The sequence below is a fragment of the Hippocampus bargibanti genome, linkage group LG01 (genome assembly GCF_051943395.1).
Source record: "Hippocampus bargibanti isolate YZ-2025 linkage group LG01, ASM5194339v1, whole genome shotgun sequence".
In the NCBI taxonomy this organism is placed as follows: domain Eukaryota; kingdom Metazoa; phylum Chordata; class Actinopteri; order Syngnathiformes; family Syngnathidae; genus Hippocampus; species Hippocampus bargibanti.
The window spans coordinates 1,994,732-2,138,910 of NC_142734.1; the positions used below are offsets into that span (position 1 = coordinate 1,994,732).

The following is a 144,179-nucleotide window of genomic DNA, read 5'->3' on the forward strand; positions in this document are numbered from 1 at the left end:
ATCGAATGGTCGCGTCAGGAGCAAAATCTAAATCATCAAAGACATCAGGAGAGAAAGGCCCAAAGTAGCAAACAAAACCATGAGTTAAAACATGAACCTGAGAGGGAATCAGAACAGGAAGGTCCAAAGTAGCAAACAAAACCACAAATTAAAACAGGACAGGATGAAACAAACCTGACAGGGTGAGACAAACAATGACTCGACATTGAATGGTCATGCCGGGAACAAAAGCTCAAACATCAGTCATCAGAACAGGAAGGTCCAAAGTAGCAAACAAAACCACGAGTTAAAACATGACAAGATGAAACGAACCTGACAGGGTAAGACAAACAATGACCCATCATTTACACAAACCATCGACTGGTCGTGTAAGGAGCAAAATCTAAAACAACAAAGTCATCAGAACAAAAAGGTCCAAAGTAGTAAACAAAACCACGAGTTAAAACAGGACAAGATAAAACGAACCTGACAGGGTGAAACGAACGATGACCCGACATTGAATGGTCGCGTCAGGAGCAAAATCTAAATCATCAAAGTCATCAGGAGAGAAAGGCCCAAAGTAGCAAACAAAACCATGAGTTAAAACATGAACCTGACAGGGAATCAGAACAGGAAGGTCCAAAGTAGCAAACAAAACCACGAGTTAAAACATGACAAGATGAAACGAACCTGACAGGGTGAGACAAACAATAACACGACATTGAATGGTCGCGTCAGGAGCAAAATCTAAAACATCAAAGTATTTATAATTCGTTCCAGAAAACTGTTTGAAAACCGAAACAGCACTTTCCATTATAATCAATATTAAAAAATGTAAGCCGTTCCAAGTCTGGAAAACAACTGCTTTTTTAAGAAAATCTCGATAAAACAATGCTAACATGTAGCTAATAGATAGCCAGATAGACAGTTAGCTCACTAGCTAGATAGCCATATAGCTAATAAATAGCCTGCTACATAGCTAGCTAGCTAGCTAAACAGATAGCAAATGGATAAATAGCCAGCTACATAGCTAGCTAGACAGATCGCAAATCGATAGCAAATGGATAAATAGCCAGCTACATAGCTAGCTAGCTAGAAAGATAGCAAATGAATAAATAGCCAGCTACATAGCTAGCTAAACAAGCAGCAAATGGAAAGTGACCTTAGTGTTGAAAGGTGCTTATAAATGAAATGTATTATTATTATCATGTAGCAAAGTGATGAAAGGAAGAGAAAAGGAAAGAAAGAAGTAGAAAAACAAAATACAGGAGCTGCTGTAAAGGCAGCCACTCTTGTGGCGCCATTTTGAAGTCAATAGAACAAAAAAAATAACTAACAAATACAGTGATACCTTGGTTTTCGACCATAATTAGTTCCAGGAACCTGTTTGAAAACCAAAACAGCATTTTCCATTATAATCAATGTAAAAAAGATTAATCCGTTCCAAGTTTGGAAAACAACAAGTCAAGTGCCGCATTCCTGTCGGTGCGCTCAGTTTGGTTGAGAAACTAATTTTGGTTGTATACCGCGGCATTAAAAAAATGACATTTTTGGTTGGAAACCGAATTTGACGAAAACCGAGACGTTTAAAAACCGACGTTTGACTGTCATATGGAAGTTTTTTTTTTTTTTTTAACCCCCATTTTTTTCCATGTGCTTCGGCCGCAGGATTTCAAACACACGCAGTCCTTCATGCTCTAAGAAGCCGCACTTCCTGTCGTCAAGGTGCCAAGACTGGATTCCGGATTCATTCTTAGCCTTGCAGACTTTGAATGAGTTTTTCTATCCTCAGATTGTGTCTTTTATTTTGGAGGGGGAAGCATTTTTTTTTGGGTGTGGATCACCTGTTCAATTCTGCCTAATACAGTGCTCCCTCGCTACTTCGCGGTTCGCTTATCACGGTTTCAGTAGATATAAAGCTAGCAAGCTAGCTAATAAACACTTGGATAGCTAGCAAATAAATATTTAGCTAGCTACATAGATAGCTGATAGCTAGCTAGATAGCCGGCTAGCTAGCTAATAAACACTTAGCTAGCTAGCTAGCTAATAAATAATTAGCTAGCTAAATAGATAGCTAATATATAGCTCGCTAGACAGCCAGCTAGCTAGCGAATAGATAGATTTTTGGGGGCTTTGCATCGCCTGTTCAATTCTGCCTAATACAGTGATCCATCGCTACTTCGCTAATAAACACTTAGCTAGCTAAGTGTTTATTAGCTAGCTAGCTAGCTTTATATCTATTTGACTATGTTCGCGGCTTTTCATCAATCAGTGGCCTGTTTGGGACCCCCTAGGGCAAAACGCGACGCTCCTGGTCCGCCGATGCCGGCAAAATATCTATTATCTGGCTAGCTGGCTGTCTATTAGCTATCTGTTAGCTAGCTGGCTGGCTATTTGTTATCTACTAGCTAGCTAGCTTTCTATCTATTTGAGTTACTTCTGGGTTGAGTGAACGCTGGCATGTGGCTTCCGCTGCTCACCCCAACTGATCCTGTGACTGTAAAGTGACCTTGAGAGTTTTGAAAGGCGCTTAGAAATGAAATGTATTATTATTATTATTATTATTTATTATTATTATTATTATTATTATTATTATCGCGGGTGGTCCAGGTCCCCATTCACCGCGAAAAACGGGGGATTACTGTATGTGGACTTCTAGTTCCGCCTCCTGTACTTTGATGTCGCTCTGCCACCCTCTGGTGGCGTACTTTGGAAGTTGATTTTTTTTTTTTCTCTCCACATTTGGTTTCTTTCTCCCTAAAACAGAATAATTGTTGTGACTGTTTTCGTTAACCAAAGACGGGTTCCAATATGGAATGATGTTGCATTAAAACAACCCTCTTAAAGGACAACCGACACCTCCGGACAAGTTGCGGCCATAATTTGTAAAATGACTTCTACTGAGCGTGTTTGACAAAGCTATATTTTACATTTTTATTGGTGTTTTGCACTTGACTAAAAATAGCCTGCATATCTATTAGCTAACTAGCTAGTTAGCTTGCTATCTATTCAGCTAGCTAGCTATCTTTTTATTTTAGTTATTCCGGGTTGAGTGAACGCTGGCGCGTGATGCATTTTGCATTTGTTGATTTTGGCTATTTTAGATGCTATAAAACGTTTTTCTGATGTCAGTTAGGAAACAAAAAATATGGTGTCGGTTGTCCTTTAAAATGATGCTTCATTTGCATCGTCGATCTTTTACAACAAAATACTGTTTTACCTCAGTATTGCTTCGCTGGCCATTCCGTGACATCAGGGCGTCCATGTTTCAAGGGCCTTCATGTCCACTGAGTTCTTAAGTTTAAACACAAAAGACAAACCAGGAAAATAATTCATTGTCGTCATTTAAAAAGACCAATCCCATTCAATCCTAATGTGCCTGCATGGTCTTTTTTTTTTAAATATATACAATATATAACTTGTGCCTTTTTTATTTGTCATATTTATCAATGGATGTTTTTTTTTTTTTGTAAACGACTTGCCTTACTTTTCTGTCTATTTTTTGTGCCACTGTGAATCAAAAGGTGTCTATTTTAGACAGTGTGAATGAATTGTTCCGTTTTATTTGAATGTTGTATAACGAAAAAATAAAAATAAAAAGGTTTTCTATTTAAAACATGGTTTTGGATTGACACTATGGGTGGACGTGCTTTGTTTTATCAACGGCTAACAACTTCTGGACGTTGGCTGTGCTAATAATCATCATCATCATCATAATCATGATAATCATAATAGTCAAGGTCAATGTTTGAAAACCGAAACATCATTTTCCATTATAATCAATGTAAAAATATTAATCCGTTCCAAGTCTGGAAAACAACTAGTCAAGTGCCGCATTGTGGGGCGCTCGGTTGGGTTGAGAACCGAATTTCGGTTGGGCATAAAAAAAACATTTTTGGTTGAAAACCAAATTTGATGAGAACAAAGATGTTTAAAAACCGACGTTTTAGCTCACTGACCTAAAAAAAAAGATAATACTGGTGGGCCTCAATCTGCAGTACAATATGAACCTAAAAGCTAGCAACCACTCATTTGACAACAATGAGGTTAAAATCTTAGCGAAAGAAAATAGTTTGAAAGGGGAGTAAAAGAAGCTTTTTTCATAAAACAGCAAAACCCTTCACTAAATCGCCATCGTGGGGTGAGATTCAATTTGGATGTTTGTCCAACAGATTTCTTAGGCAACATAGGCTTAGTTATGCTGATGAGGTGATACCAGAGCAAATGGGGCAATCAGGCCAGTCGTAGACCCCATAATTAGGCATGACAATAGAGATAATCAGTCAGGACAATAGAAGTAATCAGTATAGGCTCAGGGAATAGTCCTCTGCTCCCCCCCAACCTGAGAGCAGGGACCAATCATAGCAGAGTCCGGCACCGCCACGTCTGGACAGTAGGGATATATATAGAGCCAAAACTACCAGCAAATATTTTTAGTTCGCTGACGAAGCGTCTTGGATAAGAAGCGAAACGTCCGACACCTTCAAAGAAGCACAGATGACTGAAGAAACCTTTTCATCGATGGACCGCTCCTGTACGACTGAGGGCTTACACAGACGTATTGACTGTAGTTTGTTTCATGACAAAAAACTTCGTAGAAGCCTCCAAAAGATTCAGCCATCTTTGATCTTTTTATTATTAAATATAATACATGGATGATTTACAAGATGAACAGCATTCACTTAGCGGCGCCATCAAACTTGGGGTCTGCGGAGGGAGAAAACAACATAAAAAGAAACATTAGTGCAAAGTAAGCAAGATGCCAGAAGAAATGTTTTATGAAGAGGAAAAACAACCACAGTGATACATTGGCTTACGCACTTAATTGGTTCCCAGACAGTGTGTAAGGCAAAACGTGTGTATCCCAAAAATTAATTTCCCATAGGAAACCATTACAATGAGAATAATCCGTTCCCAGGTCCCCATAAAACCTAATTTTCTACTTTGTAATTTAATTTCCTAAGCCTTAAAACTACACAAAATATACATTATTTTATGTATAATAAATGTGCTATGGTATTATAATGAAAGAAATAAACTGTACTATATAATAAAGTCAAACAACTTTATTTTGTGCCTCTTTTTTTTGGGTGAGACATTTCCCCCCAATGTTGCCTCAAAATGGCACGAAATAAATTCTTTAATCGATTGCAAACATGTATGCTTTCCTCTTCAGAACTATTTGAATCATATTCATAACTGGATGAGTAACAAGAAAGCATCTTCTCCGAATCTGAAGCCATTGTTTTGATTCTCCAGCAATGCAAGACATCTTGGCGTGACGTCACAAACTGGGGGCGGGACTTTGTGAAAATGCCCAATTCGCAGCTCAATTTTTTTGCAGATTTTGGACACTCATTTTTATTGGTGTTTTGCATTTGAATAAAAATATCATACTGCGTGTTTTGGGTATTTTACATGCTATAAAACGTTTTTCTGATGTCAGTTAAAAAACAAAAAAGTGCCGTCGGTTGTCCTTTACGAAAGAAAAATGAAATGGTACTTCCTTGTAGGGTTTTTTTTTCCAGTCAACAACAAAACAGTCAAATAGACCGCAAGCAAATACCCACCTTGGAATTTGAAGTCGGGAAACTTGGTGAGGTCTCCGCCGCCATATAGCCTCTCCAGTTTGGAGACCTCTTCGGACATGTTCTTCTGATATGCCGGTCCTGCATCCACAATGCCGCCGGAAGCCCTGAGTCGGGGGAAGTCGTGATATCAAACGTCGAAAAGAAAAGATGAAGGATAGTGCCACTTAGCAGTTTTTTTGACAACGATACTAGTGCAGCGTGTTCTACCGGAAACAAATTCCTTGTGTGTTCTACATACTTGGCAATAAAGATGATTCTGATTCTGAAAAACAGAAGGCTACGGTTCATGCTTGTTTAGATGACGTGGTTCAGGCGACAATATACATTTTTCCGGATATACAGTAAAGTCTTGTTATATCGATATTCAAGGGAGTCCGAAAAAATATCGATATAACCGGGACTATCGATATATCCGACCCTGTTTGCATGTAATTTTCTCCGTGCGTGCATAGAAATAGTATCGATATAACCGGGACTATCGATATATCCGATATCGATATAACGAGACTTTACTGTAATTGAGATACAGTGATACCTCGGTTTTACGTACCGCGTGTTCTACGAACTTTTCGGTTTACGAATCTTAAATTTATGAAAATTTCACCTTGGCATACAAACTATTTTTTTGGGATACACACGGAGCTGTCTCAATGAGTGATGTGTCGTTCGCGAACAAGCCCGTTCTTCTAAGAACAAAATGGCAGCCGACTGTTTTTGTCCTCTATTCCCCGCCCCTAGTCTTGAGTTAAAGTCACTTGATTGGTCAAGAACGCAGCAGTGAGGGGAGGTGGTTTAAACATTAAAGGCACAGGCAGACGACAGAGAGAAAGTTTCAACTTTGATATTTCAAAGGCAGAGTGTAGACTGCAAGGTTAAAAGATCCCATCAAACAACCCGCACAAGCCATCTGTACACTTGATGCAAAAAGCTATCAACCAAGCTAAACAGAACACAATTGATGAGGAACAAGGTAAAATTATCGCAGAGAAAGCACCTACGAGGGATCATTCTTCAAGATGGTGAAAGAAGAAGGCTAGGTTCCTCATCAAGTGTTTAATGCTGATGAAAGCGGCCATTCCATTCCATCAAGCCATCAACCACCATCACAAAGGTAACTAAAACGACTTTATTATACAGTACAGTTTATTTATTGAATTATAATACCATAGCACATTTATTATACATAAAATAAGGTATATTTTCTGTAGTTTTAAGGCTTATTTAGTCGAAAATTATGTTTTATGGGGACCTGGGAACGGATTATTCTCATTTTAATGGTTTCCTATGGGAAATTAATTTTTGGCATACACACTTTTTGCCTTACACACTGTCTGGGAACCAATTAAGTTCGTAAACCAAGGTATCACTACTGTACAACTTGTGTCAGCAGGTTATTTTCCACTTATCGGTGACTCACTTGCTCTTGGTGTTGTAGTCTCGGATCTTGTCCAGGAACAATTTCTGCACGGGATCCAATTCTTTGGCCCGGTTCAGGACGACGGCGGACAGCCCGATATTCCTGCGAAGGGTCAGACTTGCCGCAGAACGCAGCATGGAGGACAGCCGGAGGAAGGCACGGAGCGCCATCTAAAGGCGGGTGCAGGGAGTGCAAAAAAAAAAAAAAACAATAATAATGAGAATAATACATTTCATTTAGAAGCACCTTTTAAAACTCTCAAGGTCACTTTACAATCACAGAATCAGTTTTTCTGCAGGTGAGCAGCGGCAGCCACACGCACCAGCATTCACTCAACCTAGCTAGCGAAGTTAGCGAATAATCACTCAACCCGGAAGTAACTCAAATCGATAGAAAGCCAGCTAGCTAGCTAAGAGTTAGCTAATAATCACTCAACCCGGAAGTAATTCAAATAGATAGAAAGCAAGCTAGCCAGCTAAGAGTTAGCTAAAACTGATCCAGTGACCTTGAGAGTTTTGAAAGGCACTTATAAATGTATTATTATTATTATTATTATTAGCTATCTAGCTAGCTGGCTATCTGTTACCTATCTGGCTGGCTGGTTAGCTGGCTATCTATTAGCTATCTATTGTCTAGCTAGCTGGCTGGCTATCTAACACCTAGCTAGCTTTTTATTTATTTGTGTTATTCCGGGTTGAGTGAACGCTGGCGCTTGTTGCTGCCGCTGCTCACCCACAGAAAAACTGATCCAGTGACAGTAAAGTGACCTTGAGAGTTTTGAAAGGCGCTTACAAATGAAATGTATTATTATTATTATTATAATCACTTAACCCGCAAGTAACTCAAATAGATAGAAAGCGAGCTAGCTAGCTAAGAGATAGCTAATAATAACAATATTTTTTGTTACCGAGCGCACTCCGTACTCGCAACACTAACACTACAGTTTACAAAGGTGAGTAAGTTGATTTTTTATAACTCATAGAAGTGGTAGGATATATATTTTTCTCCATAACTGCCAAGTTTCAAGCGAAAAGAAGCATTAGCATATATATTTCTAAAGCTCGCAATTTTCTTTCCAAGTATTCAGTGATAGCCATTTATGATTTCTGACGAAAATCTGCCTGCATTCGATCGTTGATATTTGCTAATTTATTTTTTTGAATATTTTCTTGTGTTTTCTGTTCTTGTTTAGAATTTCAAAAGCTTTCCAATGGTACCTTACTCGTTAAGATCCGCCAAAAAAATGAAGAACGTTATGATAATTTAAACTGTAATAAAGAATTCGGTAACATATTTTCATTGTTTTAAGTGTGTAATTACAGGCAGAAAATCCCCTCATATTTCGAATATGAAAATTTTGTCATAGAAAATTAGTCTATACATAATTTGAAAGCCATTTAAATGTACTTTAATACGGTATTCGAAAATGTGTGATTAATTATGATTGAAAAATGTAGTCACATCACTAATTTTTGATGGACACCGAAAAGGAGTTGCAATAATCGATACCTCGGCTATTAATATCTGCGGCACATCCATACGTTTACTTTAAAGTGAACTATTACTTGAAGGTTTCAATGTTTTTTTAGTTCGAAGAAAAGGGAATCCATTAGCTAAACGTTAGCAATGTGTACTGGTCGTGAGTGGCATACACAAGAATACACGACGGGAAATATAAAACTACACAAGTAAATTCGTCCATCGCCGACAAATACTACGTACGATACTAGATTATTCATTTAATTCGTTATAATAGCCATTCGCCAGTTGATATTCAATACAAGGTCGTTTGAGTTGGCTAAAGGTTAGCTTGAGCTTTGTAGCATTGACCGATCGGCTAGCTTTAGCTTGCACACACGCTAGCTTTAGCATACGCAACAGCAAACAGCAGTGGTTTCTTCAGCCATTTTGTTAGTCACATAACGACAGGTATTCGAAATGCACAATTATTATGTTAACCTTGTATTGATTAGGGGGGAGATTGGTAAAAGAGTTGGTACAATGCATTTAGAAAAAGACTCACCTTGGATTTGACACTTTGGATCCGGCAAACGAATGTGGAGGATCGCGCGGTGGATTATGGGACGTCAGTGTTTGTGTGGTAGTGATGGGAATTCCGGCTCCTTTCAGAGAGTCGGTTCTTTTAGCTCGGCTCACTATAAAAATCCGGCTCTTTTGCTCCATAATGGCTCATCAGTTTGTTTTTGTTGCTTAAATTCATTAACTACCAAAAATCATGTAAGATTATGTGAAAACAAATTACCCATGTAAAAAAAATTACAACCATTTTTATTTATATGGCTTTGTTTATATTATACTGTATATAATATACTTCTGCGAGAAGCAGCATAAATCAAGTGTGCAAGCTAATGATACGAATTAAGCTCGTAAGCTAAGGTATCACTGTACTCATCCATTGTCACATTGAGAGTGACAACTACACACTTCCACACAAGGTCATTTTAGAGTCTTCAGTGACCTCAGCAGAAAACATTGACACTCAAGACTTACCCAAGTGGCAGCAGTTCCAGACAGAGTTACAGGAAATTTATTACACAGTATATTGAATATCTGAGGTGAAAACAAATTGAAGACAGCTGCCTGAAGAAAAAAAAAAAGAAAAATAAATTAAAAAAAAAGGATAAACACCATCTGTCGGTACATTCAAAACTTTATTATGGAATACAGTGTAGAAAGCGTTTCCCCAGTCAATGCACAATCTTACAGAGCCAATAAAAAGCAATGCAATCAAACAGAAGAACCCAAAAAAAAAAAAATCCAGTTTCTTATTCTCTGCCACCATCTGTCATGCTTCTTGCATGCCAACAAATGTTACCAAAGATAATTGGCCATTCACAACTATTTAAAATGGTTAACAGAGCTAAGTCAAAACCAGCCTTTTGCTCGATTCCTGCAAGCCATCACCAAGAAAAACATCCAACGCGTTGAGATTTAAAGCAAAACAAAAAAAAAAAAAGGGGTTGAGCCGCTAGCATCAGGATTTTTGATGATACAATCTTGAATGAAATGATAATAACATACAGATGAAGCCAGCTTCTACTTCTTCAGGAAAAACGAGAATGTTGAACAAAAACAAAAAAAAAATGAAATAAAATAAACGAAACAAAAGAACCACACTTAAAGGACAATCGACACTTCCGAACAATTAATTTGTAATATCAATTCAAATGACTTCTACTGAGCATATTTTACAAAGATTCCACCGCATATTTTACATTTTAAGACGTGCTGAATATTCAGGAAGTCTTGTTTTTGAGTTGGTGACGATTCCTGACGTGACGTCACAGAGGGAACGCCCCTGATCGAGAAAGCGACATACAATGCATTTTGGGTACTTTGTTTGGTCTGAAAACGTCGTGTTGATGGCGAAATTAGAAGGAAAACAGATAAATAACGCGATGGTGAATCGTTGTGTGTTGCACTAAGACTACTATTTGATACTAGTTGACACAAATTCCCAGCGGACAAATCAGCCCATTTCCAACGGAGCTTGGGCGCCATCTTGTGCATTTTCGGGTAGCTACATTTCAGTCCAGACGCCTCAAAATGACACGGAAGGACTTCTTTAATCGATTTCAAACATTTATGCTTTCCTCTTCAGAACTATTTGAATCATATTCATAACTGGATGAGTAACAAGAAAGCATCTTCTCCGAATCGGAACTCTCTGAAGCCATTGTTTTGATTCTGGAGCAAGGCAGTTTGTGAAGGAGTTTCCTGACGTGATGTCACGAACTGGGGGCGGGACTTTTTGAATATCTCCAGTTTTTATCTCATTTTGTAGCAGTTTTGGGACACCAAGTCATTTTTATTGGTGTTTTTTTGCATTTGACTAAAAATATCAGCGTGCGTCTTTTGGTTATTTTTTGATGCTATAAAACGTTTTTCTGATGTCAGTTAGGAAACAAAAAAATGGTGTCGGTTGTCCTTTAAAATTGGTAAGAATGACAGATCAGTTTTAAGTGCGGATATGAAAGCAGAGCCTGTCGATGGAAGTTTCTATTTCTATACTTTTCGTTCAAAGTCACGAGATCACGAAAGGATACGAAATGTACAATCTTGCTAGCATCATCTAAAAGTGAGAGCGTTTCGATCAAGTGTTTTTTGATCTTGTTTTTTGTTTTTCTGAATCCTGTTGTCATCATGGTCATGCACTACATATGAACGACTACAACTTCAGGTACATCACACACAAGTTTAAAAATGTCTTTTTTTTCAATCTGTTTTCATTGTTCTTTTTTTTTTGTTGGAAAAACAAAATCAAACCTATAAGTACGGAAGAGCATTAGGGCCAGGTTGAAAATATATTTTCTTAGAGGTGGGGTATTATTCTGAGAAAAAAAAAGTTTGCCAAATTTGCCAGTTTCAAACTCTTATATTTGCTCGATTTAAAGTCACAAATTTGCTAGATTCAAACGATACCTTGGCTTACGAACTTAATTGGTTCCCAGACAGAGTGTGTAAGGCGAAAAGTGTGTATCCCAAAAATTAATTTCCCATAGGAAACCATTAAAATGAGAATATTCCGTTCCCCATAAAACATAATTTTCTACTTTCTAATATACTAAGCCTTAAAACTACACAAAATAGACCTTATTTTATGTATATTATATGTGCTATGGTATTATAATTAAAGAAATAAACTGTACAAAAAAATACAGTTATTTTAGGCCGGTTTCATCAGGATTAAACACTTCTTGAGGAATGATCCCTTGAAGAATGATCCCTTGTAGGTGCTTTCTCTGCGATAATTTTACCTTGTTCCTCATCAATTGTGTTCTGTTTAGCTGGGTTGATAGCTTTTTGCATCAAGTGTACAGATGACTTGCGCGGGTTATTTGTGGAGCCTGATTGATGGGAATTTTAACCTTGCAGTCTACACTCTGCCTTTGAACTATCAAAGTTGAAACGAGTCCAAATTTCACTGTTTTCTATCCATTTTGTAACTCTCGCTCTCTGTCGTCTGCCTGTCTCTTTGATGTCTAAACCATCTCCCCTCACTGCTGCGTTCTTGACCAATCACGTGGCTTTAACCGAAGACTGGGGGCGGGGAATAGAGGACCAAAACAATCCGGCTGCCATTTTCTTGTTAGAAGAACGGGCTCGTTCGAGAACGACACATCATTCATTGTGGCTGCTTCGTGTGTATGCCAAAAAGTAGTTTGTATGCCAAGGTAAAATGTTCATCAATTTAACCTTCGTAAACCGAAAAGTTCGTAAGCCAAGGGGGTGGTAAACCGAGGTATCACTGTGATTTCGATCCAGAATTTGAAGTGGAACATTTTGTACGTAGTTAGGCCATGAAAACCTTATAAAACAAATGAATTACGCCATAACTGCAACTCCACAGGTAGCCATTTGTGTTCTGCAAAAGATCTCGTCTCACAAGGTTGCTAACGCTAACCCACCGCAAGACCGAATGATGTATCTCAAACTCCGAAATTTTTTTTGTAACGATTAAATCTAGCAAATTTGTGACTTTAAATCGAGTACATTTGCGAGTTTGAATCTAGCAAATTTGCTACTTTAAATCTAGCAAATTTGCGAGTTTGAAACTCGCAAATTTGTGACTTTTTTTCTCAGAATAATTGCCCATTTAAAATATATATATACTTCAATGTGGCCCTAATGCTCTTCCATATATAAGCGAACCAAAAAAAAAAAAAAAAAACAGCTCATTCAGAATACATCATGACTAGCATTATCATCAACATGTTCATGATCAACTCGATCGATATTTAAGCCTAAATTAAGAGCCTTGTGTCACCCAACACAGCCCAGCTGTCATAAAAATGCACAAATAATAGAGGAAAGAGGAAACATGGGTCATGGGCAGGGGCGATTGGTGGAAATGGCGCAAATAATTCTCCAGTGCAGAGAGAGAGAGGAGAACCAGGGATGCATCCGGGCGGCCATTTTGACAGCCACTGGCGCCATTTTGGAACTCTACTGCGCCAGCATCGGTGTAAATCTATTACGATTAGCGCATACTGCGACGTGATTTGCGCCGCATATGATATACCTCTGATAAAATAGCTAAAGAAATTAATTTAGTTCAACAGCAATTGAAAACTGTTCGTTTTCCTTCAGAGGTTTTAACTTTGGTCGTCGGCCATTTTGCCTTACCGATATTGAGTCATAAAATCACTTTGCATTTGTTTCGGTGCGTTCCAAAGTCGTGGTAGAAGATATTTTAGGCTTTTTTTGCGATCTACCGGCCTTTTTCGTGATCTACCGGAAACTGCCGAAAGGGCTAATCGAATAGCCATTTACCCATGGTGCATTGCAGGGTTTACATCCAACATGGCGGATGGTTGCAATATAGAGCGTTAGAACAGGAGAACAACTCTAAAAGACATTAAAAACAGGTAGCAAAAAATACATATTCTTGTTTTTTTTAAGAAACAATCGAAAGTCTGTGGACATTAGTGAGAAAATTACATTTTAGTCAAATAATGTTTTTTTTTTTAAATGCAATTTAGAAATATCAAGCTCCAATGAATGTATGTTGCTTTATTTCAATCAGTTTAGTCTACTTTGGCGATCTATTCAATCGGGCCCAATCCATTTTAGAATGTTGACCCCAAAAGGGGTCAACTGGCCCCTTTTTAAATTCCCCAGATGCATCCCTAGAGTGCAGCAGTGGTGCAGGAAAGGGGGCGGGGAAGTCCAGACCTCATTTGCAGAAAAACGTCAATTGACTTAAACTTATACAGGTAATATCCGAGTTACGACCGGGTTCTGTTCCGACCAAACGGTCGTAAGTCAAACGGTCGTAAGTCGAAAAAAAAAAAAAAAAACAATTCGCCAACGACACATCACTTATTGTGGCAGCTCTGTGTGTATCCCGAAAAATAGTTTGTATGCCAATTTTTCATAAATTTAACGTTCGTAAACCGAAAAGTTCGTAAGCCAAGGTATCACTGTACTCAAGTCACTGCTCGGTATCATGCCGCACTGCTGACGTCACTCTACTCTGGGATGGGAGGGAAGGGATGGGAGTGGGAGGGGCTTAAGGTGTGGAATGAAACATGTGTGTGTGTGTGTGTGTGGTGTGTGTGTGTGTGTGTGTGTGTGTGTGTGTGTGTGTGTGTGTGTGTGGAAATGAAACCCCCCTCAGTTCTGCATCTGTTCAAAGAACTTGTAGGTTGGGTTCTCGTAGCCGTTCTGCTGCATTTTGGACAGATGGCGTTCCTCGGGGGTAACAGCGGCGTCCACCTGGAGGAAAACCAGAAAAATCACTCGGTTACCCGCGGTAACAGCTTGCCGCTCCCCCCCCCCACCCTCAATACGAGCGCCGACTGCTTCTGACCTCGATGACTCCGTGGTGGATGGAGGTGTACTGCTTCTTCCGGAGCATCACCAAGGTGATGACAATCACGGTTGCTATGACGACACCGCCCACCATCAAACCGATGATGGCGCCCTTGTTGGAGCCGACGTCCTCGGCAAAGAAGACCTGATGGGAGAGAAATTTGTCTGAGAAAGATCCAGCAGAGGATGGACTTCCTGAAGTTGCTAAGGCTGCCACAGGAGGCGCTACCACATTTCTACACTGCGGTCATCACGGTTTGGTTTGGGGGGCCAACACAAAAATGGACAAAATCCGACTTCCACGGACAGTTAGCACACAGCAAGAATCAGGATAAGAGCGCGGAAACTCAAACCGGGATAACTCAAATAGATAGAAAGCTAGCTGGCTAGCTAGCTAATAGATAGCTATCTAGGTAGCTAGCCAGCTAGATAGCTAATAGATAGCTAGCCAGACAGCCAGCCAGCCAGATAGATAGCTAATAGACAGCAACACCTGAAGCTGGAATAAAGCGATAATATGGAAGAAATAGTTAATTCCTAAATGATATAGGTCTGGAGTTATCTGAGCTTCAAATGGGGGCGGCTGTACAAAATACAACGCAATACATACATATTGCTTTATATAGCACTTTAACAACAGCTGAAGCTGGAACAAAGAAATCACGTGGAAAAAAAGAGTTAATTCCTAAGTTATATGGGTGTGGAGTTATATGAGCTTGAAATGGGGGCGACTTCCCAAAATACAATGCAATAAATACATATTGGTTAATATAGCACTTTACTAACAGCTGAAGCTGGAACAAAGCGATAAAGTGGAAAAAAGAGTTAATGCCGAAATGATATGGCTCTGGAGTTATCTGAGCTTGAAATGGGGGCGACTTCCCAAAATGCAATGCAATCAATACATACAAACTGGTTTATATAGCACTTTAACAACAGCTGAAGCTGGAACAAAGCGCTAACATGGAAAAAAAGGGAAATGCTGCCCCCTTGTGGATAAGAAAAAAACATGGCTAGAGGTCTAACCAGCGCTTTATCGGCACCCTAGCATGAAACCCCAAAAGCCGAACAAATTCGGGAATGGTGCTAGACGTCATATTTTCAATTCCCGATTAAATACGGGAATGGCAGTGAATGGGTTAAGGAATTCCATTAGATTAGATTAACCTTTATGATGATTTTTATTCCCGTGTATGATATTCGCATCATCAAACAACAAGTTAGATCTGAGGATGGATTTTGCAGGCTGTACTGCGATACAAGCGCGGGTGAGAGAGAGAAATTTTACAGTATTTACCAGTTTCTGGTGGTGAACTTCATATTCAGTACTCTGCCTGTCCCCCTTTTCCATTCGGAGTTCGGGAATAGCCTGCATTTTCATCCCAGTCACTGACAAGAGAAGGAAAAATACTGTTTTAAAGGACAACCGACACCTCCGGACAAGTTCATATTCTTGTTGTGTTTATAACAGGTAAAACCTGAGCTACGACTGGCGCGAGTTACGACCGCCAGAACCTTTTATTTGTTATTCTACACCTGGCACCGCAACGCGCAAGCAGCCAGCAACGCATACTTCAATTTTGGCCAGCCAGCATGTCACACACTTGCACAGCATTCTACTGCGTGACTACACTCAATACAGTTTTATAAAGTGCAGATACCGTCTCGGCAACATCTCCTGTGTATTACTGTACACTGCTTTTTTACGAACGTCTGTGTCGGGCGACATCTTCTGGCTGTTAGCAGGGAGAGCCGGGTGAGTATAATATTTATAAATGAACTGTACAGTAGTCAGTTTAGTATCCATTACAGGTACAGGTACACTGTCATAAAAATCACTAATATTAAATAAAAAATGATTAAAAACGACATTAAAAGGTATAAAATGTATAAATTAACTGTGCAGTAAACAGTTTGGTGTATATTACAGGTACAGGTATACAACAATAAAAATCGATAATATGAAATATATAATGATAAAAATGACACTAAAAGTTATAAAATGTATAAATGATCTGTAAACAGTTTGGTATATAATAGTATTCAATGGAAAATGTTGCTTAAAAACAACAGATTGGCATTGTATACTATCCTGTCGTGTAAACGCCACGTCGGCCATTTTGAATGGATTTCAACTTACGACCGTTTTGTCGGAACAGAACCTGGTCGTAAGTCGGATGTTACCTGTATAAGGCACACCACATTATAAGGCACTTCAGTAGTATTCAATAGAAAACGTTTTGATTGACATTGTATACTATCCTGTCGTACAAACATCGGGTCGGCCATTTTGAAAGGATTTCAATTTACGACCATTTGACTTACAACCGTTTTGTCGGAACGGAACCTGGTCGTAAGTCGGATGTTACCTGTAAATGATGTATTGTATTGTATTTGACGCAGGCTAGGCTCACCCGGCCGTGTGGGAACACCCCTTTCAAAAGTGGGGCGAGAGTCCACAGGTTCAACTGGAGGGAGGAGGACAATACTTTAAAATTCTGAAGGACAGATTTGCACCGTCACAAACGATTATCCACAAATGAGCAAAAGACCTTGATTGTCCGTGTTGGGCTGGTTAAAGCTCTCGGGATGGATGAAACCGACTCCTCCCAAGCCGAGCGTGTCCTCCTGGCTCAGCAGCTCGGTCTGGCCACCTCCGAGCTCCTGGTCTGGCATCAAAGCGTCGTTACCGTAGCTCACCCTCACGTCGGTCTGCAGGTTGGCCAGCTGTTGGGCCATCTCAGCCTGTTCCCTCTGCAAAAGTTCTGATCAGAGGGGAAAATCACAAGAAGGAGAGTTAGAGTTAGAGTTATTGGTGTCAGATACGTTTGATCAGACACTGTGGACAAAGACTCGAACCCAGAAAGATTGTCTTTACTGCCGGCAGGAGACGTAGCCATTCATGACAGACGCCTGAATTCTGCAGCCCTCTGCCAAGCTATTTATTGAGAGTATATGCAAATTTAAGTGATACATTAGTAAAACATAGTTTTCTTGATTAGAATACCGTGCCCATGGAACGTTCTGAGCGCAAACAGCTGTAAGCAATAAAACATTGTCTCTTCCATGAACTGATACATTTGTAACCTGGCTAATGAGCTCTTCCTGTGAAGGAGTTTCAAGTCATAAATTGCTTCGGTGATAAAGGAGTTTCCCAAGTCCTAAATTCTGTCCAATGCCAGATTTCCTAGATGAAGATAACAGTTTAACTTGCTGTGTCTGTTGACCTCAGATTGACCCCAGGTTGTCTGTGCTTCAATTGTGTATTCGAGTCACACATGTTGACTAAGCATATAATAGCATGAAACTTTGAAATATGATAATTTATTATTCTGTCTAATCTCTATCAATTGGCCAAGTATGTAGTACATACATGGAATTTGTCTCTGGTAGAACACACCACACTAGTATTATCATCAAAAAAAAAGACGCAATATACCCGAAGATTTGGGTTACTGTTTAGAGAGTTAATGGTGACACAGTGCCATTGTGTATAGTGCTTCAATTTTTCTTATGATGATACTAGTGCAATGTGTTCTACCAGAGACAAATTCCTCCTTCTCTTCCCTTGTGCCTGTTTTTTTTTAGATCCACCACCACCCACCACCTTACAATACGTGACAGACAGTGACAGTTTCAGAGGCCCAGATGGTTGTGTGACGCATACAACTCCAATAAGCAGGGGAGGAAAAAAAAAAATAAGGAGGGGCCGGCAGATTTATCTTCCCCGACAAACAATTTGATTTGAATGTGCTGAAGAATTGGGTCAAATAGCTGCAAAGTCCTTATCAGAAAAAAAAGCTTGGAATTTAGATCATTCAATCTCGCTGTTACTCGTAACATAATCTGCGCTTGGTTTCACATCTGTCTCACAAAAGTTTGGAATTTGGCAGGAATCAGATAGCTGAAGAATTTGGGGTATCAAATTTTCCGGTGGATAAGGCATACACAAAAGCCTTGATTTTCTTGAAACGATGACCCCGCGCCTTATATCTGAAGTCATATTGCGCCACAACAGGTCTCGCAACGACTGTTAGCATCCACGACTCCAGTATAGAAGACGTAGTGCGCAACCTCAGCCTCTACTGTAGTGCCTTATAATGTGGTGTGCCTTATACAAGTAACATCCGAGTTACGACCTGGTTCGTTCCGACAAAACGGTCGTAAGTCAAACGGTCGTAAGTTGAAATCCATTCAAAATGGCCGACGTGACGTTTACACAACAGGATAGTTTATGATGTCAATCTGTTGTTTTTTTAAGCAATGTTTTCTATGGAATACTATTATATACCAAACTCTTTGCAGTTCATTTATAAATTTGCTAACTTTTCGTGTCATTTTTATCATTTTATATTTCATATTATCGATTTTTGTTACTGTATTACTGTAATGTATACACAACTGTTTACTGGAGTTCATCTATAAATGTTATACTTAGCTTTTAGTGTTGTTTTTATCATTTCATATTTTATATCAGCGTTTTTTTTTATTACTGTATAACTGTACATGTAATGTATACAAAACTGTTTACTGTACAGTTCATTTATAAATTTTATATTTATCTTTTAGTGTCGTTTTTATCATTTTATATGTCATATTATCGACTTATATTTTATACTTAGATTTTATGTAGTGGGTTAAAGAAAACACATACGTAAAGAATACAGTATTATTACAGTATTAAGACAACATATACTGACCCAAATACGCACAGCTTCCCATGCATGTGCGCTGTTGAAAAATCGCTCTCCCTGCTAAAGGCCAGAAGAGGTCGCCCGACAAACACGCTCGGACTCAAGTGGACACCAAAGGAAAAAAGCAGTGTACAGTACTACACAGGAGATGTTGCCGAGACGGTATCTGCACGGTGTAACAACTGTATTGAATTGTAGTCACGCAGTAGATTGCTGCGCGAGTGTGTGACATGCTGGCTGGCCAAAATTGTAGTCCACGTTGCCGGCTGCTTACGCGTTGCAGTGCCAGGTGTAAAATAAAAAAAAAGGGTCGGGCGGTTTGTGGTCGCTAGTACGGGTTGTCGTTACTCGTGCCGGTCGTAACTCGGATGTTCATACACCGGAAAATACGGTACTTTGTCAAGAATGAAATCATATTTTCTACAAAGCACCACGGGCATGAAACCTCTGAGAACAGAGCGGCGTGAAACGTACCAACTTGATCTTGGATGTCGTCGGCCACACCAGGCACCTTGTAGAGAAGTCCCAATGACTGGTTCATACGCTCTTCAATGACACGCAGGTGGGTCAGCACCTAGACAGCGTCACACGCACTTCCGGGTTGAGTGATTATTAGCTAACTCTTAGCGAGCTAGCTTTCTATCTATTTGAGTTACTTCCGGGTTGAGTGATTATTAGCTAACTCTTAGCGAGCTAGCTTTCTATCTATTTGAGTTACTTCTGGGTTGAGTGAACGCTGGCGCGTGTGGCTGCCGCTGCTCACCCACAGAAAAACTTGCTGTTACTGTAAAGTGTATTATTTTAATTATTTTTTTTAAATTATTTTTAATGATTTTGTTATTTTTAATGATTTTTTATTTATTATTATTTTTTATTATTACTATTCTTATTACAATTATTATTATTATTACTATTATTATTACTATTATTATTATTATGATTATTATTATTATTACTATTATTATTACTATTATTACGATTACTATGACGATGACTATTACTATTACTATTACTATTACTATTACTATTACTATTACTATTACTATTACTACTACTATTATGACTATTACTACTAATATTATTATTATTATTATTATTGTAAAGTGTATTATTTTAATTATTTTTGTAATTATTTTTAATGATTTTCTTATTTTTAATTATTTTTATTTATTATTTTTGATTATTATTATTATTATTATTATTATTATTACTATTATTATTACTACTATTATTATTACTATTATTACGATTACTATGACAATGACTATTACTATTACCATTACTATTACTATTACGACTATTACTATTATTATTATTATTATTATTCCAATTATTATGATTATTACTATTATTACTGTTACTATTATTATTATTATTACTATTATGATGATGATGATGATTATTTTATTATGATGATGATTATTATTATGATTATGATTATGATGATTATTATATTATTATTATTCCAATTATTATGATTATTACTATTATTACTGTTACTATTATTATTATTACTATTATGATGATGATTATTATTTTATTATGATGATGATTGTTATTATGATTATGATTATGATTATGATGATTATTATTATTATTATTATTATTATTATTATGATTATTATTATGATTATTATTACAAACGAGACAGTAGTCAAATTTAATGAAAGCAAAGACACGTATTCTCCATAACGCTGATTTCATCTCAATCGACTGAAAATGTTTCACATGAAGTACGACATGTTGTGATTGAGTGTGCGCTACCTGAGGCCTGATTTGCGCCGCCTTCTTCGGGTCGACCATGCGGACGTGTTCAAAGTGTTTGAGGGTGTGCTGTCTGTCCTTTTGCTCGGCGCGCACGTATTTCTTCAACAGGCTGAAGACGTGACGGGGCTGCGACAGGCGGAAGACGGCGAATCGTGAGTTGCAGGCTCAGGACGACGTGATTGGAAACATTTTGGAAGAAAGTACAAGTTGCCAAGTGTTGACATTGAAGCTTCGGGATCAGTAACAAAGCTTTTTCATTGGCGCATTATTTAGACTAGGTGCTTGAGAACAATGAAGAAGAGCAGCAATAGAGAAGTGGCGGACCGTCAAGGCCTGCAAAGCCTTCTCTGCTGGCCTAACAATATCAGAATTACGGACTGATGTTAATTAGATTTTGTCTATGACTTCTTATGAAATAATTCCAAATTGTCTTTCAGTTTCTTTTCATTACTTTTCCCATGTTGTGCTCATTACTTACGACTTGTACTTTTCGAATTTAAAGGACAACCGACACCTCCGTACAAGTTGTGTCCATAATTTGTAAAATCACTTCAACTGACTTCTACTGAGCGTATTTTACAAAGATTCCACCGCATATAGCTATATTTGACGTTTTAAGACGCTGAATCGCGCTGAATATTCAGGAAGTCGTGACGTCACGCAGGGAACGCCAGTGACCGAGAAAGCGACACACAATGCATTTTGGCTACTTTGTTTGGTCTGAAAATTGCTTGATACCTTGGTTTACGAACTTAATTGGTTCCCAGACAGAGTGTGTAAGGCGAAAAGTGTGTATCCCAAAAATTAATTTCCCATAGGAAACCATTAAAATGAGAATATTCCGTTCCCCATAAAACATAATTTTCTACTTTCTAATTTACTAAGCCTTAAAACTACACAAAATAGACCTTATTTTATGTAGATTATATGTGCTATGGTATTATAATTAAAGAAAAAGTCATTTTAGGCCGGTTTCATCAGCATTAAACACTTCTTGAGGAATGATCCCTTGTAGGTGCGTTCTCTGCGATAATTTTACCTAGTTCCTCATCAATTGTGTTCTGTTTAGCTGGGTTGTTAGCATTTTGCATCAAGTGTATAGATGGCTTGTGAGGGTTATTTGTGGGGTTTGATTGATGGGAATTTTAACCTTGCAGTCTACTTTCACTGTTTTCTGTAGCCATTTTCTCACTCTCTCTCTCTCTGTCGTCTGCCTGCCTCTTTAATGTTTAAACCACCTCCCCTCACTGTTACGTTCGTAAAGCTAAAAGTTCGTAAGCCAAGGGGTTCCTAAACCGAGGTATCACTGTCTATGATATTTCAAATAGATGGTTGAAATATCCGTGGTGTACCCTGGGGGGATCCTGCTGCAGGGCGGTCAGGTAGCTCTCCAGCGCTAGGCGTCGGCGGTCGTTGTGAAGAGCTTCCACTCGGGCCATATGAGTCTCCACCAGCTGCTGCCGTTCACTGGCTGCTTCCAGCTCCAGTGTCTCAACCTTCTCTTGGAAACGCTAAAATGCACGGTTGAAAGGTCAAATAGCGCCGGGTCAACAATCTGCACAGCCAGAATTTTAACTCTGCGCGTCCACTCCAGTGCCAGGGTTTTGCAGGACCCACAGAATATTAATTTTTCGGATGACATAAACATTTAATACAGCATAATAATAATAATAAGCGCCTTTCAAAACTCTCAAGGTCACTTTCTAGTCACAGGATAAGTTTCTCTGTGGGTGAGCAGCGGCAGCCACACTCGCCAGCTCAACCAGGAATAACTTAAATAGATAGAAAGCTAGCTAGCTGGCTAATAGATAACTAATAGCTAGCTATTTATCTAGTTATCTAGCTAGCTATCTAGCTAGCTATCTTGCTGGCTACCTAGCTAGCTAACTATTTGCTATCTCGCATAAACCATAGACTCTCTTTTTTCAACAGAAAAAAAAGAGTTAATTCCTAAATGATATGGGTCTGGAGTTATGTGAACTTGAAATGAGGGTGTCTGTCCAAAATACAATGCAATACATACTGTACATATTTATATAACGCTTTAACAACAGCGGAAGCTGGAACAAAGCGCTAACATGGAAGAAAAAGGAAATGCTGCCCCCTTGTAAAAGGGAAAAAATATTGCCAGAGGTCTGGCCAGCGCTTTATCAGCACCACCAGCAAAAAAAAAAAAAAAAAAATGAAAGACTCGAAAAAATTCGAGAATGGCAGTGAATGAGTTAAAAAGAGTTGCTACAAATTCGGTTACCTGGATGACTGCCTTCTTTTCTGCGCGTGGAAGATTCTTGGCTTCTCGCTCAGCCTCTTCCCACTCTCTCATCACCTGAGCACAAGTAGAGCGACATCATGCCCGTTAAATTCCAATTGGCTCAGAATTATTAGCGTGACTGTTGGAATATGCTGCCACCAAGGTGAGGGGGAAAAAATAACAGCTAGGTACCGATACAACACAGGACAACCCTCCCAATGTGACTTGCACATATGCACTCAATGAGATGAATGCTAATGATGAAGCGACGTCATTTGCAGCACCGCTTCTTTTCTGCTCATGTTTTTGTGCATCTGTGCTTTCAATTGGACTGTATGATTTGGTGGCGTAAAAATAATACCCAATTATTCTGTACAGTGATACCTCAGATCACGAACTTAATTGGTTCCCAGACAGAGTGTGTAAGGCGAAAAGTGTGTATCCCAAAAATTAATTTCCCATAGGAAACCATTAAAATCAGAATAATCCGTTCCAAGGTCCTCATAAAACATAGTTTCCTACTAAATAAGGCTTAAAACGACAAAAATATATATCTTATTTTATGTATAATAAATGTGCTATTGGATTGTAACAGTAGAAATAAACTACAGTATAATAAAGTCGTTTTATTGACCTTTGTGATGGTTGTTGTCAATGGATGACGAACTTCCAGGTTGCCTCTTGATGATATCCGAGTGAAGTTGCCGTGCTTTCTCGGCAATAATACCCTCACTCACACTGTCCCCTGCTAGCTGCTTTTCGCTTAATCCACTTCTATTGCCTGAGACCGTTGCTTAGACGACACAGAAACACCTTTAGGCAGACGTAGCAATGGTCGACTTAGCATACTGGTACTGGGACGCTAAGTCACACAAACGCACACCTCGTTCGTGTCTTTCGTTGATCTCCTTCTGCGCGACCGTAATTTTCTTTACAATAATAATATTAATATAATAATAATAATAATAATAATAATAATAATAATAATAATAATAATAATTGAAAAAAAAATCAAGGCTTTTGGGTGCGTCTTATATACGGGCAAATACGGTAATCTAATGTTTACATACCTGAGACATCCTTTCACGGTGCTTAGCTTCCAAGCTCTCTTTAGCCTTCTGAAAATGGGTGTGCTCATTTTCATCGGCAGGTGTCTCCAGGTAGTGGTCGACAGCGTCGGGCGAGCCGGGTGTGGCTGTGGGCACTGAGTCGACAAGAGGAAAAGAAAAACGGAAACAGGCGCACACGGGATTACAATACAAATAAAGTTTGCCCTGTTTTGTCACATCAAAATAGGTCACGGGAGGAAGAGAAACAAGATAGTGAGTGAAAGGAGTAAAAGGAAAGGAGCAAAAGTCAAAAATTTACAATATATATATATATATACAGTAAAGTCTCGTTATATCGATATTCAAGGGAGTCCGAAAAAATATCGATATAACCGGGACTATCGATATATCCGACCCTGTTTGCATGTAATTTTCTCCGTGCGTGCATAGAAATAGTATCGATATAACCGGGACTATCGATATATCTGATATCGATATAACGAGACTTTACTGTATATATATATATAGAGAGAGAGAGAGGGCCAGAGCTACCAGCAAAAAAATTAGTTCGCTGACGAAGCCTCTTAGATGAGAAAATGTCCGACACCTTCAAAGAATTACAGGTGACGGCTGAAGAAACCTTTTCATCGATTACCCGTGAACCTTAAAATAAGTTGCAGCATCATGAAAATGATGACAACATGAAGTCAGGTCGGACGAAGGACATGTTATAAAAAAACACATCAGGAAGACAAGAGTTGAAATGTTAGCCAAGAATGGCGGCAGGAGTTCAGGAAAGTTCAGAAGGAGCAGTGAGCGTCTCTCGCAGGAGGTTAGAGTAGCACGCTGTGGAAAAAAAAAGGGATAGCTGATCTGGGTCATCTGCTACGAGCAGAACTTACTGACACTTCGGCAGACAGACAGGCAGTATTCCTCGGAATCAAAGTTATTCCTGTTGCCTCCGCAGCCGCCGTAGATAAATTGAGCACAGCGGCCTTCCTGGCGGTCAAAGTACCAACGGGGCAGCATGGCCCGGCATGGACCAGTCTCTGCACTGGCCCAGCACACATCTTGGAGGGATACACACACAAACCTGTCACCATCCTCTGCGTATCGCAGAGTCAGTTCTAAACGTATATACCAGAAAGCCTTTAATAGTCCCCCACAATGGGGAAATTTGCACTACAGGTAACATCCGAGTTACAAACGGGTTCCGTTCCGACAAAACGGTCGCAAGTCAAACGGTCATAAGTCGAAATCTGTTTAAAATGACGTGCCAGGAGCTTCAGCAATGGCTTACTGAAGCCCCAAGGATAGATGTCACGGTACGACAGGAGGTGTGAATTGATTTGACGACTGTTAGAGCGTTTGTGTTTTCGACTTCCCCGTTCAGTGTTTGACTTCAACATACATTCCATACAAAATATAGCACGGAAGCAACTTACGAACAAATTCACCTTACGAACGACCGCTCGGAATGTATCTCGTTCGTAAATTGGGGTGCGTCTGTATATTTACTATAGGCAAACAAATACAGGTTACTTATGCAAACATTAAACATAGTTATATAAACCTTAAACATAATTATATAAACCTTAAACATACATTCCAGATAAAATACAGCACGTAAGCAACTTACGAACGAATTCACCTTACGAACAACCATTCAGAACGTATTTCGTCCATAAGTTGGGGAGTGTCCGTATATTGAATATAGGCAAACCAATACAGGTTACTTATACAGGCCTTAAACATACTTATATAAACCGTAAACATACTTATCTAAGCCTTAAACATACATTCCATACAAAATATATCACGGAAGCAACTTAGGACCAAATTCACCTGACGAACGACCGCTCGGAACGTATCTCGTTTGTAAGGTGGGGAGCGTCTGTACATTTCCCAGATAAGAATGCAAACATTAAACATACTTATATAAACCTTAAACATAATTATATAAGCCTTAAACATACACTCAACACAAAATATAGCACGGAAGCAACTTACGAACAAATTCACCTTACAAATGACCATTCGGAACGTATCTCGTCCTTAAGTTGGGGAGCATCCGTATTTCGAATATAGGCAAACCAATACAGGTTACTTATACAATCCTTAAACATACTTATATAAACCTTAAACATACTTGTAAAAGCCTGAAACATACATTCCATACAAAATAGAGCACGGAAGCAACTTACAACCAAGTTCACCTGACGAACGACCGCTCGGAAACGTATCTCGTTCGTAAGGTGGGGAGCGTCTGTACAATTTCCCAGATAAGAAGCGTGCCAGAAAAATGCTAACTCACCTTTGACCACCTCCTCGACTGATTCAGTGGTGGTAGTGGTGGTGGTCGTGGTTGTCGTCATGGCAACGTTGGTGGCTAGCTCATCCTCATCATCATCAAGCGTGTCGGCAGCCATGTCTTCCTCCTCCTCCTCCTCGTCGTCGTCCTCCTCGCCATCTCCGTCTTGGTCATTGTCCAATGTGTCCTCTGCCTCATCGTCTCCCTCAGATGCTTCCTCTTGCAACACAGATTGTTTGGTTTCCTCTTGTTGCTCTGCTGGCTGTGGCTCCCGCAGCATACTAGGAGAGGAAGCGCAACGACATGGGCGGGAAGGCGGAAGTTGGGGATACAAAAGAAGCACAGAATGAGGATGAGGAGAATAAAAAGTCGCTTTTTTACAATACAATACAATACAATAAACATTGATTTATATAGCGCTTTAAAGGACAACCGACATCACTTTTTTGTTTCTTAACTGACATCAGAAAAACGTTTTAAGAAAAATGACTTTATTAGACAGTACAGTTTATTTCTTTAATTACAATCCAATAGCACATTTATTATACATAAAATAATGTATAATTTGTGTAGTTTTAAATCTTATTTAGTAGAAAATTATGTTTTATGGCAACCTGGGAACGGATTATTCTTATTTTAATGGTTTCTTATGGGAATAAATGTTCGGCAGACAAACTATTCGCCTTACACACACTTTCTGGCAACCAATTAAGTTCGTGAGCTGAGGTATCACATAATACTATAGCACATTTATTATTCATAAAATAAGGTATATATTGTGTAGTTTTAAGGCTTAGAAAAATTACAAAGTAGAAAATTGTGTTTTATGGGGAGCTAGGAACGGATTATTCTCATTTTAATGGTTTCCAATGGGAAATTATATTTTGGGATACACACTTTTATACAGAAGATTATTTCTTTAATTGCAATACAATAGCACATTTATTATACATAAAATAAGGTATATTTTGTTTAGTTTTAAAGCTTATTTAGTCGGACCTGGGAACGGATTATTCTCATTTTAATGGTTTCTTATGGGAATAAATGTTCGGCAGAAAAACTATTCGCCTTACACACACTTTCTGGGAACCAATTAAGTTCGTGAGCTGAGGTATCACATAATAATATAGCACATTTATTATTCATAAAATAAGGTATATACAGTAAAGTCTCGTTATATCGATATCGGATATATCGATAGTCCCGGTTATATCGATACTATTTCTATGCACGCACGGAGAAAATTACATGCAAACAGGGTCGGATATATCGATAGTCCCGGTTATATCGATATTTTTTCGGACTCCCTTGAATATCGATATAACGAGACTTTACTGTATTGTGTAGTTTTAAGGCTTAGAAAAATTAGAAAGTAGAAAATTGTGTTTTATGGGGAGCTAGGAACAGATTATTCTCATTTTAATGGTTTCCAATGGGAAATTATTTTTTGGGATACACACTTTTATACAGAAGATTATTTCTTTAATTGCAATACAATAGCACATTTATTATACATAAAATAAGGTATAATTTGTTTAGTTTTAAAGCTTATTTAGTAGAAAATTATGTTTTATGGCAACCTGGGAACGGATTATTCTCATTTTAATGGTTTCTTATGGGAATAAATGTTCGGCAGAAAAACTATTCGCCTTACACACACTTTCTGGGAACCAATTAAGTTCGTGAGCTGAGGTATCACATAATAATATAGCACATTTATTATTCATAAAATAAGGTATATACAGTAAAGTCTCGTTATATCGATATCTGATATATCGATAGTCCCGGTTATATCGATACTATTTCTATGCACGCACTGAGAAAATTACATGCAAACAGGGTCGGATATATCGATAGTCCCGGTTATATCGATATTTTTTCGGACTCCCTTGAATATCGATATAACGAGACTTTACTGTATTGTGTAGTTTTAAGGCTTAGAAAAATTAGAAAGTAGAAAATTGTGTTTTATGGGGAGCTAGGAACAGATTATTCTCATTTTAATGGTTTCCAATGGGAAATTATTTTTTGGGATACACACTTTTATACAGAAGATTATTTCTTTAATTGCAATACAATAGCACATTTATTATACATAAAATAAGGTATATTTTGTTTAGTTTTAAAGCTTATTTAGTAGAAAATTATGTTTTATGGCAACCTGGGAACGGATTATTCTCATTTTAATGGTTTCTTATGGGAATAAATGTTCGCCAGACAAACTATTCGCCTTACACACACTTTCTGGGAACCAATTAAGTTCGTGAGCTGAGGTATCACATAATACTATAGCACATTTATTATTCATAAAATAAGGTATATATTGTGTAGTTTTAAGGCTTAGAAAAATTAGAAAGTAGAAAATTGTGTTTTATGGGGAGCTAGGAACAGATTATTCTCATTTTAATGGTTTCCAATGGGAAATTATTTTTTGGGATACACACTTTTATACAGAAGATTATTTCTTTAATTGCAATACAATAGCACATTTATTATACATAAAATAAGGTATATTTTCTTTAGTTTTAAAGCTTATTTAGTAGAAAATTATGTTTTATGGGGACCTGGGAATGGATTATTCTCATTTTTAATGGTTTCTTATGGGAAATAAAGGTTTGGAAGACACGCGTCTTCGTCTTACACGCACCTTCTGGGAACCAATTAAGTTGGTAAACTGAGGTGTCACTGTATTTGTATTTGGTTAGTCTAGTCATGAGGAAAAAGCAGCATGTTGGCACATGAACTTGAGTTGTTTGTGAGGACTGAACAATACCAGGATGAGCGTGTGAGAGTCTTTCAATTGCTCAGCTGAAGTGACAAGATCTCGAACCTTTCTCCAATTTTGCATACCCCCTTTGTACATCAAAGTACCTGTTATCAGAATAGTCCGTTTCGGCTCCGCCCCACCAGACGTCGGAGTCGTCACCGTCCCGCTCGGCGCTGTCGGCGTCGCGCTCAGCCCCCGTTGGGCAGCACACAAATTCCACCCCTCGGAAACGGTCGATACCGCATGGAAGAAGCATTCCGTAGTCATGGAGATTCATGGTCCGGTCTGTGCACGACTAGAGAATTCCATTCCAGAATTACAAAGACGGCGAGGGGACAATGGTCGATTTTTTTTTGCTCTTTGGCGCAATCGTGTTGTGCGTTTGTGTGTGTGTGTTTGTATTGCTAGTCTTGTGAGGACCATTAACATTTCATACCATACGTAGTGAGGACATTTTTGACAAGTGAGGACATTTTGGCCGGTCCTCACAAGTTTTCCATTCTAAAGGCTTCTAGAGGGTCCATATATGCGTCTATTAAAGTTTCAGAGAGGTCCTCACAAATTCACCCAAAATGATTTTTCTGGTGTGTATTTACATTTCACTTGGATACACACACTTTTTACTCACAGTGTGTTTATGCGCGTGTGCGTGGTTAATGAGAGGGAAAATGTTCATACCACAAAAAGTAAAATGATATTTTAACCAAATTCACTACAGGGGTGAGGACTTTGAATGTAGCCATTCAGAGTCCTCACTCCTGCTGTTATTTCAATTTCAAGTCCACTTTTTATTTCTTTGTTTTTCAAGAAGTTGAAGTGGGAAATGGGGGTGACATTTAGGGTTCAAATGTAACACTAGTTCTTCTCTAAACTTATCAGCAACGATGGTCCTCACTCCTTATCTGGAATTATCCGGACCTCACAAAACCATTGAAACAGGAATGCGTGTTTGTGTCTGTTTGCGTGTGTGTGTCTGTTTGCGTGTGTGTGTGTGTGTGTGTGTGTGTGTGTGTGTGTGTGTGTGTGTGTGTGTGTGTGTGTGTGTGTGCGTGCGTGCGTCCTCACTTCTTTGGCCACCGTATGCCAATGAAGGTGGCTCTCGCATTGGTCCATGCGCTCTTGATGCAAGAACTTACACTTGTCGGGAACCAGCAAGGCATCACTCACAAATTCTCCAACTGCAGCATAGAAAACCATATTTCAATACGCAATCAATGGATGCTTATTTCTACTTTCATTCCGTTCATCACTTTGCTGCTGTGAAATGTAAATTTCTCCACTGCGAGACTAAAAAAGGCAAATCCAATCCAATTCAATCCATTAAGATGAACTCACCCAAACAGCGGTAGGGCACTACGATGTGCATGTGACTGTGACATGGTTTGCGTCCTTTCTTGCACCAGTTTTGGATGCTGGCGGGCTGGTTGGCTTCCACCACGTTGGTAATTTGGAGTTCTGGATAAACCTGTACGTCCACGTGATGAATTTATGAGAGGTTTTCGGAGACAGGTTATCACAGCATTGACTTTTTGAGAGGGATTAGACAGAATAAGAAGTTATCATATTTAAAAGTTTCATGCTTAGCTGGCCAACCAAACAAAAGACGTAGGTGACCTTAGGTCAATCTTCATCTAGTGTATACATACACAGTATGTGAGTGTAAAGAACTGTGAGTCGGACAGGCTTCTCTGCAGCACCGGAGCGCCGCAGGGAACAGTCCTGGCTCCATTCCTCTTCACCCTCTACACCTCGGACTTCAACTACAACACCCCAACCTGCCACCTTCAGAAGTTCTCTGACGACTCAGCTATTGTCCTCATTACAGAGGGAGACGATAGGGAGTACAGGGGACTGACAAAGGACTTTGTGGACTGGTGCCAGCAGAATCACCTCCAGATCAACACCGGCAAAACCAAGGAGCTGGTGGTGGACTTCTGCAGGAAACAATCCTCTCCTGCACCATTGAACATCCAGGGTTCGGACATTGAGAGGGTGACCTCCTACAAGTACCTGGGTGTTACTCTCAACAATAAACTGGACTGGACAACAAACACGGATGCCCTAATCAAAAAGGGACAGAGTCGCCTCTTCCTCCTCAGGAAACTGAGGTCTTTTGGAGTTCAGGGGTCACTCCTAAAGACTTTCTATGACTCTGTGGTGGCATCAGCCATCCACTATGGCATTGTCTGCTGGTCAGGCAGCATCACCACCCGGGACAGAAAAAGACTGGAGCGCTTTGTCAAGCGGGCCAGTTCTGTCGTGGGCTGCTCGCTGGACTCTCTAGAGGAGGTGGGCAACAGACGGACGCTAGCTAAACTAAAAGCTATGACGGACAGCCCCTCCCACCCCCTCCTGCCCATCCTGACAGCTCTGGGTAGCTCCTTTAGCCAGAGACTATTACACCCGCGCTGCAAGAAGGAGAGGTACCGCCGCTCGTTCCTACCGACTGCTGTCAGGCTTCACAATTCCCAATGATCACATGTGAAAAAAAAAAAAAAAAAAAAAAAAAAAACTGGACACTTGTAAATATGGGTTGTTGCAATATATCTAAATGCATCTCTTGATTCTGCACTATGTACAGTCTTGTTTATAGAACGGTTTTTGCACATCTACATTTGCACAGTATACAGTTGACATTTTTATTTTGTTATGCTTAGAATATCTTGTTTTCTATCCTTTCACTCCCACCCCAACCCTCTTCAATTGCTGCTGTGGACTGCAAATTTCCCCATTGCGGGACGAATAAAGGTATTCTGATTCTGATTCTGATTCTGATCTAGGAGATCTGGCCTTGGACAGAATTTAGGACTTGGGATACTCCTTTATCGTCGAAGCAATTTACGACTTGAAACCCCTTCACAGGAAGAGCTCATTTGCCAGGTTACAAATGTATCAGTTCATGGAAGAGACAATATTTTATGCTGATCAGGAAAAAAATAGTTAATTCCTAAATGATATGGGTCTGGAGTTATATGATCTTGAAATGAGGGTACTGTCCAAAATACAATGCAATGTAGTTGATATAGCGCTTTAACAACAGCTCAAGCTGGAACAAAGCGCTAACATAGAAAAAAGGCAAATGCTGCCCCTTGTGAAAAAGAAAAACCATTGCCAGAGGCCATGGCCAGCGCTTTATCGGCACCCAAGCATGAAAAAACAAAACCCGAACAAATTCGGGAATGACGCTCTATGTGTTTGCTACAGCTGCGTGTTTGCTTTCAACATTTAGCTTGTAGTCGACGTGCACATTCCACCATGACGTCCCTGATCCACTGCTGAAAAGGATGCTTTGATCCTCTCCTCTTTCATCAAGAACTGCTTCATGTGACAAAGAAGGTACGGCAAGTGCTGAAGAATGAATGACTCTCTGTGTTGTCATATTATTTGTTATTTAGTTTTTGGTGTTGTTTTGACTTCAAGATGGCGCCGCGAGAGCTGCCTTTACAGCAGCTCCTGTATTTTGTTTTCTACTTCTTTCTTTCCTTTCCTTTTCCTTTCATAATTTTGCTGCTGTGAAATGTACATTTTCTCCACTGAATAAAGGTACATCCAATTAAATCCATATTTTCAATTCTGAAATAAATTTGTGAATGGCAGTGAATGAGTTCATTGTTTTCCTTCTGTTATCATTGTACCAACAACAGATTGACACATTCATGTAAACGCCTTCCCGACACAATAAAAGGCGATGCAATAATGTTGGATGTTGGAAAATAAATGTGGCCAAATGTGCCTCATTTGACCAAATAAATAGAAAAATACATCAGACCATCTTTTGTATTTTGTTTGCTGCGACAAAAATAACCGTCGTTATAACAACGAACGATCAGCTAAATACAGATCAAGTACTGAACGCATCAAAGGTGGAGATGATGAAAATGGCCAGGGACAAAATGACTTCTCTGACTGCTTTTCGGTTCTATAACCCCGCCCCACCCCATACGCGCCTTTAAGATTACCAAGCTAAAATACAAGAATACATTTAGAGCCACTTACTTCCTGGCAGTACTGCAAGATACCCTCTTTGGTCCCAACGCAGCTCTTGGTGCCTGAAGGGTCTGGTTCCCACTTGCCATTCTGCACGTTGACGTGCATGTTGAGTTTCCCGCAGAACATGGCCACCTGGGGCTCAGCCAGCAGTCCCGTCAAGCCATCTGTGGGCACCTGGAAGACAGTGAGATGAGGGGTTTTATGAAGATGTGATGAGCACAAAGTACAGTGATACAGAGAATATAATCTTGGCAGACGAACAACAGTAAAGTCTCGTTATATCGATATTCTCGGGAGTCGGAAAAAATATCGATATAACCGGACTATCGATATATCCATTCCTGCGGCATGTAAATTTTCTCCTTGCGTTCATAGAAATAGTATCGTAATAAGCAGTACTATCGATATAACTGATATCGATATAACGAGACTTTACTGTAGTTTTCAGGAAACACATGGAGCGCTGGCTGGAGGACTAGTTTTCGGCGGAAAAACACCGAACCACACGGTCGAACAGCGCCACGGTGGTTGGCGGACTAGTTTTTCACACCCACTTTCTTTGAGTGCATACGTAGTTTGTAATCAAGGATACATTTGCGATTATGGATCTGAAAAAGACCACACTACGGGCGAGTGTTTCGCCAAAGAGGACACAAAAGAAAATGACTGTCGAGCAGAAGAAGAAGATTATCGAAAAACACGAAAGAGGCGTGCGTTTGTGTGACTGAGCGTCCCAGTACCATTACGCTAAGTCAACCATTGCTACCATCCATTGACAACTACCATCACCGAGGTAAATAAAACAATTTTATTATACAGAAGTTTATTTCTTTAATTGCAATACAATAGCACATTTATTATACATAAAATAAGGTATATTTTGTTTAGTTTTAAGGCTTATTTAGTAGAAAATGATGTTTTATTGGGACCTGGGAACGGATTATTCTCATTTTAATGGTTTCTTATGGTAATAAATGTTCGGCAGACAAACTACGGTAAAGTCTCGTTATATCGATATCGGATATATCGATAGTCCCGGTTATATCGATACTATTTCTATGCACGCACTGAGAAAATTACATGCAAACAGGGTTGGATATATCGATAGTCCCTGTTATATCGATATTTTTTCGGACTCCCTTGAATATCGATATAACGAGACTTTACTGTATTCGCCTTACACACACTTTCTGGGAACCAATTAAGTTCGTGAGCTGAGGTATCACATAAAACTATAGCACATTTATTATTCATAAAATAAGGTATATGTTGTGTAGTTTTAAGGCTTAGAAAAATTAGAAAGTAGAAAATTGTGTTTTATGGGGACCTAGGAACGGATTATTCTCATTTGAATGGTTTCCAATGGGAAATTATTTTTGGGGATACACACTTTTCGCCTTACACACTCTGTCTGGGAACCAATTAAGTTCATAAGCCAAGGTATCACTGTATATACTTTGCTCTCATGTACAAATATGAAAAGGAAAAAACCAAGAAACTGGTCATCAAGTAAATTGGACACTTCGATTCCTTAACGTGAGTTGGTTGAACATCGAATTGAGCAAGAATGACTCATGGTAGTTTTGACCACGGGACAGATTTCATGTTGGTAAGAAGGACATTTTTTTTAAACAACAAAACAAATGATTAATTAATAATTAATTTCCTACACACACAAAGTGTATCCACCCGAGAAAGCAATTTCCTGGAATGTGCGTATTTCACAGGGCACAAACGAGCCTAAACATGCTTTTTATGAAAGACATGTCTTATCAAGTTGCTTTTAATCGTGATTCACTTGTTATTTTGATGTTTGACGCTTACAGAATAAAGACTGTTCATTAGTCATGAAAACAAGTCTAAAGAACCAAGACACTGCCCCGCATTAGGTGCAACCCCAAATGATTCATGCCAAAGGAACTGTTTACATGGGGTGTGTAGACCAAGGGATATGGAAGTGGAGAAATCATCAAAATGGAGCTTCGTGATATGCGGGAAAAAAAAAACTCAACTATGACAATGATTGCCATTTCATGACACCAAAAAGGCAAACCAAAAGTTCTACAGTTATAGTTTAGCTTACGAACTTAATTGGTTCACAGAAAGTGTGTGTAAGGCGAAAAGTTCATCTGCCGAACATTTATTTCCCATAAGAAATCATTAAAATGAGAATAATCCGTTCCCAGGTCCCCATAAAACATAATTTTCAACTGAATAAGCCTTAAAACTACACAAATATACCTTATTATATGTATAATAAATGTGCAGAGGCACAAAACCGGGATAGATGGAAGACATTGATTCGCTGTGGCGACCCCTGAAGGGAAAACCGGAAAGGAAAAGAAGAGGAGATATGTATAATAAATGTGCTATTGTATTATAAATAAGGTTTCAACTTTGATAGCTCAAAGGCAAAGTGTAGACTGCAAGGTTAAATTCCCATCAATCAGGCTCCACAAATAACCCGCAGAATCAAAAAGCTAAACAGAACACAATTGATGAGGAACAAGGTAAAATTATAGCAGAGAAAGCACCTACAAAGGATCATTCCTCAAGATGGTGAAAGAAGGCTACGTTCCTCATCAAGTGTTTAATGCTGATGAAACCGGCCACTCCATTCCATCAAGCCATCAACGACCATCACAAAGGTCAATTAAACGACTTCATTACACAGTACAGTTTATTTCTTTAATTATAATACAATAGCACATTTATTATGCATAAAATAAGGTATATTTGGTGTAGTTTTGAGGCTTAGAAAATTAGAAAGTAGAAAATGGTGTTTTATGGGGACCTGGGAACGGGTTATTCTCATTTTAATGGTTTCCTATGGGAAATTAATTTTTCGGACACACAGTTTCCGCCTGACACACTGTCTGGTAACCACTTAAGTTCATAAGCCAAGGTACTGTAGTTTTGAAAAATCCTGCAAACTAATTTGAATGTCTGTCAAATCGGAATTTGGAAATCGTAGCCTGCTAAACAAAGGTCATAATTTAAGTATTTTGTATACACTCCTGGCTAGTCTGTTCGAATAATGAGGGAGACTAAGGGTCCTCGGTGGACGACTTCTCTCGTTCATCTTCAGCACGACGGCGTAACATTGCCAACGAAAAAGCATTTCCCAGCCATCGTTGCACTGACTGTTCTGAATTCGTCTGTTATGGTGTAAAAATGTTCTTTTTACTCGAGTTATGATTTGAATACTGCGTATGTTGGATGATGACAGACTAATGCACGTTCCGACGACACGCTTCGTTTTTAAGTGCGTCAAGAAACAAAAATTGTGGTTTTTGGGACATCTTACAAACAAACTACATTTCGCAAGCGAGGTGTTCAAGTACGTGAACACAATTTGACTTTAAAAAGAAAAAAAGGACAGGAAGGCAACAATAGCGCCGGTGTGTTCGCAGCTCTGGATCTCTTTCTACCCTAATGCTGCAGTGCACCGCCGCCATCTTACTTCGCTTTTCTCCATCAAACGATTGAAATGCATCGCTTGGTCAGTCACATTGTTCATCTTGTCGCGTCTACGCGATAGCTTCTTAAAAACCTTGGGGATCTTTGACACTTTATGCATAAATCGTGTCATTGCTTAAAACGCCCACTCGCCTAAAATTAAGATTCGTTTTTTGGACAAGGGTGCAAAACGCTATTCACGTAATTATTTGTAAACAACGGAAATGCACACTGTCATGTTTAATAGTAGCAAAATAGATGAAGCCGGTTTTAAATTCGCTGACATGACGGTCAAATGTAAGCTCGCTTCTCCCGAGGTTAAAATCAAAACATACATTCGAATGGTCGGAAGGGGGAGGGGACTTGCGGCCACAGATTTGACCTGAGGCTTTGACCACAAAAATGAAACTAATATATTCACACAACGTGCTTGCATTACGGGACAGTCACGTTTCTCGTATTTATCGATTGAAAAGAATATGAATGCGTTTTGTGCTTAGCCGAAAAACGAAGTCAAATTCTGTGTTGGACAAGCCGATGCCTAATGTCCACTTCCGGTTCTTTCACAGTTAAAATAGCCACTACTGTATATCTAAAATTGTATGTTATAGCCGAGCTTTCATAAGTAAGAGTCTACGAGACCAAAATGTTTTATTAATGTCGTTTCTATGGGTTTCCAGACAATGGCAATTACTAGCCCGTTGAGTGCTTCCTTGATAAGATTTAGTTGTTATGAAAAGCCCGGACGCAGTTTCCGGTCCGGCTGTGGCTAACATTAGCGGGTTTTGTTCCAATGACAGCCGCATTGTAACGGAATGAAAACAGCTTCTTACCTCGGCAGCCAGAGTCACCGCCGCAACGGCCAGAAGCATTAAAACCATTCGATCCCCCATGTCGTTTCGTGGACACGACGCTCCTCTCGGTATTGGTTGAACGAACAACGCGTTACACGTTTCGTGGGTGCGCGAATACGTGCGTTCGGCGCCTGCAAAGTCTCCTGGAATCAGACGCGGCTCGAGACCTGAGAGGCACAGCTGCCCTGTGTCGGATCACGTGACCATGGAGGAGTGGGATAAGCGCGCACATGCCGGCTGTCGTCATCGAGCCGCGCGCGTTCACGCAGGTATCCACTTTGTCAATGTCTGTCAGGAAAAAAAGGAAAATATTGAAAAATAATCTATATTTACTCTTTCCAAATGTTCCAAACACCTTAAATTATTACAAGTTTACTCTTGCAGGGAAAGTGCACGCACACAAACACCTCGTAAAAACATGCAAAGCGAAAAGCACATCCTAAATTTGAATGAACTAAATATCTTTATTACAGCAAATACTTTGATATGTACATAATTGAATATGTAGAAAAATAATAAACTAATAATAGATAACTAATCGCTAGCAAGCTAGACCCCGTTCAACCGGGAATAACTCAAATAGATCAAGTTAGCTAGCTAGCCAGCTAGTTAGACAGCTAATAGATAGCAAATAGATAGCTAGCTAGGTAGCAGCAACGGTGACCCCGTTCAACCGGGAATAACTCAAATAGATCAAGTTAGCTAGATAGCCAATAGATAAATAATAGCTATCTAGCTAGCTAGTTAGACAGCTAATAGATAGCAAATAGATAACTAGCTAAGTAGCCAGCAACGGTGACCCAGTTCAACCGGGAATAACTTAAATAGATCAAGTTAGCTAGCTAGCTAACAGATCAGTAATAGATAGATAGCTCGTTAGACAGCTAATAGATAGCAAATAGTTATCTAGCTAGGTAGCCAGCAACGGTGATCTAGTAGCTAGTTAATAGATAACCAATAGATAGCTAGCTAGCTAGCCAGTTAGACAGTTAATAGATAGATTTCACAATTTTGTTTTGCTTTTGCGGGCCAAATAAAATGACGTGGCGGGCCAGATTTGGCCCCTGGGCATTGACTTTGACACCTGTGGACTACATAAACATTCAATTGTGTTGTTAAATTCATCCGCACCCCCCCCCCCCCAAAAAAAAAAAAATAACCTCCTTTGGGTCTAAAATATAGTTAAATCATGTCGTCTTTCACCTCATCACAAAGATCTCTCCTTTTGTACATTTCATGTCAGATATTCTGCAACGAACTCTGACAATGCTGCTCCTCGTTTTATGAGTTTAATGAGATTTTGCTGTCCTCTAGCGGTCAAAAAGTAGAAGCGCATATGATACATTTACCGGGACTGTAATTCCGGCACGGTGACTTTCAATTATGCCATACTTGCCAACCCGGAAGCGGTTGGCAATCTTACTAAAATGGCGTCTGCCCTTACAAAATGGTGACTCATTTTATGTTTTCTATAGCGTGCGTAAAATGAAACAAAAATAACTTTTTTTAAACAATAATTTGTTTTTTTTTTTTCCAGAGTCAATATTTTATTCATGAACCAAACACCAAACACACGTAGCATAAATACTCTTTAGATTTCATACTTCCTTCTGTGATCTCGACAGCAAATAAAAATAATATTTAGAAAATGGCCACATGATTATATTTAACAGGCTGTACAAAAATAAATAATGTTTGGATATTTTATACAAACGGATGCCTTCGCGGAAGGCAGGAGAGACTTACTTATGAAGTAGAAGCAGGAGACAAGTCCCTCGTTAAGTCTCCACACATACACACACACACACTCACACACACACACAAGTTCTTTGGTTTTCAAAATATGGCTAAATTGCAAAATACGAGGCATTCGTAAAAAAAGAAAATGAGTGTAACAATGTGCCGCTAGTTAAAAACAAAAGTGAAGTGCTACAGGTTTATGATAAATCAATGTTGACTAATAGTTCAGAATAAAATTCAATTTCCATACCTGATGGGATGACTAAGTAGAATATGAAAATGTATATCTATATTTTTATCTATATATAGAAAGAAACGATCTCCACTACCAATAAACTGTCCAGCCCAGCTTGGACAAAGAAAATCTATGCCTCAAATCTTGACATACTCTCACAAACATGCATACTATGACATTTCTACACGGCTGTCATCGAATAAATCCTGTATTCTTCCATCACGGTTTGGTTGGGTGCCGCCACAAAAATGGACGAAATCAGACTTCAACGGACAGTTAGGACGGTGGAAAAAAAAAAACCCATTGGCGCCGCCCTAGTCACTCTCGAGGACTTGCCCACTGCAAGAATCAAAACAAGGGTGCGGAAAAATCCTACTGGACCCTGCGCACCCTGCCCACCACCTTTTCCAGCGACTCCCCTCAGGTAGGCGCTACCGATTCATGCGCATCAAATCCAGCAGACATTTAAACAGTTTCTTCCCCCGTTGCTATTAACTCTCTAAACAAAATACAGGTAACATCCAAGTTACGATCGGGTTCGGTTCCGACAAAACGGTCGTAAGTCAAACGGTCGGTAATTGAAAAGCATTCAAAATGGCCGACGCGAGGTTTATACGACAGAATAGTAAATGATGTCAATCTGTTGTTTTTAAAGAACATTTTCTATTGAATACTATGATATACCAAACTGCTTACAGTTCAATTATAAATCTTATAACTTTTAGTGTCATTTTTATCATTTTATATTTCATATTATGGATTTTTATTACTGTGTCGTTCTGCTGACCCAAATACACACAGCTTCCCACGCATACACGCTCTTGAAAAATCGCTTTCACTGCTAACGGAGAAGCTAGAAGAGGTCGCCCAACGCATGCTCGGACTTTGGCGGACAAGAACGCATCGATGGCACCGCGTCGACGTTGTGGTCATAAGTACGGGTGGTCGTAAGTCAAGCTGGTCGTAAGTTGGATGTTACCTGTATAACTGTAGAGTGCCTCTTTGCAATTTTTTTGATGATGATACTAGTGCAGCGTGTCCGGGGACAAATTACTTGTGTGTTAATAATAATAATAATAATAATAATAATAATAATAATAATAATAATAATAAAAGCCGAAAGGAAAAGAAGATAATAATAATAATAATAATAATAATAATAATAATATATTTCATTTATAAGCACCTTTCAAAACTCTCAAGGTCACTTTACAGTCACAGGAATTTTTTTCAGTGGGTGAGCAGTGGCAGCCACACGCGCCAGCGTTCACTCAACCCGGAATAAATCAAATAGATAGAAAGCTAACTAGCTAGCCAATGGCTAGCCAATAGATAGATAGTTAGATAGATAGCCAGCTCGATAGCCAGCTAGATAGACAGCTAGCCAGCCAGATAGCTAATAGACAGCAAATAGATAGCAAGCTGGGTAGCCAGTTAGATAGCCAGCTAGATAGCCAGCCAGATAGCTAGATAGCTAATAGACAGCAAACAGATAGCTAGCTAGATCGCCAGCTCGATAGCTAATGGACAGCAAATAGATAGCTAACTAGGTAGCCAGCTAGGTAGCAAGCTAGATAGCTAAATTTGCTAAAATTGCAAAGAGGCACGATACAGTTATATTCTGATACCATTAGAATTGTAAACCGCTTGCTCAAATTCATGAATGTCCATTCTGCTTTGCTGACGCGACACTGCTGCATTCCAAAAACCAGGCAGCAGGACTTTGTTGGTCCAGATGCGAGATTCTGTCAATGTGCAGTTTTGGAAGACATAGATGCAGTCATGGACATGGGTCCATGGACATTTGGTCCCCCCAAAAAAACAAGAGAGGTCAGATTGTCAAAGCAGTCCTTAGCAGGGACCTTGATAGCAGAGCTCCAGCAGGGGTCTTGGTCGGTCTTTGAAGTCACAGCTGTCCTGGGTCAGTGCGTGGCCATCATAGCCAATGCAGTGAAGCTGGCGTTTACGGAACCCCCTACCACAGGTCTTGGAACATACGGACCATTCCCCAAGAAGCCAGGACGGGCAAGGCTGAGAGGCACATGATCGCGACGCCAAAGGTCGCAACTCCTCTGGGCACTCGTTGGATAGACGTCCTTCTGGATCCAGACACACCACCTCTCTCTGTTGCATACCGCCCTCGCAGGTCTTGGAGCAGGGACCCCATTCCATCAGAACCCACTCGGCAACACCCAACTCTCTGATGGCGTTGATGGAATGCCGACGACCTGCATTGATGTTGGTTGAAGCAGGATTGTTGGGTCTGGGAGCAAAGTAGCTGTACTTGACTTTGGGTCTTGGAGCTTCCCCTACAGACAGTACTTGAATGGTGAGAGGCTCAGGGATGGGGGAAAAACTGCGGAGGCGTTCAAGACTGGCAGAAGAACCGCTGTATCGCAGCAGCGCCCCTTGGAGAGTGATGTCCGACTCCATGGTCATTAGCTTATAATCGCCGTTCAACAGGTAGGTACCGTCCTGTCGACGCACTGCCAAGTAACTATTGTCATGACGACCATTTCCAGGACCGCGCTGTTTGACATCAAGATGGGTGGCACCTGCTGGGATCGTCACCACGTCTTGGTATCCAGGTCTGGAACATGGACAGCAATTGGTTCATGTAGCCCAAGGTATGAAGCAAATACTTTCCAAGCACAACAGGAGGCATGATGATTTTCAAAGTACAGTGATACCTTGGCTTACGAAATTAAGGGGTTACCAGACAGAGTGTGTCAGGCGAAAAGTGTGTATCCCAAAAATGTATTTCCCAAAGGAAACCATTAAAATGAGAATAATCCGTTCCCAGGTCCCCATAAAACATAATTTTCTACTTTCTAATTTTCTAAGCCTTAAAACTATACAAAATATACCTGATTTTCTGTATAATAAATGTGCTATTGTATTATAAGAAATAAACTGTACAATATAATAAAGTCATTTTATTTACGTTTGTGATGGTCGATGGCTTGATGGAATGGAGTGGGCGGTTTCATCAGCATTACACACTTGATGAGGAACGTAACCTTCTTCTTTCACCATCTTGAGGAATGATCCCTTGTAGGTGCTTTCTCTGTGATAATTTTATCTAGTTCCTCATCAATTGTGTTTGTTTAGCTGGGTTGAAAGCTTTTTGCATCAAGTGTGCAGATGGCTTGTGCAGGTTGTTTGTGGAGCCTGATTGATGGGATATTTTAACCTTGCAGTCTACACTCTGCCTTTGAACTATCAAAGTTGAAACTCTCTCACTGTCGTCTGCCTGTCTCTTTCATGTTTAAACCACCCCGCCTCACTGCTGCGTTCTTGACCAATCATGTAGTTTTAACCGAAAAGCAGTCGGCTGCCATTTTGTTGTTAGAAGAACGGGCTTGTTCGCGAACGACACAACACTCATTGAGGCAGCTCCGTGTACAAAAAAAGTTCGTATGCCAAGGTAAAATTTTCATAAATGTAACGTTCGTAAACCGAAAAGTTCGTAAGCCAAGGGGTTTGTAAGCCGAGGTATCACTGTACTTAAAATCCAATACAGTCACAGGTTAGCGAAGCTGCACTGTCTGTTCATGAGCTGACACAAGAGGAGTCGCGGATCTCCTGGCTTGCGTCCAGACATTACAAAAAAAATTATAAAGCCAACCCACATTTGAAATCTGTTTGATACTCTGTTTATTACCTGGCACGCTCAAGTGAGCCTGACACTTTCTTGCAGGTGGCGCCATCACCTCCACACACAGCACATTTATCGTAACGCTGGTTGGAGCCAATCACACCATCACATCCAGCCTTGACGCACTGGCCTTGAACACAAACTGAGGTGGAATCGGGGCTGCAGGGTGTTCCATCCACCACCTGCGGGAAACATAAGAACAGACTTGGAATCAAAGTCCTGCTTTCAATAAGTTACTTCAAAATAAAACAAATATTTTAACTCGTTCACTGCCATTCACAAATGTATTCGGGAATTGAAAATATGACGTAAAGAGCGCCATTTCCAAATGTGTTCGGGTTTTGTTTTTTCATGTTTGGGTGCCGATAAAGTGCTGGTCATGGGCTGTGGCAATGTATTTTTTCTTATCCACAAGGGGGCATTATTATTATTATTATTATTATTATTATTATTATTATTATTATTATTATTATTATTATTATCAGACAAGACAATGAAAATATCACGTAACCAATTTCAGAACATCCTTACCTTTGATTTGAGAACAAAGAAGTATCCTGTTCCTTTGGCTCTGCACACAAGCTTGCAGCGATCTTTGGGTGAAACACCGGCATATTTGGGCACCCATTGAACACCCTCGCCAGATCCAAGAGACACTTGGGCTGACATGTCATTGTGAGCCAGACACTGTTCCTCCCGAAACGACAAGCCTGAAGAGAAATGAGAAGCTTTGGTGGTTCGGAAGTTTTTTTTATGAACGGATTATTCTCATTTTAATGGTTTCCTATTGGAAATTAATTTTTGGGATACACACTTTTCGCCTGACACACTCTGTCTGGGAACCAATTAAGTTCATAAACCAAGGTATCACTGTATTTCTCAGTGATGTCAATGCTGACTTACCATTAGCGTCAGGACAGGCCTCGATGTTGCAGGAGCGGTACTGGATTCTCTTGCCCTCGCAGTACTTTCCTCCATTCTTGGGCAAAGGGTTATCACATGACCGGAAGGAATACTGTACACCTCCCCCGCATGTCCGAGAGCAGTCACCCCAGGGACCCCACGCTCCCCAGCCACCGTTGACAGGAGTCTAAAAATTGTGACACAAGCGTAGGTTACGGTCCGAGTCAAACCCGAGGCATTGTACTGACTGAAAAAGGTTCCTGTTGAACGGTCAGAAGGAGTCAAGGTCCTACCTGGTGTTTGGAAGCTTGGCTCCTTGTGAGACAATGCCCGGCCAAGCAGTAGCTATCATGCCCACAGGGGGTTCCATCAGCCCATGGGGAGTTCTTGGTCTGGCACACCAGCAAACCATTGGATGTCGTAACGGTGCACCACAGAGCAGCACATGTGGTGCTCAAGTCAGGGCAATGTTGGGAGTCGTCGCCGAAAGTCAGCCGACACTGATGGTCTGCATTGTAGACCGTCCCGGGAAGGGGCTGAGGTAGAGCTTGAGGCTTGACTGGTTTGTCAAGCAGACACTGACCGTAGCCATTGTCGAGAAAAGTGGTGACCATGAGGGCGGAACACGCGGACCATGGCTGCTGCTGGTCCAGGTTGGACAAGGTAGAAGCCATCATGTGGGAACCCCAATGGGGGCCATTCACCCCAGAGCACAGCTGGGCATCATCATGAGGCATGTTGAACACATGACCTAAAGGGCAGGGCGACAAAACCATACTTAGCAGTGCACCCCAAAGCACCATTATCACACATTCGAACAGTGGTAAGACTCTGCAGCGCATCGTGAGGACAGGTGAGAAGATCATCGGTGCCCCCCCCCCCACCCCCCTCAGGACATTTACAAGACCAGCCGGTTGCCATCGGGTAGGAGACTGTGGAGTCTCCGAGCCAAGACCAGCAGGCTCAAGGACAGTTTCTGCCACCAGGCAGTCAGGAGACTCAACTCTCGCCCAGCCCTGCCCCCCCTGCCCCTTCCCACTGCCACACTCACCGAACTCTGAGTACACGCTACATCCTGTAATATCATCCTGAACTCTATTTTTTTTTCTGCAAGACCTGATGAGGTTTAATTTGGATCGTTCGTACACCAGACTTCTTAGGCAACACAGGCTTAGTTATGCTGATGAGGTGATACCAGAGCAAATGAGGCAATCAGGCCAGTCGTAGACCCCATAATAAGGCAAGACAATTGAGGTAATCAGTGTAGCCTCAGGGAATAGTCCTCTGCCCCCCAAGACCCGAGAAAATGGACCTATCATAGCAGAGTCTGGCACCGCCCCGTCTGGACAGTAGGGATATATATATATCGGGCCAAAACTACCAGAAAAAAAAAAAATCAGTTCTTGGATAAGAAGTAAAACATCCGACCCCTTCAAAGAAGTACAGATGACGCCTGAAGAAATCTTCTCGTCTATTTTTGCTTACTCACCAAGTTCATGTGCCACAGTGAAAGCAGCCTGCAGTCCATCGTCTTCAATGATTGAGCAACTTCTGTCTGGGTCACACACCGTACCAACGTCAGCCATTCCAAGAGTGTCACATGAATGGGCGCCACACAGGTCCTAAAGGAACAGACGATGGAGGTAAACCATGCTCTGTAGTCCTTTTTTTACGGCTCACAATTCTTCTGGTATGCAGCCAACTCACCGTCCTGGTGAAGAGCATAGCCGTGTCGTAGTGCTCAGGGTGGCGGTCACTGGGGGGGTTATGCTGGCGTTGCCACTGGCAGAAGTTGCGGAGGGTCATGGCAGCATTTGATGACACTTGAGGGCCCCTCTCTTCCTCGTAGACCACCAGTAGCTTGACCACAGCCAAGGTGATTGAGTTGTGGATGCTAGGGTGGCGGTACAGGCGGGATGCCACGGCCATGATGGTGAGTAGGTAAGCCTTGAGCCCGGCACCGTGGAACTCAGCCATTGACTGGTCAGCTACTAGCATTATCTCCAGGTAGCGAGGAGTGGAAACAAAGCGCCTGGTCCTGTGGTGGGCTGAGAAGATAGGGGAGGGTGTTGAGGAAATATATTACAGATCATCCCTCCTGTCGTTTTTCTTAACTTTATTCGTCATGACACTTTTTTAGACCAAATAAAACAGAGTGAGAATTAGCTGGAACAGGAAAAAGTTAAACAGGTAACTGGGTCATACATATACATACATTTGATGATATCCGAGTGAAGTTGACGTGCTTTCTCTGTGATAATTTTACCTAGTTCCTCATCAATTGTGTTCTGTTTAGCTGGGTTGATATCTTTTTACATAACCTGTCTCACGGAGCTCTGAGTTGTACATCTTAGAAGTTGTGATATTGCAACAGCAACAGATGCAGGCAAACACACTAGAAACTACCTCATGGTTTTGTTTGCTACTTTGGACCTTTCGGTTCTGATGACTTTGTTGCTTGAAATTTTGTTCCTGCTGACTTTATTTAATACAATTTGTGAAATACACCCTGCTCCTCCCCCTTGCCTGCATTTTTGGGGTCCACCACCGCCCCCACCTTGCAAATTGTGATAGTTGTTAATGGGGGCAGTTCTATGTCTCAATGGTGAACAGCTTCCGTCATGGTTTTTCTATTCCAATCTCAGAAAGGGACCTCCCGTGTGGAATTGGTACATTCTCTGTATGCTTGTGTGGGTTAGTCCCGGTAAAGTACTCCAACTTCCAATCCCATTCCAAAAAAACGCTCACGTTCACATCAATAAAATGTACATTTGCTGAGAAAAGCAGATGGCTGAATGGATCTTGAGTTTCAAAGAAAGCTGCGTGCGTCATGGAGGCAGGACGCTATGACTCAGCAACACGGCGCCTCCTCTCACTTGTTCGAAAAATGACCTTTTCGGCTGGAAAATTCTGACATGGTTTGTCGAGTGGAAATCCTCTATAGGGGAACACATTTCTGTACCAGGAGGCGAGTTAGTACGACTCAGCACTGCCGGGCTGCAACTGGATCTGCTTAAACCTCGACCCCCCACCCCCCCAACCCTCCCTATTTGGCCTCAAGGGTGTAAAACCTGTGCCACCCACTCCGAGCGAGCCAGACTCCGCCCCCGCTGGCACAGACTTTACAGCGCTGTCATATTGTTGCTGCGTTGGCAATAAAATCTGAACGCACACACGCACAAAGACACACACAGGCACGAGTGTGCAAATTTATGGTATTGGACTATTGGAGTTTTTGCATATAACAAAGTTCCAAAGTATTTTGTTTTCGAATAAATTATGTATATCCACCAATTTTCCAATCTGCTTTATGGTCACAAGGGTTGCCTTTACATATATATATATATATATAAATATAGTAATCTGAATTTATACTGTATATATAATATATTTTATGCATAAGCGCCTTTCAAAGTTCTCAAATACACTTTATATTCACAAAACAAACACACACAGAACAAAACAAACAGATAAAACTATAAATTAAAAAAACTACACATGATTGAGATCGGAGTGAAAAGTTCAGAGCAAGAAAAATAAATAAATATATATATATATATATATATATATTTTTTTTTTCTTCTTTTATTTTTATATTTGTATTATATAATTATATATTAATATATAATATTAATCTAAAATATATTTTTATAGTTTTATTTTTGTATGTTAATATAAAATGTTATATAGATAATATTATATTAATATAAAATGTTTACTTTATTATTTTTATGATATAGTAATATACATTATATATTATACATATACAATATTATATTTTAATATTTTGTTTTTCTACTTCTTTCTTTCCTTTCCTCTTCCTTTCATGACTTTGCTGCTGTGAAATGTAAATTTCTCCAGAGACACGAATAAGGTACATCCAATCCAATATATAATACTAATATTAATATATATACATATTGTATTAATATAAAATATGTCTATTTTATTATTTTTATAATATTATACATATAAAATATATAATACTAATATATATTATACATATAACATACTATTATTATATATACATATAACATACTAATATTATATATATATGAGAAAACCTTTAATTGTCCCACAATGGGGACACAATTTGATGTCCACAACAGCAATTTGATTTATATGTGTTTGTATGTGTTCGTGTGTGTGTCAAATCTTACCTGTGTGTGCTGATTCAGCAGCGGCTTGGCGTTGAGGCTTCTTCTCCAGATTCGTTGGCACTCTCTGTTCGTCCTCATTCACCCCACACTTGGCGCTGCCCTCGTCGTTCACTTGCCGAGTCCTCCTGCGGAGGAGGTGGACCTCCTCCTCCTCGTCCTCCTCCTCTTTCTTCTCTGGACCGGGAAAGTCACTTGCGTTGAGCGGTTTGATGAAATACTCTTGGCCACGAAAGTAAAATCCACCACTCAGTCCGTGGCACAGGTTTAACGCCGCGGCAGAGTGCTCTTCTCCGTTCACCGTGCCCGAAAAGAAACAATCGGACTCATCTGCACTCATCGGTTCCTGGCTCGGTTCGGATTCGGGAGTCCCCACAAGGTGGAGGACGAAACCCGGGGACAAAAATGTCTGATCGGGTTCCAACTGCAAGATGATTTCTTGACCAAACGCGTCCAGCCTGTACACCCTCACCTCCGAAACTTTCTGCCCGGTTCGATCCGGTTCGCTGTCCGTCACCGGCTGAACCGTTGGGTCTAGCCTGACAGGCACCACGGTCCTCTCTTCCCAAACGCCTCGCGTAGCACCGGCGCTCAGACCGGCCATCAAACCAATCGATATACAGATAAGCCACATCATGAAGAAAACTGGAATCCGACAAGCAGATGGAAAATGGTTGGAAATGTTGACGTGGTGACGTCAGGAAAGTCCGACTAACTCAAAACACACAACTTCCACAAAACACACAAGTCTAAAAAAACAGTCCAAATCCAGTGCAAATACAATTTCAAGTGAACCCTAACAAAAAAAAAAGCTCTTGGAGTCAATAAAAAGGGGTTGGAAGTCAGTAGTAAATCCAACCGGTCTTTGCTACACAAAAAAAAAAAACGGAGATGTCAGCGCTCGGTTTTTATCTTGAAGGTGCAGCGTTGCCTCTTTCGTTGTGCTGACCCAGCTCTTCAGATGGATCGCTGCGTTTTGACTGGCAGTCAGAATTGTCCCACTTTTAAATACTCCCCGGCCGGGTATCCCCGCCCCCCATTTTGTGGGCCCTTTGATCTGAGAGGGGCCAAGTCCTGTGCGCAATCAAAACGTTTCAGGTCGTCATCATAATCATCATCGTTTTTAAAAACAACCGGAGTTTAGGACATTGGGAACAACCCTCCCCCCCTTCGAAGACCGGAATTTCGTGTGTTTTGACTCTTAAATATAAACACATTGTTTGTTTCCCTTGTATACACTGCACCCCCATAAACCCATCAGCAACCAAGACTTTTTAAAAGTAGCATTTACGAGGTGCATTCATAATCACTGTACGTTACTTGTACCGTAAAACTGGACACTTGTACTGTAAATATGGGTTGGTGCAATAAAGCTACATGTATCAATACACCTTTCTTGATACTTGCACGATGTACAGTTGTTTTTTTATGAAACGGTTTTGCACATAACAGTATACAGTAGACATTTTTATTTTACTATGCTTAGAATATCTTGTTTTTCTATCCTTTCACCCCACCTCATCCCCTTTCAAATTGCTGCTATGGACTGCAAATTTCCCTATTGTGGGACGAATAAAGGTTTTCTGATTCTGATCCTGACGTTACAGTGTGCTTCGAAACTGAAAGAATCCCGAAGAAACAGACTGGAAACCGTTTCAGTGGCGTGCTCAGCTTTACCGAGCCAAGTCGACTGTGTCGATCCTCAGCCAGACAGCGACCGAACGCCACTTCTCGGGGAGATTGGGGAAAGAGAGGCCGCTGAGGTCTTAAGGTGGAACGCTTTTCCAACCGAGGCAAATGCTCCGTTGCACCACGTACAAAGTCAGCCCCCGTCCGCCGTTGTCTTCCCCAGCCCACCCCGACTTGGTCTCTCTCCTCTGGACAGCCGGTGAATAAACGACCCCGAGGATTTACTTCCAAAAATACTTACAAATACTATCATATCTCATTTTATTAGCTTCATTAGCCTAAATCGCCCCACGTTTAATCTGTTAAAAACGCCTACATCGTCTTTCTAAAAATACGAATCGCTTAGGACAGAAAATGACTCATCGAAATACGTCAAAATGACATCTTTCAGTACTCACGTGTCATGTTTTTGCTAAACATCGTTGCTAATTTATGCTACACAAGTGTTTCTCAGACTACCGGAGACAAATTCCTTGCCAGGTGTACATACTTGGCCAATAATGATGAAAAAGAATTATCGATCGAATAGCAGTGGCACACATTGCATCGATCTCACTTCTTATCACGATATTTGTTTTCTTGATAGTTGTCACTGTTGTAAAACTACAAAACGACACGGAATCAAATTCTATTTCAAATCTTATTTCCACCTTAACAACGACGGCCTAGAAAAAAATGGACTGCACTTCAAGATATGTCCGCTAGATGTCAGCAACGACCTCCAAAATATACAAACACTATTTCCAGCAATTGCTAGTTTTATTGAAAGATGGCGCTGTTGTATTACAGTGGAGATCGAGGAAAAAAACAGACAGCTTTTGCGTCATGTCAAATAAATGGCCAGAGAGACTGAGATAGAGAGAAAGCGTGAGAGAGAGAGAGAGAGAGAGAGAGAGAGAGAGAGAGAGAGAGAGAGAGAGAGAGAGAGAGAGAGAGAGTTAGAGAGCGAATTGGAAAGAAAGACAGAGAGTGTCCTTTGCCCTCTTGCTTGTTATCCACTTGTGTCTTTTTGGACAACCATGACTGAGTTAAATATGGTTCCAAGAAAGCTTTTTGTCTGTGGTCCATTTTTAGAAAATAGCAAAGTTTCACTTTGGAGCTGCTGTTATGTGGGTTTCAGAAAAAAAATTGCGTTTAATTAAATGTCCTTTCGGTGCTGTCATCTCGTGTGTTCGAAAATGAGGCAGCTGTTCGTCTTTCCTTCACCTGATGACATTTTCAGTGAAGGTTAAGGGAATGTGCTGGAAAGGTTCGGAGGGTTGGTTTCCCAAAGAGACGCTTTCATACAGTTTATGGGAGCATCGCTACTGTTCGTGTAGCTCTCTCTCTCTCTTGGGACACTTGAAGTCATTTTTATTGGTGTTTTGCATTTGACTAAAAATATCAGCCTGCGTGTTTTTGGGTATTTTAGATGCTATAAAACGTTTTTCTGATGTCAGTTAGGAGACAAAAAAATTGGTGTCAGTTGTCCTTTAAGTCCATACCGGGTGGCGAAAACGAGAACACACACACGCACCCACACCAACACACACAGGCAGACACAATATGTTTAAATATAGATATTTTATGTACATCCAACGATGAGGTAAAAAAAAAACACTATATCCTTCTTACACTGTGAGTTCTGCATCGTTGTAAAGTTAAATAGTAATCTGGTACAAAATGACTACAATAAATAAAGCTAATCTCCTTTGCTTTGTTATTCACACATAGAAGTTGTACAAACAATAAATTACAAGCTCAGTGCCATTTTTGTTTGTTTGTTTGTTGTTGTTTTTTTGCTGTTCAGCGAGAGGACGAAGTTGTGTGTTTTGACTTGCAATGTGTGAAGTGTGGGCATACTGATTTTGACCATTTAAACAAATAAAAATATGAGCAACCTCCACACAATGTGGAAAGTTATCATGGCGTGCCTTCCATTCTTAAACCAATAAAATATATGTGTTGGTTTAGCTTGCTACCAATACAGTGTGCTCGCTCTGGCCAGTATGTTCTTATCGCTTTCTATCAGCTAGCTAGCTAGCTTTCTATCAGCTAGCTCACTAGCTTACTATCAGCTTACTATCAGCTCACTAGCTATCTTACTATCAGCTAGCTAGCTAGATTTCTATCAGCTAGCTAGATAGCTTTCTATCAGCTAGCAAGATAGCTTTCTATCAGCTAGCGAGGTAGCTTTCTATCAGCTAGATAGATAGCTTTCTATCAGCTAGCGAGATAGCTTTGTATCTGAGTTAGCTTGCTATCAGCTAGCTGGCTTTCTATCAACTAGCAAGCTATATAGCTAGCTTTCTATCAGCTAGCTAGATAGCTTTCTATCAGTTAGCTAGATAGCTTTCTATCAGCTAGCTAGGTAGCTTTCTATCAGCTAGCTAGCTAGCTGACTATCAGCTAGCTAGATAGCTTTCTTTCAGCTAGCTAGGTAGCTTTCTATCAGCCAGCTAGATAGCTTGCTATCAGCTAGCTAGATAGCTTTCTATAAGCTAGCTAGCTAGCTTGCTATCAGCTAGCTAGCTGGCTTTCTATCAGCTTGTAAGCTAGATAGCTAGCTAGCAGCTAGCTTACTCCAATCAGATTACTGCTATTGTCCTAACCCTGGCTCTGGTTTCACCTCATGGGCCGATCTGAATACCTCTATAATGTACTATCCCTGGCCCTGGTTTCACCCCATTAGCCAATCTAATTACCTCTCCAATCTGATTACCTCTATTGTACTATCCCAGGCTCTGATTTCACCTCATTAGCATGACTAAGCCTACGGGTATCGCCATAAGGAGTCTGTCGTAAGCACGGTCGAAATGAAACCATAAACCACCATGGCGATTTAGTGAACGTTTTCCTGCTATTTTACATCCGACATTTAGGAAAAAAGTACAGATGACGTCTGAAGAAACCTTTTCCTCGATGGACCACTCCTGTACGACTGAGAGCCTTACACAGAAAAAAATAAGCAAATGTGTCTTTCACTTCAGAGAATGTCAAACTTCCAGTCATGAGGTCACGGTTACTTTACCTCTTCTGGCATCAACACTCGTGTCATTAGGAAGAAGATTCTTCCTAAGCTATTGCAGAGCGAAGGAACTTCGAGAACCTGACCACAGTTTAGCTCAACCACCGCCATTTTGTCGCAGGACGGACAAGGTGGAAAGCACCATTTAGAAACACAGAATTTTCCCCCGTCCGTTGTTGGTCACCGTCAGCCCCCGTCGCTGGTTAGCTGAAAGGTTAAAGCCTTGAAGTAAGTCCCCCTTAGGACAAGACAAAATACAGTGGTACCTTGGCTTACGAACTTAATTGGTTCCCAGAAAGTGTGTGTAAGGTGAAAAGTGTGTATTCCAAACATTATTCTCCCATATGAAACCATTAAAGTGAGAATCATCCATTCCCAGGACCCATAAAACATAATTTACAATTAAATAAGCCTTAAAGGACAACCGACACCATTTTTTTGTTTCATAACTGACATCAGAAAAATGTTTGATAGCATCTAAAATACCCAAAACACGCAGGCTGATATTTTTAGTCAAATGCAAAACACCAATAAAAATGACTTCAAGTGTCCCAAAACTACTTCAAAATGACCTCGGAGATGCCGAGTTTCAGAAGGTCCCGCCCCCTTGTTCGTGATGTCACGCCAGGACGTCTTGCCTTGCTCTAGAATCAAAACAATGGCTTCAGATTCGGAGAATATGCTTTCTTGTTACTCATCCAGTTATGAAGATGATTCAAATGGTTCTGAAGAGGAAAGCATGAATGTTTGCAATCGATTAAAGAAGTCCTCCTGTATCAATTCGAGCCGTCAGGACTCCAATGTAGCATCCCCAAAAAAATGCACAAGATGGCGCCCAAGCTCCATTGGCAATGGGCTGATTTGTCTGCTGGGAATTTGTGTCAACTAGTATCAAATAGTAGTCTTGGTGCAACACACAACGATTCACCATCGCGTTATTTATGTTTTCCTTCTAATTTTGCCATAAACACGGATCAACACGAAGTTTCCAGACCAATCAAAGTACCCAAAATGCATTGTGTGTCACTTTCTCGGTCAGGGGCGTTCCCTCTGTGACGTCACGTCAGGCATCGTCATCAACTGGAAAACAAGACTTCCTAAATATTCAGCGCGAGTCTTGAAAAGTAAAATCTAGCTATATGCGGTGGAATCTTTGTAAAATACGCTCAGTAGAAGTTATTTGAAGTCATTTTACAAATTATGGACACAAATTGTCCGGGGGCGTCGGCTGTCCTTTAAAACTACACAAAATATACCTTATTGTTTTGTATAATAAATGTGCTATTGGATTGTAATTAAAGAAATAAACTGTAATGTATAATAAAGTCGTTTTATTTACCTTTGTGATGGTCGTTGATGGTTCGTTAGCTAAAGCGTTCGTAAGTCGAGGTAATCACTGTACATTTTTTTTTCAAGCAGATTCTCTGTGAGACTTGGTTCAACATTCACAGCCCTGATTATGGTTCCAGACCAGTGGTTCTTAACCTGGGTTCGATCGAACCCTAGGGGTTCGGTGTGTCGGTCTTAGGGGTTCGGTGGATCCTCCGCTACAGAAGTCCACCCCTCAAGTCTAGATTGCAGTTAGTTACGACAGTCATTGGAAGAAGGGTTCATATGAAACTGGTGGGGTTCGGTACCTCCAACAAGATTAAGAACCACTGTTCCAGACTATGTCTTCAAATATTTGGTCCATACACCCATGTACTTGATACTTTTTTTCTGGAACCACTTTATGTTGTCCTTCAAAAGTCTTGGTTCCCCCATCCCGTTTAGCCATTTTAACATTTTGTCACAAGACAGTGTTTAAAAGCAGAGGGACGAGAATCCAGTAAACATCCCTTAGACAGTTTCCCATCCTGGTCCTTACACTGAACAGTCCTACTCTGCCAACCGCTGTCACAAGTCCTGGAGCATCTCATCCAAACTCCTGTTACCCATTGAGGTCCAGACGGCGGCGTAGTCAGTAAGGAAGCCGCCGTTGCCGTAGGAACCAGGATAGACGGGGTAGGGGAGGATGTCGTAGCGCTACTACGGGTGGTTCTTAGGGCGCCAGTTGTCGTGCCCCGTAAGTGGGCCAGATTCAAGCTGGGGGCAAGCAACGCCGGCGCCTGCTGCGGAGATGTTCGGCGCGGCATGAAGAAGCTATAACGGACATCCAGGGTTTTTTTAGCATCCGTCGCTAAGATCTGGATGACCAAAGCTTCTTGAATGGCCCCGGGGCCCATACTGTGGAGCCATTCGTCCCTTTGACTCCAGCCGCTGTAGTTGAGCACGGAGCCGTTGAGAGGAATGATGGTCTCGGAGGTGGAGATCATGAACTTGCCGTTGAGGAGGTAATGGCCGTTGGGTTTGCGCAGGGCGAGGTAGGCGGTGTAACGGTTTTGATCTTTGGGTTTGTGCTGACGGACCTTGATGTGGGTGGAGCCTGCGGGGATTTTCACTACATCGGTGTAGCCTTTACTGTTTGTCGGGGTGAGAGGAGACGTGGGTTAGCTGGGCGGCTAAAGGACAATCGTTTTTGGGTTTTTACGTTACCCGCATCCAGGTTTGTAAGTGTTCTTACCTTTTCTTGGTGAAGTTGCCCACAACCCGGACGCATCCCGTGCTGTCGCCGCCGCATATGCCACACTTGTCAAATTGAAGTTTGGAGCCTATGATGCCATCGCAGCCTGTTCGCACGCATTTCCCCTTCACGCACACCGAGCTGCTGGAAGGACGGCATTCGGTCCCGTCTATCACCTGAAAACCGGGAGTTTCGTTAACATCACCCATTGGAATGCTTTGTTTTACTTACGTTTCTTGGCAGCAATAGTTAAAATCTTAACGAAAGAATATAGATGGTTTGAAAAGAAGCTATGTTCATAAAACAGCAAAATCCTACACTGAACCGCCATGGTGGGTTGAGGTTCAATTTGGATCGTTCGTACAACAGACTGCTTAGGCAACATAGGCTTAGTTATGCTGATGAGGTGATACCAGAGCAAATGGGGCAATCAGGTCAGTCGTAGACCTGATACTCAGGCAGGACAATAAAAGTAATCAGTCAGGACAATAGAAGTAATCAGTGGAGCCGCAGGGAGTAGTCCTCTGCTCCCCATTTTGAAGTAGTTTTGGGACACTTTAACTCATTTTTATTGGTGTTTTGCATTTGACTAAAATATCAGCCTGCGTGTTTTGGGTATTTTCGATGCTATAAAACGTTTTTCTGATGTCAGTTAGGAAACAAAAAACTGGTGTCGGTTGTCCTTTAACTACATTTGTTTCTTTAGATATTTTACCAGAAGTACGTCCTATGTGGCGCGGCTCACGTAGCAATATGCGCTAATCGTAATAGCCTAGCGCCGGTGCTAGGCGCAGTAGAGTTACAAAGCTGCCCAGATGCATGACTGCTTTATAATCTCCTAGCGCCATTGCCCCTTTTGCCAAAAACTCACCCTGTGCGAGAACACCACGTAGTAACCGGTTCCTTTGGCTCTGCAGGTGAGTTTGCAGGCGTCTTTCGGGAGAACTCCGGCATATTTGGGCACCCACTCCACAAAGGTTTTCACCCCTTTGGGATCCGTTTGCGGGCCGTTGCGCACCTCACATTGTTCCTGCCGGAAACTCTTATCTGGAGGACCACAGTGTAACCCAAAACGGTTAATAATAATAATAATAATAATAATAATAATAATAAGAAGAAGAAGAAGAAGAAGAAGAAGAAGAAGAAGAAGAAGAAGAAGAAGAAGAAGAAGAAGAAGAACAAGAACAAGAAGAAGAACAAGAACAAGAAGAAGAAGAACAAGAAGAAGAACAAGAACAAGAAACATAAGAAAAACAAGAACAGGATGAACAAGAACAAGAACAAGAAGAACAAAAACAAGAACAAGAAGAAGAACAAGAAGAAGAAGAACAAGAACAAGAAGAAGAAGAACAAGAAGAAGGAGAAGAACAAGAAGAAGAACAAGAACAAGAAGAAGAACAAGAACAAGAAACATAAGAAAAACAAGAACAGGATGAACAAGAACAAGAAGAACAAAAACAAGAACAAGAAGAAGAACAACAAGAAGAAGAACATGAAGAAGGAGAAGAACACGAAGAAGGAAAAGAAGAACAAGAAGAAGTGTAATAATAATAATAATAATAATAAGAAGAAGAAGAAGAAGAAGAACAACAACAACAACAACAACAACAACAATAACAACAAGAACAAGAAGAAGAACAACAAGAACAGGATGAACAAGAACAAGAAGAAGAAAAGAAGAAGAACATGAAGAAGGAGAAGAAGAACAAGAACAAGAAGAACAAGAACAAGAAGCATAATAATAATAATAATAATAATAATAATAATAATAATAATAATAATAATACATTTTCTTTCTAAGCGCCTTTCAAAACTCTCAAGGACACTTTACAGTCACTGGATCAGTTTTTCTGTGGGTGAGCAGCGGCAGCAACATGCGCCAGCGTTCACTCAACCCGGAATAACACAAATAAATAAAAAGTTAGCTAGCGAATAGCTAGTTAGTAATAATAATAATAATAATACATAATAATTTAATAGCGCCTTTAATAATAATCACTTTACATCACGGATACGTTTCTTTCTAAGCAGCGGCTTTCAAGACAGCTAGCTAGGTAGACGTAGCGCGGTTAACTCCGAATGCTGCACACTCACTTGACGGTGGGCATGGCGTGACGTTGCACGAGCGGTAGATGGCTCTCTTCCCAGTGCAGTAACGGCCGTTGTTACGCGGCGGAGGGTTGTTGCATAACCGCTGGGCAAATTGCACTCCGCCGCCGCATGTTCTGGTACATGACCCCCAGGAACCCCAAGAACTCCAACTGCCGTGGTTGGAAGACTAGGGCATAAATCAAGAATCTTATCAAGAATTCCTCGCTTTCCGAGCAATGGCAGAAACTTTTGGACTTCCCTACCGAGTAATGCCTCTTGCGTGTTTTATCCACGCACTTGCCCTGCAGGCAGATGCGTCCTTTCCCGCAGGGTGTTCCCTCCACCGCCGGCAACTTCTTGGTCAGACACACCATCTGCCCCTGGCGAATGACGGCGCACCACAGCCGGGAGCACACGTCCATACCGGGGCACACGGTGTATTCCGGTCCAAAAGCTAAACGGCACTGGCGCACGGCGTCGTAGCTTTGCCCCGGGAGCTCTTCGGGACCCAGCAGGGGTTGGCGGGGAGAGTCCAGAAGGCACTCGGCTGCAGCGAAAAAGGGCGGAACCGTCAAGCATCAGATGATGGCGGTGAAGCGTTACTTTGTTTTTGTTTTCACGGCGTACAATAATAATAATAAGATAGCAAATAGATAGAAAATGAAGAGCTAGCTACGTAGCCAACTAGCTAGTTAGATAGCAAATAGATAGCGAATACATAGCTAGCTAGGTAGCCAGCTAGCTAGTTAAATAGCAAATAGATAGCAAATAGCAAATGAGCAAATAGATAGCACTTAAATAGCCAGCTAGGTAGCCAACTACATAACTAGCTAGCCAGCCTTTCAAAATTCTCAATGTCATTTTCCAGTCACAAGATCAGTTTTTCTGCGGGTGAGCAGCGGCAGCTACACGCACCACCGTTCACTCAACCCGCAAATAACTCAAATAGATAGAAAGTTAGCTAGCTAGCTAATAGATAACTAATAAATATCCTGTGACTGTAAAGTGTTCTTGAGAGTTTTGACAAATGAAATGTATTCTTATTATTAGATAGTTAGCTAGTTAGATAGCGAATAGATAGCAAATAGATAACAAATGAATAGCTAGCTAGGCAGCCAGCTAGATAGTTAGATAGCGAATAGACAGCAAATAGATAGCTAGCTAGGTAGCCAGCTAGCTAGTTAGATAGCGAATATATAGCAAATAGACAGCAAATGAATAGGTAGCTAAGTAGCCAGCTAGCTAGTTAGATAGCGAATAGATAGTAAATAGATAGCTAGGTAGCCAGCTAGTTAGTTAAATAGCGAATATTTAGCAACTAATGAGCTAGCTAGGTAACCAGCTAGCTAGTTAGATAGCGAATAGATAGCAAATAGATAGCAAATAAGTGAATAGATAGCAAATAGCTAGCTAGCCAGCTAGCTAGTTAGATAGTGAATAGATAGCAAATAGATCGCTGGCTAGGTAGCCAATCCTTGTTTTTAGATTTATAATAATAATAATAATAATAATAATAATAATAATAATACATTTTATTTCAAGCGCCTTTCAAAGCTCTCAAATACACTTTATAGTCACAGGGTATCTATTAGTTAAAACAGCAACTTGTAGCATCCATAGATTGTCTCACATTTCCTAATCCCACGTCAATCCGCTTCAATTCCAAGGCGCGACTGTGCCACATACGCATCGGGGCGCGATGAAAATAACTTTGAACATGCGCTTCGGAAAAAAAAACATGCTCACCGTTGCCATCGTCAAAGAAGTCTGTGATGGTTGCCGAGGTACAACGGCTCCAAGGTTTGGACGCATCAATGGAGGTGAGGATGGAAGACATGAGCCTCTTGTCGCTGTTCACGCCAAAACGTTCCTCGCAGAATTTCGAGTCGTCGTGGGACAAACCCAGCAAATGACCTGAGGCGCACATGGAGGAAAGGAATGTTTGTTCACGGTTGACGGGAACAGAGAAATGATGCCACAGGTTTGCACATGCGGCAAGAATGAGAAAAACAAAACAAAACAATGAACCCTCAAGTGCTTTTCTTTTGACAACCGCAAAGCTGATGACAGATGAGCAAGCCCGATCACGTCTTAACAACTGTAGTCATGCTTACTGATAGAGAATAGACAGAATAAAGTTATCATATAAAAAAAATATAAATATAATCATATAAAAAAAGTTAGCATATTTAAAGGACAACCGACGTCTCCGGACAAGTTGTGTCCATAATTTGTAAAATGGCTTCAAATGACTTTTACTGAGCATACTTTACAAAGATTCCACCGCATGTAGCTATATTTTACGTTTTAAGACTCTCGCTGAATATTCCGGAAGTCTGACGTGACGTGACGTCACTGAAGGAACGCCCCTGACAGAAAAAAGGACAGCAGTCCTTCCATCACGTCAATGCATTTTGCTGTACTTTGTTTGTTACTTTGCACCCAAAAGAGGCAGAAGAGGGCGACAAAGCTCCGTGTAAGGAATTAATCAGCCTGTGGAAACGGGCTGATTAATTCTTTACATGGAGCTCTGTCGCCATTTTCTGCATCTTTTTTGGTGCGACATTTCGCCCCCTATTGCCTCAAAATAGTCACACAAACGCACACCTTGTTGGTGTTTTTCAATGATCTCTTGCTGCTCAATCGGAATTTTCTTTTGTATCCTCTTCGGCTCAACATTAGCCTGTGGTGGGGTCTTTTTCGGTCCCATAAAAGCAAAAGTACTCCACTCTGTAACAAACCATGTCCGCGCTCATAGAAAGGGGGTGATGAAAACTCCTCCGCCAGCCACCGTGGCACCGTGTGGTATGGTTCGTCCGCCGAAAAGTAGTTCGTATGCCAAGATTATATTCTCGCGAATTTAATGTTCGTAAGGATAAAATTTCATGAGCGAAAGCGTTCGTAAATTGAGGTATCACGGTATTCAAATCAAGAAGACGGTGTTTTACTAATGTATCACTTCAATTTGCATATACAGTAAAGTCTCGTTATATCGATATCGGATATATCGATAGTCCCGGTTATATCGATACTATTTCTATGCACGCACGGAGAAACTTACATGCAAACAGGGTCCGATATATCGATAGTCCCGGTTATATCGATATTTTTTCGGACTCCCTTGAATATCGATATAACAAGACTACTGTACTCGCAATAAATAGCTCAACAGAGGGCTGCAGAGGTTGAGCGTCAGTCATGAATGGCAGTAAAAGACAACCTTCTTGCGTCCGAGCCTTTGTTTACAGCGTCCCAACAAACATCTCTAACACTTACCGATCTCATGCGCCACTGTGAACGCAGCGTGAAGCCCGTCATCCTCGATGACGGCACAGCTTCTCTCCGGAGAGCAAATCGTGCCGACGTCTGCCATTCCCAGAGTGTCACATGAGTGATGGCCGCAGAGGTCCTGCAAAAAAATGTTTACGGAAAGACTTTAAAGCAGCCCTAACGACAAACGAGGTGTGCGTTTGTGCGACTTTGCGTCCCAGCTAAGTCGACCATTGCTACGTGTGGCTAACGGTGTTTCTGTGTTGTCTAAGCAACAGTCTCAGGCAATAGAAGAGGTTGACAAACTTTTGTTGATTTGGATTAATGGAAAACAGCTAGCAGGGGACAGTGTGAGTGAGGGTATTATCGCCGAGAAAACACTGCAACTTCACTCGGACATTGTCAAAAGGCAACTATATAAACTACCATCACAAAGGCCAATAAAACAATTTTATTATACATTACAGTTTATTTCTTTCATTACAATACAATAGCACATTTATTATACATAAAATGAGGTGTATTTTGTGTAGTTTTAAGGCTTATTTTGTAGAAAACTATGTTTTATGGGGACCTGGGAACGGATTATTTTCATTTTAATGGTTTCTTATGGGAAATAAATGTTTGGAAGATGAACTTTTCGCCTTACACACACTTTCTGGGAATCAATTAAGTTCAGAAGCTGAGGTATCACTGTACAGAGATGTTGTAAAGGCAGCCACTCTTGCGGCGCCATTTTGAAGTCAAAACAACAACAAAAATAACAACAACAAAAAACGAAAGAACAAATAATGTGACACAAAAGACACAGACAGTCATCTAATCGGAAGCACTTTTCTGCACCCACTTTGTTGTCTGAAGCAGTTCTAGATGAAAGTGAAGCAGACAAATCATTCTTTTCACCAGTGGATAGAGGACATCATGGTGAAATGTGCATGTCTGCTACAAGCTAAATGTTGAAAGCAAACAGGAAGCTGTCGCATCCAAAGATTGTCTCACATCGCCTAATCCCACGTAAATCCGCTTCAATTCCAAGATGCGGCCGTTTCACATATGCATTATTTCTTCTCATGGCGGGCTACTTAAGCTATGCTTTGATCCAGCCGCAGACTAGACCGGCTAGGTGGTACGCGCCAGCCGGTCCCTCAACCCGGAATAACTCAGAAAGCTAGCTAGCTAATAGCTAGACGTTTGAGGAGCCCTTCACTGTCCTGCAAGTCCCTGGAGAGTTCATCTACTAAAAACCATCATTGTACAAATCTATCTGGCTATCTAGCTAGCTGTCTATTTGATGCCTATTAACTATTTAGCTAACTGGCTGGCTATATGGCGAGCTAGCTATTAGCTATCTATCTAGATATTGGCTGGCTATCTAGCTAGCTAGATAGCTATTGGCTGGCTATCTAGCTCTAGCTAGCTAGCTATCTATTTCTGTTCATGCAAACAAATACAGTCCATGTGCTTGTAGTAAACAAACATGGATGAACACGTGCCATGCGACAAAATGGCAACCGTGCTTCAAGACACGCACATGACCAACGAAGGGAAACGAAGGGAAACTACCGAGTGCCCTCTCCTCTAATTGTGTGCCGTCAAGCCAACTGCTTATTTTCTATCTAACAGCAGGAATGTCGACAAAGTTTCGGACACTGTTTCACCCCTTTCTTTTTCTATTTGTTTCTTCACCAAAGTCATCCAAGATGGCCGCCGTTTCCAAACTCAAGCGCGGATCAAAAGAAGAAAAATACAAACTTGGCTTGTTATGACGACCAAGAATATTTTTCCCTTTTGGAAATTAGACAAGAGAGAAAAGCAAAATGGTCGTAAAAGAGAAACAAAATGAAAGGAAGTCGGCCAAAAAAAGGGGGGGGCGGGATGGGCAGATGCCGGAAATGAAAGAGAGCTAGCAGAGTTGGTGGGCGGATAGCCGCTTCGAGTTACGGTGGGATTGGCAGAAATAACAAGGCGAGCAGGTGGCTGCATGGATGAGAAAGTCAGGCGGCCGACGCGTGAGAGCCGGACCGAGTTAAACAAACAGCCGAGCAGACGTTCAACGTCTGAGGAAGCTTCTGATGTCATGACTCCATCGAGAGGAGACCACCTCCATCGTTGAACTTTCCATGAAAAGGTTTTTTTTCATCCGTCATCTGGACTTCTTTGAAGGTGTCGGACATTTTGCTTCTCATCCGAAAAGCTTAGTCAGCGAACTAAAAATGTTGCTTGTATCACCTCATCAGCATGATACCAGGGTGAATGGTGCAATCAGGGCCAGTCATAGACCATAATCAGTCAGGACAAAAGATGTCATCAATGTAGCTTCAGGGAATAGTCCTCTGCTCCGCCACCTCTGGACAGTAGGGATATATACAGGTAACATCCGAGTTACGACCACCCGTACTTACGACCACCAGACCCTTTTTTATTTTTCATTTTATTTATTTAATTCTACGCCTGGCATCGCAACGCGCAAGCAGCCGGCAACGCGTACAACAATTTTGGCCAGCCAGCATGTCACACACTCGTACAGCAATCTACTGCATGACGACCCTCAGTACAGTAGTTATACAGTTACAGATACCATCTAGGCAACATTTCCTGTAGTAATGTACACTGCTTTTTTTCTTCCGAACGTGTGAATTTTCAATAGCGCACATGCGTGGGAAGCCGTGCGTATTTGGGTCAGCAGAACGCATGTCCGACGATACTAAACGGTAAGTATAAAAAGTATAAATAAACTGTACAGTGAACAGTTTGGTATACATTACAGGTAGAGGTATACAGTAATAAAAATCGATAATATGAAATATAAAATGATAAAAATGACACTAAAAGTTATAATATTTATAAATGTACTGTAAACGGTTTGGTATATAATAGTATTTAATAGAAAACGTTGCTTAAAAACAACAGATTGACATTGGATATTATCCTGTCGTGTCGGCCATTTTGAATGGATTTCGACTTACGACCGTTTGACTTACATCCGTTTTGTCGGAACAGAACCGGTCATAACTTGGATGTTACCTGTATATGGGTGCAAAAACGTAGACTTCCTTCAAAGGGAAGTGTTAGTTATTTTTCTTTGCGAACAAACCAAAGGGTGAGAAAAGCTCCACAGTGAAGGCGACACAGACGCTCCCCAGCTTACAAACATTCGAGTTACGACGTTATGGTACATATGAACATTTTTGCGGGAACAGTATGTTGAAAAATGTTCGGACAGAGATGCCGTAAGTTCAATTTTGTATTGCAACAGATGCCAGACCAAGTATGCCAGACCAAGTATAACGTGTGAAATATCAAGAACAGCAAAAATAAATAGAGGGGCCGTCTGCCACGGCGGCAGGAGCTGGGAAATGTACACTTGTGATATAGACAAAAACTCACCGACGTGGTACCTTGCGGGTTTGTCAAGTGCGCAGGAAAAGGGAGGAGTCGCCGCGGCACGTGCAAATTCCGTGTAAAAGGTTAAATGACATAACTATGCGGACAAAGTCGGCAAGCGTGCAAGGCGGGGTCCCACTTTGGGCCATTTAACTCATTGACTGCCAGACGATGTGCTAAAAATGTGTCCACTCCAGCGCCAGGGTTTTTGTCATAGTCACTCAAATTCCAGGACCCACAGAATATTGAGTTTTAGGACGACATAAACATTCAATGCAGCCTAAAAAAACCTTAGACTCTCTTCTTCCATCATAAAAAAAAGAGTTAATTCATAAATGATATGGGTCTGGAGTTATATGAGCTTGAAATGAGGGCGGCGGTCGATAAAACAAGGCAATAAATACATATTGGTTTTATATAGCGCTTTAACAACACTTCCCGGTTGAACAGGGTCACCGTTTGTGGCTACCTAGCTAGCTATCTATTTGCTATCTATTAGCTCTCTAACGAGCTAGCTAGCAATCTATTAGCTAGCTAGCTAACTTGATCTTTTTGAGTTGATCTATTTGAGTTGAGCGCTCAGTATTTGAAGTCATTTGAAGTCATTTTACAAATTATGGAAGCAACTTGTCCGGAGGTGTCGGTTGTCTTTTAACAACAAATTTTAACATTCCTGGGAATTGTTTTTGTCTGGTTTGAATGCTGTCGGGGGACTGGGAGGGTAGGCCAGAAACACGGACAAGTCTGCCCAGAAAAACACCGCACACAGGAAAGACACTTTTTTTTATGGCTGCTTCACAGATGCCGAGCAATGTGAAACACACAAAAGGAAGGCAGGAAAGGGGCGGTGGGGCACTTTGGAGGCCGGTTCTCAAGTTGGAAGTCAAAGGATCAACTAACATGACAGGTCGTCGTCAAAATCATCACAGGCTTTGGTCTCCGTGTGTCAAGGATGCATGTGGGCGGCGACTTTGCGCCATTTCCACATCTTGACAGCCACTGGTGCAACTTTGCACCTTCACTGCGCCAACACTGGTGCTAGGCTATTACGATTAGCGCATATTGCTACGTGGTCTGCGCCGCATATGACAAACTTCTGTTAAAATACCGTATTTAGCTAGCTATTTGAGTCAGGGAGCATATTAGCTATCTAGTTGGCTGGCTATCTATTAGCTATATAGCATTATATTAGCAAGCTATATATTCACTATCTAGCTAGGTACTTGTTGGCTATTGATTGGCTAGCTAGCTATCTTTCTATCTATTTGAGGTACTTCCGGGTTGAGTGAACGCTGGCGTGTGTGGTTGCCGCTGCTCACCCGCAGAAAAAAATATCCTGTGACTGTTAAGTGTCCTGGAGAGTTTTGAAAGGCGCATAGAAATGAAATGTATGATGATGATGAAAGTGACCCTGACAGTTTTGAAAGGCACTTATAAATGAAATGTATTATTATTATTAAATGTTATTCTAGATGTATAATTTTTAACTTTTGCATCCCCCCGTAGCGCTTCCAAAAGCTGTGCAAACCCACCAGATAGCCAGCTAATCTATAGCTAGATGAATAGATGGCTAATAGATAGCTAGCTAAATAGCCAGACAGTTAGCTGGCTATCTAGCTAGGTATATGTTTGCTGTCTATTAGATATTTAACTAACTAGCTGGCTAGCTAGCTAGCTTTCCATCTATTTAAGTTACTTCCGAGTTGAGTGAACGCTGGCGCGTGTGGCAGGAAACCTTATCCTGTAAAGTGACCTTAAGAGTTTTGAAAGACACTTATAAATGAAATGTATTATTATTATTATAATTTGTAATGCCCCAGATGCATCCCCGCGTGTGTCACAAGTAACCGCGTCAGCAACTTTCACGCAACGTGTCACGAAGCAGAAAGCAGCCGCCCGCCATCCAAAACGTAAACAAGCCGTCGGATGACGTCACTCGGTTGCCCTTGGCATCGCACCTGGTCGCTAAGCGGCCGCTCGGGGTCTGGAGGACGCCGCGAGACGCCAAACCAAGCCGAAGGAAGTTTGTTTACCTGCCTAGTGAAGAGGATGGCGGCGTCGTGGTGGTGTTGGTGGTCGTCGTCCAGCGGGTTTTGCTGGTTCTGCCATTTGCAGAAGCTCTTCAGGGTCGCCGCCGCGTTCTTGGACACTTCCAATCCTTTGTCCTTGTCCGTGACGGCGGTGACTTTGACCACCGACAACCGGATGGGGTTCTCGATGCTGGCGTGGCCGTACAACTTGGAGGCGATGGACGCCAGCGTGAGGAGATAGTGGTTCAAGTCCTTGCCGTACTTTTTCGTCATGGTTTCGTCCGCTACTAGAAGCAGCTCCACGTGCCTGGCGCGAGAGACCGACCTCCTACGCCGACGCATCAGGCCGTCCTCAGCCGCGAGTCGAACGAGGTTCAACCTGTTCGCGCCCAGATGACGCGCAGAGAGCCTCTCTCCGGTCCTCCCGCCGCGTCTTTTCCCCGCCGCGTCCCTGCGTCCTCGGCGTCCGTCTCGCGTCCCGCAGCTCTCGCGACCGTCACGCACGGGTTCGAACGTAAAGCTCTCCCGCGTGAACACGTGGAGAGCGCGTTCGGCGTCCTTATCCTGCAGTGCGCGCGCGTCGTTCTCGTGTCCCTTGGCCCGGACGATCGGCGTGACCGCGTAGCGCACGCCGTGAACGGCGAAGAAGCCTTCCAGACCTCCGCCGCAGAGGTTGAAGACGGCCAGCGACTCCGGCTTGCCGTTGACCGTCCCCCGGTAGACGCAGTCCCGCCGTAAAGCCTCCGCGCTGCCCCCCATCATCGCGAGGACGTACCGGGGGCTCAAGTGACGCGACAACGCCGACTCGTCGCGCTCCAGGTCCAGTTGGAAGCGAACCCCGTCCAGGTAGAGGAGGTACCCCGCCTTCCCCCCTCCGTGATAGATCCGGTCGACAGTTCGCACGACCCCGTCGGTCCTCCTGGCCGGCGCGAGCAGCGAGTCGTTGGCAGGTGGCAGATAAAAGCCTTGGAAAACCGAGACCCCCCCACCGGTACCGGTTTCCAACTCCAGCAGGACACCCAGCAACAGTAGACGAAAGCCAAGCATGCCGTCGGCCGGAGCACCGAGCAGCCTCTTCGCCATTGTTCATTCCACACGGTGCGGCATCCACGTCGTCCTTGTCCGACTTTGAGAACGTTCCGAGGACGAATTAAGGAGACCAAAAACTTAATTGCCGGTCCAGAACGCCCATTCTGCCCCACGTAAAAACGGCGTCAACAAAAGCGGCGAGAGGAGCAGAGATGGAGATGGAACGTCGTCGCGCAGGCTTGAGCTCAACTTGCGAGAAGCAAATCACAAAGTTTGCTCTTAATAGGACACAGCTGAAAAGTCCTGCCCCCTTTGCACTCCATCACCGCCTCCCCGTCCTCGCTTGAGCTCGCTTCCTCAAATCACTCAAGTAGGAGAGAGAGGCGAGGACTTCGAAAATCAGCGGCGGGCCGTGCATGTCACTCCGAGGCCTTCGGTAGTGCTACGTCTGAATCAATCCACAGTAGTGATGGGAATTCCGGCTCTTTTCAGAGAGCCGGTTCTTTTTGGCTCAGATCACTAAAAAGATCCGACTCTTATGGCTCCCAAATGGCTCCTCAGTTTGTTTGTTTGTTTGTTTGTTTTTTTGTTGATTAAATTAACTAACTAGCAAAAATCATGTAAAATTATGTGGAAAAACGAATTACTCATGTAAAAAATACACAATATCAAATATTTTTATTTATATGGCTGGACTTATGTGTGCACAGAGATCTATCTATCTATCTATCTATCTATCTATCTATCTATCTATCTATCTATCTATCTATCTATCTATCTATCTATCTATCTATCTATCTATCTATCTATCTATCTATCTATCTATCTATCTATCTATGTAACTAGTTAGCTAGCTAACAACCTATCTATCTATCTATCTATCTATCTATCTATCTATCTATCTATCTATCTATCTATCTATCTATCTATCTATCTATCTATCTATCTATCTATCTATCTATCTATCTATCTATCTATCTATCTATCTAACTAGTTAGCTAGCTAACAACCTATCTATCTATCTATCTATCTATCTATCTATCTATCTATCTATCTATCTATCTATCTATCTATCTATCTATCTATCTATCTATCTATCTATCTATCTATCTATCTATCTATCTATCTATCTATCTATCTATCTATCTATCTATCTATCTATCTATCTATCTATCTATCTATCTATCTATCTATCCATCCATCCATCCATCCATCCATCCATCTGTTATGAAGCTATCCAGCTATCTAGCTGGCTAACTAGCTAGCTATCTATTTGCTATCTAGTTGGCTGGCTAGCTATCTCTTAGCTATATAGCTATCTAGCTGGCTAGCTATCTATTTGCTATCCATTAGCTATCTAGCTGACTGGCTCTCTACCTAGTTAGCTATCTCTGCTATTAAGCTATCCTAGCTGGCTACTTAGCTAGCTATCTATTTGCTATCTATTAGCTTTGTAGCTGACTGGCTCGTTATCTAGCTAGCTATCGCTTAGCTATGTAGCTATCTAGCGCTTAGCTATGTAGCTATCTAGCTCGCTATCTATTAGCATACATGTTAAGTTTCAGAAATAATACAACGGGAGTTTTTCGTACTCGCGACTCTCTGGTGCATGTCAAAATAATGTGAAATTGGGAATGTTTGATCAGTTTGCTACAACAGGAAGATGGTGTCCATCCGCAAACACACTTTGGCTTGAATCCCTAACAACGGTCGCTCGTCTCTCTCCCTCGATTAGTATTCACACTCCCCCATTGGATGACTTTTAATCCCGATCATCTGAGACGAGAGATTGTATGCCAAAGCAACCATATGGACATCAACCGTCCTGGGCCTTCCTCCCTCGCCCTCCCCCACATACAGAACATCACCAAAACAACCATGGAGAGCCTCCACGTGTCGCGCCACGTGGATGGAAGCACCGCGCCAATTTCACGGGCCTGAAAAAGGAAAGAATCCAATACGGCTCATTGACAAGTTGATCCCTTTTACATAACCGCCGAGCTGAGTTTGGATGGAAGTGGCGCTGTCGGAACGCTCTTACAGCTATTCGAAAGTCAACACGTGCTCTCTACAACCTGATTTGATTGCCAAAATCATCACACAAGGCCCAAACTGAGTTTGCACATCTTCTCTTCTGGTAAATCGTCGCTGAGCAGCGAGGGTGAGATTGTAGGCAGCATTTCTAGTCTTCTCGCATCTCAAATCAAGGACGCGCGCCTAAAAACGAACATGGCAGTTAGGACAGCACCCTCCGCACCCTGCCCACCACCTCATCCAGCGACTCCCCCTCAAGCAGGCGCGATCGATCCATGCGCATTAAATCCAGGTGACATTTAAAGAGCTCTTCCCCTGTCACTATTAACACTATCAACAGTAACCAAAATAGAACTGTATCGTGCCTCTTTGCAATTTTTTTGATGATGATACTAGTGCGGCGTGTTCTACCGGAGAAAAATTCCTTGTGTGTTCTACATACATGGCAATAAAGATGATTCGGATGCAGAAAAAAAAATCATTGGCACCGCCCTTCCAACTCACGAGGACTTGTACACTGCAATAATCAAGACAAGAGCACGGAACATAATACTGGACCCTCCGCACCCTGTCCACCACCTTTTCCAGCGACTCTCCTCAAGCAGGTGCCATACGCACCAAATCTATTTAAGCAGCTGTTGCCATTAACTCTTTAAACAGTAACACAAATATTTCTTCCGGGTTTAGTGAACGTTGGTGCGCGTGGCTGCCGCTGCTCACCCACAAAATGTACCCGATGACTGTAAAGTGACCTTGAGAGTTTTGAAAGGCGCTTAGAAATGAAATGTATTATTATTATTATTATAACTGGCCCTAATGATAGCTATTTTCTATCTATTAGCTATCTGTTAGCTATTTGGATGGCTAGCTAGCTAGCTATCTAAGTGACTAACCAGCTAGCTATTAGCCATATGACTGTCTAGCTCTCTATCTAGCTATCTATTAGCTATCTACGTATTAGCTAGCTAGCTAGCTTTTTATCTATTTGAGTTACTTTTGGGTTGAGTGAACGCTGCTCACCTACAAAACGTAAACTGTAAAGCAACCTTGAGCGTTTTGAAAGCTGCTTAGAAATGAAATGGATTATTATTATTATTATTATTATTATTATTAATATACATTTATGGTGCCTTATAATCATTGTCGGTCCGGCTCTGTACTAACTTGAACCTTTATTCGTCACACAGTGGAGAAATTTACATTTCACAGCAGGAAAGTGATGAAAAAAGAGGAAAGGAAGAAGTAGAAAAACAAAATACAGGAGCTGCTGTAAAGGCAGCCATTCTTGCGGCGCCATCTTGAAGTCAAAAGAACAAAAAAATACAAAATTAAATAACAAATTTCAGCAAAACGACAGTCATTCAATCTTTTTCAGCACTTTCTGCACCCTCTTTGTTGCATGAAGCAGTTCTAGATGAAAGAGGAAAAGATCAAAGCGTCCTTTTCACCAGTGGATCAGAGACATCGTGGTGAAATGTGCACGTTCTGCTACAAGCTAAATGTCAAATGCAAACACAAAGCGGTAGCATCCTTTGACAAAAAGAGATTATCTATGCCATGTAAATACGCATCAATTCCAAGCCGCATCCACATCGGCACATCATCGATGACTCTCAACTCATTGATCCTCAACGACACGTCCAATGAGTGCTGATGGCTTCTCGCTTTTGGGACAAGCGAGGCTGTAGGTGGCCGAGTTGTCGGGATGATGCTGGAAGGCTTGTGGCGAGTTTGCGGTGGGTTTGCACAGATTTTGGAAGCGCTACGGGGGGATGCAAAAGTTTACAATTATGCATCTAGAATAACATTTAATAATAATAATAATAATAATAATAATACATTTCATTTATAAGCGTCTTTCAAAACTCACAAGGTCACTTTACAGTCACAGGATAAGTTTTTTTCTGTGGGTGAGCAGCGGCAGCCACACGCGCCCGCGTTCACTCAACCCGAAATAACTCAAATCGATAGAAAGCTAGCTAGCTAATAGCTAGTTAATAGATAGATAGCTAGCTAATAGATAGATAGCGAGATAAATAGATAGCTAGCTAGCTAGCCAGCTAGTTAGTTAAATAGCTAATAGACAGCAAACATATAGCTAGCTAGATAGCCAGCTAACTGGCTGTTTATCTAGCTTGCTATCTATTAGCCATATATCCATCTCGCCATCTATCCATCTAGCTATCGATTAGCCGGCTATCTGCCTGGCTGACTTTATGCTGGACAGCTTGTGTCGAGTTTGCGGTGGAAGTAACTCAAATAGATAGAAAGCTAGCGAGCTTGATAATAGATAGCTAATGGATAGATAGCCAGCCAGCCAACTAGATAGCTAATAGATAGCAAACAGATAGCTAATAGATATCAAATAGATAGCTAGCTAGCTAGCTAATGAGATAGCCAGCTAGCTAGATAGCTAGTGAGCTAGTGAGTTAGATAGATAGCTGTACCTAGCTAGATATCCAGTCAGCTAGATAGCCAGCTAGATAGAATACATGCAACTAGCTAGATAGCTAGCCAGCCAGAAATCTTATAAATAGTAAATAGCTAGCATAATAATAATAATAATAATAATACAGTAAAGTCTCGTTATATCGATATTCAAGGGAGTCCGAAAAATATCGATATAACCGGGACTATCGATATATCAGACCCCGTTTGCATGTAATTTTCTCAGTGCGTGCATAGAAATAGTATCGATATAACCGGGACTATCGATATATCCGATATCGATATAACGAGACTTTACTGTAATAATAATAATAATTCAAGGAACAAAAGTTAGAACCTGTGTGAGCGTGCCCGGCGTTACGGCGAGTGCATAGAAGGCCCAGACGGGAATCAGAGACACGGAGGAAAGAGTGAGGAGCCAGCCGAGAACCGTTGCCCATAATGGGGCCACCAAGCCTTGCCCCAAACTCAACGGAGACCAACAGACCAAAGAGAACAAAAAAGTAGCCTACAAGTGGAAGAAAGGAAGATTTGACGCCAATGAATGAAAATACTTGTGTAAGATGGGATGTCCAGGATGCGCATGGTTGATGCAGAGCATGTCACTTACAGTGCACACGGTTGGCGTCAAGTATTTCCAGCAAAGCTTGAAGAGAAGCAGGGGTTCATGGCCGGTCATGTGCTTGATGTTCGAACTAAAGCGCTCGGCACCTTGCCGATAAAAATTAAAATTTAAAATTAAAATTAAAATTAAAATTAAAATTAAAATTAAAATTAAAATTAAAAAAATAAAAATAAAAATAAAAATAAAAATAAAAATAAAAATAAAAATAAAAATAAAAATAAAACCAACCTGCATTGTATTATTACCACTATCAGGAGTGGGAAAAGTATGAGGGTATTAAAGGACAACCGACGCCTCCGGACAAGTTCTGTCCATAATTTGTAAAATCACTTCAAATGACTTCTACTGAGCGTATTTGACAAAGATTCCACGGCATATAGCTATTTTTTTTTTTTTTAAGACTTGCGCTGAATATTCAGGAAGTCTTGTTTTCCAGTTGATGACGATGCCTGACGTGACGTCCTGGCGTGACTTCACGAACAAGGGGGCGGGACCTTCTCAAACGCGCCATTTCCGGGATCATTTTGAAGTAGTTTTGGGACACTCTAAGTCATTTTTATTGGTGTTTTTCATTTGACTAAAAATATCAGCCTACGTGTTTTGGGTATTTTAGATGCTATAAAACGTTTTTCTGATGTCAGTTATGAAACCAAAAAATGGTGTCGGTTGTCCTTTAAATTAAATGCAATATCACGAGATTTGGTTAGTGATGAAATCCTGGCGTTGTTCTAAACTCATTCACTGCTAGACGTGGTTTGTTATCGAGTGGAGTACTTTTGCTATTATGGGACCAGAAAAGACCCCTCCACAGGCTAGTGTTCAGCCAAAGAGGACACAAAACAAAATGATGGTCGAGGAGAGAAGGAGATCATCGAAAAACACGAACAAGGTGTCCGTTTGTGTGAATTAGCATCCCAGTACCAGTACGCTAAGTCGACTATTGCTACATGCGTATTAGCCAAGGTTGACAGGTATGCTGTTTCCTACCGTAGATCCAGCCAATGGCGATCGACTGGAAGATGGAGAGAAGCAGTAAACTGGCTCCGCTGCATGAAAAGTGATCATATATCTGGAACACATACAGACCACCCTACAACACACACACAATGTTGTGAAATTTAAAGTGGCAGCTTAGCTGGAACACGTTCACACAGATCTCACGTTACCGGCGTGACCATAATCAGCCCGATCAAGAAGCATACGAGGCAGATAAAGAGCAGCAGCAGCTCTCTGCGGTAGCCGCGTCGGATCAGGTGGGGGTACAAGTCGGTCACGGATGTCATCAGCGCTTCCAGACTCACAAACTACACCGCAGGAAAAAAAAAAACAAGATTCCAGATCATATTTTTGTTTGAAGGACAAACGACACAATTTTTTTAAGACTTGCGCTAATATTCTGGAAGTCTTGTTTTTGAGTTGGTGATGAGTCCTCACGTTACGTCACTGAAGGAACGCCCCTGACCAAAAAAAAGGACATATTGTAGCAGTCCTTCTATCACGCCAATGCATTTTGCTGTACTTTTTTTGGTCTGAAAACTTCGTGTTGCACCAAAAAGAGTCAGAAGAGGGCGACAAAGCTCCGTGTAAGGAATTAATCAGCCTGTGGAAAGGGGCTTCTGAAACTGGCCACTTCCCGGTTTTTGGATTTTTTTTTGCAGATTTTGGACACTTTAAGTCATTTTTATTGGTGTTTTGCATTTGACTAAAAATATCATACTGCGTGTTTTGGGTATTTTAGATCCAAACATGTGGATCAAACCTCTAAAGATGGAGGACACTGATTTGCTGTGGCGACCCCGATTTTATTGCATACGTTTTAGTTCATTGATGTAAAGTCCAAATGTTTATGTGTCAATAATAGCTGTATTTTTATACTTGTTTGTAGTTCTACGGTGGTGTCGGTGGTGTGAAATCACATTAAAGAATTAACCATCAGTACAAAGAACACTTTGCCCACTTTCCGTCCGAAATGGAAGTTTTGATCTTCATCTTTTTTATCTTCTCTGAATCTGAAGCCATTGTTTTGATTCTGGATCAAGTCAAGACGTTCTGGTGTGATGTCACGAACAAGGGGGCGGAGCCTTTGAAACTCGTCATTTCTGAGGTTATTTTCAAGTAGTTTTGGGACAATTTCAGTCATTTTTATTGGTGTTTTTTTCATTTGATTAAAAATATCAATATCAAACAAAAAAATGGTGTCGGTTGTCCTTTAAGGAGCTTCACAAAATGTCTCTATCTTCTATAACCTGCGTGTCCAGTCCCAGCATGATGATCATAAGGAAGAAGCAGATGGCCCAAAGTTGGGGAAGAGGCATCATGGCGACCGCTCTGGGGAAAGCAATGAAGGCCAGGCCGGGTCCTGTGAGGTTACAAATCATGAAAATAGCTTTGAAATCAATCTAAAGCTGCAAAAATCCAAAGTTAATCATTTTAAAGTGACTTAAATGAGGTTTCCGAAGGTAATCTATTCTCTATCTAACTAGCTAGCTAGATAGCTATCTATTAGTTATCTATTAGCTAGCTAGCTAGCTTTCTATCTATTTGAGTTATTCCGGGTTGAACGGGGTCACCGTTTCTGGCTATCTAGCTAGCTATCTATTTGCTATCTATTAGCTGTCTAACTAGCTAGCTATTCCGGGTTGAGTGAACGCTGGCGCATGTGGCTGCCGCTGCTCACCCGCAGTGTTGTGTTGTTGTGTTATATATTCTGATTATCAATCCTCAATACTTTTCAACAATGGTTATTTGCGATTAGTTGTCTTGTGTTTCAACTTGTGAAAAATGGGGCAGGCAACTTTATGGCTGGGTAGGCAACTTTTCAGAGTTGTCTTCCCTGGTTTCCCCTAACTTTTTGTCATGACTTTCAGACACTGGTAGTACTAGTCTAATTCGTGTTTGAAGTCCTGTTTTCACCTGACTGAGCCACTGTGGCGATGTCCACTCCTTGCTCCTCCGCCATGAAACCAAGCACTGCGAAAATGGCGAAACCGGCCAGGAAACTGGTGGCACTGTTCAAGAGGCACAGTAGGAACGAGTCCCTGCATACAAACACAAACACAAATGCAAGGAATACGTCTGTGTAAGATCGCAGTCGTACAGGAGTGGTCCATCGATGAAAAGGTTTCTTCAGCCGTCATCTGTACTTCTTTGAAGGTGTTGGACGTTTCGCTTCTTATCCAAGAAATTTCGTCAGCAGACTAAAATCTTACTGGTAGTTTCGGCCCTATATACAGTAAAGTCTCGTTATATCGATATCGGATATATCGATAGTCCCGGTTATATCGATACTATTTCTATGCACGCACGGAGAAAATTACATGCGCGCAGGGTCGGATATATTGATAGTCCCGGTTATATCGATATTTTTTCGGACTCCCTTGAATATCGATATAACGAGACTTTACTGTATCTATATATATCCCTACTGTTCAGACGTAGCGGTACCGGACTCTGCTATGATAGGTCCCTGCCCTCAGGTTGGGGGGAGCAGAGGACTAATCCCTGCGTCTCCACTGATCGCTTCTATTGTCCTGACTAACGACTGGCCTAATTGCCCAATTTGTCATCTGACTAATCCCATGTTGCCTCATCATCATGACGAACGATCCCACGAACCGATCCACCAACGGTTATGAACCTCACCCCACCACATCACATTGTAGCACAAAGTACAATCATGATAAATTCTTGTACCTTGCCATGATTAGGGCAATCTTTTGCTTCCGTGAAATGTATTAATCACGAAAATCGAGGTAGCACTGTACTATACATTGTGTATTCAAGTGTATCTGGCAACAATATCGACTGAGATGATTCCTTTGAATTGTAGTCTGGCAGTGAAAAGACTGTTTGGCTCTTTTGGGGGCATAACTGGGAAATTGGGTAACCGAGGTTTGTCTTTCAAGGTGTGGCTGTCTCCAGGCATGTTTTCCCGAGCCATTCCTTTCATTCTTTCTAGAAGCCGTCTGACCATTGGCTTCTACCGTTTCACATTTAACGGTCTCGGAATGACTTTGTGATTTGTGTGGCAAAAGGGTAGGACAAAGTGTCTCACTTGTAACAATTGTTGTTGTATTTGTTGTAACTGCCAAGAGCTGTGAGACTCCCCAAACAGATTCCGTAAGAGAAAAATATCTGGGTACCTGCATCCATCCAGACCTACGAAGAGGGGAGACAGTTAGGTCGCTGGCCACTTTATGAAACGAGATACGTTCCGAGCAGTCGTTCATAAGTTGAATTTGGTCCCAAGTTGCTTCAGTGTTATATTTTGTATGGAATATACAGTGATACCTTTGCTTACGAACTTAATTGGTTCCCAGACAGAGTGTGTAATGCGAAAAGTGTGTATCCCAAAAAATAATTCCCCATAGGAAACCATTAAAATGAGAACAATCCCTTCCCAGGTTTAAATTATTTTTATTTTTTTTTCAAAATCTGGACCACTGGGTGATACAAAACCTCCGGTTCATATCGATGGCCATAATTGTCTATCTCTACCTGTGGGTCAGCCAAGCGAGTGTGGTTCGGTTTGAGGTAGTAGATGATTCCCTGGGCCGCTCCCGGTAGAGTCGTACCTCGCACCAGCAGCACAAAGAGCATCACATATGGGAAGGTAGCGGTGAAATACACCACCTAGAAAGGACACAGTGCAAGGCATTGAAAGCTACCAAAAAAAAAAATCAGCAAAATGAGGTCCAGTGATACCTCAGCTTACGAACTCTTTACTTCACGAACGTTTCACCTCACGTTGGTTTGAGTCTTGTTTAGTTGAAAATTATGTTTTATGGGGACCTGGGAACGGATTATTCTCATTTTAATGGTTTCCTATGGAAAATTAATGTTTGGAATACACACTTTTCGCCTTCCACAGTTTTTGGGAACCAATTAAGTTTGTACGCTGAGGTGTCACTGTATAATGTCTCAGACTAGTCTCGGGTAATGCCCGCTGCTCTTAACTCATTCACTGCCAGACGACGTGCAAATAGGTGTCCACTCGAGTGCCAGGGTTTCTGTTATTTTCAATTCCAGGACCCACAAAATATTGAGTTTTAGGACTACATTAACATTCAATGGAGCGTAAGAAACCTTAGACTCTCTTCTTTCATCAGAAAAAAAGAGTTAATTTCTAAATGACATGGCTCTGGAGTTATGTGATCTTGAAGTGAGGGTGGCTGTCCAAAATACAATGCAAAACATTCATATTGGTATATATCGTGCTTTCACAACAACTGATGCTGTAACATAGCGCTAACATGGAAAAAAGGGAAATGCTGCCCCCCCGTGGAAAAAAAAAAAATTCTAGAGGTCTGACCAGCGCTTTATGGGAAAAACCAAAACCGAACAAATCCGGGAATGGCGTTGCCACGTCATATTTCCAATTCCCGAATAAATTTGGGGATGGCAGTGGATGAGTTAAATCCATGATAAGCAACTGCCGGCATTTTCTGCTCACCTTTCCAGTGGATTTAATGCCCTTCCACACACAGAAATAACAGACGATCCAGACAACAAGAAGGCACACTGCCAGTTTCCAGCTTATTGGACCGAGCTCATCTAAACTGTCAGAGAGTTGGAGCACTTGGCGCCTAAAACATACAGGACGAAGACAGTTATTCAAAAAAATACGAATTCCGAACCAATGCATCGTTATTTGTGGAAACACTCACTCCCAAAACTCCATAATTGGGGAAGTGGCGTTCTCTGGCAAGCTGCTCACATTGGATGTTGGGTTGTGGTCATCAAACATGAAACAAGCATCTTGAGGGGAGCAGACAAATATATACAGGTAACATCCGAGTTACGACCGGGTTCCGTTCCGACAAAACGGTCGGAAATCATACGGTCCTAAGTTGAAATCCATTCAAAATGCACAGAAGCTTTCAATATGTAATTTGCCTGCGGCTACCGCAAATACTGACCGGTGTTCCAAGAGTTGTTACAGTGTGACCAGGGCAGTGTGGTCTGAAAACTGTAGGACAGATAGAAAAGAGCCCAAGCCAGGATGATAATGTAGTACACACATCCGTGCAGGATCATGATCTGGCTAGCGTAGCCTAAACCTGCGGACAGACGAGTAAAAAAAATAAAATAAAATAAAAACAAACATCTTATTGGGATCTGGTGAACAATGGAAAAAACAACTGTTAAACCCAGTTCAAATGAAGATAGGTTGTCAATAAAAACAGATGACAGAGATTTGCAAATCCTTTCCAAACTATCTGCGATGTGCTATCACAGGGTCCTCATCTTTTTGATTTCCTCATTTATTTTGGCGATCCACTTCCAGTGATTTGGTTTGCTTCCTGTTATCATCAGTCTGGGCCAGAGAAGACTCCAGAACCTGCAGCTGATCTGTAATCAACACCTGGGTAGAACTCTGCTGATGTGCAAGTAGGTTCCAGATGATTGCGCTTAATGTTCAACAGGAGATCAGTTGTACGAGAGTCTACTTACTTTCTCCCTCCGACCAAGACGGCAGTCTTAATAATGAACCTGAACTCTATCCAGAACTTGTATCATTTACTGAACCCGCTTGCGCAAAGCACCACATGTCTAACCCATTCAAATTCCAAAATTAGTACCTCCGAATATTGGGCACATGGTTCTCCAGGCGCTGACCCCTCCTAGGCTTGTATACTGGCCAAGTGACGTCTCCAGAAGGAACAAGGGAATACCGCATAGGACCAGGAACATAAGGTAAGGTACAAAGAACACACCTGGACACACCAAAAACACAATTAAAAAACTCTATCAATGCTATCAAAACATTAGCGACGAAGACTTTTTGTCTCGCGGGCTACAATGGGTTGTAAAATTTGACAGAGGGGCCGGGCCAGGAGCATTTGGAGGGAGTGTTTGGGCCGGATATACTAAAGCATTAAAGGACAACCAACGTCTCCGGACAAGTTGTGTCCATAATTTGTAAAATGGCTTCAAATGACTTCTACTGAGCGTATTTTACAAAGATTCCATCGCATATAGCTATATTTTACGTTTTAAGACTGACGCTGAATATTCCGGAAGTCTTGTTTTTGAGTTGGTGATGAGTCCATACGTGACGTCACTAAAGGAACGCCCCTGACCGAAAAAAGGACACATTGTAGCAGTCCTTCCATCACATCAATATATTTTGCCCTACTTGTTTGGTCTGAAAACGTCATGTTGCACCAAAAAGAGCTTGAAGAGGGCGACCAAGCTCCATGTAAGGAATTTATCAGCCTGTGGAAACGGGCTGATTAATTCCTCACACGGAGTTTGGTCGCCATTTTCTGCCTCTTTTTTGGTGATACATTTCTCCCCAATGTTGCCTCAAATTGATACGGAAGGACTTCTTTAATGGATTGCAAACATGTATGCTTTCCTCTTCAGAACTATTTGAATCATATTCATAACTGGATGAGTAGCAAGGAAGCATATTCTCCGAATCTGAAGCCATTGTTTTGATTCTCCAGCAAGGCAAGACGTCTTGGCGTGACGTCACGAACAAGGTTGTCCTTTAATTAAAAAAAAATCCTTAATACTTTGTAGCAATGTTTTTTTTTTTTTTGCGTTTAGTAGTCTTATTGTGTTTCAAGTTGGGAAAAATGGGGCAGGCAACTTTTCAGAGTTGTCTGCCCTGGTGTCCGCTAACTTTGTGCTGCTGTGGACTGCAAATATCTCCATTGTGGGACGAATAAAGGTTTTCTGATTCTGATCCTGAGTTTCAGACACTGTTTTTACTATAATTTTGACAAGTTCGGCGGGCCAAATAAAAAAACAGTACGTGGCCCACGGGCCGTAGTTTGCCCATGTCTTTATGTACGTCGTAAGGAGTTCATTTATTTTGTGAAAGTTTTCCCAGCTTCGATTTTACCTCCGCCATTTTTGTAGCACAAGTAAGGGAACCTCCAGACGTTGCCCAAGCCAATGATCTGGCCTGCCACGGCCAGAAGGAACTCAGCCTTGCTGGCCCATTTGCCTCTGGCGTGCAGATGGACTTGGTTGATTTCTTTTCTTTCTTGTTGAACGTTGTCCAGGAATGTTTCCCCGTCCTGGGCCAGCGACAGGGATTCCATCGCTGGTGATACACAAAACCTCTGGAAAGATACAAAGTACAGTGATGTCTTGGCTTACGAACTTAATCGGTTCCCAGACAGAGTGTGTAAGGCGAAAAGTGTGTATCCCAAAAAATAATTTCCCATGGGAAACCATTAAAATGAGAGTAATCCGTTCTCAGGTCCCCATAAAACATAATTTTTGACTAAATAAGCCTTAAAACTACACAAAATATACCTTCTTTTATGTATAATAAATGTACTATGGTATTATAATTAAATACATAAACTGTACTTTATAATAAAGTCGTTTTATTTACCTTTAGGATGGTCGTTAATGGCTTGATGGAATGGAGTGGCCGGTTTCATCAGCATGAAACACTCCTTCTTCTTGATGAGGAACATAGCCTTCTTCTTTATTTCTAATTTTACCTTGTTCTTCATCAATTGTGTTCTGTTTAGCTGGGTTGATAGCTTTTTGCATCAAGTGTACAGATGACTTGTGCGGGTTATTTGTGGAGCCTGATCGATGGGAATTTTAACCTTGCAGTCTACACTCTGCCTTTGAACTATCAAAGTTGAAATGAGTCCAAATTTCACTGTTTTCTATCCATTTTGTAACTCTCGCTCTCTGTCGTCTGCCTGTCTCTTTAATGTCTAAACCACCACCCCTCACTGCTGCGTTCTTGACCAATCACGTGGCTTTAAACGAAGACTGGGGGCGTCGAATAGAGGACCAAAATAAACCGGCTGCCATTTTCTTGTTAGAACGGGCTCGTTCGCGAACGACACATCCCTCATGATGGCAGCTCCGTGTGTATCCCGAAAAATAGTTTGTATACTAAGGTAAACTTTTCATGAATTTAACATTCGTAAACCGAAAAGTTCGTAAGCCAACGGGTTCGTAAACCGAGGTATCAACGTAATTTTAGATTGACGGGAAGGAAGATTGAGATAGTCAGCCTTTTTTTTTTGCAATGTGAAAAAAACATGCTGGGCATTTGAGGTTCTTGTCACTTTTTCACCAATTTTCCTAAATAACGCGATGGTGAATCGTTGTGTGTTGCAGCAAGACTACTATTTGATATTCGCTGACACAAATTCCCAGCAGACAAGTCAGCCAATTTCGAACGGTGCTTGTGCGCCATCTTGTGCATTTTCTGGGCGCTACATTGGAGTCCAGACGGCTCAAATTGATACGGAAGGACTTCTTTAATGGATTGCAAACATGTATGCTTTCCTCTTCAGAACTATTTGAATCATATTCATAACTGGATGAGTAACAAGAAAGCATCTTCTCCGAATTTGACTAAAAATATCAGCCTGCGTGTTTTGGGTATTTTAGATGCTATAAAACGGTTTTCTGATGTCAGTTAGGAAACAAAAAATGGTGTTGGTTGTCCTTTAAGACTACATACACATGATCACAATGACAAATGTATGAAAGCAAATTTAACCGCCAATGCTCATATTGCACATACCTCTGCTTTGTGTGAATGTCCAGTCTCAATGAGCCTCAAAGGTTGCGCGTCACTAAAATGGATTACTTCCTGTCCACTTTTGTGGAATCATTTACAGGGAATAAATGATATTTTTGCATGTGATTATCCAGTACCCGAGGCCACTTCATTTTGCACTTTGCAATAATAATAATAAAAATAATAATAATAATGGATGGATGGATGGAATTGCCTTTATTAGCTGCTGGAAAGGCAGCCACTGTCGCGGCGCCGTTTGGAAGTCAAAGAACAAAAAAACCCGAAATAACATATATGACAACACAAAGACAATATGACAACACAAAGACACCGTCATTCATTTTTAAGCACTAATAATAATAATAATAATACATTTGATTTCTAAGCGCCTTTCAAAACTCTCAAGGTCACTTTACAGTCACAGGATATGTTTTTCCGTGGGTGAGCAGCGGCAGCCACATGCGCCAGCGTTCACTCAACCCGGAAGTAACTCAAATAAATAGAAACCTAGCTAATAGATATAATAATAATAATAAATTTCATTTATACGTGCCTTTCAAAACTCTCAAGATCAATTTGTAGTCAGGATAGGATACGTTTTTCTGTGGGTCTACACCAAACATTTATTTGATAACATAAACAAAAAAAATTTTGTGCTTGAGCAGATTTGGTCGTGGACGTGTTTGGCAAACACAAGCTAATAACAACAGGAAACTTTTCTTAAGTTGTTTGAGACGTGTGCATTTTTCAAAACATGTATACTGGGTTTTCATATAACACCATGATGTTAATGCCGTAGCAACTTGTACTTGTACAATGGAAATGTAATATATACAGTATGTACATGTAGCAAAAATGATGTTTTCAAAGTCAAAGTCAGCTTTATTATCAAATATGCTAATATGGCACAGATGAAATTGCTGTCCTCTCAGACCCAGCGTGCAAGGCACTTATAATGACTTGAACAAACATAATAAACACGAAAAGTTCAGAAAATTTGTGGAGGATAAATAATTTATAGAAATAACAATTTGTAGTCGAAAAAGTCAACAGTAGAAATGTTTCTGTTGCTGCACAAACATGGTACTTTTGCCCAAAAAAAAACTCATGAAAATAGAAGCTAAACAATTTTGTAGATATTTAACACTGACACTGACTACACCGCTTTTCCATTAACCCCAAAGTATGTTGGCCAGAAGAAGTGCAAATCTCATCAAACACACACAAACACAAAAACACACACATAAATAGTGATACCTCAGCTCACGAACTTAATTGGTTCCCAGAAAATGTGTTAGGCGAAAGGTTAGTCTGCCAAACATTTATTTCCCATAAGAAACCATTAAAATGAGAATAATCCGTTCCCAGGTCCCCATAAAACATAATTTTCTACTAAATTAGCCTTAAAACTACACAAAATATACCTTATTTTATGTAAAATAAATGTGCTATTGTATTGTAATTAACGAAATGAACTGTACTGTATAATAAAGTCGTTTTATTGACCTTTGTGATTGTCATTGATGTAGTAAGCGTCGTACAGGGATTCATAGTGTCATTCGTCATGGTGAGGCAGCCAGTTCTGAGGATAAAGCTGCGAAAGCTTACAAGGAATCATTCCTCAAGACGGTGGAAGAAGAAGGCTACGTTCCTCCTCAAGTGTTTAATGCTGATGAAACCGGCCACTCCATTCCATAACGACTATCACAAAGGTAAATAAAATGATTTTATTATACAGTACACTTTATTTCTTTAATTACAATACCATAGCACATTTTTATACATATAATAAGATATATTTTGTGTTGTTTTAAGGCTTAGAAAATTATTTCTGTTTAGCTGGGTTGATAGGTTTTTGCATCAAGTGTACAGATGGCTTGTGCTGGATATTTGTAGAGCCTGATTGATAGGGTATTTTAACCTTGCAGTCTACACTCTGCTTTTGAACTATCAAAGTTGACACCAGTCCAAATGTCACTGTTTTCTCTCTCTCTGTCGTCTGCCTGTCTCTTTAATGTTTAACACCCCTGCTTCCTCACTGCTGCGTTCTTGACCAATCCCGTTGTTTTAACCGAAGACTGGGGGCGGGAACAAGAGGATAAACCAAGTCGGATGCCATTTTCTTGTTAGGAGAACGGGCTCATTTACAAACGACACAAGGGGTTCGTAAATCGAGGTATCACTGTTCATGTCAGGACGCTAGCATGGACTGAAATGCACGACTGCGAAGTACCAAACAAGTTAAAGGTTTATTCAGTAACATTTCATTTTACAGATGTTTCATAGTGGGAGCTAAATTGACGCTAGAGTTCAGTTTGTTTGAGATGACGTGCGACATGGGCAGAATAGACACTTTTTTTGCTGAAGAAAGCAGATGGTATGCTACACCATGGCGCGGAACCCCTAGCCAGTTATCCTTCATGAACTTCTCCTCGTATGAGCGCTTGAGTCGCGGTGTGGAAAAGGCGGAGTAGCTATAAAGGCCTTCACCCTCCAGGATCAGTGCACTCTGCTGGAGTCACTCAGGTTGATGTCTTTGTTGGACAAAAGTAAGGAGGTGGTGCAGAATAACAGAGCCAGTAAAAGCAGAGGCGCACACAGCTGCAGTCTTGGCTCGGACTCCCATTTTACAGGAAGGCAAACTTTCGGCTAAAGAATACCTTTTGAAGAGGAAAAAAACAACTTCGTGCAACTTTTGCATAGTAGAAAATTTAAGATACAGAGAGGCTAAAGAAGTCTTTTGAAAGCTACACAACATCCTCCACATGGGGTCATCCAGTCGTTGCCCATCGTCATGGTCATCTTCCCGTTTTGCTTGGCCAAGTGAAATATTCAAAGTGGAAGAAGGTTATTAAAACATAGGACTTCCTGGACCCAGGGAGCACCGAAACCCTATACAGTGATACCTCGGTTTACGAACCCCTTGGTTTACGAACTTTTCGGTTTACAAACGTTAAATTTATGAAAATTTTACCTTGGCATACAAACTATTTTTCGGGATACACACAGAGCTGCCACAATGAGTGATGTAGAAAAGAAAATGGCAACCGGCTTGTTTTGGTTTTAGATCAATAGGTAAATAATGTGCACAGTAATCTATAAAAATGAGTTTTTTTTCCTCTCTCCTTGCCATCAGACACCAGTGGGGGTTACCGGAACCGCATGGCCCCACAGCAAAAACAATCTGCATTGATATGTGCAGTGAGTGGAATGCTTTTTTTTTTTTGGCCAGGTTCTCTCAAAGGAAGAACCATGATGGAGTAACACAAGGGAATAATCAGGGAAGTGCCTTCCCCCGTCCAACAAAATCCTATGTGGAGATAAAAATGGACTAGAAGGAAAGGAAGTTGAAAAAGAGTGGCTCCTTCATCTTGTGCTGTAGCCAGGAAAGTCATTCGATGGACACATGCAAGAAATACAATTGAAATACAATTGCCATACACTTTATGCATAACGCCTTGGCGATAGGCTGTGGTCAATATTAATAATTCCTCTTGGGACAAATCCAATTCCAATGACATTGGGATGTGGTGTTAAATATATAACTTACGACCACGACCTCCATTTTGAAAAATTTAATTCCACGCCTGGCACCGCAACGTGCTAGCAAAGGGGGGGGGGAGTTTGCGAGACATTTAGCCCCCGAGTCTCTATTCAACATTTTGAATGGATTTCAACTTACGACCATTTTGAGTTACGGCCGTTTGGTCGGAACGGAACTCGGTCGTAAGTTGGATGTTGCCTGTATGCATAAAACAGAATAGAATTATCTGGAAATCACATTGAAACATAATTTAACTTATTCACTGCGAGACATGTGCAAAAATGTGTTCACTCCAGTGCCATGGTTTTTGTCATTGTCACTCGAATTCCTGGACCCACAGAATATTGAGTTTTAGGACATGCGACTTACGACCGAGTTCTGTTTCAACCAAACGGTCGTATGTCGAATGGTCGTAAGTCGAACCCCATTCAAAATGTTGAATAGCGACTCAGAGGCTAAATGACTCGCAAAGTCCCCCTCTTTAAAATGTTAAAAACAAGGTCTGGGGGTCATGGTCGTAAGTACGGATGGTCGTAAGTCGGGCTGATCGTAAGTCGGATGTTACCTGTATATAAACATTCAATGCAGCGTAAGAAACCTTAGACTCTCTTCTTTCATCAGAAAAAAAAGAGTTAATTCTAAAATGATATGGGTCTGGAGTTATATGAGCTTGAAATGAGGGTGGCTGTCTAAAATACAAGTTCTATGCGTAATATGAGGTCCAAGTGGTCACTTGTTGAAGGTCACTTGTCATTCTTTTGACAAATATAGTTATTCACTCCCTGCCCCCTAAAAAAGTTGGCCTTTTGAGGTTATTGACACATTTCAAGTGTATCTGATTCAGAATCAGAGCCCACAATTGCTACAGTACGGCTTATTTCTTTCATTACAATACCATAGCACATTTATGATACATAAAATAAGGTATATTTTGTGTAGTTTTAAGGCTAATTTAGTAGAAAATTGTTTTATGGGGACCTGGGAACGGATTATTCTCATTTTAATGGTTTCTTATGGGAAATAAATGTTTGGCAGACTAACCTTTCGCCTAACACATTTTCTGGGAACCAATTAAGTTCGTGAGCTGAGGTATCACTATTTATGTGTGTGTTTTTGTGTTTGTGTGTGTTTGATGAGATTTGCACTTCTTCTGGCCAACATAGTTTGGGGTTAATGGAAAAGCGGTGTAGTCAGTGTGAGTGTTAAATATCTACAAAATTGTTTAGCTTCTATTTTCATGAGTTTTTTGGGGACATGGGAACGGATTATTCTCATTTTCATGGTTTCTTATGGGTAATAAATGTTTGGAAGATGAACTTTTCGCCTTAAACTTTCTGGGAACCAATTAAGTTCATAAGCTGAGGTATCACTGTATTTATTATATATTTTTTTTAAATAATGAACTGAACAAACAAAACGTTGTGAACTGCACTTTAAATGTATAAAATCAATTTCCCCAACGCTGAAACTAAATGCTGCTTCCCCTACAACGAGCACCACCTAGTGTCCAAAAAAACAAAAACAAGAACAGTACAATAACAAAAAAAAAAAAAGGTTTCTGGGTCAGATATTGCATTCCTCTTAGGAATTCACTTTCATCTTATTCGGGGAAGAAAATTAATGACACAACCATCATTAAAGTCAGACTACTGCACGATATCCAAGAATGTTCCAAATGAGGTTCAGCTGGTGCTCCTCCTATTTGTCGGGTCGTATTTGAGTGAAGGAGTTGCTCTTGAACCGGGTTCAGCGTTGCCAGAAAGCATCCTGCTTTCATTACCCACAGGCCTCTGCTTTATTTCATCCATTTATCTTTCTTGCTCAAAGTCCACTGGGACGTCGCTTTTTTTGTCCTTTTCATTGTCACATAGCTGTGTAGCGATGTGTAGTTAGCTATGTAGCTGGCTATTTATCCATTTGCTATCTGTTTGCTATCTGTCTAGCTAGCCAGCTATGTAGCTGGCTATTTATCTGTTATCGATTTGCTGTCTGTCTAACTAGCTAGCTATGTAGCTGGCTATTTATCCATTTGCTATCTGTCTAGCGAGCTAGCTATGTAGCTGGCTATTTATCCATTTGCTATCTATCTAGCTAGCTATGTAACTGGCTATTTATCCATTTACTATCTATTTGCTATCTGTCTAGCGAGCTAGCTATGTAGCTGGTTATTTATCCATTTGCTATCTATTTGCTATCTGTCTAGCTAGCTAGCTATGTAGCTGGCTATTTATCCATTTGCTATCTATCTATCTATCTATCTATCTAGCTAGCTATGTAGCTGGCTATTTATCCATTTGCTATATGTCTACCTAGATAGCTACGTAGCTGGCTATTTATCCATTTGCTATCTATCTAGCTAGCTATGTAACTGGCTATTTATCCATTTACTATCTATTTGCTATCTGTCTAGCGAGCTAGCTATGTAGCTGGCTATTTATCCATTTGCTATCTATTTGCTATCTGTCTAGCTAGCTAGCTATGTAGCTGGCTATTTATCCATTTGCTATCTATCTATCTATCTAGCTAGCTAGCTATGTAGCTGGCTATTTATCCATTTGCTATATGTCTACCTAGATAGCTACGTAGCTGGCTATTTATCCATTTGCTATCTATCTAGCTAGCTATGTAACTGGCTATTTATCCATTTACTATCTATTTGCTATCTGTCTAGCGAGCTAGCTATGTAGCTGGTTATTTATCCATTTGCTATCTATTTGCTATCTGTCTAGCTAGCTATCTATGTAGCTGGCTATTTATCCATTTGCTATCTATCTAGCTAGCTAGCTAACTATGTAGCTGGCTATGTATCCATTTGCTATCTATTTGCTATCTGTCTACCTAGATAGCTACGTAGCTGGCTATTTATCCATTTGCTATCTGTCTAGCTGGCTAGCTATGTAGCTGGCTATTTATTTGCCTTTTGGCTATCTAGCTAGTTAGCTAACTGTCTATCTGGCTATCTATTGGCTATCTGTTAGCTAGCAGCTAGTGTTCTATCTATTTGAGTTACTTCCCGGTTGAGTGAACGCTGGCGCATGTGGCTCTATTGAATTGAATTGGATTGGATTTGCCTTTATTAGTCTCACAGTGGAGAAATTAATTATTAATTATTTGGTACGCAAAAAAGAATTAACAAAGAAAACTGTGAGACATCCTTCTTTTTGACCGTCCATTGACCCATCGGACTTCTCCTTTGTTTCACTCTTTCCATTCCTCCATCCAGTCTGCTGTCTACATTCAGTGATCACGTGTTTACTTGAGGCTGGAATGTGTTTTGGTGACCTATATTCCAGAACATAAAGTTTGAAAATTGCTGACTTGTGATCCCGTTCCGTCCACGTCGTGCACTTTGGAACTTTTTCCAGACCTAACGGCAGCCTCCTCAAACCACCACCATTCCTTCCTCCCCTCTTCCTTTACTTTACTTTCTTTTGGACGTAGTCTTAACTACCACCTACTGTATCTAACCAACTCCCTGTGCAACAGGAAACCGAATCAAGGGGGAGTCTTAATAGATAGTTAACGGACACCCGACGCCTCCAGACATGTTGTGTCCATAATTTGTAAAATCACTTCAAATGACTTCTACTGAGCGCATTTTACAAAGATTCCACCGCATACCCTCAGTGACGTCACGGAGGGAACGCCCCAGAACGAGAAAGCGACCCACAATGCATTTTGGGTACATTTTTTTCATCTGAAAACACTGTGTTGATGGCGAAATTAGAAGGAAAACTACATAAATAACGCGATGGTGAATCGTTGTGTCGCAGCTAATTGCGATAACACGCATAAACACGCTGTAAATTTACACACATTCCCAGCGGATAAATCAGCCCATTTCCAACGGAGCTTGTGCGCCATCTTGTGCATTTTCTGGCCGCTACATTGGAGTCCAGACGGCTCGAATTGATACGGAAGGACTTTTTTAATCGATTGCAAACATTTATGCTTTCCTCTTGAGAGCTATTTGAATAATATTCATAAATGGATGATAGAAGGGACGTAACTGATTGATTTTGATTTTCTTTTCCGGTGGCTATGTCTTTTCCTCCACAGACCACTTGAAACTGCACCTATCCTCCTACCCATTTGCTTTTGGATCCATTGCCCCCTTTACGTTTCGTTATCCTTATCACTAGTGATTAGTCCTCAGGGCCTCATTAACACAATGACACGGTGTTGAAACTGTGCTGATACTGTGTCGGCAACCACCAGACACCTGCTGGACTTCACAAGTCCCTGCAGGCAACCCACTTGACAGACTAAACCCACTGATTTGATCAAGAAGTGTATCCTCTTTGGCAGTCCATCGGAGTCGAAGATGACATAGCTTTCGCTTGGAACTGAAACCTGGGCTACTAATGGATTTAGTGTTAGGTACGCGGCGCGCAATTCCGTCCTCCACAAACTGCCACACCCACTGTATTCCAGTGGTATGAGTGAGGACTCGAGAAGACCTTCAAGTGAGTGCGGTTGCAGGGGTCTGCCGGTAGTCCGATCTGTTGTACTCCGCCTATGCCTACCCCTGGGTGCGGGTTTGGGATCAGTCTTTGTCTGGCCTCTACCCTTCGACCTATTGGGCTTGGGTGACTTTGCCAGGAGTATAAGACTCCGACCGACGAAGCTCTCGGGGTCATGGAGACGCGCAAAGTGCCTCATCGCGATAAGGTGGTGAACCCCCAGTCGGGGCTCAGAGAACCCCCGCTCCCTACACACTCCCAGCAGGGATTGATGCGAAAGCACATGAATATCTCTCCTCTTTGATGGGGACAGGTGGCAACCAAGACCAAGCAGTGTGATCTTATTACTGCTGGGTGTTTGAGATGCTGTATTTGTTGACCCACAGTTTATGTATTGTGGTCAGATGATGTCAGGGTGTGTGGAGGGACTAATCCAGTGGGAAAATCTGTCTGTCTTTCAGAGTAACCCGAGCAAAAGTTACGGCTGTGTTTTCTTCCCACTAAAAGCTGGGGAAAATTTGTGTAATTGAGTGTGTGTGGGTGTCCGTGTGTGGGTGTGGGAGAAAACCATAAGTCTGTCTGGTGGCTTTAACCAAATCTATCAGGTGAAGTATGGTAATTCAAAGACAGAAATTTACTCGTGTAACCACGTTGGTCTTAGCATGTCTGGACAGGTAATCACTGTCAATGGATACCATTTAAAATATTTATTAAAATCCATCCAACCATCTTCTGCCGCTTATCTGAGGTCGGGTCGTGGTGGCAGCAGCTTCAGTTGGGAGGCCCAGACTTCCCTCTCCCCAGCCACTTCTTCCAGCTATTCCTGGAATTCCTGCGGGATCTTCTGCCAGTAGGACATGCCCGGAGAACTTCACCAGAGACTAGGTGTCCTCATCAGATGACCGAGCCACCTCATCTGGCTCATCTCAATGTAGAGGAGAAGCTTCTGGGCTCTGAACCCCGACCAGATGACCAAGCTTCAAACCTTATTTCTCAGGACACCCTTTTTTTAACAGAACCTGGACACCCTTCGGAGAAAGCTCATTTTGGCCGCTTGTATCCGGGATCTGGTTCTTTCGGTCACAACCCGTAGCTCATGGCCAAAAATGAGGGTTGGAATGTAGATGGATTGTAGATGGATTGTAGATGTCGACTGGTAAATTGAGAGCTTGGCCTTTTGGCTCAGCTCCTTCGTCACCACGACAGATCGGTACAAAGTTGACAAATTGGTACAAAGTTCGTAATGCAGACTTTATTTATGTATTAATTGTTAAAATAACCATTTAAATACCTGCTGTACATGTGTTTTCTGGGTGACACTGTCCAGAGATCAAGTCTTCTCATTTAAGACAAATTGGTCTGCAGTCACTTACGGTATGAATGTCTTCACAAGTGGCTGGAAATGAGCTAAGAGCTACTCATAAGTGATGTATTTGGTGGAGGAGTTTGGGAAATTCCACAGGAGTATTATTTCCTGCCTGCCTTGCTGTTGCTGCACTTCTGCTTAACTCTACTTGGCCTCCCTGTGAACAAGAATCCAGTGTGTTTCGTCATGTGACATGATATGTACTCTCTTGGTTGATATTCATTCAAAGCCAAGCAATGTAATTGCATCAAAAATGTATGAACAAAAATTATACTGATCTCTGAATGGATTGCATTTCCATACAGACAGTTGTTGGTGTTGACTAAAGGTCTATTTAAGCAGTGGCGGGCTGTGTCTGTCACTCCTTGGCCTTCAGTAGTGCTATGTCTGAATCACTCTATAGCTGCGAGTGTGGTGTGATTTACTACACGTCCACTAGAGGGTGTCGTGGGTCAGGAAATACTATCATGAAACTGAATTTTTACGCTGAACGTGTGGAATCATAACCTCATAAAACTGCAATATTAGTTGCTATTTTTGCTTTTTGCTGCCTCTGCTCACCCACAGATAAACTTTTTCCTGTGACTGTAAAGTGACCTTGAGAGTTTTGAAACGTGCTGATAAATGAAATGTATTATGATGAAAATACTCTGAATTTTTGATCAAATATTCCGAAATCCAGAACTTGGCGTTTGTATGTTGCTATGATCGCACTTGTTTGTGAGTTTTTGCTCTGTGTGGTCAAAGCAGGACTTGACCTCGCACAGCTCGGCCTTTCATAAACAAGCCCAGGCTGCGCGGCCCCTTGCATGCAGTTTCCATTCCGTCATTCGAATCTTAACTTCAATTCGTGAGGCAATATAGTGTAGAAAGGCATGTCATAAATTCTGGAGTGGGAGAATATGAATAGCCTCAAACCTGACTATATTTGAACTATGAGACCAATTATGTTTGTTTTTTGGTGGGGGTTACCTGAACACATTTGACTTTGATTTCAGTAGAAGAAATTACAGTGAGACCTCAACTTACGAACTTAATTGGTTCCCAGACACAGTGTGTAAGGCGAAAAGTGTGTATCTCAAGAAAAAAAATTCCCATAGGAAACCATGAAAATGGGAATAATCCGTTCCCAGGTTTCCATAAAATATACTTTTCAACTAAATAAGCATTAAAACTACACACAATATACCTTATTCTATGTATAATAAATGTGCTATTGTATTGTAATGAAAGAAATACACTGCATTGTATCATAAAGTCACTTTATTTACATTTGTGATGGTCATTTATGGTTTGATGGAATGGCGTCGGAGGTCGAAGGTCAAAGGGAATTGCTGTTTGGAAAGAGAGGCGCATTACATGACGAATGTAATTAAAGAAATAAACTGCTGTAAAATAAAGTTTTATTGACCTTTTTGTTGGTCGTTGATGGCTTATGGAAGGAGAGTCACCTTCCATAAGGACTGTTGGTAACTTAACCTCTGGTGCTATTCGGTCGTGTGCTTCCGCCGAAGATCACTCCGCCAGCCGTGGTGGGTGTGTATTATGAAAATAGTGCTTATTATAAGGTTTAATTTTCATAAACTTGACGTTTGTAAGACAAAAAGTTTGTAAGTTGAGGTGTTTGTAAGTTGAGGTCTCACTGTATTATTTAAAGGACAACCGACACCATTTTTTTGTTTCTTAACTGACATCAGAAAAGCGTTTTATCGCATCTAAAATACCCAAAATTCATTGTGTGTCGCTTTTTCGGTCAAGTGTGTTCCTGACGTGACGTCATGTACGGACTCGTCACCAACTCGAAAACAAGACTTCCTGAATATTCAGCGCGAGTCTTAAAACGTAAAATATAGCTATATGCAGTGGAATCTTTGTAAAATACGCTCAGTAGAAGTTATTTGAAGTGATTTTACAAATTATTGACACAACTTCTCCGGAGGCGTCGGTTGTCCTTTAATAGTCCCACAATGGGGAAATTTGCAAGAAAGAGAAGACAAGTAGTAAACAGAAGCTCGAGAAGCCAAGAAGCTGTAACAAAGTGCATCACATGCACAGCTATCATTTACAGGGAATAAAGCAAGCAAAGTGCTGGATATTCAGGAAGTCTTGTTTTTGAGTTGGTGACGATTTCTGACGTGACGTCACTAAAGGAACGCCCCTGACCGAGAAAGCGATACACAATGCATTTTGGGTACTGTGTTTGGTCTGAAAACTTCGTGTTGATCCATGTTGATAGCGAAATTAAAATGAAAACACATAAATAACGCGATGGTGAATCGCTGTGTGTTGCACCAAGACTACGATTTGATACCAGCTGACACAAATTCCCAGCAGACAAATCAGCCCATTTCCAACGGAGCTTGGGTGCCATCTTGTGTATTTTCTGGGACATTACAGTGGAGTCCGGACGCCTCAAAATGCTCCGGAAGGACTTCTTTAATCGATTGCAAACATTTATGTTTTCCTCTTCAGAACTATTTGAATCATTCATAAGTGGATGAGTAACAAGATAGCATCTTCTCCGAATCTGAAGCCATTGTTTTGATTCTAGAGCAAGGCAAGACGTCTTGGCGTGATGTCACGAGCAAGGGGGCGGGACCTTCTAAAACTCGCCATTTCTGAGGTCACTTTGAAGTAGTTTTGGAACACTTTAACTCATTTTTATTGGTGTTTTGCATTTGACAAAAAAATATCAGCCTGCATGTTTGGGGTATTTTAGATGCTATAAAACGTTTTTCTGATGTCAGTTAGGAAACAAAAAAAATGGTGTCGGTTGTCCTTTAATGGTCCCACAATGGTGAAATTTGCAGTCCACAGCAGCAGTAATTTGAAAGGTGACCTGGGGCCACTTCTGTTTTATGGAAGAAATTTGAAGCCATTCTTGGTTTTCAGCATCATTGCCGTGTTTACGGCGTCTGGCTGTTTGCAGCCTGTTTGGCCCTGTCAGAAACATAGCCTTGCCTTGCCTTGCCTTGCCTTGCCTTGTTTAGTTTCAGAATTCGACATCTGACAGCCTTGGGACATTTCCTGGCAGTGAGAAGCTGGCTCATCTATGGGGAAATGAATCCCAGCCGTTTGTTGTGTTAATAAATGATGGAGCCAACTTTCTCAGGGTACAAAGTGTGTGGTCCGATGTTTCAGTTTCACTGTCAGGTGTGGCCTTAGCCCTGTAATTTGAAAAATAAAATAAAAATATGACTCTGAAAGCCTTTGGCACTATGGTTTTCCCATAGTGCACTATCACTGGCATTAAAGGACAACCGACACCATTATTTTGTTTCCTAACTGACATCAGAAAAACGTTTTCTAGCATCTAAAATACAGTAAAGTCTTGTTATATCGATATTCAAGGGAGTCCGAAAAAATATCGATATAACCGGGACTATCGATATATCCAATATCGATATAACGAGACTTTACTGTAGATAGCCAATGAGCCAGCTAGATAGCTAACATATAGCAAATAAAGTGCTAGCTAGGTAGCCAGCTAGGTAGCTAGCTAGATAGCCAGATAAATAAAAACACCTACCATATGACTGTCTGTGTCGTTGTGTTGTCATATTTATTTAGTTTTAGTTATTTAGTATGTGGAATTGTTGCGGCTTGGAATTGAAGCGGATTCACGTGGGACAGGAGATGTGGGACAATCACTTTCGTCAATGGATGCTACAGTTTCGTGTTTGCTTTCAACATTTAGCTTGTAGCAGATGTGCACTTTTCACCATGATGTCCCTGATCCACTGGTGAAAATGATGCTTTGATCCTCTCCTCTTTCATCAAGAATTGCTTTTTGCAACAGAAAGTCCTTAAAATTGAATGACTGTCTGTGTCATATTATTTGTTATTTAGTTTTTTTGTTGTTGTTTTGACTTTAAAATGGTAGCGCGAGAGTGGCTGCCTTTACAGCAGCTCCTGTATTTTTGTTTTTCGACTTCTTCCTTTCCTTTTCGTTCCATGACTTTGCCGCTGTGAAATGTAAATGTGTCCACTGCGAGACTAACAAAGGCTAAAGGCTAATCGAAATTACATTTGTGTGCTCCCATTTTCTCATGTGGTATTGTATGTGCGTGGGTGTTGATGTGTGTGAGTGATTATCTGACACAATAAGAGGGGGTTCACGCGGAAGTACCAGAGGAACAATTATGGTTTTTATGGGAGGAACTGAATTTCTATTAAACACATTCTTTTTCTTGGATGGCTTGTAGGAGCCACGGGGAACAACAAGCTGTTCAAGAAAAAAAATGAAAGTGTTTTTATTTCCAGCCATGCATCCCGCACACAAGGAATCACCCCCACCCGGATTTAGAATCAGAATCAGAATCATCTTTATTAGCCAAGTATGTAGACCGCACAAAGAATTTCTCTCCGGTACAATACGCTACACTAGTATCATCATAAAAACGTGACAAATAAGTATGGATGACACTTATAAAGGCTAATCTAATCAAATTCCTTAATCTAAGTGGAACCTCTTAGGAACAACTGTGATACAATGTGAAAAGTATCAAGCAGACAAACTTGTACAGTGATGCATAAGCGCACAAACTTAATTGGTTCCCAGAAAGTGTGTGTAAGGCGAAAAGTTCATCAGCTGAACATTTATGTCCCATAAGAAACCAATATAATGAGAATAATCCGTTCCCAGGTCCCCATAAAGCATAATTTTCGACTAAATATGCCTTAAAACTACACAAAATATACCTTATTTTATGTATAATAAATATGCTATAGGATTGTAATGAAAGAAATAAACTGTACTGTATAATAAAGTCGTTATATTTACCTTTGTGCTGGTCGTTGATGTAGATGCCTCTTGATATCTGAGTGAAGTTGCCGTGCTTTCTCTGCGACAATACCCTCACTCACACTGTCCCCTGCTAGCTGCTTTTCATTAATCCAAATCAACAGAAGTTTTTCAACCTCTTCTATTGCCTGAGACCGTTGCTAAGACAACACAGAAACACCCTTAGCCACACGTAGCGATGGTCGACTTAGCGTACTGGTACTGGGACCCTAAGTCACACAAACGCACACCACATTGGTGTTTTTCGATGATCTTCTTCTGCAACCGTAATTTTCTTTTGTGTCCTCTTCGGCTTAACACTAGCCTGTGGTGGGGTCTTTTCCGGTCCCATAACAGCAAAAGTACTATACTTGATAACAAACCACATCCGCACTCAATGAAAAAGGGGGTGACGAAAACTAATCCGCCAGCCACCGTGGCACCGTGTGGTATGGTTCGTCCGCCGAAAATTAATTCGTCACCCGAGACGGTATACTCGCCAATTTAATGTTTGTGAGCGGAAGCGTTTGTATGCGGAATCAAAATTGCGCATTCAGCCAACTTAGGTAAGATTCCAAGCATTAGTGTCACACCACAGGGCAGAAGAACGACAAGTGAAGCGTGTACAGATAAAGCGAAGTAGACGAAAACACCCAGAGGAGGTATATTTATGAACACAGCCTTGGATCACCATTGTGCAAACACATGCTAGCACAAAAGACCTGACTTAGCTGAAAAGGCCGTCTGGCGAGGAGTGGGGGGGGGGCTTTGCCGGCTGTAACACTGAACTCTGCACACCATGTTTTTCTGTGTGTTCAGCATAGGGGGCCACACCCACAAGCACTTCTTCACACCAGATGACCCGGATGCTACTCGAAGAAGCTAGCTTCTGATTAAGCTTGTCAGAGAATGGAGTTAAACATCCATCCACTCATTCATTTTCCAGACCGCTTTATCCTCATTAGGGTCGTGGGGGTTGCTGAAGCAGATCCCAGTCATCTTCGGGCATTAGGCAAGGGACACCCTGAACTGGTTGCCAGCTAATCGCAGGGCATATAAAAAAAGCAAGATGGCTGCCTACTCGGGCAGTCGGCGGGGTACCCCCTACACTACTTACCAGGGGTGTGGAGGGTGCAGATCCGGACTTGTTATAGTTCCAGGAACTTGGCTAGCTGTGAAATGTCGAGTGTAACTTGCTATCTAGCTGGCTAGCTATCTATATGCTATCTATTAGCTATCTATTATCTATATGGATATCTAGCTGGTGAGCTTTCTAGCTAGTTATCTCTTATTTTTTTCCGGATTAAGGAATTTCCGTTTGACAGAATTCCTTATGAGAGAAGACTTATGACAGTCTAGCAAGCTAGCTACCTAGTTATCTATTAGCTGTCTAGCTGGCTTGCTAGCTAGCTATCGTTTAGCTATCTAGCTGGCTAGGTAGCTATCTATTAGCGACTGTATCCTGTGACTGTAAAGTGACCTTGAGCATTTTGAAAGTGTTATTACAGTAAAGTCTCGTTATATCGATATCGGTTATATCGATAGTACCGCTTATTACGATGCTATTTCTTTGAACGCAAGGACAAAATTACATGCGCGCAGGGTTGGATATATCGATAGTCCCGGTTATATCGATATTTTTCAGACTCCCGAGAATATCGATATAACGAGACTTTACTGTATTTTGAAATGTATTGTTATTATTACTGTATCTATTAGCTAGCTAGCTCTCAATCTATTTGAGTTAGTTCCGAGTTGAGTAAAATATAGCTATATGCGTTGGAATCTTTGTATAATACGCTCAGTAGAGGTCATTTTACAAATTATGGACACAACTTGTCCGGAGGCATCGGTTGTCCTTTATAGGGGGTCTCTTTCAGCCGTTTAGGTCAATAGTGAGCGCATAACCTGAGTGCAGCAAAGGGTGAGATGATGTCATTTCCTCACCGCAGAAAAGACGTCACATTCAGCTCACAGCTGCAGAGAAAAGAGTCTAGATGCAGTCAATGCAGTGGAAATGGCACGCAACACAGTTTGCCTGGGAGCCTTTCAGTCCAGATTTTCATATACAGTGTTACCTCCGTTGACGAATGCTTCAGCTCACGAACTTTTCGCCTCACGAACATTAAATTCGTGAGCATTTAGTCTCGGCTGACCAACTAGTTTTTGGCGGACGAATCAAACCACACAGCGCCACGGTGGCTGGCGCACTAGTTTCTTTGAGTGCAGACGTGGTTTGTTATCAAGTGGACTACTTTTGCTCTTTTGGGACCGAAAAAGTCCCCACCACAGGCTCATGTTAATCAGAAGAAGACACAAAAGAAAATTACAGTTGAGTAGATGAAGGAGATTCAGGAAACAGAAGAGAAACTTCTGTTGATTTGGATTCATGAAAAGCAGCTAGCAGAGGACAGTGTGAGTGAGGGTATTATTGCCGAGAAAGCATGGCAACTTCACTCGGATATCATCAAGAGGCAACTACATCAGCGACCATCACAAAGGTCAATAAAACCACTATATTATGAATAATAATAATAATAATAATAATAGATTTCATTTTTAAGCGCCATTCAAAACTCTCAAGGTCACTTTTACAGTTACAGGATATTTTTTTTTCTGTGGGTGAGCAGCGGCAGCCACACGCGCCAGCGTTCACTCAACCCGGAAGTAACTCAAATAGGATAGTAAGACAAAATAGATAGAAAGCAAGCTGGTAAGGCTAATAGCTAGCTAGCAAGATAGCTTGCCAGCCAGATAGCTATTGTACGGTATTAGAGAAAATACAAAGATTGACTTAGCACAATATTTCTTACTAATGTCGACATAAACCAAAGTCAAAAGACAGTTTATATAGACTGTATTATATCGTACAGTTTATTTCTTGAGTTACAATACAATAGCACATTTATTATACATAAAATAAGGTATATTTTGTGTAGTTTTAATGCTTATTTAGTAGAAAATTATGTTTTATGGGGACCTGGGAACGGATTATTTTCATTTGAATGGTTTCTTATGGGAAATAAATGTTCGGAAGATGAACTTTTCGCCTCACACACAATTTCTGGGAACCAATTATGTTCGTGAGCTGAGGTATCACTGTACTGCTTAATATACCATATCTCAACAAGAACCCTGAGAGGTCACTTTCTTCTCACGGTGGACTTCGGCGGATCTAAAAGCAAAACGGCCGCGATGGTTTTATTTGTGGGTGCGGAGGTGGAGGGGTGTGCGGTTCAAACCTGTGTGAGGCTACCGCAGGTTTGTGAACCGAAGCTAAGGCCAGGTGGTCCCGAGTCCTGCCAGATGTGAGGTCGGAGAAGACTGCACTCGATGATCCTGAACGGCAAATGTTTTTATGCTTCAAACATGTGCAAGTGTTCTTTTCTGCGGAGGTGCGCACAAGCACTTTATGACACGTAGAGTAATATATTGGCTTGCTAGCTCTCTAGCTGGCTATCTATTAGTTATTTATTAGCTAGCTAATCTCGCTAGCTGGCTACCTATCTATTTGCCATCTATGCTATCTATCTAGCTAGCTGTCAGAATCAGAATCAGAATCATCTTTATTGCCAAGTATGTAGGACACACAAGGAATTTGTTTCCGGTAGAACACGCTGCACTAGTATCGTTGTCAAAAAAACTGCTAAGTGGCACTATACAGTTCCATTTTGGCTACTGTTGAAAGAGTTCAAAGAGTTAATGGCTTGGGGGAAGAAGCTGTTTAAATGTCTGCTGGATTTGGTGCGCATGGATCGGTAGCGCCTGCCTGAGGGGAGTAGCTGGAAAAGGTGGTGGGCAGGGTGCGGAGGGTCCAGTAGGATTTTCCGCGCCCTAGTTTGGATTCTTGCAGTGTCTATTATTTATCTATTAGCCAGCTAGCTAACTTTCTATCTACTGTATTTGAGTTATCCCAGGTTGAGTGAACGCTGGCGCATGTGGCTACCGCTGCTCACCCACAGAAAAAAAAACTTATTCTGTGACTGTAAAGTGACCTTGAGAGTTTTGAAAGGCGCTTATAAATGAAATCCATGATGATGATAATTATTATTATTAATAATAATAACAATATATTTCATGTTTAAGCGCCTTTCAAAACTCTCAAGGTCACTTTACAGTTACAGGATATTTTTTCTGTGGGTGAGCAGTGGCAGCCACACTCTCTCTCTCTCTCTCTCTCTCTCTCTCTCTCTCTCTCTCCCTCTTTCTCGCCCTCTATTGTACTCTCTATCTCTTTCTCTCTCTTTCTCTCTCTCTCTCTCTCTCTCTCTCACTCTTTTTTTTTCCTCCCACATTCCAAAACCATGCGTGTGTGCGTGTATATATTATATACATCCTCCCGGAACAGAGAAGGAGATGACTACACCAGAGTACACAGGCCGAGGAACTGGCCAAGTTGGCTGAGTATAGGTATGCTGTTTGAGGCCTTTAACTACACCCCCCCCCCCCCCCCCCCCCACACACACACACAGACTATGTTATTGCAGCTGTACGTTGCCCAACACCTCTCCCACCTCTTCATCCTCGCCTGACGTACCCTTTGAGGTACTTTCCAGCTTCCTTTCGTTCATCTTCCCAGTCTTGCTTTTGCTTCAGTTCCTAATTTTGTGTTCACAGACCACGTCTCACCGGCTTTACCGGTTGCATTCTTTGAATTCTGGGCAGAAAAATGAGTAGCAGCCCACTTTGTGGTTACCTTCTGACCCCCTCATTAACCTTCCACTCCCTTTGGTCGTTACCATGACAACAGCTAGACTGAGTGGGCCCACATACTTTGGCCTGAATGTAATTTCAGGGTGTGTTTTTTTGTGTGAACCTTCATGCATGTCCTTGACTGTGTGAGCAAAGCAAGAAAGAGAGGCCACTTGAACTCTGGCTTGTGTTGATACTGCTTTAGAAAATGGGCATATTTGCAAGGTACTTAAAGGACAACCGACGCCTCCGGATAAGTTGTGCCCATAATTTGTAAAATCACTTCAAATGACTTCTACTGAGTGTATTTTACAAATATTTTACGGCATATATAGCTATATTTTATATTTTAAGACTCGTACTGAATATTCAGGAAGTCTTGTTTTCGTGTTGATGACGATGCCTGACGTGACGTCACTGAAGGAACGCCCCTAACTGAGAAAGCGACACACAATGCATTTTGGGTACTTTGTTTGGTCTGAAAAGTTGATGGCCAAATTAGAAAGAAAACACGTAAATAACGCGATGGTGAATCATTGTGTGTTGAACCAAGACTACTATTTGATACTAGTTGACATATATTTCCAGCAGACAAATCAGCCCATTTCCAACGGAACTTGGGCGCCATCTTGTGCATTTTCTGGGATGCTACATTGGAGTCCTGACTGCTCGAATTGATCCGGAAGGACTTCTTTAATCGATTCCAAACATTTATGCTTTCCTCTTCAGAACTATTTGAATCATATTCATAACTGGATGAGTAACAAGAAAGCATCTTCACTGAATCTGAAGCCATTGTTTTGATTCTAGAGCAAGGTAAGACGTCCTGGCGTGACGTCACGAACAAGGGGGCTGTCTGTCTCTCGGTCTGTCTGTCGCTCGGTCTGTCTGTCGCTCGGACTATCTGTCTCTCGACCAACCATCCATATGTCATCCAAACATTGAGAGACGGAGAGACATGCTACTTAAAAGAGACGCTCAGGAAACTGGCGTCCAGACAAACATACTGCATTGTCCTACTGACCCAGTGCGCGTTAGTGTTTGTGAGCTTGTGCAGACTGTGGAATGTGAACGTGGGGGCCGTTTTGAGCAAACCCGACAGCCCCAAGCTGCAAGGACGCAATGACAGACGGAGGCCAGACGAGCTCTGCGTGACTCTGAGTTGAACTACAACTAAAGGCACATTTAATAGGTTGATGTTTGCATTTTTTTAGCTTAGCCAGCATGATGAGGTCACATGACTGTCAAGCAAACACATTTGTGGCATTATTTCAATCAAATTCACCAAGTGACACGCATTCTTGTATCCACACACACACACACACACACACACACACACACACACACACACACACACACACACACACACACACACACACACACACACACACACACACACACACACACAAACTGTTTCCATTACTAAGCTATAGTAGCCATGTGTTTCTCATTAGCTGAGATAAATGTGCACGTGAAGGCATTTCTCCTGTTTACCAAAACTTCACTACATGCAATCATCTGGCAGTGTGTTGTGTGTACCACCTCAGTCTATAAGATGGAAAATACTACACCATATTTATTTTGTATGTACTCGAACCAAAACAAATGACAAATGGCCAATCAGGGCTTTGAAAGCACACGAAACAGAGCAGAAATGTGTCATCGACCTGGTTCTCGTTTGCTCATTGCCTCATGCTTCATCGCACAGATGTTTTTCGAGCACAGCTTGCGTGTGATGTGTTATCGTCAAAATAAAACGCTTCTCGTTGGCCAAATAGGAAATCAGGAGGCTTGTCATTCAACCAAATGCATCCAAGACCACACCAATTAGGTTTTTTTTCTTATAAATCCTGTCTGTGTGCTTATAAGCTTTTTGAAGTGGTAATATACCATATACTGATATACTTTCAATGCTAACTGCTAACACATGGGTGTTGAAAGAACTCATTCGGGCCCCTTGACATTTTCAAAGCCTGCACATATGCTGCTTTGGAACATAAAATAGGTCAAATATTCCAATCATTTTGACCATGATTTTGGCTGACAATACCTGTACATCACAATGCACATGGATAAATAGCTAATAGTCAACAGCTAGCCAGCGAACAGCCAGTCAGCTAGACAGCTATCTATTATTCTCGTTCCCATTTTTTGTCATCTTGTGTTTATTCTCTGTCGTGGCTAAAGTGAGGAGTTGATGATTGACGGGCAGGGCCCGAGAATCTCATTCTCTGATATATTTAGGAATATCATATCAATTCTGGAGGAGATTAAATAGTATTGCACATACTTCCGATGACGTTATTACACGCGCAGTCGCGGTGTAGCGTCATCCGCGTGCCCAAATAAATGTATGCATCATCCCAAGCTAACTTTGTGGGAAAACATTTTGTCACAGTGCCACTTCAAGTCAATCTGTGAAAGTAAACAAGGCAATTAAGGGGATGGTGGAGGGACGGAGGGGTACTGGGGGCAGGAGGGGAATTTTCCCAGAATTGTACTTATGGTCATGGCGCTGACCCGAGAGCAATCAGTCGATCCAGTGTTTACATTCGGGTGATTATGTTTGTTATACATCATTCATGCATGAGGAGGGGTCATATACTGTAAAGTAGGGCTGACAAAGTGCCAACTGTCAAAGGGGGGGAGGGGGTGGGCAGTAGTCGCCATCATCATTGCAAACGTAAAGTGTAAGTAAAAGTATAGTAAAAGTGTGTGTAAGGCGAAATATGTGTCTTCCAAACATTTCCCATAGGAAACCATTAAAAATGACAATAATCCGTTCCCAGGTCCCCGTTGTCATGATCTGGTTGGCGACCAACGGGTGGCGCTGTCGGCCCCGCCTGTACATGCACAGGTGCTGGTCGTCCCGATCAGTGGCAGACTGCCACGTTCTGATTGGCGACCAACGGGTAGCACTGTCGGCCCTGCCTGCAGCCGCGCAGGCTCTGGTCGTTCCAATCAGTGGCAGTCAAAAGGACTCCCGGCATGACCATTCGGCGTCGGGTCATTGCATTGTGCAATGCGTTATATGCTGTGCATGTGTTTTCTGCACCCTGTCAAGTTTGTTTCATCTTGGCAGACTAATGTTAATTAGATTTTGTCCATGAAATCTTACTGAGTGTATAGTCCAAACCATTAAAAACAACAATGATAACGAAAAAAAACGTTGATATAGTTCTTCATCTGTGGTTCTCTGTGATTGATAATTCAAAGACTCCCCACCACGATTACAAAAATTTTGGAGAGTGGAAGAGTCTGTGCCCCATCCCGCCCATTTTTGTTTAACAGCGTCATTTCCAAAAAAATTAAAGCAATATGTTTTCACGATGGAACGTGTGTCTGGCCTAATTGCAATCAAATGGAAGAAAAGCTACATACTTCACAATAAAGATGATTCTGATTCTGATTCTGATTCTTTATTGTGAATTCGATCATGCTTACTAAACTATACTGATTTGTAACCCTTACTGTTTCACCATGAGTCGTCTTTTCTGGAGATCACGGAGGCCCTTTGGATCGTCTGACCTGTTGTGAGTGACCTGGGAACACAGTTGGATCTGACCTATTCCAAGCTAGCCACAATTGCTACCCATGCTAATGTGCTAATGCAACTCCATTGGCCCTCTGCAGTTTCCAAAAGATCTTGAGGTACGTTCAACCACACCGAGCCAGGTACTCCGTTGAACAAGACCCCTATGGTATGTTTCATTTTGGTGTTGTCATGGCGATTTTGGTTGAGAGGGGAGCCAGGGATTCAGGCAGAGACATGTCTGGGAAAGTGCAACCGACCAATCTACCAACTGACCCACCGATCTATCTACCCACCGACTGACACGATCGACCGATCTATCTATCTACCAACCGACCTATCTAACTATCTGTCTAACGATCGACCTACCTACCTCCATATACTCCATAAACATTGGCCGGCACTGTGGTCCAGTGATTAGCGTGTCAACCTTAACACTGCGCAGTTTAAGGTTTCAAGTCTAGCTGCGGGCTTTCTGTGTGGAGTTTACATGTTTTCTCCAGGTCTCTGGTTGCCTCCATTGCCATTTCAAAAACAATCATGGGAGGCTGATTGAACACTCGAAATTGTCCCAAGGTGTGAGTATGTGCGCGGATGTTTTTTCATCTCTGTGTGCCCTGCGATAGGCTGGCTACTAGTTCAGGATGCCCCCCACCCTACCGACCAAACAGAGCTGGGATAGTCCCCAGTTGTTCAATGATGTCAGAGCAGCATAGGGACTCTGGACAGCAAAGCTACTTTGAAGTATTTAACAGGAGCTCTGAGCTGTGACTCACACGCAAATAAGTTAAATAAAAAATGACGAGTGTACTGGCCCAGAGTGGAGAGAAAATGGCGGGGTGGGAAGTCAACTATTTCCAGGTACGATTTTCAAATTGGGACTCTTAGTTTGACCTCCTAGTGTAGGAAAGTGTGTGTGTGTGTGTGTGTGTGTGTGTGTGTGTGTGTGTGTGTGTGTGTGTGTGTGTGTGTGTGTGTGTGTGTGTGTGTGTGTGTGTGTGTGTGTGTGTGTGTGTGTGTGTGTGTGTGTGTGTGTGTGTGTGTGTGTGTGTGTGTGTGTGTGTGTGTGTGTGTGTTTACCTGGAGTTAGCCAGACCTCACAAAAATATTGAAACAGGAATGTGTGTACGCATGTGTTGGTGGTGTTTATGTCTGAGAATAAGGTCTGGTGAATACAAAGGTGTGTTAGTTGGCATTCTCATAGGCAGGTTTCGTATGCCAAGGTGTTTTGCACAAAATAAACGGTTGCTTTTGTGTGTTTGTGATGGAGGATAAGCTTGTTGTGTTTGGAAGCTGTGCCAAAATTCAAAGACAGTTTTTTCCCCTATTAATCATGAGATGTATCATATCCTATTCCTCTATTTTCCTGGAATGCTGCAGGTTCACCAAAAATGTATGAGTTGACAATACAATGTCATCTTTTTCCGCCCTGTCATGGCAACAATCCTTAAAATAAAGCAAGTCGAATTTGGGAATCCTTGCCGGTAACATACAGGAGCTGTCATTCATGATCTCCTAATTCGCACAAGGAAAAATCCATTTATAAGCATCCAGCATCAAGCCACCATGTTTCCTCTTTCCAAACAGGATTTTTAAATCGGGAACCCCCAAACTGTGGAATATTCCATTTCTGACTTGCCGCAGTTCTCGCACAAGCATCGGTTACGCAATTGTGGCTGGCATGCACGTGCTTCTTGAAAAATGGCCACATGGACTGTCGTATTTAATCTTTCATGTTAAAAAAGATCACGTGTATTAAGAGTACATGTGCATAGTACATTTTGAACAAAAATACAGCAAACACATTTGCTATGAAGTTATTTCAAGGACAAATCTAGTCTATGGTGCCTACAACAACAAAAAATTACAGTGATACAGTGAAGGTACATTTTCTGTAGTTATAAGGCTTAGAAAATTAGAAAGTAGAACATTGTTTTATAGGGACCTGGGAACGGATTATTCTCATTTTAATGGTTTCCTATGGGAAATAAATTTTTGGGATACACACTTTGTCTGGGAACCTAACCAATGAATCAATGCTCACTGGAAGTCCAAAGTGTTGCCTCAGAGCCGAGATAAAAAGCCACTTTCTCTGTTTGCCTGACTCGACTACCAAGAGTCGAGAGAGAGTTGCAAACATGTATGCTTTCCTCTTCAAAACTATTTGATTCATATTCATAACTGGATGATTAACAAGAAAGCATCTTCTCCCAATCTGAAGCCATTGTTTTGATTCTAGAGTAATGCAAAGACGTCCTGGCGTGACGTCACGAACAAGGGGGCGGGACCTTTTGAAACTCGCCATTTCCGTGGCCATTTTGAAGTAGTTTTGGGACACTTTAACTCATTTTTATTTGTGTTTTGCGTTTGACTAAAAATATCAGCCTGCGTGTTTTGGGTATTTTAGATGCTATAAAACGTTTCTCTGATGTCAGTTAGGAAACAAAAAAAAGTGTGTCATGGCACCACCTGCCGTGAAAAATCCCAAACTGTCATCATCGTTCACGGGGTGCATTTCAAAGCTTTGCCTACCCCCCAACGGTCAGTTTTGGTACTGCAGATTGATCAAGTGTAGCAACCAACCAAACGCCAGAGGGCACTGGTGACTCCACTATTTAAAAAAATAGAGCAAGTCGACTTGAATTCCTGTGCAGGAGAGGTCTTGTTTGACTCTAAACATCGCTTGACATCTCTAAAGTCTTCAAAATTAACATGAACTCCACAATAACACAGTAAGCGAAGTGAAGCGTGATTTAGCGGTTTCCAAACTTGATTACTGGATTATTCTCATTTGAATGGTTTCCTATGGGAAATTAATTTTTGGGATACACACTTTTCACCTTACACACTCTGTCTGCACACCAATTAAGTTCATAAGCCAAGGTATCACTGTATCAGAATCAGAATCATCTTTATTGCCAAGTATGTAGAACACACAAGGAATTTGTTTCCGGTCGAACACGCTGCACTAGTATCATCATCAAAAAATTGCAAAGAGGCACTATACAATTCCATTTGGGCTACTGTTCAAAGAGTTAATGGCTTGGGGGAAGAAGCTGTTTAAATGTCTGCTGGATTTGGTGCGCATGGATCGGTAGCGCCTGCCTGAGGGAAGTAGCTGGAAAAGGTGGTGGGCAGGGTGCGGAGGGTCCAGTATGATTTTTCCGCACCCTAGTTTGGATTCTTGCAGTGTGCAAGTCCTCGAGAGTGGGTAGGTCGGTGCCAATGATTTTTTTCTGCTGTCCTAACTGGTCCTGTATTTCTGATTAAATAAATATACATACATTTTTGTTTTAATTAAAAAATATATATAAATATGAGCGAGGTCAAAACTTTTTAGGCTACTTTTAGGCAAAACTTTTTGGTACCTTCTCCACAAAATGTAACACACACACACACACACACACACACACACACACACACACACACACACACACACACACACACACACACACACACACACACACACACACACACACACACACACACACACACACACACACACACACAGATGGAAGCACACTTGGGCTGCTATCAAAGACCTCATTGTTTCCCCCTTATCATTTAGCTCTGCTTTTTTTCACTTCCTGTACTCTTTTCCCTCTTTCATCTGAGGTGAGTCGTCAAAAGCATCACATCGAGAAGGGAAGGAAGAACAGCAACAAGGGGGGGGGGGGGGGGGGGCATGAGAGGAAACAAAGAGGAGACCGTCTTATTATCAGTCGCAGACGCGCGCACACAGGGGCCATTGATGGGAGGTGTTTTTTTTTGTTTTTTTTTTTTTTGGGCCGCGGAGCCCCTGTGATCACAGAAACAAATCCTGTCCAACGTGTCACCTTTTCTCTTTCTTCTTCATCTTTCATTTCCGGCGATTAAAAGGAGTTCCCTGCCCCCCCCCAAAAACACAACATCAATAACAAAGTCGCACAACCGGTACCTCTTTTGGGTTGTAGATACAGTGTGCTAGCTCTGGCTAGTATGCGCTTATCACTCACGAGACTATGATTGGTGAGTAACTAGCCAATCATAATTTGCTAAAAGTCTGACGTTGCCAGCGTGTTCGAGCAGGACAACTCAAATTCCGATTGGTTACAAAAGAACTTGAAAGACAATTTAATGAATGAAAAAAATAATAAATAAACATATATTTATGTCTGTTAACATTTGCCGCTGAGAGGTGTTTTCAGCACTAATGGCTAAGTAGCAGCAGCAGCGTGTTAACCATAAGCGTTCTAATTTGATGATGTTAACAGGAAATTACCTAATTTGCAGACGACAAAACGCCTTTCAAAACTCTCAAGGTCACTTTACAGTCACAGGATCACTTTTTCTGTGGGTGAGCAGCGGCAACCACACATGCCCGCGTTCACTCAACACGGAAGTAACTCAAATAGATAGAAAGCTGGCTAGCTAGCCAATAGATAGCTAGTTATTAGCTATCTATCTAGCCAGCTACATATCTAGCCCGCCAGCTAGATATATATATATATAATATATATATATATATACACAGTGAGACTTCAACTTACGAACTTAATTGGTTCCCAGACAGAGTGTGTAAGGCGAAAAGTGTGTATCTCAAAAACAAAATTCCCATAGGAAACCATTAAAATGGGAATAATCCGTCCCCGGGTTTCCATAAAATATACTTTTCAACTAAATAAGCCTTAAAACTACACACAACATACCTTATTCTATGTATAATAAATGTGTTGTTGTATTGTAATGAAAGAAATACACTGCACTGTACAATAAAGTTTCATTTACCTTTTTGATGGTCGTTGATGGCTTATGGAAGGAGAGTCACCTTCCATAAGGACTGTTGGTAACTTAACCTCTGGTGCTGTTCGGTCGTGTGCTTCCGCCGAAGATCACTTCGCCAGCCGTGGTGAGTGTGTATTATGAAAATAGTGCTTATTATAAGGTTTAATTTTCATAAATTTGACGTTTGTAAGACGAAAAGTTTGTAAGATAAGGTGTTTGTAAGTTGAGGTCTCACTGTATATATATATATATATACACATAGAGTCTGACCTTTCCGAGGCACCCCTTCCCAGAATTTACCAATGACTCCGCCTCACTCACGAACACATACACACAACAATGCAGCTTCTTGTATTCTTTTGGAGCAATGTTGACGATTCTCGTGACAAAGTGTGAAAGTTGGCACCCCTCAAACAACCGACGAGTAAGTTAAAATAGAACGCGTCCAACCAATTGAACAGGCCGCTGTGTTTCTGTTCCGCGGGACGTCGACGAAATCGCTTGTACTTGGTTTTGCAGGGTTCAGATACATATTTGTACAAGCCGTCTTCCAACATGAGCTTCTGTTCATGAATGTGACCACAGAGGTGAGAATATCATATGTGGTTATTTGTGAACCATGAAATGGTCTCTTAACAAGTGCGACGACATGAAATATGCTCCTCGAACATAAACGTGCTGACCTCCTTTGTAGACTTATATATATATATATATATATATATATATATATATATATATATATATATATATATATATACAGTAAAGTCTCGTTATATCGATATTGGATATATCGATAGTCCCGGTTATATCGATATTTTTTCCGACTCCCTTGAATATCGATATAACGAGACTTTACTGTATATATATATATATATATATACTTTGTAGACAAAATGCTAGAACCAAAGCCAAACATGCAGCAACAACAACAAAATAAACGTCTTATGAAAACCGTACATACTGTGTGCATCTATATTAGCAATATTAGCCTCCAATCAAAACTGGATTGGAGTAGCTTCGCCTTTTATTAGTCTCACATTGGTAAAATTGACATTTCACAGCATCAAAATGATGAAAAGGAAAGAAAGAAGTAGAAAAACAAAATACAGGCGCTGGTGGAAAAGCAGCCACTCTCGCGGCGCCATCTTGAAGTAAAAAACAAAAACAAAAGACTAAGTAACAAATAATGTTACATAACAGAAAAGACACAGTCATTCAATCTCAAGCACTTTCTGCACCCTATTTGTTGTATGAAGCAGTTCTCAATGAAAGAGGAGAGGATCAAAGCCTCCTTTTCACCAGTGGATCCGGGACGTCATGGTGGAACGCGCACGTTTACTCCAAGCTAAATGTTGAAAGCAAACAGGAAGCTGTAGCATCCACTGACGAAAAGAGATTGTCTCACATCTCCTATCCCATGTACAGACGCTCCCCAACTTAAGACCATTCAAGTTACGACATGGTACATATGGACATTTTTGTGGGTACAGTATGTTGAAAAATGTTAGGACAGAGATGCTGTAAATTAGATTTTGCATTGCATGCATTTTTCCAACCGAGAAGTGAGTTACCGAAAGTCATATGTCGGAAGTGGGCTGCCAGAATTGAGCTGGCGAAAGCGACCTACCGCAAGTGAGCTACCAGTGGCTCACGATCGACGTAATGAGCACGTCTGATCTAAACAAACGATGAGCGTTGTTTGAACATCAAGCTTGGTAGACACTATCCTGTACCAGCTCTAAACACCATCTTGTTTTGGGTTACCAACTTCAGAGCTAACTTCACAGCTATCCAGAACACTGGATATGCCATCTAAATCTCCAACCATGTTTGATCCAACCACTCGATGCACCTGGTAGCATGATCATGGTGTCTGGCACCAACTCGACCACTTGGACTGCACTAACCATTTTTTTCTCCAACACACACACGCAAACACACACACATTAAAGAAACTCACCTTGCTAGTCAAACATTCCACACCAACAAGTGAGCACTTTGAACATGGCGCCATGCTGCCTTCTCCACGACTGGAAAGTCGATCCGGACATCATCGCAGTTCTTGCTGCCAATCTCGACCGCATCTTAAAAATGACCCTTTGGAACTTCTAGTACAGTGGTTCTTAATCATGTTGGGGCTACCAAACCCCACCGGTGTCTTATGCTCATTCATCGAACCCTTTTTTCAATGACTGTGCCCACTAACTGAAAACTGACTGGGCTGAGGGGTGGACCTCTGTGGCGGACAATCCACCGAACCCCCGAGACCGACTCACCGACCTCCTAGGGTTCGATCCAACCCAGTTTAAGAACCACTGAATGCTAGGGTTTTTGTTCTGTAACATGAAAGGTTGAATCCCAAATCTGAAGCGCTATTGGAAACACCTTCAGTCTTGAAAACAAATGAAGGCAGAGACTGTCAGTTGGTTTCAAGTTTTACTGCCCCAATTAATAATAATCCAGGCAGGCTAAAACATCAAAATCTACGGGAGAGGATCCACCAAACCCCTGAGACCGACTCACCGACCTCCTAGGGTTCGATCCAACCCAGTTTAAGAACCACTGAATGTTAGGGTTTTTGTTCTGTAACATGAAGGGTTGAATCCCAAATCTGAAGCGCTATTGGGAACACCTTCAGTCTTGAAAACAAATGAAGGCAGAGACTGTCAGTTGGTTTCAAGTTTTACTGCCCCAATGATAAATAATCCAGGCAGGCTAAAACATCAAAATCTACGGGAGAGGATCCACCAAACCCCTGAGACTGACTCACCGAACCCCTAGGGTTCGGACCAACTCAGTTTAAGGACCACTGATCTAGGGTTTTTCTTCTGTTGTAACATGAAAGGTTGAATCCCAAATCTCAAGCGCTATTGGCACACCTTCAGTCTTGAAAACAAATGAAGGCAGAGACTGTCAGTTGGTTTCAAGTTTTACTGCCCCAATGATAAATAATCCAGGCAGGCTAAAACATCGAGATCTGCGGCAGAGGATCCACCGAACCCCTGAAACCGAATCACTGAACCCTTGGGGTTCGATCCAACCCAGTTTTAGAACCACTGTTCTAGTAGAAACAGGTTAATATGCCATAGCTCTGCTCCTTCTAATGCATTGGTTATGGGTTCTAATCACATCAGTTCAATATCAAAATTTCAGTTTTTGACACATATGTAAGGATTTCAAGGCCACCCATCAAAACTGCCACTGTCCTGCCTAACCATTGTCTATCTGCTCAACAACCCTCCCTCCCCTTTCCAATAAAAGCAAGTATTAAATTCCCTACTTTATTATATTGCTCACATATGCTTTGATTTAGTGGATACCACCGACCAAGAAGGCCAGACTACTTATAACAACAGATCATATTACATAAAATGTACGTCACTGGGATGACTCAACAGTAAGACAAGTTAATTTGAAACAACTCCATCTTGACTGACTGTAACCATCGACCATCCGGCAGTGGGCTTTGGTGGGACGTATCATTTGCTCACTTTGGCAATAAGAGCCCAGCACCTTTAAACCATTATACCCGTATGTGCATACCTTGGCTCACTGTTGTGCCACTATCTTGTTGAGCGTCCTGCTGTTTCAGATCAGGCATATGACGCAAGCCAGCTGACGACGAAGAGAAACCCAAGACTTGATGTGCTGTACTTTCTAACTGGATGTTCTGGTGGTTTTATTGTTATGGGAAACTTTGTTTCAGCCCAGGGTTCACACGATACAGATAGTACATCTCGGCAGTTGTCATGGTTTCGATCACTCAGAATCAGAAAGCTTTTAATAATCCCACAATGGGAACATTTGCGATTTACAGCAGCAAAAAGAAGTTGGACGGCGAGGGTCAAAAGATAAAAACAAAATTACACTGATACCTTGGCTTACGAACTTAATTGGTTCCCAGATAAAGTGTGTAAGGCGAAAAGTGTGTATCCCAAAAAGTAATTTCCCATAGGAAACCATTAAAATGAGAATAATTCGTAGCTTTTTGCATCAAGTGTCAAGTGTTCTGTTTCTCACCCGCTCCACAGAGTTCAGGGAACAGCCCAGGACAGAACTGGCCCTCTTGACCAGGCACTCCAGTCTTTTTCTGTCCCGGATGGTGATGCTGCCTGACCAGCAGACAATTCCATCCTGGATGGCTGAAGCGACCACAGAGTCAAAGAAGGTCTTAAGGAGTGACCCCCGAACCCCAAAAGACCTCAGTTTCCTGAGTAGGAAGAGACTCTTTTTTTTTTTTACAGTGGTAGCTGTGGATTGATTCAGACATAGCGTGACTGAAGGCCTAGGAGTGACATACACGGCCCGCCATTGCTTTTAGCCCACTTTAAAAGGCGGTGGTCGTGCACCAGAAATATTTGCCACCCATCAAATTACACTCGAAGACGAAAGGGAAGCCGAAGAATATGTCGCCATGGGAATGAATGTGTTTAGGCTCCGGCTTTCTTACACAACAACAAGTTGTGTTACAGCATCAAAAGACAAAATCATTTTGTGATGCGCAGATGAAGCCACAGGAGCCATTTTAGCCTTTTGGTTCAAGTAAGGTTTCATTTCTTAATGCTTCTTGAGCGCGCAAAAGCATCTGCTGGCCATGTGTATAATTGCAGTCAGCTGCAGTTTGCCCACACGTTGTGTGATGTACTGATGCGAAGATGATTGTTGTGTCTGTTTTGACTTCCAGGCATGAAAAATTACATGACAAAATTATTTTGCCAATATCTTGGGCCTATAATACGTTATATTTATTCTGTGTGAGTAAAACTTTCCCCTTACTTTTGCAAATGGCATAAAGCAATAGAACTTTTTTTCATCCTTCCCAGTGAGGTCCACTGTGATTTTATACCATACGTAGTGAGGACAGTTTTGACAAGTAAGGACTTTTTGTTCGGTCCTCACAAGTTTTTCATTCTTAAGGCTTCTAGAGGTGTGTGTGTGTGTGTGTGTGTGTGTGTGTGTGTGTGTGTGTGTGTGTGTGTGTGTGTGTGTGTGTGTGTGTGTGTGTGTGTGTGTGTGTGTGTGTGTGTGTGTGTGTGTGTGTGTGTGTGTGTGTGTGTGTGTTTGTACAGCTGTACTTGTGAGGACAACCTAGATTATATACCAGATGTAGTGAGGACATTGTTGACGAATGAGGACTGTTAGTTCCGTCCTCACAAGTTTTTCATTCTAAAAACTTCTAGAGGTGTGTGTGTGTGTGTGTGTGTGTGTGTGTGTGTGTGTGTGTGTGTGTGTGTGTGTGTGTGTGTGTGTGTGTGTGTGTGTGTGTGTGTGTGTGTATGGCTATTTTTGTGAGGTCCACAATGGTTTTATACCATACGCAGTGAGGACAGTTTTGACTGTAAAGTATGGACTTTTTGTTCAGTCCTCACAAGTTTTTCATTCTAAAGGCTTCTAGAGGTGTGTGTGTGTGTGTGTGTGTGTGTGTGTGTGTGTGTGTGTGTGTGTGTGTGTGTGTGTGTGTGTGTGTGCGTGTGCGTGTGCGTGTGTGTGTGTGTGTGTCTGTGTTTGTACGGCTGTACTTGTGAGGACAACCGAGATTATATACCAGTGAGGACATTTTTGACGAATGAGGAAGTTTTTCATTCTAAAGGCTTCTGGAGGTGTGTGTGCGCATGTGCGTGTGTGTTTCAATTTATCCGGCTGTTATTTCTCCAATGTGTTAGTATTTCAGGCATTTTTCTGGAAAGGGTCGCTTCTTTTACGCAACAGCGACTGCACAGTTGTATTCTTCAGGCACAGCTTGATCTTGTTGTTTGTTCTCAGTAATAAAGTTATCACTGCCAGCCACCCCCCACCCTCAACCCTCTTATTACACCCTCAGGCTCACGATCCAGCCACCTCGAAGAACTAAGAAGGAGGTTATGAAATGTGGGTATGCCTTCCACTGTTTGTGGATTGACCTAAAATGTCATCCTGGACTGAGAAACAGTTCAGTTAAAACGTTTTCAGTTGAATCGCAGATAGTCCTTTGCGGCGGACAAATGTATTTTTTGGGCATCATTTTGGGCTTGTACTCATGACCCTGCTCAGGTCAGTCTTCAATGATTTTGAAAAAAGATTATACAGTGATACCTTGCCTTACGAATTTAATTGGTTCCCAGAAAGTGTGTGTAAGTCAAACAGTGTGTATTCCAAACATTAATTTCCCATATGAAACCATTAAAATGAGAAGAATTTATTCCCCTGTCCCCATAAAACATTTGAGCAAAAGCAACAACAAACAATAATCTGACAAGCAGTCACCAATTTATCAACCTTAAAGGACAACAGACAATTCCAGACAAGTTGCGTCCATAATTTGTAAAAGCACTCCAAATGACTTGTACTGAGCGCATTTTACAAAGATTCCTCTTGAGGCTGATCATCCAGCTTGTAAATGATTTTGTTGAACGTATATAAGTAAAATGGAGCTCTTCCAAGCCAAAGATGATGACATTCTTCAGAACGGGGACCAAGCTCTTTGGTGTAGCTGAAAGGACGCTTCCATGACAGTCATACCTGATACGTATTGTAATGCCCCTCAGCGTGACGTGCACAACACAAGCACCGGACGTTACAGTATTAGTCCGAGAGTCAGTCTTTTCTTTGAATCGAACACGAATGCTTTTCTTGACCCCGTGATTAAATTCTAAATAATTGGATGAGTAACAAGAATCTGAGACACAATTGGACACTATCATGACTTATACTCCAAAGCGGCCTATAGTGCAGAAAATACAGGACTTAAAAAAAATATGACATGGCAACAGAATTCTAAATCTCCCGTGGTTTTCTTCTTCCATCAATTTTTCATCGAAGAATGAGAACGCAATGACTTGCATTTAGCTGTTTCAAGCGCAGTTTAGTTTGTAGTTTTTGGATGAGTATTTGGAAAGAAAACTGGAAGAGACAGAGCGTGCCTGCCCTCAAACAAACCTCTGCCGTTAACCTTGGTGAAGTTACGTTCAGCAGCACTGGAGAGAAACTCTTGGAATCACCAGAGGTCAGACTGTCCCCATTCAATGATTGTCTTGGGCAATTATAAACCAAAGTCGGTTTTACAGATGTTATTTCAAGACAGTTTTTGAGAAATTCTTCATTGAATAATTAATCGCCAATCAAATAACAATTCAGGCAAATATTTGAGCATGGTTAAATATGTATCAACTTTTCCAACAGTGCGTTTTCTTCTTCCTGTGATTCCAGCCATTTCTCCATTTTCTATAGCCCTAGAGTCCAGTAGTTCTTAAACTGGGCTCAATCGAACCCTAGGGCAGTGGTTCTTAATCTTGTTGGAGGCATCGACCCCCACCAGTCTCATAGGCTCATTCATTGAACCCTTCTTTCAATGACTGTGCCCACTGACTGCAAACTGACTGGACTGAAGGGTGGGTGGCGGAGGATCCACCGAACCCCTGAGACCATCTCACCTACGTATTCCTACGTCGCCACGCATCACCTCTTGTTCTCCTCTGAAAACTCATAAACCCGTCAGGGGCCTCCCATCTGGGTGTGTTGCTTCCCAGCTAAGACATGAAACACAAGTAAGTGACTGAGTTCAAACATCTGCCTGTTCAACCTGTAAACACAATCTCAAGAATCTCTATACTCTAGAGACTCTAGACTCGAGAGATTCCCACCAAAACATTCTCTAGAGTCAAGGGCAGTGGTTCTCAAACTGGGTTCGATCGAACCCTAGGGGTTTGGTGAGTCAGTCTCAGGGGTTTGGTGGATCGTCCAGTCTAGTCTGCAGTTAGTGGGCACAGTCATTGAATGACGGGTTCGGTAAATTAGGCTATGAAACTGATGGGGTTCGATGTATCCAACAAGATTAAGAACCACTTTCCTCGTCTAAGTCTAAGTCCAAGTCGAGACCTATCGCTGCTGACAGTGGACAAGAGGTGCATACCCCTCTCATGGTGACAATTCTAGTATAAAGTAGCCATGAACCTTTAAGTCTGGGGTCAGTACGGGTATGTGTTGAGCTAGCTATGTAGCTATCTATTTATTAGCTATATGGTGTTAGTTAGCTAACTGTCTAGCTTGCTATCTATTAGCTATCTGTTAGCTAGCTAGCTAGCTTTCTATCTATTTGAGTGACTGGCGCATGTGGCTGCCGATGCTCACCCGAAGAAAGGCGCTTATCAATTAAATGTATTATGATTATTAGCAGCGTGTTCTACCGGAAACAAATTCCTTGTGTTCTACATACTTGGCAATAAAGATGATTCTGATTATTATTATTATTATTATTATTATTGTTGTTGTTATTTGTGCATGTTTTGGTGGGGAATGGAATATTTTCCGTCCACACCGCAGGCCATCCAGGTGTAACGCACCTTACCTTTGAGACAACATTCCACCATGGAGTCTGCCATCCCGCTGACGCACTTGCATGTCATTCCAATGGTGGTCTGGATGCAGGGGTTATGGCAGTGGCCAGGTGGGCAGTGTTTTGTTGGCACTTGGAGGGCTTTCCCATATTTGAGGAATTCCAAGGAAACAAGGCACAATATTAACACTTCCCAAGATAGGCTGTGGGGTGAATTAGAAGAGGTGAATAGAAGCTTTCCCACCAGGCCCCTCAGGGACCCCGCAAAATCCACTTTAACTCATTCACTGCCATTCACAAATTTATTCGGGAATTAAAAATATGATGTAGAGCGCCATTCAGGAATTTGTTCGGGTTTTGGTTTTTCATTCTTGGGGTCCGATAAAGCGCTGGCCGTGGACTCTGGCAATGTTTTTCTTTTCCACAAGGGGGCAGTATTTCCTTTTTTTCCCCATGTTAGCGCTTTGTTCCAGCTTCAGCTGTTGTTAAAGCGCTTTCAGTATAAACCTAGATGCATGCATTTCATTGTATTTTGGACAGCCGCCCTAATTTCAAGCTCATATAACTCCAGACCCATTTATTTAGCAATTAACTCTTTTTTTTCCGATGAAAGAAGAAAGTCTGACATTTCTTAAGCCGCATTGAATGTTTATGTAGTCCTAAAACACAATATTCTGTGGGTCCTAGAATTCAAGTGACAATGACAAAAACCCTGGCACTGGAGTGGACACTTTTTTTTTTTTGCCCACGTCTGTCAGTAAATGAGTTAAGTCTACTTAATTACCAGTGGTTTAAAATGGTATAAGGAGCTGCCGGCGCAATTGTTTTCAGATTTCGCTGCAAGCCTGTGGGCCAGCAAGAGGACGCTGTACCTGGTTGTCATTTTGGTTGCCATGGCAACCCATCCCAAGCAGCCCCGGGGTGTTTGTACTACACACAGCTGTGCGATCTGCAGGGGCCTGATGCGAGAGAGCAGAGAAAGAAGGGGGGGTGGGCAGATTGGTCTTTTGTCAACAACGTTCATCCATTTAAAGAAAGTTCCACATGTACAAAGCCAACTAAAATATATGATTTCCATTTCATCAATTAATGTGGCAGAAAACTGGAGAGATTTCATCGGTTGTTTTTGTAATGTAGGGATATATGAGATTTTCATTTTCTCAGCACTTCTATTTCAAACGGGTAGTTTATGAAACAAGGGCACGTTAAATCCTACTGGACCTTCTGCACCCTGCTCACCACCTTTTCCAGTGACTCCCATGCGCAGTAAATCCAACTAACTCTCTGTTAACTCTCAACATTGCAGTTTCTAGGGTAAAATTGCAGTCTTGGAAGCTAGTCGATTTTTGGACCGTTCAAATTCAGAATTGCTCAAATCAACAATCATTGAAACAATTATTGGAAATTACAGTCGAGCCGAAGAAGATCATCGAAATACACGAACAAGGTGTGCATTTGTATTACTTAGCTGTCCCAGGACCATTACGCTAACTTGTCCATTGCTACCTTCCATTGGCAACTACCAAAGGTCAATAAAACGACTTTATTATATAGTACAGTTTATTTCTTTCATTACAATACAATAGAATATTTATTATACATAAAATAAGGTATATTTTGTGTAGTTTTAAGGCTTATTTCGTATAAACTTATGTTTTAGGGGGACCTGGGAACGGATTATTCTCATCTTAATGTTTCTTTTGGTAAATAAATGTTTGAAAGATGAACTTTTCACCTTACACGCACTGTCTGGGAAGTTTGTAAGCTGAGGTATCACGGTATTTCACTTTCGACATTTTGAATGCATAAAACATGACAAATATTTTCACTTATAATTCAAAAGAAAACAATTTCTTCACTCACACTTAGCACTGACGATGACTCACCCATGTGGTCGGAGAAACTACTCCCGTGCTTCCTGTACAAAAGGGGAGATTTCTCCCGTACTTCCCGAACAAGCTGACCTTCTGGTGAACACTCAGTTCTTCATATTGTATTATTAACGATGACTTACTCTCAATGACGGCATATTAATTTCACAGGACAGGCACATGCGTCACCAGCTAGCTAGACACTAGCCAATCATAGTTTGCGAAAACGCTGACATTAACCAGGCCTGCAAGAACGCGCTGGTACCCTTTCTGGGTTGACAACTCGAAATCTGGTTATAGCAGCAGTTTGATGGACAGATTGGATGCTCAAGGGCCTGCAGAACTGATTGTGAAGGCGTCCTCGTCGATTTCTGACCGTGGTAACCAATGATTATTTTTACTTCACTATAAAGCGCTCTGTTTATACACCAAAGCCTTCAGAAGTGCTACGTCTGAATCAATCAGCTGCATCAAAGTTGCTGTTAATTCGTTTGATTTAATATGATCGTTTAGGTATTTTTTTTTTGTTGAAAAAGAAATCTGTGCTGAATTTGCACTGACATTATGCAAGCTTGTCTTGTTGCTTTGCAGGGCAGTTGGGAGCTGTTCGCTGACTGGTACGACAGAGTCCTATCTGTTTACGTTTGAGCCTTAATGGCATGTGACTGAACTCCAAGGTTTGCTGGGAAATGAAGGAAGGAATGGAGGAAGAGTGTGAGGTCGATGTTGTGAGAGGTTTATGTGTCAAGACTACATTTGTTTGAGTTGCTACCATGGTTTCAACTGTTGCAAAAACTTTTACAAGATAGATCATAACATCGTTTGGCTTTCTACTCTGTGGCCGTGCTGGCATTTTGCCAGAGGCGACTTCAAAGGGGGATTCAGTATTTGATCTTGAAAAGAAAAGTGTCATGAAAGCAATGATAGAATACAGTATATACAGTATGGGATAATCTGGGAAAATCTGGACCAGGAGAGTCGTAATGGGACCACGAGGCAGTTTGAAGTGTAGGACTCCTGTCACCTTGGCAGTTGTGCTAGCGTGTCTTGCAAGGAACATATTGCCCATTGAAAAACTGGTTTGTACAGCCGTCATTTGTACTTCTTCAAAGAAGACGGCTGAAGAAAACCTTTTCATCGATGGACCACTCCAGTACGACTGTTGAACCATTGGACCACTCTTCATGACCATTCAGTCGTCCGTCCGTTTGTTCGTTCGGTCGGTCGTTTGGTTGTCCGTCGGTCCGTCTGTTTTTTTTATTTATTCAAAGAGGACACAAAAGAAAATTACGGTCGAGCAGAAGCAGATCATCGAAAAACACGAATGTGGTGTGCGTTTGTGTGACTTAGCTGTCCCAGTACCATTACGCCAAGTCGACCATTGCTACCATCCATTGACAACTTCCATCACAAAGTTAAATACAACAACTTTATTATATAGTACAGTTTATTTCTTTAATTACAATACAATAACACATTTATTGTACATAAAATAAGTTTTTCTTTAATGTAGTTTTAAGTCATTTAGTAGAAAATTATGTTTTATGGGGACCTGGGAACGGATTATTCTCATTTTAATGGTTTCTTATGGGAAATACATGTTTAGAACACACTTTCTGGGAACCAATTAAGTTCGTAAGCTGGAGTGGTCCATCGAAGAAAAGGTTTGTTCAGCGGTCATCTGTACCTCTTTGATGTCGGATCTTTCGTTCCTCATCCGATGAGCTTCGGCAGGGAACTAAAGTTATGCTAATAACCCGGGCCCGATATCCCTAATGGACATAGGTGGCCCTGCCAGACTTGTGCTCTGATAGGTACTTGTGCCAGACCCCTGTTCTTATAGGTCCCGGTCTTAGGTTGGGTTTCAATCAGCCAATTTGCAAAGTCTTTTTGTGTCATTATGTAATGTTATGACATCTGTAAAATATAAATGTACGAAATATCTCTGGTACTGATGGCCAGCACGTTTCACTCAGGGTGCCATTCAAGATGATTGACTGTATGCGGCAAGGCTGCACACCGTAGCAGTTGGGTCATCAAATTTATGAATGTCTGCAACACTGCGGAAAACTGATATCTCTGAATTATTGAATTGTAAACCAAATTGTGCGCAGTTCCATTTCTGCCTGCTCTTGTGACATCCTGGTTCAAAGTTTGCATATTTACTCAGCACCATTGTTCAATTAAAAGTTTTTTTTTCCAACAAATCTTTGAAATTATCTGAACCAAAAGCCAGAAGGATGTCCTTGTTATGTAACATCCCAAAGCTGAAAGACTGTGCAGATCAACCGTACTTATTTAATCCATCTCCATGGTTGAGTACAGTCACCCTTTTAATCAGCATCAAATATTGATTATTCCTGTTGCCAGCATAAATCCAAACCACTGATTTGTGGTTCCAATCGACCGCATTTATTAAAGGCAGCCTGCAGCTAGTTGTGTTCTCGGTGCAGGGGTATTGTAGTCTCTACCGGGTCTGTGCATCATTATCATGTCGCCACTCTGCCCCACACAAGCCGCTAATAGCAGAGTCCTGAAGAGGTCTGCTTTCCGCAGGAAGAATCTGTAGCCACATTAAGGTCATACTTGGCTTTGGCTAGGAAGCGGAATACACTGATACCTTGGTTTATGAATGCTTTAGCTAACGAACTTTTCGCCTTACGAACATTAAATTTGCGAGAGTATAATCTTGGCACACAAACTAGTTTTTGGCGGACGATCCAAACCACACAAGTAGCTGGCGGACTAGTTTTCGGCGGAAGAACACCAAACCACACGACCGAACAGCGCCACCGTGGCTGCCGGACTACTTTTCCACAACCCCTTTCCCTGAGTTCATACGTGGCATACGTAGTTTGCTATCGAGTGGATACTTTTGCTTTTTTTGGGAATGAAAAAGACCCCACTACAGGCTCGCGTTCAGGCGAAGAGGACACAAAAGAAAATTACGGTCAAGCAGAAGGAGATCATCGAGAAACACGAACGAGGTGTGCGTTTGTGTGACTTAGCGTCCCAGTACCAGTATGCTAAGTCGACGTGTGGCAATGGTCGGGTGTTTCTGTGTTGTCTAAGCAATGGTCTCCTGCATTAGAAGAGGTTGAAAAACTTATGTTGATTTGGATGAACGGAAATCAGCTAGCAGGGGACAGTGTGTGAGGGTATTATCGCCGAGAAAGCAAGGCAACTTCACTCGGATACAAGAGGCAACTACACCAACGACCATCACGAAGGTCAATAAAACGATTTTATTATACGGTATTAATATTAACAGTATTAAACAGTTGTGTTGTTTTAAAGCTTATTTAGTAGAAAATTCTGTTTTATGGGGACCTGGAAACGGATTATTCTTGCTTTTAATGGTTTCCTTTGGGAAATTAATGTTTGGAAGACACTTTTCGCCTGACACACACTTTCTGGGAACCAATTAAGTTCGTAACATGAAATATCACTGTCTAGTTTTTATTGTGTATTCCAATGTTTTGGCATTGTGAGTGGCACATGCAAGGTTTTACCATGCAGGTGAAGTTGTCGTCTCGGTGACCCAGGGTCGCATTTTGGTTCATCACCAATTTGGCTGATAGGTTCCAGATGGACCTTTAGGCAACTATTTATGAAGCAGAAGGGCCAGCTTTAACAGAACCATCTGGTGTTGGATCATCCCTGGATGTTCTGCCCCACTTGAGAGCATGTGTTAAAGATGGGATTGATTGCAACTCAATGTAATAAAAGACACTCGATTTGTATAACACTGAAATTTAATGGCGGCCACTTCATGGGAATTGTCCTGTTGGTATTTTGAAGTCGCAGTTTTCAGAATACAGGAATCCATTTGATCATTCATCCATTCTATCCATTCATTTTATTCCAGATTAGGATTGAGAGGATATCCTCAGCCACCTTGCCCAGATCTTTCCAGGATCTAAAGATGCTTCAATCTTCGCCAGGAGGCAGATACAGTATCTCCAGTGTGTTATGGCTTGTACACGGGGCCTTCTCCTGGTGGGACAGGCTTCGAACACCTAACCAGGGAGGTATGAGGCATCTTAATCAAAACCTTGAGTCTCATTGACTGGTCCTGGAGTGAAAAAGCCTCAAGTGGTTCCTACTCATGGTCTCTCCTGGTTGACTCTGCTTCTCATTCTAACTTGAAAGGAAAATCAAGACTCCCTGTGGATTTCAAGCGTAGATCAACTGGTAAATTTAGAGCTTCATCTTTTGGCTGCACTTCTTCTTCAGCAAGACAAACTGAAACACAGCTCTCTCCCACGCTCACACATGCTCACACACGCGCACATGCACACACACGAACACACGCACACACACACATCTCTAGAGGTCTTTAGAAAGAAGAAATTGTGTGGACCCACCAAAAAGTCCTCACTTGTCAAAAATGTCCTCACTACGTATAGTATAAAATCATAGTGGACCTCACAAAAATAGCCATACAAACTCACACACACACACACACACACACACACACACACACACACACACACACACACACACACACACACACACACACACACACACACACACAAATTCTTGTTTCAATGGTTTGGTGGGGTCCGGATAACTCCAGATAAGGAGTGAGGACCACCGTTGCTGATAAGTTCAGAGACCTAGTGTTACATTTGAACACTAAATGTCACCCCATTTGCTACTTCAACTTCTTTAAAAGCAAAGAAATAAAAAGTGGACTTGAAACTGAAATAACAGCACGAGTAAGGTTTCTGAATGGGTACATTCAAAGTCCTCACCTCTGTATTGAATTTGGTTAGAATAGTGTTTTACTTTTTGTGGTATGAACTTTTTCCTCTCATTAACCAAGCACGCACACATAAACACACACATTGAGTAAAAAGTGTGTGTATCCAAGTGAAATGAAAATACACACCAAAAAAAATCATTTGGGGTGAATTTGTGAGGACCTTTCTGGAACTTTAACAGATACATATATAGACCCTCTACAAGCCTTTAGAATGAAAAACATGGGATGACCGGCCAAAAGATCCTCACTTGTCAAAAATATCCTCACTACGTCTGGTATAAAATGTTAGTGGTCCTCACAAGACTAGTCATACAAACACCACACACACACACACACACACCTCTAAAAGGCTTTAGAATGAAAAATTTGAATTTGCTCCGGTTTAAGTTGGTAAGCTACACCGGTATAACTTGATGAGTGAACACCCAACGGGGGGCGGGGGGCAGTCTCGTGCTACATCGGAGCAAAAGTTGCCGTTTGAACACCCGTTTATATTACAATCGTGCCCGAGTGTGAAAACCACACATGCATAACCAAATTCAGACATGGACAGAAATACATTATTGCTGGCATGCAAAAAGCCTATAAGCAAACCGACACAACTCACAAAATACCCACACAAGTGGTATTTGTATACATGAAAAAAAACACCCAAAGTGCTTGAAAGATACTTTTTTTTGTGTGGTTTATTTTTTCTGGCAACCGTACGGCAGGTATCTGACGTATGAAATCTTCGATGTGGGCAACAACCAGCAGCCAAAAGTCACAAAGCATTTGACGCGAGAAAACGGAGCTGTCAGCGAGACGGACGGGGCCAGTTTCGACATGCTCCACTCGCGGGCATAAATCAAATTTAAGTAAACTGAGAATCGAGAAGAGAAGGATTTGAAGATGTTCAAGTGGTCTGTGAGCAAAGCAAAGGAGTCTTCGGTCCTCACCCAGTTTTACATGTCATGAGTTCAGTTTCAGAAATCATAAATCGGGGGATTTTTGTACTCGCGACTCTGCGGGGAGTGTTCAAATAATGTGAGCGTGGCGAACCTATGGCTCATGAGCCATATATGGCTCTTTTGATGATTGCATCTGGCTCGCAGATAAAACTACGTATACGTATTCAGGCTTTTTTTTTGCTGTTCATTTCCTGTTTGGGCTGCAGTTGGCGGAAAGCTCAATTTTGATTGGATCATACTGACTTCGGTGGCCGTTGATGTCGAAATAGGTGAAGGCCCCCTTTTGAACGAGTAAAACAAGATGACGAATATTATACACTTCAGGTTGAATGGACCGAAGGATTCTTTTTTTGTGGAGAGAAAAGGTTCTTGCGTGATTCTAATTTGCAATCAAATGATATCATCGATGAAACAGTCGACTGTCAGTGGCACTTTGACGAGCCCCATGCTAACGTTAGCATCTGCGAGAGACAGCAGAAAGCAAGCATGCAAGCTAATGTGCAGTATGCTGGCTAGCTAGTCGTAACGTAGCGTATGGACCCGGTAAATTGACGTTCATTCCGATCGTTTGGCTGGATTTTTTTTTTTACCAATCACTGACGCGTTCTTGACCAATCATGCGGCTTTAACCGACGACTGGGGGCGGGGAATAGAGGACCAAAACAAGCCGGCTGCCATTGTCTTGTTAGGAGATATATATATATATATATATATATATATATATATATAATATGTATATATATATATTATTTGCCATCTATAAGATAGCTATTAGTTATCATTTATCTAGCTAACTTTCTATCTATTTGAATTATTCCTGGTTGGGTGGACGCTGGCGCATGTGGCTGCCGCTGCTCACCCACAGAAAAACTGATTGAACTAACTGTAAAGTGACCTTGAGAGTTTTGAAAGTCGCTTATAAATTATATATATATATATATATATAAAATTACCTAACTCCCCCCCCAAAAAAAAACAAAAAATATATATATATATATATATATATATATATATATAAAATTACCTAACTCCCCCCCCAAAAAAAAAAAATATATATATATATATATATATATATATACAGTAAAGTCTCGTTATATCGATATCGGATATATCGATAGTCCCGGTTATATCGATACTATTTCTATGCACGCACGGAGAAAATTACATGCAAACAGGGTCGGATATATCGATAGTCCCAGTTATATCGCTATTTTTTGGACTCCCTTGAATATCGATATAACGAGACTTTACTGTCTATATATATATATATATATATATATATATATATTACTATAATTTTTTTACATTTTCATTTGTTTAACCTTTAAATGAACTGTCTGTATTGTGTCCATTGTTGCTTTATAAAGTGAGTATTGTGAGTATATTGGTCAAAATCGGGAGTCTCGCGACCAAATCGCCAGACTTAACATGTATATTATGTTGTTGGACTACGAGTGTCAAAGTTTCGGCTAATGGTTGCTTTAATGGACTTGCAAAGTGTAGGTTGAAAGGAAATGATAAATAGACTGAATGTTAATAGCTGTTCAGCCACAAATTAAATACATAGTTTAAATTAGCGAGGCTCTATTTAGTCATGTGCAGGCAACTGTTATGGATTTGGCATAATACTTGCAAACACTTTGGGAAATATGGGAGAATCCAAAGCTGTGTAATTCAGAGTGTGTGCACTTTCCTGGCAGCACTCCCACTTTATGCCTCAGAGCGCATATGAAGCACCTCCAAAAAAGCTTGTGAGTCTTTCCTTTGAACAGAAATGAAGGAAATACATGTTACAGAAACTAGAAACTAAAGCCAAATACCAAAGAAACCTACAACTTCACGCAAAAAAAAAAATCAAATGATCCGAGTAATGCAGTAGTAAATTACAGTGATACTTCGGTTTATGAACCCCTTGGGTTACGAACTTTTCGGTCTACGAACGTTAAATTTTGAACATTTTACCTTGGCATACGAACTTTTTTCGGGATACACACCGAACTGCCTCAATGAGTGATGTCGTTCGCGAATGAGCCCGTTCTTCTAACAACAAAATGGCAGCCGACTGTTTTTGTCCTCTGTTCCCCGCCCCCAGTCTTCCGTTAAAGCCAAGTGATTGGTCAAGAACACAGCCGTGAGGGGAGGTGGTTTAAACATTAAATAGACAGGCAGACCACAGTGAGAGAGTTTCAACTTTGATAGTTCAAAAGCAGAGTGTAGCCTGCAAGGTTAAAATATCCCATCAATCAGGCTCTACAAACAACCCGCACTAGCCATCTGTACACTTGATCCAAAAAGCTATCAACCCAGCTAAACAGAACACAATTGATGAGGAACTAGATAAAATTATCACAAAGAAAGCACCTACGAGGGATCTTTCCTCAAGATGGTGAAAGAAGAAGGTTACGTTCCTCATCAAGTGTTTAATGCTGAGGAAACCGGCCACTCCATTCCATCAAGCCATCAACGACCATCACAAAGGTAAATGACACGACTTTATTATACAGTACAGTTTATTTCTTTAATTATAATACCACAGCACATTTATTATACATAAAATAAACTATATTTTGTGTAGTTTTAAGGCTTGGAAAATTAGAAAATTATGTTTTATGGGGACCTGGGAACGGATTATTCTCATTTTAATGGTTTCTTATGGGAAATTATTTTTTGTGATACACATTTTTCGCCTTACACACTCTGTCTGGAAACCAATTAAGTTTGTAAGCCAAGGTATCACTGCATGTTGATATGACAGCGATGTACACAAAGAAAAAAGAAGAGTTCAGCACCTGGTCTGCTGACACCCATTTCACATCTGCAAAAAGTCCTTAGCAACTGTTGCTATTTGAGCCCACTTGCACATACGTAAACTATTGGCCTGGGGGGCGACATCACGTCGTATCCAAAGACACTGAGCACACACAACCTTCAACATATCATTACAGACACATGTCACGGTGCTATCGTACCTAATCTTTCCTTTTGTATAAGGAATAACCCCGCGTATCGTGACCATGTGCACATACCGCGCATGCATGGGTGTGTGTAGGACTGCACGCAGCGGTCTGATGAAATCGCCGTAATCCCCTGCGGGTGATAAAGCCCTGTCGGTGGCAGCCTGGGAGGGCCCCGGGCACTCGCCTCGGGTTACCGGGACCTCTAAGCTGCTTTCCCTGTGTCAGCCTCCACACGTTACACCAAGACACAGCCAGTCATGGCGCTAGTAGCCACAGAGGTCCATGATCACACTGAGGGTGGTGTCAAGTCATGTACCTGTACAGACAGTCGGTATTTGAAAGCACCAAGACATTCGCCGCATGTTGACAGAAGTCTTCAACATTGACAGAAAGACCCTAGTATGAATGGACTACCTTAAAAGCAAGATACTCCTCTCAGCAGAGGAGGTCAGAGATGGAACGTTTTTGACGGTTTAACACTGCCACCAACAGGCGTCAAATGAGGATTGCAGGCATAAAACTCTTAAGGTGGACTGGTGGCGATAGGAAAACAGTCAGCCTAGAAAATACTGTTTCGGCATGCTCACCCAGATTGTGCCAGCGCAGTGCGGTGGAGAAGTTTTACTGGTCTGTCAATGAGTGAGACAAAAAAAGGTCAACTTTATGCCAGTTTCCCCCAACCATTATTGGGTCTAAGGCACGCAAAGGAAAAGTCCCAGAACACACCACCAAATAAAATACAGTGATACCGCAGTTTACGAACTTAAGTGGTTCCCAGAATGTGTGTGTGTGTAAAGCGAAAAGTTCGTCTTCCAAACATTTATTTCCACTAAGAAAGCATTAAAATGAGTATAATCCGTTCTCAGGTCCCCATAAAAGACAATTTTCTATTAAATAAGCGTTAAAACTACACGAAATTGACCTTAGTTTATGTTTAATAAATATGCTGTTGGATCGTAATGAAAGAAATAAACTGTACTGTATACTAAAGTCGTTTTATTTACCTTTGTGATGGTCGTTGATGTCGTTGCCTCTTGATAATATCTCGAGTGAAGTTGTGGTACTTTCTCGGCGATAATACCCTCACTCATACTGTCCCCTACTAGCTGCTTTTTGTTAATCCAAATCAACACCCTTAGCCACGTGTAGCAATGGTCGACTTAGCGTACTGGGACGCTAAGTGACACAAACGCACACACGAGGTTATTGTATTTGCCAAAAGAATGACAAGTGAACTTCACCATTGCTCAGTGGTAAAGCTGACATACTAACGGCGAGGCAAAGCAGATGGGATTGGGTTGAGAAGATTACAGACACAATAGTCAGATAAACTAGTTTGACCGTAGACAGACCGCAGGACTTTGTCTTTGACAAGAGAGAGGAGCTACAGGACAGTTCAGGGAATACACAGAGCTCCAATGTGTCTTTTCATACTAAGAATATGTTCCCAACTAGCGCACGTGAGCTAGAACGTCTGCGGTCCACCATTTTACACCTTCTGTTTTGCCTGTCAGAGGTAATGCAAATTTCCCCATTGTGGGACTATTTACTCATTCACCGAATGTGTTTTTCGTGTTGAGGTGCCGATAAAGCGCTGGTCTGACCTCTGGCGATGTATTTCCCTTCCGCGAGGGGGCAGCATTTCCCTTTTTTCCATGTTAGCGCTTTGGTCCAGCTTCAGCTGTTGTACAAGCGCTATATAAACCAATATGTATTGCATTGTGTTTGTACAGCCGCCCGCATTTCAAGCTCATATAACTATAGCCCCATATAATTTAGGAATGAGCACTTTGTTTCTGATGAAAGAAGAGAGTCTACGGTTTCTTACACTGCATTGAATGTTTATGTCGTCCTAAAACTCAATATTCTATGGGTCCTGCAATTCGACTGACAATGACAAAAACCCTGGCACTGGAGTGGACACATTTTTGCACATGTCTGGCAGTGAATGAGTTAAAGCCTTTCTTATTTACATTATTGCATCACAGATATTGGCGCTTCAGCGGTACGAATGTAAACAACTTCATTCAGTGACAGCTCCCCTCTGTGCCAACAATATAGCGCTTTATCTTTGTCCTCGCTCGTAGATGACACAGATTAGTCCATTTTGGCATGGAAAAATGCTCTTTTTTCCCACGAGGCAGCCAAGGGCTTCATGAAAATAGATTGCAGGAGTGGAAAGTAGAGTGAGCCAAGTTTCAAAATGGAGGTAAAGCACAGAACAACAACTACTGATTGCAATGACACACCGCACGTGCCTGACAGTCATTTCTTTGCAGGTCGGACTATTAAAACATGGAGTCCAATAACATGGATGGGACGGAATATATGTGTGTGAATAAGAGGGATCCAAGTACAATAGTGATGCTACAGGGAGAATAGATAAAGAAGGTGGATGATTTTAAGTACTTGGGATCAACTGTCCAGAGCAATGGAGAGTGTGGAAAATAGGTGAAGAAGCGTGTCCAGGCAGGCGGGAACGGCTGGAGGAAAATGTCAGGTGAGATGTGTGATAGAAGGGGTTCAGCTAGGATGAAAGGAAAAGTGTATAAAACGGTGGTGAGACGAGCCATGATGTTCGGACTGGAGACAGTGCCACTGAAAAAAAAGACAGGAAGCAGAGCTGGAGGTAGCAGAGATGAAGATGTTGAAGATTTCTTTGAGAGTGACCAGGTTGGATAGGATCAGGAAGGAGGATATCAAAGGGACAACTCATATTAGAGGCTTTGGAGATAAAGTCAGACTGAGATGGTTTGGACATGTCCAGAGGAGAGAGAGTGACTATATCAGAAGAAGGATGCTGAGCCGAGTCAGGCTGAGCAACACTATGACGAAGCTTCACATCAACACTACGTACTGTGTCACTGTTTCTTCCCAAGTTGACCCAAAGGGGGATTCCGTTTTGCTAGTGGCATCAAGACAGCATCTTGCTAACGTCAGAGCAGATTTCAGCTCCTGCTGAGAATCCTGGAAGAAAGCTGAAGCCCATTGCTTAGGTAAACAGTGAAGGGAATTGCCTATTTTAACAAGAGACGCTTCAGATCTCTTTTTTTGCGACGTTCATTTCCAAGATGTCTGACATATTGTTGGGTTTTTGTAAATCAAAAAATGGCGTTAAGAACTGAATAAGTTAGCATGTATTAACAACACTAGAAGTCCCAGTATTTTCTTACCCCTAGTCTTGAGTACAAGACTCTACGCCCCATGCTAATACGAATAAAACTGTCAAACAACAATTGTGTGACTTGTACTAACTATCCATATATTTTCTGATCTGCTTTATCCTTTTTGGCAGCACGAATATGCCAGCACTGTTTTTGATTGGGAGGAATGTCGGTGCCATTTGAGTGATCAACAGCTCTGGGGCCATTGTGCATTCTTTGCACCTGTCATGGGTGTTTTCACAGCCCCGCTTTGTTCAGCGGAAAGGTCAGTGCTGTTGGGACATCTGCGGCTTGGAATTGAAGCGGATTTACGTGTGATGTGTGCAGTCTTGTTTTGTCAATGGATATGACAGCTTTATGTTAGCTATCAACATTTAGCATCTTGTACCAGATCATGTCAAAATACTATTCCAGCTCTTGTTTGTGTCAGCAAAAATGTCTCACAATTTGAAATGATGAAACGGACAATTTAAATTCCCATTTAGTAACACCTCATGATTCCAAATTCACCAAATGTATTCATTTACTTGTTCCCCTTGTTTATATTTCACGTACATATACTTTGAGTCCATCATGGACTTGTGAGGGCGTTTCAATAAGGAATAACAGAACAGTTTACATTCTTCTTCATCGACTCACTTCCTGTTTTGTGTACACATGTCTGTGTGAGTGCTTTTCTGAACTACATCAGATGTCTTCCTCTTCTTTTGTTGTCACCTGCTTGGTTAGCCTCACGTTTCTGACTCTGTCCAGGTGTCCGTTTCATGACATTCACCTTTTAGAACTTTCAAAGATCAAGATTTAGGAAGTTCAATATAGTTTTTGGCACAACCATACAGGACCTGATCAGTCAACTGCAAAAAGTATGTGTGTATGTGTTCGCGTTCACTTTTTGCACACTCATTCATAAGCACTTCACTGTATGCTTGGCTGAGTCTGTCCTCTCCCCAGAGGCCATTATGCCGATAACAGCCCAACTGAAGTGGTGCCAGTATACAATTAAAGAGCCACGGAGAAGCTTTCTGTGATCATGCCGCTCTTGAAGACCCTGTCCGTCGTCTCATTGCCAGGATCCCATCAACTTCCCTTCCTGAAACAGTCCCATCTTTCTCTGACTATGGTATCTAATCTGCACTTTGTTCTCCTTCATTCTGCCTATTGTGGTCACGTCAAATTCTAAAGTCTCAAGAGGTAAATTAGGATGAAACTGCTTTCAGACTGAGAACTGCTAGTCGAGTGGTTTCACACCTAATTTGTCACACCTAAATCTGACGTGATGGTAATTGTATGGAAGAGGGATCCTTTCCAGAGTGGAGCAGTCCAAGGATCTTTGCCTACTTTTTCATCAGTCCTGTAGAATATAACAGGAGATCAACAAGCAGATCGGTACTGAGTCTGTAGTGATATAGATCGGTAGGTTGCGTGACGGCACTGTGTTTCTCCTGGTGGGTGGTAGCCCCTATCGTCTGTACGTAAAGGTGAAGGAGGTGTTCAACCACTTGGAGTGTTGGGGTCGGTATCAACCTGTGGCCCTATTTTGAAAGTTATGTCAGGCTTGGACTTCATGAATTTAGTCATTCATGTGTAGCGTCTCATCAGCAGTGAGTTAATGTCTGCTTGGAAGGACGGCCCGGTATACAATTGGTTAGCACGCCGGCTTCACAGTGCAAGGGTCACAAGTTTGAGTCCCGCTCCGGCCTCCCTCAGTGGACATGCATGTTCTCCCCGAGCCAGCGTGGATTTACTGTGGGTCCTCCGGTTTCCTCCCAAAAACATGCATGGCAGGCTGATTAAACACTCTAAATTGATCCTAGGTGTGAGTGTGAGAGTGAATCATTGTTCGTCTCTGTGTGCCCTGCGATTGGCTGGCAACCAATTTTGGGTGTCACCTGCCTCGTGCCCCAAAACGACTGAGATAGCCTATGCACCGCGACCCTATTGAGGATCTGGAAAAGGGATGGATGGATGCTTACAGGTATAGAAGACCACCTCAGTATGCTCCCTCAGTTGCACTCCTGAACATGTAAAGGAAGAGGCAATGGTGTGATGTCCTGTTTGTAGTTTAAACTACAAACTACGTGTTCATGGAGATGATCTGTACTTGCCATTTTTTACCACAAAAACCTAACATGCTGATGTTAAATTCTGGTCCAATTCAGCCTTATAACCAGTGCTTTCCATTAGATTGCTTTTTTCATTCTTATGGGAGGATGGAGAGGAAAAGAAGCTCACCTTAACACTCACCCTCTCGCATGCCCAGAGAAGCACAGTGAAATTTTTGGTATGTACCATGCCACAGCCAGCATGTGGCAGTGGAGCAATGTGTCGTCGCAATGCAAAGAAGAAGATTGTTTTGTTGGAAGCATCAGACATGCGGTTATGACCACAGACACCTCGGAAATTTTATAATTGGGGCTTTCATAGCATATTAAATATGAAGGAAAGATCAAATTCTATTTAAGAATTAAGGTCTCAACAAAAACATACCAGAAATGACCTTGACATGATGTAAACTACTGCATATATGTATTTTTTTAATCTTGCTATCACATTGTTGAACAGTTGACCTTACTTGTGAGATGTTTTAATGGAGGTCAAAAACGAAATACAGTGATACCTCAGCTTACGAACTTAATTGGTTCCCAGAAAGGTAGTGTAAGGCGGAAAGTTTGTCTTCCAAACATGTATTTCCCATTAGAAACCATGAAAATGAGAATACGTTCTCAGGTCCTGATGAACTGATGTTCTGATGTTCGCTGACGAAGCTTTTTAGATGAGGAGCCACTGAGCCACTCCACTCCACAGTGGAGTGTCACAACCACTGTTACACTCGATGACCAGAGCGCCTACAATACAATACCCTATAACACAATAAAATGATCAAGTCAAGATCCAAATTTTACATTTTGGCAAACCATTAAGGTTCACAGCCTTCGGTTTTAATATTAAAGTCACACACAAATCGAAAGATGCGTCATTCACAATAGCAGCTACAAATTAAGCAGGAAGGTGAGCCTGTCTCTGACATCAGTGTCTGTTTCCTTGGAATTATGGATGAGACACAGACAGAAGGTCACCCTCGACTAGTTAAAAACGAGGGGGGAAAAGGCCTGTAATTATTCTTCATTGCAGTCCAAGTGGAAAATTCACAGACACAAGAATTTTGGAAAGATGAGCAATATTTGGCTGCAGCAGTACACCAGGGACAGTGGAAGAGCTCGAATGTGAAATGGGTAACCGACTAGATTTGGGCCATCGAATGTCATCTGACCCATTTCAAATGCAGCATTAAGGACAACCGACATCTCCGGGACAAGTTGCGTCCATAATTTGTAAAATCACTTCAAATTACTTCTGCTGACCGCATTTTACAAAGATTCCACCGCATATAGCTATATTTTACGTTTCAAGACTGGCGCTGAATATTCATGAAGTCTTGTTTTCGAGTTGATGCCGATGCCAGAAGTGACGTCACTGAGAGAACGCCCCTGACCGAGAAAGCGACACACAGTGCATTTTGGGTACTTTGTTTCGTCTGAAAACACCGTGTTGATTGCGAAATTAGAAGGAAAAGTACATAAATAACGCAATGGTGAATCGTAGTGTCGCAGCCAATTGCGGTAACACGCATAAAGAAGGTGTAAGTTTACACAAATCCCCAGCGGACATAGCAGCCATTTCCAACAGACCAGAGCAGTAGAGCACCAGCGGAGGCGAACGAGGAAGCTACCCGGAGTTAGCGATTTGGCGCTTGGATAACTGCTGTCATCCTTTCAGCCTGTGACAATGGGATAGAAAGTTGTTTCCAGTGTTGAAAGAGAGCAATCGCCGATCGGACAAACATCCAGATGCTGTTAGCTCGTAGCTGTCGAGCACCAGCCGGCGTTAGCGATGGATAACCGCTGTCATCCTCGTGATGTTTCTGCTCCTCTCGAGACTGATCAACCAGCTCGTAAATTATTTTGTTGAACGTATATAAGTATAAGTAAAATGGAGCTCTTGCAAGCCAAAGATGATGACATTTTCAGAACTTGAACTTTGACAGAAAAACATCAATTTTGTAAAATATCATCTACACCTCAGTTTGTCCAGCCATGGATGGAGATGTCTCCACAAACACATTGCATTGATTTTTTTCAATACCGATTTGCCATCTGGTTTGTTAGTCAACAAACACCTCCAGTACTGATTAAAATCAGGATGTAAATCAATTAAATCACTTTGGAAATTGCTAACGTGCAATTTTCTACAGCATGCGCTAATTGTGGGTATCATTAAATTTGAAGGAGGTCCCATACCATCAGTCTCTGATCAACTGATGCAGTATGTGGCATCTGTTGCACAAATAATGACAGTGGCCTTTTCCATTGCTTTAAACACGAGCTTATGTTTCGAATGACCAGAAGCATATTTGAAGAATTTGTAATTCTGGCTGCATAGGAGTGAGTTAATCAATCTCTGATGTTTATATTTGGAGTATTGGTATTGTTTCGGAAAAGTTCAGTCGGTCATTCAAGGAAATGTGGGGTACTCTGTCTCGAACGTAAAATTAAGCAATTGAAGATGATGTCTCAGTGTGGGGCTGGTGTCTGCACCTACAAATCCCATGAGGGTAATCAGAGCCAGGCAGAGAACATGAGAGGTAATCAGACAGACCAAAGGAAGTAGATGAGACGATGTCATGGACATCACAGTCATACCAGGGCTAATGAGGCAATCAGAGCCAGGCATAGAACATTAGAGGTATTCAGGTAGAACAAAAGAAGTAATCAGATTGGCTTCAGGGAGTAGACCACTGCTTCCCCCCAACTTTAGAGCCTATCAGAGCAGAGGTCTGGCATGGCCACCTCTGTCCATTAGGGATATATATACGGCCAGACCTAGCAGAACAACTTTAGTTCGCTGCCGAAGCTCTTCGGGTGAGAAGCAAAAGGTCCGACACCTTCAAAGCAGTGCAGATGACGGCTGAAGAAACCTTTTCATCGATGGACCAGTCATGTATGACTGAGAGCCTACACAGATGCATCTACAAATATTTGCGTGAAGTGGAGATAGGACATTAAAGCAGGTCGGGTAAAAATAAACTTTGTAGTTTCCATCTAAGGGCAAATCAACTGCTTTTCTTTCCTTCTTCGTAAGCACTGAAATTGAGAAAACCCTTCAGTGAATCAAATTAGTCAAATACAACTCACTTGCCCTTTTATTTGGATGAACTAAGTACAGTAAAGCTGGTGTGATTGCAGGCAAACTGCTTTTTTTGGAGAAGGAGACCTATTTTTCCATCACTCCTACGTGTCCTCATTCCAGAAGGTGGATTGCTTTGCGACTTGTCGAAGTAGCCATGTAAATTATACCTGATACTCAGCCGCAGAGAGTGGCTGCGTGTCATAATATGTCCTTGGAAGAGGCTTTGACTCAAATAATTGGACTTATTTTAATCTAGACTGAAACCTGGAATGGAAGCATTTGCAAAATTCACATGACTCGACTCGTGTGGTTATTGCTGCACTCTGTTTGTAAATCTTTGGATTGTAACGACTGAAAATAGGCCTCGCGCTGCATAGGCACAGGGTTCGATCCCAGCTCAGGCCTTCCTGTGTGGGGTTTGCATGTTGTCATGTGGGGGTTAGGGGGCTAGGGTTGGGGGGTCAGGGTTAGGCATTAGGGGTTAGGGTTAAGGTTAAGGTTAGGGTTAGGGTTAGTATTAGGGGTTCAGGCTAGGGTTAGAGGGTTAGGGTTAAGCATTAGGGTAAGGGATTAGGGTTAGCATTAGGGTTCAAGTCTCGGGTAGGGTTAGAGGGTTAGGGTAAAGCGTTAAGCATTAGGGTAAGGGATTAGGGTTAGCATTAGGGGTTAAGTCTAGGGTAGGGTTAGAGGGTTAGGGTAAAGCGTTAAGCGTTAGGTTAGTTAGTAGTTAGGGTAAGGGGTTAGGCCTAGGCATTAGGGTTAGGGGTTAGGCGTTAAGGGTTAGAGGCTAGGGCTAGTGTTAAGGTTAGGGTTAGGCATTAGGGTTATGGGTTATGGGTTAGAGTTAGGGTTAGGAGTTAGGGGTTAAATTAGGATTACACGTCTGCTTTATATGTATATATGTGTGGCTCTCACTGAAAAACATTTCTAAATATTTTGCTTTTACAGCTCTCTTAGTCAAAAATGTTCCCGATCCCTGGTTTCGGGAATCACAAAATCAGACACACCAGATTTTTTCGGGGTGATGTTCTGCTCTGTTGCACACACAGTCATTGGTAAAGTTATTGCCACGACTGCAAGGATCCAACCATCTGGCAGCTAAGGACATTGTTGACTGCATGTGTTCGTGAAGCATGGAATGGTTCCATGTCTATTTATGGTATGACAGTATGGAGTGATGATGATCTCCAAGGGCATGATTTGAGAGGGGATCTGGAACTTCCTCATGTTCTCCCCTCTTCCAGACTGCGATAACACAGGCCTACAGCAGATCGAGGCAGTCCTCCAGCTTCACTTGGGTGATGGTGCTGACTCTAGATATGGAGACGCCTGTTACATCCACACAACACTTTAAATGGCTGTCATGGTTTTTTCCACCGCCACTGTCCTACTTTGGTTTGTGATGTTCAACCTCACGATGAGTCATTGGATATTCGCATTTTTCATAATATGATACCAATAAATCATCCCAGTTTATTTTATGTTCTTCTTTGGTGGCCGTGGATCAGGGAGGTGATCCATTTCCTCATTTTGCATCACAACATCACGCCAAAAACCACTGCAGTGAAAAACAGTCTTGCATCAGGATGTGTAGGTCTTGCAGATCTTTGAAAGGAGCACCAAATAGGGCCATGGTGTTTGGAGTGTCAACCAACCGAGGCAGTCCTCCAGCTTCACTTGGGTGATGGTGCTGACTCTAGATATGGAGACGCCTGTTAGATGATGCGATTGCATTCAGCCAAAATGATATAAACGGTATCATTAAAAATAATATCGTTCACATGAACAGGAAAAAAATGATGGCTGTGTTGTGCGTTTGCACTTTTGCCTCTGGATCCTGGTCAAGGATTTGATTTGTATCTTTTCGGTGTACTTTTTACGAGCGAATATGTAAAGGTATCCAAAAGTGTACGTAGACGTTCATGCTTTAAATCATTGAATTATATTCATACCAATAGATGTCATGGACAGTTTTGATATACAGTGAAGTCATTTGGATATTTTTTTAGATACATATTTGATGTGATGATTGTTTCGCATCTATTATATGACAATGATAACACGTGCATGTCACCCTTGGGCCTTCAGTAGTGCTATGACTGAATCGATCCGCAGCTGCGACTGTAAAGAGTGTGGTGTAATTTACTACACTTCCACTAGAGGGAACCGTTAGCCAGGAAATGACATGTGATTTGAAGAAAGTTGAGAAATACTGTCATTAAACTTCACATTTTTACTATGAACATGTGGATTCATGGTGTGGGGTCAGAAGTTGCAGAGAAGATTGAACCAAAAATTTAGCGAAGCATTAATAATAAACACATAAAATTGCAATATTATTTGCTATTTTTGCTGCCTTCCAAACAGTCCAACTTATATTTGCTTATGCAGTTCGGTACAGATACCGTGTGTTAGCTCTGGCCAGTATGCTCTTATCACTGTGTAGTGCCACTTAGCAGTTTTTTTGACAACGATACTAGTGCAGCGTGTTCTACCGGAAACAAATTCCTTGTGTGTTCTACATACTTGGCAATAAAGATGATTCTGATTCTGATTCTGATTCTGATCACCTAGCGGTGAATGATACTATGATTGGCAAGTGACTAGTCAGTCATGTGACTGGCCAATCATTGTTTGCGAAAACTCTGACGCTTTCGGCTCCTTCCAGCAGGTCTTGGGTTGCCAACTCGAAATCCGATTGGTTAAAGCAACAGTTTCATCGACATTTTATGTTCCAGAACCTGCAGAACTGATTGTGAATGCGTCCAAGTCGATGGTACTAAGCTTATTTTCCACCTTTTAATGCGAATCATGAATCTGTCGCAGCATATGCCGAGGAAGGTGTGGTTGCAGCCTCGGCTGGGCCATACCTCAATGTTTGGAAATTGCTAACAGTTTTTTCTTTTGTTCTCTCCTGCCCCTCCTGAATGGCACCTGGTGCTTCAGCTGGTGTCCTTGTGTTTTTTTATGTCCACATATGACTCTAAAAGCGGGTCAGGGAGAACTGTAGGCTTTGTTTTTGCAATGAGGTGAGCATGTCACAACACGATTGAATACTTCCCATGGTCCTTGACTCTTCATGGGGCCCCCTGTTCCCCCTCAGCCTTCTGTTTAGATAAGGGGGCCCAGCTCCTAAACACTGGCATGTGGGTTGGAGTGATGATTTGGACAGGGGAGGCATGCACGTGCAAAACGCTTTGCTCGCTCCTTCTTTCAAATGTTTGGACACAAACTCAAGCTCAGTATATGCCTACATTTTTGCTTCTTCAAAGCAACAAGGAAGTTCTCGTAGACTTAACACTTGGTTTATTGCAAAATCATTTTTTCATGAAGTTGCTTGAGAGTTTATTGAAGTGAATATGTGGTGTAGAGCATAGTTGGAGCTCTCTACGACTCTTCAGTGCCTTTAATTCTCACCTTTTTCACATTATCTATGGTCTGCATGGAAACATCAAGAGTCCGACATGACCAATTTTTGAAGCCGCTTTCCGTTTCAGGTTCTAGAACAGTCTGGCCCTACAGCGCCCTGGCCTCACTTGGTCTGGCCCAGTCTGTGTTGTTTCTCTTTTGCAGTTCTGATGCTTTCAGTTAGGATGAAAGGACAGGTGTATAAAAGGGTGGTGAGACCAGCCATGATGTTAGGGCTGGAGACGGTGCCACTGAAGAAAAGACAGGAAGCAGAGCTGGAGGTAGCAGAGATCAAGATGTTGAGGTTCTCTTCGGGAGTGACCAGGTTGGATAAGATCAGGAATGAATTCATCAGAGGGACAACTCATATTAGAGACTTTGGACAGAAAGTCATACTGAGACGGTTTGGACATGTCCAGAGGAGAGAGAAAGACTATTGAGAGAATGATGCAGAGCCTTGAACTGCCAGGTAGTTGACCAAGAGGAACACCTAAGAGGAGGTCTATGGATGTTGTCAAAGAGGACATGAAGGTCGCTGGTGTGAGAGAAGAGGATGCCAAAAAAACGGGTTAGATGGAGGACACTGATTCGCTGTGGCGATACCTGAACGGAAAAACCCAAAGGAAAAGAAGAAGAAGAGTCTTGATGCTAAGTCCACATTTGGACCCCCCCATATTTGAACTTGGTGTTTGTTATGGGCAATCCACATGATGAGCACATGAATCCTATAACAAACCATTGCTCGAGTTCTGATCAAGTGGGCGTCCCAGTCACGCTCTTTGAGGCGTCACTCTCATTGTCCAGGCGAGCATTGAAGTACTCCAGCAGAACATGGTCCCCAGTGGCCTCCAGCAGAACATGGTCCCCAGTGGCAGAACTCTCCAGTACACCCTCCAATGACTCCAAAAGAGGTGAGTATTCTGAGCTGCTGTTTGATCCATAGGCACAAACGATGTTCTGGGGCAGAGAGTCCCAGATAAATTCGGGAGTTGGATCATTGGGAGAACCCACATACCACCACCATGGTAAGATCTACTTTGTTCAGTGTTCTGGGGTGAACTTTATGGGTAAGTGGATATTGTGGGTGTTTGAAAAAAAATAAGGGAGTGATGACATACAAAACACTTGGATAGCCCACACATTCCACAAATTTTCGGCTAGTTTTGGGGGAAAAAGACAAAAGAAGACATTTTTCAATAATTACAAGCACATTTGTATGTGTTGTTCAAGGGGACAATGATCAAAACGGCACAATAAGAGATAAGACATCCAAAGTTAATGTGACACAGGTTTTTCTATGTACAATTCATTCATCAGTTATTTTCGACTGGAGCACGTTCATGTAAAATGTTTCATATGTAGGTTAGTGGAACATTCTAAACATCATTCTTCCATTAACCTCTTCTTTGGTCTTCCTCTTGGTCTCCTGGGTGCTAGTTCAAGACTCTGCAACCTTCTCCCGATATACAGTGATACCTCGGTTTACAAACCCCTTGGCTTGAATATTGTAGAGAGCAATACATTGGGGTAAGTAAACAAATGCTCAAAAACAGACTTGATCAACATCGCAGGGACAATGCTCGTGGGCCTCAATCTGCAGTACATCTGCACCTAAAAGCTAGCAACCACTCATTTGATGACGGTGAGGTTAAAATCTTAGCGAAAGAAAACAGATGCTTTGAAAAGGGAGTCAAAGAAGCCATTTTTGTAAACTAAATCGCCACGGTGGTTTAAGGTTTAATTAAGACCGTGCTTACATCATACTTCTTAGGTTGTTACCACGTAGGCTTAGTCATGCTAATCAGAATCAGAAAACCTTTATTCGTCCCACAATGGGGAAATTTGCATGAATGAGGCGACACTCAAATGAGGCCATCAGTGCCAAGTATAGAACACAAAGAAGCAATCTGATAGGACAAAAGAGGTAATCAGATTGGCTTCAGGGAATAGTCTACTGCCCCCCCCCCCCCAACTTTCGAGTAGAGACCTATCAGAGCAGAGGTCTGTCCATTCGAGATATATATATATAGGGCCAGAGTTACCGACACAAGTTTAGTTCGCTGACAAAGCTCTTCGGATGAGGAGTGAACCATTTTTGTTCTTTTAACTTCAAGACGGCGCCGCTAGAGTGGCTATCTTTCCAGAAGCTCCTGTATTTTGTTTTTCTACTTTCATTTCTTTCATAACTTTGCTGCTGTGAAATGTAAATTTCTCCACTGCAAGACTAATAAAGCCAAATCCAATCCAATCCAAAGAAGTACAGATGACAGATGAAGAAACCTTTTCCTCGATCCACACTAATGGTGTCACGGTTTGCAAGGTGGTGGTGGTGGTGGATCCCAAATAATCAGGCAGGAGGGAGCAGCAGGTTGTATTTGACAAATTGTATTACAATAAAGTCAGCAGGAACAAAATCTAAAACATCAAAGTCATCCGAACAGAAAAGTACTAAGTATCAAGGAAAACCATGAGTAAAAATATGCCAAGATGAAACAAACCTGACAGGGTGAAGCAAGCATACAATGACCCGACACGGAATGGTCGTGCCGGGAGTCCTTTTAACTGCCACTGATTGGAACAACCAACACCTGTGCAGCTGCAGGCGGGCCGACAGCGCCACCCGTTGGTCGCCAACCAGATCGTGACGAATATTTAGCATCTTCAGAAAAGACCAAACAACTCAGAGGTGTCCCCAATCCACCCCTCTTGTCTCACTTCAGAAAAATATCACGACATGGCTGATGGAAGAACCAAATTCCCAAGACCCATTTAGCCAGCTCTACTGTTCTCTCATTGCAAACGAGTCCTCAACAACATTCCCTCCCGTTCCATCAGTGACTCACGCGTTAGCCGTCAAAACACAGGAAGGGGGAGAAAAGGCATGCTCGGATAATTGCTTTGTAAATCATGCCAATCAAGTCAGGGATATGACCCAAACATTCAGTCTGCTGGTGGAAAACACATCTGAAGGGAACACACACACACACACAAACGTGCATTTGGAAGATGCACAACATACACACACATATACAAACTCATAAAAAGTCTTGCATATCGCCATATTGGGCCAAAAAAAACATATATATATATAATGATAATGATAATAATAATAATAATAATAATATTAATATAAGAATAATAATATAAGAATAATCCACTCCCAAGTCCCCATAAAACATCATTTTCTACTAAATAAGCCTTAAAGGACAACCGACACCTCCTGTACCACACGTAGCAATGGTCGACTTAGCATACTGGTACTGGGACGCTAAGTCACACAAAACGCACACCCCGTTGGTGTTTTTCGATGATCTCCTTGTTCTCCTCGACCGTCATTTTCTTTTGTGTCCTCTTCGGTTTAGCACTAGCTGGGGTTTTTTTCGGTCCCATAATACCAAAAGTACTACACTGGATACCAAACCACATCTGCTCTCAAAGGCGGTGTGGAAAACTAGTCCGCCGGCCATCGTGGCGCTGTTCAACCGTGTGGATTGGTTCGTCCGTCGAAAACTAGTTGGTATGCCAAGATTATATTCTCGCGAATTTAATGTTCGTAAGGCGAAAAGTTCGAGAACTAAATCGTCTGTAAGCCACGTTATCACTGTATTCCAATGCATATATAAATTTGATGAGAGCAGACATTCTTTTGGAATATTCAATACGTATTAGAGAAAGCCTGCATTTGAATTTTACAAGGCTCTTCAGTACTCTTACGTAATAGTACTTCAGTGGGTGATGGATGTGCAAAGATAATGTTGAGAGTGTCGAAAAACTGTGTGTGTGTTTGTTTGAAAGACTCAGTGACTGCGAATGAAAGAATAGGGGGGGACGAGAAACGTAAACTGACGTCTGCGTGCGTACAAACGCAATCAGTGACGAAACCGTCAGTTTCAATGCGTCATTTTCCCTATGTTGCGAACGTATGATTCATTTCCTTTATGTGTTCCTAAGCCCCATGATAAACACCAATTGGTTCTCACTGCCGACGAACATTAACATCTTTGGCGGCGCTTCCCCATCTGCTCTTGATAATATATTGAGGGTGGGGGGGAACATGCCTGGAAATCTTTGGCCAACCTCAGTACAGTACCTGGAAAGTTGCCACTTTGAGAGTGAAAATGCACATGCGAAATGAGCCCAGGCACCTTGAGTAGTAAGTAGCGTTTTGGCTCATACAGTGCTAACAGTACTGCATATTTCACAGCATATTTCACAGCCGTGGCTGGAGTTTGCCGTTTTCAAGTAACTTTTCTTTGAGAAACGGATGTATGAGCCTTGATGTAACACAACTTAATAATAATAATAATAATAATAATAATAATAATAAAAGTTAGCGGACACCAGGGCCATAAAATTGCCTGCCCCATTTTTCACAACTTGAAACACAATAAGACGACTAAAACGTTGCTTAGAAAACACAGAAACACCCTTAGCCTCACGTAGCAATAGTCGACTTAGCATACTGGTACTGGGACGCTAAATCACACAAACGCACACCTCGTTGGTGTTTTTCGATTATCTCCTTCTGCTCGACCGTAATTTTCTTTTGTGTCCTCTTCGGCTTAACACTTGCCTGTGGTG

The 144,179-nt window shown here is 41.6% G+C and overlaps 6 protein-coding genes across 11 annotated transcripts in view; 1 reads left to right on the plus strand and 5 right to left on the minus strand.

Moving 5' to 3' along the window:
* jam2a (junctional adhesion molecule 2a) overlaps positions 1 to 3,611 on the plus strand; it is a 22,095-nt gene extending 18,484 nt beyond the window's left edge. For both annotated transcript variants that reach the window (XM_088988662.1, XM_088988742.1), the window contains one exon: positions 1,648 to 3,611. In XM_088988662.1, the coding sequence (XP_088844788.1) occupies positions 1,648 to 1,680 (33 nt within the window). In that variant the 3' untranslated portion in view covers positions 1,681 to 3,611. The remainder of the gene's footprint in view (positions 1 to 1,647) is intronic.
* Positions 3,612 to 4,586: 975 nt separating this feature from the next.
* atp5pf (ATP synthase peripheral stalk subunit F6) lies at positions 4,587 to 9,093 on the minus strand. The gene is made up of 4 exons (XM_088988871.1): positions 9,011 to 9,093; positions 6,988 to 7,157; positions 5,550 to 5,674; positions 4,587 to 4,686 (listed from the first exon to the last, which is right to left on the minus strand). The coding sequence occupies exons 2-4, from the start codon at positions 7,155 to 7,157 to the stop codon at positions 4,658 to 4,660; spliced, it is 324 nt and encodes a 107-aa protein (XP_088844997.1). The 5' UTR covers positions 9,011 to 9,093; the 3' UTR covers positions 4,587 to 4,657.
* Positions 9,094 to 9,640: 547 nt separating this feature from the next.
* On the minus strand, positions 9,641 to 37,677 carry appa (amyloid beta precursor protein a). 4 transcript variants are annotated; one of them, XM_088989347.1, is made up of 17 exons: positions 37,444 to 37,676; positions 33,158 to 33,325; positions 30,497 to 30,626; positions 30,227 to 30,339; positions 29,266 to 29,456; positions 26,398 to 26,675; positions 24,986 to 25,153; positions 24,105 to 24,238; positions 23,035 to 23,109; positions 22,136 to 22,294; positions 20,781 to 20,909; positions 19,491 to 19,590; positions 16,875 to 17,087; positions 16,737 to 16,790; positions 15,620 to 15,711; positions 14,321 to 14,467; positions 9,641 to 14,226 (listed from the first exon to the last, which is right to left on the minus strand). In XM_088989347.1, the coding sequence occupies exons 1-17, from the start codon at positions 37,501 to 37,503 to the stop codon at positions 14,125 to 14,127; spliced, it is 2,313 nt and encodes a 770-aa protein (XP_088845473.1). In that variant the 5' UTR covers positions 37,504 to 37,676; the 3' UTR covers positions 9,641 to 14,124. The 4 variants fall into 4 exon arrangements, with proteins under 4 accessions (XP_088845473.1, XP_088845393.1, XP_088845493.1 ...); XM_088989267.1 differs by having other exon boundaries at positions 16,692 to 16,790; XM_088989367.1 differs by lacking the exon at positions 24,986 to 25,153 and having other exon boundaries at positions 16,692 to 16,790; positions 37,444 to 37,677.
* A 1,008-nt stretch (positions 37,678 to 38,685) lies between these two features.
* adamts1 (ADAM metallopeptidase with thrombospondin type 1 motif, 1) lies at positions 38,686 to 49,138 on the minus strand. The gene is made up of 8 exons (XM_088989411.1): positions 48,161 to 49,138; positions 45,708 to 46,048; positions 45,490 to 45,622; positions 44,294 to 44,751; positions 44,001 to 44,187; positions 43,629 to 43,807; positions 43,104 to 43,279; positions 38,686 to 42,029 (listed from the first exon to the last, which is right to left on the minus strand). The coding sequence occupies exons 1-8, from the start codon at positions 48,792 to 48,794 to the stop codon at positions 41,291 to 41,293; spliced, it is 2,847 nt and encodes a 948-aa protein (XP_088845537.1). The 5' UTR covers positions 48,795 to 49,138; the 3' UTR covers positions 38,686 to 41,290.
* A 5,107-nt stretch (positions 49,139 to 54,245) lies between these two features.
* On the minus strand, positions 54,246 to 67,639 carry adamts5 (ADAM metallopeptidase with thrombospondin type 1 motif, 5 (aggrecanase-2)). Its single transcript, XM_088989423.1, has 8 exons — positions 66,195 to 67,639; positions 60,784 to 60,916; positions 59,254 to 59,421; positions 57,771 to 58,054; positions 57,511 to 57,694; positions 56,288 to 56,463; positions 55,417 to 55,592; positions 54,246 to 55,313 (listed from the first exon to the last, which is right to left on the minus strand). Exons 1-8 carry the CDS (start codon positions 67,272 to 67,274, stop codon positions 54,632 to 54,634), a joined length of 2,883 nt encoding a protein of 960 aa, XP_088845549.1. The 5' UTR covers positions 67,275 to 67,639; the 3' UTR covers positions 54,246 to 54,631.
* A 2,768-nt stretch (positions 67,640 to 70,407) lies between these two features.
* On the minus strand, positions 70,408 to 81,857 carry LOC148902706 (sodium- and chloride-dependent GABA transporter 2-like). Of its 2 annotated transcripts, XM_088989435.1 has the most exons (15): positions 81,842 to 81,857; positions 80,180 to 80,402; positions 78,909 to 79,043; positions 78,246 to 78,386; positions 77,994 to 78,084; positions 77,780 to 77,912; positions 76,825 to 76,959; positions 76,382 to 76,485; positions 75,241 to 75,365; positions 74,574 to 74,686; positions 73,494 to 73,631; positions 73,315 to 73,417; positions 72,313 to 72,413; positions 72,040 to 72,210; positions 70,408 to 71,016 (listed from the first exon to the last, which is right to left on the minus strand). In XM_088989435.1, the coding sequence occupies exons 2-15, from the start codon at positions 80,379 to 80,381 to the stop codon at positions 70,873 to 70,875; spliced, it is 1,836 nt and encodes a 611-aa protein (XP_088845561.1). In that variant the 5' UTR covers positions 80,382 to 80,402; positions 81,842 to 81,857; the 3' UTR covers positions 70,408 to 70,872. The 2 variants fall into 2 exon arrangements, with proteins under 2 accessions (XP_088845561.1, XP_088845569.1); XM_088989443.1 differs by lacking the exon at positions 72,040 to 72,210.
* Positions 81,858 to 144,179: the final 62,322 nt, after the last annotated feature.

What these genes read in the sequence shown, in the direction of transcription:
- atp5pf (XM_088988871.1), bottom strand. Translation starts at nt 7,157, where the DNA reads ATGGCGCTCCGTGCCTTCCTCCGGCTGTCCTCCATGCTGCGTTCTGCG. An exon ending in GACTACAACACCAAGAGCAA is followed by an intron (nt 5,675 to 6,987) that starts GTGAGTCACCGA and finishes CCCCCGACTCAG; the next exon opens with GGCTTCCGGCGGCATTGTGG. An exon ending in TCCCGACTTCAAATTCCAAG is followed by an intron (nt 4,687 to 5,549) that starts GTGGGTATTTGC and finishes CTCCCTCCGCAG; the next exon opens with ACCCCAAGTTTGATGGCGCC.
- appa (XM_088989267.1), bottom strand. Translation starts at nt 37,503, where the DNA reads ATGGGGGATCGAATGGTTTTAATGCTTCTGGCCGTTGCGGCGGTGACT. An exon ending in GTCTGTCTGCCGAAGTGTCA is followed by an intron (nt 24,239 to 24,985) that starts GTAAGTTCTGCT and finishes TTGTCGACTCAG; the next exon opens with TGCCCACAGCCACACCCGGC. An exon ending in TGCAGCAGGATCCCCCCAGG is followed by an intron (nt 20,910 to 22,135) that starts GTACACCACGGA and finishes CGCCTGTCGCAG; the next exon opens with CCCCGTCACGTCTTCAGCCT.
- adamts1 (XM_088989411.1), bottom strand. Translation starts at nt 48,794, where the DNA reads ATGATGTGGCTTATCTGTATATCGATTGGTTTGATGGCCGGTCTGAGC. An exon ending in CTATGCTCTTCACCAGGACG is followed by an intron (nt 45,623 to 45,707) that starts GTGAGTTGGCTG and finishes CTGTTCCTTTAG; the next exon opens with GACCTGTGTGGCGCCCATTC. An exon ending in GGCTCACTTGAGCGTGCCAG is followed by an intron (nt 42,030 to 43,103) that starts GTAATAAACAGA and finishes TCCATGTTCCAG; the next exon opens with ACCTGGATACCAAGACGTGG.
- adamts5 (XM_088989423.1), bottom strand. Translation starts at nt 67,274, where the DNA reads ATGGCGAAGAGGCTGCTCGGTGCTCCGGCCGACGGCATGCTTGGCTTT. An exon ending in CACAGTGGCGCATGAGATCG is followed by an intron (nt 59,422 to 60,783) that starts GTAAGTGTTAGA and finishes TGTGCGCCTCAG; the next exon opens with GTCATTTGCTGGGTTTGTCC. An exon ending in GGCAACTTCACCAAGAAAAG is followed by an intron (nt 55,314 to 55,416) that starts GTAAGAACACTT and finishes CCCGACAAACAG; the next exon opens with TAAAGGCTACACCGATGTAG.
- LOC148902706 (XM_088989435.1), bottom strand. Translation starts at nt 80,381, where the DNA reads ATGGAATCCCTGTCGCTGGCCCAGGACGGGGAAACATTCCTGGACAAC. An exon ending in TAACAACTCTTGGAACACCG is followed by an intron (nt 78,085 to 78,245) that starts GTCAGTATTTGC and finishes GCTCCCCTCAAG; the next exon opens with ATGCTTGTTTCATGTTTGAT. An exon ending in CGCCGGGCACGCTCACACAG is followed by an intron (nt 71,017 to 72,039) that starts GTTCTAACTTTT and finishes ATCCCCCCGTAG; the next exon opens with CGCTTCCAAAATCTGTGCAA.